The following is a 144,179-nucleotide window of genomic DNA, read 5'->3' on the forward strand; positions in this document are numbered from 1 at the left end:
CGAACGCGCCACCGTTCGCGTGACCGCACACTTAAATGACTAGGCGATGGTGTCATAGCATGGGGCGAACGTATTCGCTCGCTATCGGGTCGCGGTGAGTCGGACTTCCTTGATTTGTCGCGCGCCCGTGTGAATGTTCTATTGGTTGTAATTCGGCTAGTATGTATTAGTGTATGAAAGGTGTAATAAATGCCCTTTTGATTGTTTGCACTACTGTGTTGTCGTTCCTTTGTGCCAAGAGCATGTGTGAGACCCCACAAGGTTGCCTGTGGCAGATAGCACAATTCTAGTTCATGAGCTGGTCTATTCGAAGAGAATGACATTATTTGAAAAAAGAATTGAAAGGCATAATCGACTAATTAACAAAATCACTAATTAAGTTTTTAACTAATTACCTTATGGTCCATATTGCAATTTTCAAACTCTAGCCGTGGAGTTCGCAACGCGGATCCACCTTGGAACGAATTATCAGGATGACACCAGTTTCGAGATAATAATAATTCCCGAACTTTTCGGAGAAATGCATTGGCGTTCCAGTTAGTTTTCGCCTCGTGCACAAAGATTTCAGTGGTCGTTTAAGAAAGGTAGGTACCAATATGATAACACCTCCTAAACACACGTTTCATAAACAATAACCCGCGATTTGTCACTGAGGCATATTTAGTTGTAGCTGGGAAATGTAATGCCCATCGATCATGCTGCCTTCTGCGGTTTTCTCTTAAAAACCAGGGATGTGCTGCATCCAGGGTACTCAAGGCGTCATCCCGTTTAATCGCTGAAAGCGCGAACGAGACACACGAGGAAACGCCGAGACAGGACAAGTGTTTACTGAAACTAGTTCGTTTGGAAAACACGAGATTCATACGCCGCCGATAGGTGACGCAGGCAGAAGGAACACAAAGCAGAAGGCAAAGAAAGGAACAATGAAAGGGGACATATAATATCTCATTAATGAAATACCTTCAAGGAATGACACTTCGCAATAATAATGCCCCGTTATGTCCCTCCTTTTTTGACATAAAGTGTCATGAACCAAATACCATCAAGATATGAAAATCGCAGTGATTCATAAAATGTTATGTCGGCCCCTTGTCATTTGTGTTATGATTCAAATACCGTTAAGACGACAATTCTCAGCGATTTATGCCATATATTATGTCTCCTCTTTTTGTCGTAATGTGTCGAGAATAAAATATTGTCAAGACATGAAAGTTCGCAGTTATTCACGCCACATTATATGTGCCCCTCTGCTTGTTCCTTCGCGCTGTACCCTTTACGACTGCGTCGCCTATCGGGTGTGCATAAATTCAATTTCTTTTTAAAAGATACACAAGTAAGCGCTTGCCTTTACTCGGTGTTTCCTCATGTTTGTGCATTAAACCACGAAAGTATACGAAGCGGGCCAGCTATTAAATTTACGCACAGTTCGCATTCAGTAGCACAAGACGCTGGGCAATCGCTGTGTGAATTCCGCTACAGTTTGCCCGTCCCCAGCTTGCGTTGTAGTGCACGTTAAAGAACCCCAGGTGGTCAAAATTAATCCGGAGCCCTCCACTACGGCGTGCCTAATAATCAGAACTGGTTTTGGCACGTAAAATCCCAGAAAGAAGAAAGAGAACTTTACGGAAGAAAATTACACGCCACCCTTTGGATAAGGAGGCTGCGAGCAAAAAGCCAGCGGTTGATTGTGTTCCTTTTGCGCCTAGTGATTTCTGACGTGTTTGCACCGAGGCCGTCAATTGTTTCGAGAAGCAAACATTGGCAGGCCTTCTGGCCAGAGATAAGGATACCAAGGCGTGCTCACCTGGAAAGGTATCATACATGCGAACCTCGCAGTTTTAGGCGATGCAAGTACTTCGCGCACAGACGCGTACCAAAAACACTGGGAGATATTCAAGGTCTAAAAATTTAATCGGCACACCGCCATTCATTACATTTCGTCCAGCAGCGTGCGATCGCTGGGAATAGATTGACAGGCATGTGAATAGCATTGTTCGATCGGCCCGACTTGTCAGTATTATCGAGGTGATTAGGCTCCAAGGTACTCGCATGTTGTTATTTTCTGGTCGGTCATGTACTTGCCGTTTGTTATCACTCACGCTATATCGCGATCCGTGGGTGGCCGTTATCAATATAACATCCTGTTTACGTTTTCAGTACTCCCCATTGGACTCTGCTGCACCATCATCTCATCAGACTTGCGCGCACACACGCACGTTACGTGTGCCCTATATGTAGATAAATCAATACACCAAACAGATTTCTTTTTTTAATATACGGAATATTTTCAAATTTTCTGTGGCAGATAGCACAGTTCTAATCCTCGAACTGCAATGCGCGAAGTGGCGGACATAACTTGCAGAAAAAAGTCGACATACATTATTTACTAGTTAACAAGAATTTGCTAATTACGTTTCAACCAGTAACTTTGTGGCGCATATTGGAATTTCGGATTTGTAGCTGGTTTGTTTGCAAAGAACCTGGGGTTCTTTAACGTGCACCTAAATCAAAGTACACGGGTGTTTTCTGCATTTCGCCCCCATCGAAATGCGGCCGCCGTGGCCGGGATTCGATCCCGCGCCCTCGTGCTTAGCAGCCCCACATCTTGTCACGTACTTCTGTTCACCCAAACTTGTCACAATTACTACAGTTTTCAAATAAGCCTTTTCCCATCGCACGGGTAGTTGCAGTGGTCTGGCTGTGCAATACATTTTAAGGCCCTATAAGGGTACGGGTTTACCCATGGGTGAAGCCAACACCCGTAAGGGTGAAACAAATTTCGTGTGCAAGGAACACCTCTCCCACTAAGGCTACGCCGCGGGTACAAATTCCGCGTAATGAGCCGAGCGCGCACGATAGAGCTTCACCCAAAACTACGCACAACCCGCGAATGTGATACCGCGAACACGCGCGCGAACGCGGAATGGATTGGATTGAATTAGCTCAGTGACCCTTTAGGGGCTCATTTATTTTGATGAATGGCAGCAGACGTGAGCGCACCTTTTGCTAAAGTCGACCTTCACCTGCCGTTGACGTGAAAGACGTTCATTGGAAAGCGGCACGTACCCAGTGCAAGGATTTACATCTACATTAGTGGCGCAGCCTGCATTTGCACCTGCATTTCCTGTCCTTGAGAAACCCTTGTGACGTGGGTTCGATTCCGCTCAGCATCGCAGAAATTTAAAGGATATCTTTTTTTTTATTTAGAGCGGCGCACGCACCTACTGGCACATATATACCCAGTGCTCTAAGTCGGCGGTTCATCTCAAATAGTTTAATTGAAGTGCGGTGCATACCCAGTCCCGAATCTACAGTGACCAATGTCGACGGGAAAGGGATTCGCTGAAGAGCGACACACTCGGGGACTCAAGTCGGTCCGGCGGTTGGTTTGGAACCTTGTTTCCTCAACACACCAGCCCGGCGCTCTAACCATTCGACCGTGGACTACAGTCACCCAGGTTGGAGGCAAAACGGATTCTAACGTATACAATGATGGATATATGCCCCCAGAAAGTCCAACAATCTTAATGCGAACGCATTAAGATTGTTGCTAGATGTATGGCCAAGTCCAGAGTGCTCATCTGCCAGATTCCGGATGTAAGAAGTACGTCTGCTTCTACGGTTCGTACAGGTCGCGGCGTAGGTGAGGATGACGGTAATCGGCACCAATCCTTGACGAGTATCCTAAAGGTGGATACACACGCGAGGGCAAAATCCCGCCTGCTCCGCGGGCCAAACAGTCACGCAGCCGGAGCGCCGTTTGCGGAATCCGCGTGCATACTCTCGGCTCCAACGCTTATTAGCAGCTGCGCGTTTGCATACTCGGCGTGCTCTATATTCCATAGCGCTGTGAATCCCTCGGCAAGAGCCGAAAAAGTAACGGTTGCCTCGCCACTTAGCGTTTTCTTGTGCACCTCACTCATGTTGAGGTCACGCAGGCTGCGCGGTCTGAGTAAATATAGAAATGCGCGCGCAACCATGACTCGCCTTTCTCGCTGCACCACAGCAAAAGCACGTGCGGTCACTGCTGCCCAACAACACACGTGGCTTCAAGCCGACAACACGCCATCGTAGCCACGCCAATCTGTCCAATGTGGACAGATTTGACGCATGACTACGCTAAATTGACGTCAGACGACCGCCAGACGGACGGATGGAAATATCGGCGAGCATTTTCAATCCGGACAGCGAGCGGAGGAGGCCGGACTAGGCGAGGGCGGTACATTTTGATGACGCGCGCGTCACGTGATACGCCATATCCGCTGCGAAAATTCTTCCTCCGTCCGGTCGTGTGAATTCACCTTTAAGATGCTTTACCAACCAGCCCACCAAGCCATCCTTGTGAACTTGACGAGTGGTCCCGCGAAGCACCATGCGGCGCAAAATTTACCGTCCGGCGTTATGGCACCAAAATTCAAGCGCATGCGCTGCGCCAGTATTTCTTCATCGATAAAAAAACGGAGCTCGATTATCTCTGATCGCGTTGAACGGACACCCTTCTAAATAATCAGTGTGACTACAAAAGTGTTTGCGTGCGGTTTTCACGGCGGGTGGCGGAGAAAATCATCCCCAAGGGCCCCAACCACCCCGAACGCGTAGGCCCTCCACGTGGTGGAAGGTTTTCGTGAACAAAAATTGAATTTGTCACAGTGAAATCCGTCAAAAATGTGGTAAAGTACGATTTTACCATTCGGCGTCGGATTAACCGTCGGCTTGTTTACCAATCGGCGTCGGATTTTATTTTGAATGTACGAGAAAACATAATTCTGCTACCAGGCAACTCAAACACAAACCCCTTTTCCAGCATTTCTACCAGCCCTACAGCCGCGCGTTCGGGTACTTGCGAAAATGATATCCAGATGGCGCTCGCATCCTAGACAGGTCAAATTGGGACTTCGCCTGCTAATTCGTTTTGATCGGGCCCTATGTCGCAGAAAATACGGTGTCCGTGTCGGCGTCAACGGCGTCCAATAATGCTATCGCGTTCCACTCTTAAGGGCGAAGCTTAAGCGTACTCCATGTTTTTTTTTTTTTTTTTTTTTTTTTTTTCCGGGCAATGTACACTTGTCTTCTGACGTTTTGAGAAGTATAAGTATGCCTGCGAGAACTGAAAATAAATCTGTTGTTGAAAGTTAGCGCTGTGCGTTTGTCTAATTTGCATTTCCCTGTCCCTCTGATTCTGCCTGCATTGCAAGAAAGTAGAAGGAACCATATATACAAGCCCATGTAGCTACCCTCGTCAATTAAAGTGTTTAAAAAATCATTTAGTGTACCTGCGTATGTGTCTTAATGGTCTTTATATAATACAAAGACTTGTCACGGCCGTTCTAACGTGCCATTAACCGGGCAGAACCAGCGGCGATGTCTAGTTGACCGAAAAACAGAACAAGAGAAAGACAATAGGAAGTAACAGCGCATTCGATTGAGAATGTCAAAGTAATTTACCGAATGCCTCGTGAGCGCGCAGGCTGTCGCCTTTATCCTCTTGAGCGTATGCTGACATGTGTCCCAAAAGTGAAAGCTCCAAAAGCTTTTCAGAACCGTAAGGGTGTAATCCGCCTTCACTTTAGGGAGATCCACAAGAATCCCCACGAAGCCTGCGTGACTTATGGATTTACCCGCGAAGAAGCGACGCTTTTATACCGCATCAGGACCGACTCCGCGTACACCACAGCTTGGTTATTCAAGACTGGGCTTCGCGCTTCCCCATTCTGTGCTTTCTGTGGTGACATTGGTGACATCGAACATTACATTTGGATATGCCCGCAGTTTGACAAAGAAAGAAAAGCGATGATCGACAGCCTACAAAAGAGCGGTCTTACGCACAGGACCTTTGAAGACGTCGTTTTAAGTGACTGTCAACTTTTTCGCTCGTTCCAAGGCACCGTTACTGAGGGCTAAAATTGTTGGAAATTGGCCTGTGTTGCAGATGGCTAGAAGACCAGCAGTATTCCAATTCACATTCCACCACTGACATCAGAGGTGTCGGTGGTGGAATGCGAATTGGAATTGCACACATTCTGTATCATGTCCCCTGCGCCACTATTTGTCACGACAGCTGTTCTTCAACAACTATTATAAAGGACATGAAGGAGTGAGGGCAGCTATCATGCTGGAATTAGGGGTCATTGTGATTTCCCCTAGTCAGGTACGTTTCGGGTTAGGGCGAGTAAACCGAAATCGCAGCGGCGTGGATGGGCTTCGCACAAGCTCCCGCGACGACTTGCATAAGCTTACATTCCAGGATTACACGCTCAAGTGCTCACCAATCATCCGATCGCACAGCACATCGCATAGCCGGCCCTTAACGGGAGTCGAAACTGTAAAGGCCAACTTGGATCACAGATACCCATCGGCGGCGAAACGATTCGAGAACCCACCGCCTCTCAAGTGCTGCAATCGAACTCGCATTGCTCGGTCACGGCATGGTAACTTCAGTTAGCGTTAAAGTTGCCGATATTGTTGCATCAGCATTCTCTCACGGACTTTGCAGAGGCTATCTATTTATCTATACATCTATGTACCCTTTCCCACCTACCTGGGTCACTGGGTAGTCAGTGGTCGAATGGGTCGGGCTGCTGTGGCGAGCTAACCGTTCCAAACCAACCATCGGACCAACTTGGGTCGCTGAGTATGCGGCAAGGCGTACATACGGGTCGCTCTTTAACGAACCTTTTTCACGCCGACGTGGGTCACTGTAGACGCGGGACTGGGTAGGTACCGTTGTTCGAGGAAACTCTTTGCCGCCGATTCGGAATATACTGGGTACGTGCCACTCGCTCGGTGCATATGTCTTCAGAAGAAGTAAACTTTATTTAAAGAGCCGGCACTTTGCTTTTAGTGGCCTCAGGTGTCGGCTCGAATTCCTTGGACTCGGGTGGCATCTTCGGCTTGCCGGACGGCCCAGAGCTGGTCTTCCAGCTCCGAACTCTTAAGGACCGCCTCCCATCGGCGGCGACGCCGACGGAGAAGGTCCCCAGCGGCCCCAGCAGCCGGGGCAACGGCGGGAATGAGCGAGCTCGAGGCTTCCTTTAATCTAGTAACGCCTGCTGTTTTGGGCGCGTCGCGAACGGCGGCGGTTTCGGTACCATTGTTGCCGGCACATTCCCGGAGCATGTGTCGCAGCGTTGCTCTGTGTCCGCACGCTTTACACGCATCAGTCGGGTATAAGCTCGGGTAACAGTGGCGTAAGACTGCCGGACTAGGGTAACTGTGTGTTTGCAGTAAGCGTAAGTTTACGGCCTCTTTCCTGTTTAATTTAACGTGCGGTGGCGGGAATTTGCGTCTTTCGAGTCTGTAGTGTCGTGTGAGGTCTCTGAACGTGGTCAGGCGATCGCCCCACAGCCATTGTGATTGTTGTTGTTGCAGCGTGTCTGTCGTAGTGTCTCAATCCGGCAGATCCGACGCCCCGCACTCGGGGGCGGAGGCGGCGGCCACGTATTCTGCCACGGCTCGGCGAGTGAGACCTCGAGCCGCGGCGTGGGGCCGCCTCGTTGCCCGCGAGCGGGACGTCGGTGTGTGCCGGGGTCGAGAGGAGGAAAACCGTAGAATTTGTGACGTCGAGTCCCCGTCCTCACAAATTTGGAGTATGCGGGCCGCTTCCCGCGAGACGCGGCCGCGCGCGAAGCTTCGGACTGCCGCCTGCGAGTCGCTGATCACGATCGCAGCGTTCGGCACCGTGGCGAGTGCTAAGGCTATCGCGGCTTCTTCTGCCGCCTCCGTATGTCCCGTGGTCACTGTGGCACTGGCGAGGCATTTGCCCGTGCTGTCTACAACCGCTGATCGCGTGTACGCTTCTTCCTTCGCCATATCGCGCGGCGTCTACGTACACCGCCTCGTTACTCTTACCAAAATTCTTTTGAAGGTCGTTAGCTCACTTGCATGTCTTCAACTAAAATCTTTGATGCCAACTTTGGTCACTGCAGGTATTGTTACACTGGACGCCCAGTATACCGTGGAGGTAGCGTAGGCCTAGCAGTCGAGCTGACCAGTATATACGGAGGGGCCCAGGCAGACACGCGAGTTGATCGACGTAACGAGTAACAAAGACGTTTCAAATTACATCACTACGGAGCGGTCAGCTCCACAAGCTTCCTGAGAGCGGCACACACTATATAGCTACTCTACTCAGCACTCTAGATAGTGTTGAAGGCTGAAATCCGTTGACGGGGGCGTCTTTTTAGAGTCCTTGGAACGCCCTCGCTCAGGAGATGGAGAGAGCGAACGCTCTCCACGCTTGCGGGCGCCGCTCGTTACATGGAAGCCAGTTCAACCGATTTCCTAACCGCCACTGGCCCAGCAGAAAAGGAGAATTCGTTTTTCTTGGCAACCACTGGCACGGAATTTGACGAGGTCTCTGGCATTTAAAATAAATACTTAAAATCTAGTGACTGTTGGCTTCTAATTTTCCATTTAGGTCGTCAATGTTTTATTAAAAATTGGCAAAAATTGCTAACTTTCGGAAAACGAAACTATATAGTTTACAACTCTGTAACTCGACAATGAAATATGATATCACAATTATGTGAATTGCATCTAATATTACACCTAAAGCGAATAAAATTGTAATGTTACATATGAATCTCAAAATATTTAGTAATAAGGAAATACAGCTTTTGCAGAACCCTTGTACACAACGTAACGAATTCACGTAAGATATATATTTGACATATCGAATTTGTCCGCTGCGTCTCACTTCAACGCAAGCTAAGCGTCGAAAGCACAGCGCATACGAAGCTACCAGCACTCGGCGCACTTTGTCCACATCGCAGATCGCTTTCAAGATACGGGCGCCCACGTGGCCTCCATATCTGCATACAACTACATGCACTGCCTCCTGCGATGCGGATATTTTTTTTTCCCCAAGTGTTCCGCATGCCTTCTTGCCCACAAGAGTGACGTATGTCGTCCCAGGTTGTCAAGGTCCTCAAGTATCCTAGCTCCCGATTGTCCAGTCGTCCCCGTCGCCCATGACTGCCCCTCGAAATTGGTCGAGTGATCCGAGCTGTCCTACTAGGTGTTCTGCCAAGGGCAATTAGATTGCCACTTCGTGTCTGCTTGTTGACCGTTGTGAAATAGTAAAGGATTAAACGAATAAAAATAGACATAGAAAAAAAAACTAAACACTGCAATGAGAATCAAACATTACCGCTGCTGTTAGAAAGATCCAAGACGATTGCAAACCTTGGGCGTAATGATGACGACTCCGAACGGTGCTATGGAAAGCGGCCACTGCAGCCGGTCCTCCGAAGCATTTCGAGGCATGCTGCTAAGAGCCGCATGGCGCTAATGCCAAAACAGTTCATTAGTACAGTGGCCTGAGAGCAGGTTTTAAAAATTTGCAGTTTCGCCTGAAGGCTGAAGCATAATGACAGTGATCGATATCAAAGTTTAGCGTTACGCTAGAACTTCTGATGAATATATGTCAGGTCCATAAAACCGGGTCAGAGCAATTTTGGCATTTCCATAATAGATAGCATTTACCTAGCATACCGAAGCACCGATACGGACCGTCACGCCGTCGCCAAGGGTAAAATTTACCTGAAAGGTTCATATAATTTCTATCAAAAAGATTGGCCACATATCTGCTTGCATCGGTGCAAATGACGTCGAAAGACGATAGTATTCTACCGCCCCTGATACGTAACACCCTCTCTTCTGCCCCCTCCCACCCCACACGCTCTTGCCCTCCCCTCTCGCTCCTCCCATGACGGATGCAATGGAGGTTTCGCCGAATTCAATTCAAATTTCCCGCGTTCGCCCTGCTCTGGCGCCACCTGTTGGGACCTTTTATTACTGTTGGCTTAAAGAAGGCTACAGAGCCGCGGCTTCAGTCGGCTTGTTTTTAACGCGTAGCGTCTCTTCGTGAATCGACACCATTTCCAACGCGTTGATTTTTCATTTGCTAACGTAAAAACCAGTCCAATGTGTATTCTTAATTAAATGAACGCTGCGGATCACAGTTATGTACATATATTTTGCCTCAAATAGGCCTGAGGTTTTCTTTGCGCTGTATAATGTTGACGTGCATGACCCCGTGCCACCGGCGGTTGAATCGGTTTTGGCCGGGCGGTTGAATCGAGTGACAAAGTTTTTCATGTTTAGGTAGCCCAAGAAAGACTATTGTCTTTAATAAAAAAAATCACACTTTCAAGTTGACCCCACAATCCTTCAGATTGGCTCTGCCAAACGAATCTGTTGCATGAATGTCGTAATATTTTCACTAGAGCTGAAACGCATGTGTAACTAGTATATATTATCTTTTGTACAATGCCTCTTTCAGGCGCTGTCATGAGATAGTGATGTCTACGGTGTTGCCTTTGTTATGCTTGCAATGTGCCATGAATACACTATATATATATATATATATATATATATATATATATATATATATATATATATATATATATATATATATATATATATATATATATATATGATTTCTAATACAGGCAAACCTCATCAAAGTGAGGTTCCTTCTGACAAGAGGATGCGCAAGTTATGTTCCATATTTATTGTAAGCTTATATTCGTTACATGTCGTCGACAAGAAACATTTTAGATTTGATTCGTTATATGAGACGATTCTTTATATCCATGCTCGTTATATAGCGGTACTGCTGTATGATTAATGCTTTCTTTATGCAAGTGAAGTGCAAATGTTGATATTATATACAACCTTTGCACAAGTAATTATCTTGAGGGCTCGCATAAAATACTGATATGCATGATGTTGCCTCTGTTATTAAGCTCGCAAGGTTTGATGGACTTGCTTTTCGCAAACTTGTGCATCGTTACTTGGTCGACTGTTACCCATTAAAGCTATAAAAACGAGACATATGCGTCATACGTAAACAACGCATCTGCCAAGTATTACATCGATGTAGCCCCCGAGTTCTTTCCAGAGGAGCAGCCCTGCCAACAAGCGAGGTCACATGCATGGCACCTAGCCGTAGCACACAAATGGCCCGCAGCTGCATCACCGAACTCGAAGATGCACTTGGAACGCAGATCCTGTAAAACCACCTCTAGAAATACCCCCTGCATAGTGAAAAGGAGGTGGGGGCCGCAGCCAGTGGCATGATTTTTTTTGCCGGGGAAGGGCAGGCGGGTGTTTCTTGCACGTTTTTTCATGCCAGGTAACCTGGCACGTATAGAGCTGTTGCATGAATACTCGTTATGACATTTATGCTAAAGCTTATACAGTTAAACATGGATATAACGAAATTGACCGATTCCCGAAAAACTTCGTTATAAAGAGGATTTCGTTATATGCAGGTTCGGCACGAAAATTCGAAAAAGAAGCGCTTACCGTATTTACTCGATTGTAACTCGCACCCGTTTTCCGTTTTCGTCGAGGCACTCATCCTTGGAATGTCACATCAGGTACTGGATACGTGGACGCGTGTCGTTTCGCACAAGCGCGAGGCATCGGAAACGAAGAGCGAGCGTCACGATGGCGTCGTAGCGTCGTATAGTGTTACAGTAGAACCCCGCTGTTACGTTCCCGGGTGCTGCGTTTTCCCGGCTGTTACGTCGTTTTCGGCCGGTCCTGGCACAGCTCCCATAGAACCCAATGCATTGGTAACCCCGCTGTTGCGTCGCAACCGTGGGGCCGTTCCCGCATCGTACGTTGCGAACTGCCACCCCGCGCCGGCCCGAGCGGCCATTTTGATTTTTCATGTCGCTTGGCTTGGTGGCTTGACGATGGCATTGGCCGCCCAAAGTGCCGGGGGCGACAACTATGACGGTTTCCGCCAGCAAAAGTATGGCCATTGAGATCAGTATTTGCTATCTAAAGATGGTGTCTATGACGCGTTGTGGCCCTAAAATTGGTTTTGGCTCATAGATGTTTCGTATAAAGTCCAAGGGCGATAACGCAGTTGCCGCGCGCCGTATGCTGTATGTGCGAGTGAAAACGTGCGAGGGGAGCCGACGACGGCGTTTAAATCTCGCGCGCGCAAGAAAGAAAAGCAGGGAGGCAGCGCGCCTTCTTCCGTTGCGCTCGAGGCACCGGCGAGGGAGCGAGGGGGGGAGGGATAGCGGGTGGCGTTGTACTGTACTCTGGCATCAACTGCGTACGCGCGGCGGCGCGCAGTGGCGCGGGCCATATCTTGAAAGCGATCTGCGTTGGGGCAGAGTCAAGGCAGTGTAGGTGCGCCGGCGGCTCTTAGCTTTGTGCGTGCTGTGTGTTCTCGGCGCTCAGTTTGCGTTGAAGCGAGACAACAGCACGAAGGTCACTTCGCTCGCTTCTGCAGCGGCGCTTCCACACGCCGCCAGCGTTTGGCAGCGCGTGTCCGCGCTCATCGAATGTGGTGTGACACAGCGTCTGCCAGCGCGTCGGCAACATCAACTCGAAAAGGAGAGTGCCGGCTTGGCGGGCTACGCCAGCTGCAGCAAGCGGCAGGATCAGGTTTGAATGAAGGGAGGGGGAAAGGTCACGCCCGCGGCGGCAAGATCGCCAGGTCGAGGCCCGAGGGATGCAGGCCCGCCTCGCGCACGCTCGCAGTCGCCGTGAATTCGAGCGCGCCAAGCGCGACGCCGCCACTTCGCATTCCGTCGCGGCGGAGAAGGTGCTTCCAGTTGCTGCTCGCGCAAAAATGACAAAATTTGGGGCGAAATCTCTAGGTTGTCAGCAGGGAAAATTCGTTATTTCGAGGGGGTCTCCCGCTGCCACTTCGTTACCTAGAGGTCTCAATACATGTGCTTCTATGGAGCAACGGCGGGGAATAGAAAAACTTCGTTATATCCAGGAATTCGTTATATGGAGGTTCTTTATAAGCAGGTTTAACCGTATACGTAAACAAGTTATCCTGCCAAAACCAAACCATAGTGGAATGCAAGGAATTCTAAATGCAATGTTCAGCCCATTCAACCCGCAGAACGTTACAAGCAGAGCGCTCCAACAGCTAACGTGGCATGCGCCTGCATATTTGTTAATCGGGACTGTACCGTACACTCGATTGTTAGGCTTCTCACCACTGCCTACAAGTAACCTCATCACCTGTCCTGGGGAATCTCACCCGTAATGGCTTGCCTGTGTTGATCATTTCAATGTCACCTGTCCAGCTCCTTCTGTCGAGATGCGTTTTCGATTGGCTTTTCAACAGCAATGCGATATCTACTTGGATCCTTCAGAGTTTCTGCTTGGTACATGTCCTGGTCTGCCCGTGGCGATCGCTTCAAAATGACTCAGAATCTGGCTGGGCTGTCGTTTATAGCCGATTTGGGTAATTTTGTTGCTTGCAACCACAACTTCGCTTGCTGTTGTGCACGGCTGGTTGGGGGTAGGCCTAATGTCCAGGCATCTGGAGCGGATCGATATGGAAGGAAATTACGGCAAGGCACTAAGGGCAGGAAAAAGTTTTCAGTCTTTCAGCTAGGGTACTCGCCAATATCTGCATGGTTTACTTAATTACAGAAGGTGTTCACCTTCATTACAACTTTTGGTCTGCCTGTAGAAATCCTTAAAAAAAACTTGTCTGCAGAGTTTCATGCTTTTTTATTGCAAATTTGGCGATTTCGACAGAAAATGCCAAAAAGCAGAATGAAATAGCAGACCTTAGTTCCATGTAAAATGTCACATTTCTCAACTTTAGGTTCTCTGTCACGCAGAGTTTACAGAACTGCGACATTTTGTTAGTGCTGCAGAGATAGAGTGGTAAGCTTGGCCTTGCATTAAAATAGTTAATGTCGCACAATTAGCAGAGCTGAAATCTGGGATTCGACAGAACCTCGTCTGGTCGGGAAGAGGCATGATGAAAAAGGAGAACACCGAGCAAGAAATAAACATTTAGTCAGAAATTAAGATTTTTTGCTTTTAAGATCTCGCTGGCAAGATCTAGATTATGAACAAGGCTCCTGTGCGGAGCCGAAACATCTTAATTTTTCAGTAAAATTTCTCTAGCTCTTGGTCGACATTCTCCTGTCTCATCAGTTAGCAAAGTGTACTTTAGTGCTGCCTTTCCTATCTGCCTCTTGAAAGCTATTATACCCAGGGTCCATCTTGAATTTGTTGGTTGAGGTGTTCTTTGGTGTTTGTACCTTTAGCAATATTTCGTAAAGTAACAGCATGGGAAGGACAATGTAATTATGCCCCTTCCCAAGCCACTGACTCCTCCCCAGCAAACAACAGCTTAAAAGAAAGAACTTGCACAGCAGCATTTCAAATAATTTGACACATTTATTGTTGCAATATTAAAGTATAACAATTCAAGATACAAAAATAACTTGACAGCCAAAACCTGAAGCATTCCTCACAACTGCTCTCAAGGTAGGCGTTCCCCCTTTCAAGAAAAAAAAAATCGTTAAAAAAGCCCTAAGGTTCTTGTTCAAAGGCGTCCACATCGGAAGTGCAGCATTGCTAGAGCGCATGAGCCACGTTAATTCGTTCCATTCTATACGACAAGAGACCGCAGTTTTTTTTTTGTTTGTTTTTTTGTACAAGAACGAACATTGTCACACAGTCGCGTAACATCTTTCTTTTTCCCCCCACTGGCGACGATTCCCCACACTCGGGGGCGATGTTGTCACCGCACGAAAAAGGGGCGATTGCAGCAACGCAAACGGGGGGGGGGGGGGGGGGGGATGCAGTCGCACGTCTCCTGCACTTCCCCCTTCTGCGGACAGAGCACCAAAAGAACAAAACGGGACTTCACCGTTTCCTTCAAAGAAGGACCTTGCAGGAACATGTCTCGCCCAAAGAAACATGCACCATCCTCTCTGAACACACGTACACAATCTTGCACGCACACACAATCACACACTGGTATTCGCCTTTCTTTTTTTCTCGACACCACCTCTCCGAGAGGTGAGGAATAAAGGCTTCTTTGCAAGAAACCCTTCTTTCTCGCTGTGCTGTCGTGAAGTACATAAACGCGCATGTCACAGGCCCCCAAATGCATCGAACGATGCAACAAATGGTTCAACAAAGAGGAAAAAAAAAAGATTGTGGCAGAGTTACTATTACACGCACACACATACACACACACAAAAAAAATCGAGATAACACCGTTAAGAGGTCACTTCACACCTCCTCGTATGACTGTGTCGGCGTGTTAAACCAAGTGGACCATGGCAAAACCGACTGGCACAACCACAAACAAGATGCAGCAACGGAGAAGGATTGCGTCATTTCACTGGTGCCCCCTTCATAATAATAATAATGTAAGCACGCCAAGATGAGGCAGGACAACAGATAATGTCCATGTTCAAGTCTAGATGGTGACGCTAAATATTAGAGCTATTAAAAAAAAATACAGAAAAAGACACCGCAGTTTCATACATTAGCATGAGAGAAAACAGAGCACGTCACGAGTGGCCAGACAGACAATGAAGCGTGGCAGAGGGCAGCCCAGTGCTGCTGCGCTGCGATTGTCTAATTCACAGCAGGCCAGATTTGGCGGGGAATGTTTCTCCTGTGTGTATCCCAGGCCCCAGAGACAATTTCACTGGCACCGTGCTAGAAATAAAAGAGAGACCCCAAAGAAATTGCGAGGCCACGACAGTGCGACAATGCTGGCAAGATCTACCTATGAAGCATCCGTCAAAAAGAAAGCCATTAAAAAAAAAAAAAGGGCACGATTTCATCCATTGCCTTGGGCATTGTGCATAGTGTGAAGAAGAATCGTGGGGTCACGGAGGGCGAAAGCGCGCTGGGCCATGTGGTGTTTCTTCGGAAACATGGTTTGGCAAGGGGCGACTGCACGGCTAATGAGCGGACTGCTGCGACCGCTTTTGTCCACACTAAGGCTGTCCGTCTTCCGTCAACGATTCCTCGGGCAGGGAAATCGGGCTGTCGTCGCCGGCGGCGCCTGGCACAGATCCCCGCTTGAACATTCGGCTCGTTGATCCACCGGTCGCAGCACCAGTCCGCCTGCGCAAAGTTCAAAGTCGTTCCACTTCAGAAAATAAGGAACAAAGGTGTTTTCCTGAAATGAGACACGTACTGCGAACATCACAATTTGTGCATCGAGCATTTGTGATTTGGTTTTATTGTAGCCCCTTGCCTTTTACGGCCCAAGCACTTCGCAAGTCTAATGGCGTCTTCGAGTGGTCGTTTCGGAGCGCTCTGGCCGTGCTACAAAAGTAGTGAAAAACGACTTTAAAGCTGTATTACGACAATAACCGGGAATGGAAGTGATGATCCTGCTTCGTTATCATCAGAAGGACCCGTTGCTGCAAATGGCAACGCTTAGTAACCGTTTTACATGACCTTTGTAGCGCTAGCAGAGCGCTCTAACACGACCAGTCGAAGATGCCATAAGAACGTAAAGATATCTTTTGTTAGCAAGTCAGAACCATGTACATCTTCGACGTACTGCAAAAATTAATGTCGCAGTTTCACCCGAAAGGCGAACCATCGATTGCGATAGCAAATTAGTAGACAGCTATACGAAGTAAGGATAGTAGTTTTATCTACCATATAATCTCGTAAACATTCGCTTACTAACTAAATTAACAAGCATGGTGTCACACGTGCACAAACAAACGAACACATCTCACTCGATGAGCGCGGAAACTCACTGACAAAACCCTAGAGTGAGGAAGCACGGCAGCAGCAGAAGGCAAATAGACTTCGTGCTGCCTTTCGCTTCAACGTGAACTAAGCGTCGAGAACACGGTGCACATAAAGCTTTGAGCCCTCCGCGCACCTTCACTCTGGACTCATTGCAGTTCGCATTCAAGGTAGGGCCACCGCAGCTGCGCCATATGCAGGCAGCCGCTGCCGGAGTAGAACTTTATACGGAACAGCATGAGCGTCATACGGAAGTTCCTAAGCTTCATAGGGAAGCTCATGAGCATTATACGGAAGTTCCTATGGGGCATACGGAAGGCCATAAGAATTACACGGATGTTCATGAACCTAATATGTATGTTCATGAACCTCATACGGAAGCCAGTGATCCCCATACGGAAGCTTATGAAACCTATACTGAAGTTTATGAACCTTATACAGAAGTTCATTAACCTTATATGGTGGTGGTGAATTGTAGCACACACTGAAGTTAATCTATGACGAGGCCTGGCGACCCATCCTAACATTACCAGTGTAGGGAGCTTTTATACATTCTGATTTTAGTAACAATTACGCTGGGAGTGTGACCATTGCGAGTTGACGTGAATGACACAGTGACAGACGCGAGCCATACAAGCAAATCACCTCAGCTTGCTGCGCGCGGCATTCAGGTCACTCTGGAGCTTCTCGTTGGCCTCCAGCACTTCTTCCAGCTCACGCTGGAGCTTGCGTCTCTGCGCCTTCTCCCGCGAGCATTCCTCCTCGACTTCGTCGAGCTGCCGCTTCAGGTTCTTCATCCTGTTATTCGTCTTCTCTCCCTGAGAAAAATGTAGAGAGAAAGTGAGTTAAATTGCGCTGCTCAGACTTCCTTGCCCACCCTACAATCAAGTTTGCACTGACTGACTGACCGACAGATGAACAATGACCAACACTCTGCCATCAAACTGGCATAATGACTGCTCTATACCGACCGACCGACACACACTGGCATTTACTTTTGACTACCTGGCATTCCTTAGGTGAAGGTAAAAGCATGGTATATGAGCACTTTTGAACTCTGCCACCATTAATGTGCCATTGACACGGCAGGGGAGCGAACCCACAACCTCAGACCTCGTGTTTAGCAGCAGCACACACGTAGCCACCAAAGTTGAAAACAACAATACACCCGTTTCAATGGCCGTATCTACGACTGTACATGCTAATAATGTTAGTGCAGAGAGTCTGAAACGAGATACTCGAAGCGCGTGGCAGCCGGCACGCCCCTGCTGAGCACTGGAGACGCAAAGCAGAATAAATGTGGTATACAATGAATGCGAGAGCCTTCGCAACACATTCTGACCGCATTTGGTGCCCCAGCAATCGCTCAACACACTCCAGTGGAGCGAAAAGCGCCAGCAGCCATGTGGATCGAGTATAGCGTTTCAATCCCTGAGCACTGTACCTTGGAATTGCAAACGCTAATGAAAACAAAAACTATGTTGCTTGCATCTTGAGCGGAATCTCAGAATAATCCCTTCCAAACACTTATGGTAAGCAAAAGTGCTCTACCTGGGGCAACTTCCGAACCAATTTGAGTGACATGTGTCGAATTCAAGCTAGGGAACTAAATTATACTGTCTCCCGGGAGCAGACTTGGTTTGTCAGCAGTGGTGACGAATGATGATGAAATGAGCGATAAAAGTGTGGTCTGCGCACCTGTTCCTTGAACTGGTCGGCGTGCCTCCGTTCGTCTTCAACCTGCATCATGGACTCCTTGAGGCGCTTCTCCAACTTCCGGATCGTCCGCATGGCCGCCTGCTTTTCTCTGAAAACGGTAGCAACGTTACTGCACAGTTTGAACAGTTCCACTAAAAGAGAAGTGTGGTGGTTAATCCGTCTGGACTGGTATGTTCCCGTTCAGGAAAACTATTGACACTTCTTTCAACGAAAATGAAATTAAGTGAACGAGAGAAAAAGTATAGTCATTACTGGAGAAAACAAAGGTTAAGCTTCACTTTCCGAATTTCATGCTTATACTGTGGTAATGATGATGTCAGTTTGGCTACACGGTATTTTTTCCTTACCCTGAAATCAAACAAAATTTGTCATTTCATCGCTTTTTTTAAAATCAAATGTCAATATGAGATGACAGTAGATATTAAAAGCAGATGCTTTCAATATATGTTGTCACTTTGAAGCTGCTGTGTAAATTTTGTGGTGGCATGGCTATGTTGGACTAGTTCGTTAGTAAGCTAGTTAGGGCAGGAGGTAATTTAAAGCTACAGTTTAAAAATAATAGACTTCTAGAAGCAAGTCATTGTCATCACCATCACTTGGCGACTTTCACTAAAGATGCAGTAGTTTTGGGCCCCGGCCTGGAGACTGTCTAAAACAAAAGGTTACTAAGACTGCCTCAAGTGCTCCATGACAGAATGCAAGCCACCAAGGCTTGGCACTCCCAGGCACAATTCTTTTCAAGTTACCGAACCTAAGGCTGCCTTAATTTTTTTTTTCCCAGGGCGCAGTGCAAGAAATTGCACACACTTCGCAGTAACGAGACAGCTGGCACATTCAATTCAATTCAGCTGTATTCAGCATCTGTCAGATGTTTGGAGCATGGACAAAAAGACTGAAAAGGCTTGACTGGGTCCGTGCACCAGAGCATGGCACACAGTGGCATATCAATTCCATACATGTACACACCACCACCAACGTTTACGGACCAAGGGATGTGAGAAAAAGCTGAATATCTCCGCAACCTCAAAACGCAGCCTGGTATTCCCATTTCTAAGCCTCTACTGGTATACGTGAACAACATTGTGTTTAACGGCTGCGCGGACGTTCAGTGTTTTCCCGAGATCCCGTCGTCCGTAAGCGTTGGCGGTTGACTGTACAGGAGAAAACCAATCGAGTGACGTGACAAAGCCCAACTCACTGCTCGGCCAGGTCGAGCTGCTCCTCGACCTGGGAGAGGCGGCCCTCCAGCTGGCTGGTGGCCGTGCGCAGCTTGGACTTGCAGGCCGTCTCCACTTCCTGCAGCTTGGCACGCAGCTCCTTGGTCTGTCCTCTCCTGCACCAGCGCATTGTTTTCCAGCCGCTGCGAGGTGGCACGCTCTGCCGCCAGGTCGGCCGCCAGCTGGTCCACCTGTCAACGAAATAAATGGGGGGGTCATTGCGTGCGGTGCCTGAACCCAGTTCACCACTAAAACGAGAGTTCTACGAAGCGCCAGTTGTTTTACACTGACCATGGTGAACAGCGAAGATGGTGACAAAGCACATCAGCCCTGTTTATGCGTATATCTTGTCCTAGCATCTGTGCTGTTCCCGCCATCTAGGGCGCAGTGCAAGAAATTGCACACACTTCGCAGTACTTCTTTCTGGGGTTTTACGTGCCAAAACCAGTTCTGATTATGAGGCACGTCGTAGTGGAAGGCTCCGGATTAATTTTGACCACCTGGGGTTCTTTAATGTGCACTACAATGCACACACTTTCGCAGTAGAAAAGGTTTTGCAATTCAATTGCAACTGCAGTTGAAATTTGTGGTTCCGTTAATTTTTCTGCATTTAAGCCTAACAACTTCCATTAGAAGAGAGGCAAAAGAACAAAAAGTAATCTTTTGGAGATGTGCGGTGTATACCAGAACAAGAATTAAAACTTATCTCCAAGACTAGCACGCTTATGATGATACCTATGTTGCGTTTATTAGCTTGTGGCCTTCTAGCGTTCCAACAAAAGCACTGCATCATCTCCAACCCAAGAGAATGTTGGAGCTCCGGCAAAAAAAAAAATGTAATTAAAGGTAGGGAGGGGCCTTTGGATTGCTGCAATTTTAAATCTCTGAACACGCTGCGATAGCAAAGTTTTATTCAAACTCATCATGCAGTTAGAACAGCAGTGAACGTCATCCAAGGTTGCACAAACAGAGACGTAAAATGCTGAAGTACAATTAGCACAAAGCTGTAGCCAGTCAGAGTGACAATTCGGGCGAGCTGGGTTTTTGTGCCGACAGACACGGACATAGAAAGGGAGCACAGGTCCTGTACCTCCTCTTCTATGTCCATGTCTGTCAGCGCAAAATCCATTTCGCTGCGGCTAAACCCACTCAGGTGCTCGTGTTGCAGACTTGTAAGTGATGACTCACCTGCGCCTGGGCCTTGCGAATCTTGTCGCTGAGGATTTCGCCATTGCTCTGTTCTTCCTCGAGTTCTTCCTCCATGGCGTGCATCTTAGCCTCCAGTTTCCTCTTGTCCTCCAGAAGCAGCGACCTGCATTGACGCACTACGATCAGCTGATCACACAAACAGCGAATCGAACGTGCGAGACTCGGGAACAATGCAGCATGTTTCTTACTGCTTCGTGTGAGAATGCAAGTCCTCTTAAAATAAAAGACAGTACAAGCTCCTGTGCCTTGTTATGGCCACTCATTTAGCACTTTCTTGGCAAAAGTTGTAGGGGTCCTTTAAAAACTATCACAGGAGATCCTTTCTATACGCATAAGAATGAACAGATTGCTGTGCTTGGCATTCAGTGAACCAACAGGTTTGTCGATCGCACACAAGTTGCCAAAAGGGCCAGCGTCGAGCGTTCCCGTGGGAACCACATCAACGTTTGGTTCCCAAGGTGTCACCCGTTGCTTGATGTGTGGGGGCGATCGCGCAACATTGGAGGCGGAGCCCGGTGGAACGGGGGCACATCATGGGCGGGATATGGCGAACTGGTCGAAGATGGTCATTGGCTAAGAAGAACTAAAGTGTATTCCCTCGTCGAGTGAAAGAGGGAAACCAAAGGGATAAAAAGCGGGACTTGAGTGTTGTGGAGACGCTCGGAGATGTAAATGCTAGAACATGCAAAGATGTTAGCATGTAGACGGCTCCAATATCATGGAGCCCTTCTTGTAAAATACCCCATGTAAATTTGTATATAAAACAGTTTTCTGATCTCACTAGACCTCTCCTTCGCCTGGCACGTCACCATTGATGCAACTTTAGTGGCCGCTCGGACCCTCGGACTTCGCATCACCACCCACCCTTTGGCAGCCGCACTGGCGATCTCGTCCTGCAGCTCGTCCCGCTCGCCCTCGGCGGCACGCCGCGACCGCTCTGCTGCGGCCAGGTCCTCCTGGAGCTGAGCCAGCTCGGCCTCCAAAAGCTTGGCCCGCTTCTCGGCCTCCTTGGCCTGCGCCTGCAGCTCCTCGCGCGAACCTCGGGCCTCCTCGGCCTCCCGCTGCCAGTCCTTGGCTTGTCCCTGCAATGTCGCAAAGCGCCAGTTGTGGGTGTCACCACTGACAGGGCTATGCAATGCCGCGTACAGCGCACAACTGTGACGAGGCCCCGTTCTTCACCGGCCTATTTTCCCAGGTTTATATCACTAAACCCTTTGACTGCCGATGACGAGATAACTCGACATCACAACGAGCGTCATCTGGTGCCGATGACGATTTAACTCATCGTGAATTTCCAGCAATATTTGCAAACAGCCATGAAATTTGCAAGAAATTTTAGGAAAAAAAATGCGCAAACTATGCCAGGTCCTGAAAAAATTACGCACTTCTAAAAATGTTTCCGTAATCTGTCACGGCAATTAAGAGGTTAAAGGGACACAAAAGAGAAACAAAATAAACTTAGACTTACATAAAGTATTATTCCAAAACTATTAGGTAATTTCACAGTATAGGTTGATTATTAGAATAAAATTAAGGCCAAAGTTCCATTTTTTTAAATTTTCAGTTTCATTTTCTGATCTTTCTGCAGGCCAACGAAATGTGCAAAGTAAGTTTGACAAAAGCTCCTGGCTACCAATGTAACCACTACAGTCTGCTGTAGCAATGCACAAAGACATTGATCAGTTGCAGTCTGACTTGGGGACCCTCGTCTGTATATTATCAGTAGCCCATTCACTGTATGTAAAGAATGATAAACTGCAACTGAAACAGCATGTTACAATATCTGACAGCTATACAAAACAATTGGTTTGAAAGAGCATGCACCAGAAGGACTGGCCCATACAAAAGCAAACACACCTACACATCACTATGCAAAGCATTGGTCAATCATTTGACTGATGGCATTTTAATGGAACACTCAAAAGCAACAGTACATCAGTCTATGCTGATAAAATATTATTTCCAGACTATTATGATGTCTCCGTTGGCACGACTTTTATTCGGCCCGAGTACTCGGCAGCGAACCAGCAAAAGCACACACACTATGATGATGATCACACAGAACTGAAGACTGAGGATCGAGCAACGTAGGATGATGATGATAACATACAGATGAAGAAGGCGTGCGTAATAAACGCCCACACTAATTTTCCCTGCACCGTGGAAGCGGTCAAGGTGACGAACGCCGCGTGAAGGGTTTCATGCGAGAGACATGAACGGAGACATTTCTATTCATTTGACAGTGAATGGTCAATTCTGAAAGGAAAAATAAAGGCCATGCCTTCCTTTCTTGAATTACCGAGCCAAAACGTCAGCACTGGCGCACATCAGTGTGACATTGAAAGTATTTTCGCATTTTTGAGTCATTCTAGCACGGAAAAAAAGATCTCCAAGCTTGCTAGGATTAGTCTCATTCCTGTAGAATGCAATTTAGCACTACTTGACAGATAAACAATTAACCAGGCCAGAGTAGATGATATGGCATCACTGCAGGCAGGTGCAGACAAACTGTGGCAGTGATTTTTTTTTTTTTTTGCCTTTTCTGGAATACCAAGCCCCCTCTCACAGAGAGAGTGGCTCCTTTTTCTCTTGTGCAAGTGAAATCCACTGGTACAGCTGAACTTAATATTTCTTTTCATTGTCCTCTTCATGTCCGAAAGCAACACCCGTGCTATAAGAAATGTTGTAGTGAGGGGCTTCCGACACATTTCTGCCACCACTTTTTTTCATTCTACCTCAATCCTAACACAACTGCTGCGTCCGGAAATTGAATCTGTCACCTTGTACAAATCGGAGGCGGTATTCTCAATTGTTCACTTTCGAGAATACTACAACCGCTTTCGTCAGATTTCAAGTGACCTACGCTGTGCACATCTACAGCATCAACAGGCGACAGCATTCCTTGGCACACTGCCAGGAACGCTTGCGGCCTGGTGTCTACGTTGATGTCAACATAGACACGTCTATAGGCATCGATGTATGTTGCACATAGACATCAACGTATCCCAATGCTTGTCACGCGAGATCTCATGAAAGTGGTTTTTATGACTGAAAGTGAACAACTGAGAATACCAGTAGTGGTGGCAGCAGTAGTAGTAGCAGTAGTAGTTTATTGTATTTAGAAGGATAAAAACAGGAAGGAAGAGCCATCGGCATCTAACTGTCCTGCTTTCCAGTGGACACCAGAACTGGCCCACGGCCGTGGGAAAGATACAGGGTAAGAGAACAGATAGGGGAGAGTAAATGGCCACAGCAGCAGGCATCCTGCAGAGCATGCCTCAGTGAGTGATTTCTCACCTGTAGCCTCTTCAGCTGACGCACAGCCTCTTCCTTGGCCTTGTTCACTGTGTCCAACTGCCGGTCTGCCTCCTGGAGGTCTGCTTCGAGCTTCTTGCGAAGTGTCAGGGCCGCCGACCGTTGCTTCCTCTCCTCGTCCAGCTCGGCCTCCAAGTCTCGGACCTTCGAAGCAAGGGAACAGGTTCCTCCAGCAACCGCCAACCACATATTGACTCTCAGTCGCCAACACTAAGCCCAATTTTCTCATCTTTCCTTCCAACCTTTTTTGCCTGGAAATAGAAGTCTTTTGCGAACGCAATGCTAACTATCATTATGCCACATTCGTAACAGCAGCAAGTACCACAAAGTTATGAAATGTTAAGTGCCACTGTACAGGGGCACATGGTTTAAATTGACCACCTTTTGACCTGGACAAACGAGACAGAGGTTCACGGGAAGATCGAGGCTTGAATTTTCAACAGTGGTCAAACAGGAGATGTCAGAAGGCACAGACAAGTTGCTGCACTGAATGGTTGGCTTCCAGAGACATCTCGTGTCAAACCGCTGTTGATCACTTGACCTACACAAGAACTTCAGTACAAAGCTTACAGAGTTGAAGACCTGCAACAACCTGTTTGCCTCCAAATGTTTAGCCTCCAAAGGTTAAGGTGCTTAATCAAGCCCTCTCCCAACACCTCTCGCAATAGTCAACCACATACTACTCAACTATACTTATAGCATAGTTGAATAGTACGAGTACTCAACTAATAGTACTAGTGCTAGTACATTAGTATTATTACTACGAGTACTAATAGTATTCAGCAGGCTAAGCACATGTAACCTGATCAAACTCTTCAATTCATCTAGCCATCCCAAGAAAAAGAAAATCATGGCCAGAAATGGGATGATCAGCTTTGTGGTCCTCAATCAACAGCCACAGCAACACCGTGTAGCAATCGAGGCACTGCCGACACTGCAGCTAATCTAGTGATCGCAGAGCAAGGACACACCTGTTTGGCCAGGGCGCGCCGCTTCTCTTCGGCCTGCTCGTCCCGGGCCTGGAGGTCCCTCTCGTGCTGGGCCTTGAGCGCCTGCAAGGTCACATCCAGCCGCAGCTTGGCGTCCTCGGCCAGCTGCAGCTCGTCCTCCAGCTCCTCCAGCCGAGTCTTCTGTGCCGCTAGCTGGTTCTCCAGGGAACGCTTGGCCTTCTCCAGGTCGTGAACCTGCACACGAGAGTTACGCCGAGACGTGCTGGGTCATTGAAATGCGTGATAGGTGCCACAGGCGATTAAATATTACTCGCTGAAAGTAATCAAGCAGGAGCGGTTGAATAGTAATACTTTCAGCACAAATATTAACGAAAAATGACCTTCAAATATCTGCAGACTGTCATATGCTAGCGATAACGGCAACGAGCCTACAGCCCCAGGAAACTTTTTGTTACATGCCATACCAGTCCACTACGCCAGAACAAAAAAAGTGTTTTCAAGTTGTTTTGACGTACGCAGCCTCTTTTTACGTTTTCAAATAAAAGAAAGGTGCATAATGCCTCAAGACTAATACTAAGAAGTTTTTTAAACACAGCTTGCGGCAAATTTGACTGGTAAAATTGCAATTATGCACAGGAAAAAAACTTCGAAAATCTGCCGGCTTCTGCTTCAATGCACTCTTGCTACATGTCTTGTCTTTTTTGCCCGCCACATTTAGCGGGACATGTCAGCGGGCAAATCCATGAGCCGCCCAGGGCAGATGTCTTTAAACTACAAGAGGGCGCACATATCTACACTATCTGAAAACGGGCTCTCTTACATGGTCCAAAATTTCTTTGTGGCTGGTGTTTAATTAAACTGCAAGTCACAGCCAGTGGCGACACAGAGATTCGGCAAGAGACCACGAAGGAGAAGGAGGAGTGAAAAGTCTGGCAAGCTCACGTTTCTGTCGGCCGTGCCCTGCGAGTTGACGAGGTCGTCCAGCTCCAGCTGGAGCTGCTTGCGCGACCGCTCCAGTTCCTCCAGGTTGTCATTGCGCTCCTCCAGCTCCCGCGTCAGGGCCAGGATGCGCGTCTCCTTCTCGCGCCACTCGCGCTCGGCCGTGTCCCGCTCGGCCGCCAGCCGCTCGGACACCGCCTTCTCCTCGGCCAGCAGCTGGTCGAACTTGCGCTGCTTCTTCTCCAGCTTCGGACACCTGCGGTCAAGAAAGAGCAAGGGCGATTTGAAAACTTTGTGGCACCAACAGCATCAAAATTTTCAATTTGTGAACGGTTTCTCGGACGCGGTACGATCTTAAAAAAACAAGCGTCTGGCTGGGCTGTACACTGTAGAGTTTCCCACTAAAATTACTAGGGGGAGCTCTGGCACTGTAACTGTTCAGCTACCGTGGGAATGATGCTTAGCACGTGCTTTAAATTGATCATAGTGCTTGCAGCTTCAGATGTTCTTGCGGCTTTACAGTAGAACCTCGTTCATACAGTATGTAATAAATGGGAGGAAAAACTTGCTAACTGGGAAAACATACGACACAATGTCACTAAAAAATTTGGTAGACTCAACTGTAGTCGACATCTACATAATGCGAAGTGTTGCGCGGGTCATTGCAGCACGAGACGCCGATGCATGCCTAACTGGTTGGGCCAGAGCTGCCCCAAATGCGCGTTGTTTCTAAAGACTTCTGCAAGCTTACGTTTGCACTCCTCGAATTTGGCCTGGGTCAGCCACTCTTCAGAATGGACGGTTTTGGCGAGAGTTTTGACGTGCCACCACTCGGCGAGAATAGTTGCGGCAAGAGATGCCGACGTGCACCGAGCTGCCCAAGACGCGCTTCGTCGTTTTCCCATTGCGTAATGTTCTAAGATGGCGACAGGAAACCGAAACAAAATTGAGCTAGTGGGCGAGGCCGAAATAAGATCCCGCCAGAGAGCAACATTATGCTCACTTCGCACTGCCTGCAGCAGGGTACGGTGGCGCATTTGGGTTATCGCCTATTAAAAGCAATTAGCAAAATGCTAATTGCAATGTAGTTGGCGGTGATAGCTGTGAATGCAACGTGCAATGACCCACGAGAACATTTCCTGGTACCGAAAGAGGAAACTGAGTACGTGCCGGCATTTTCAAGCGACAAAAGCGGGCGAGTACTGTGGGTAAGTTGCCGTGGCGGGTGCCTAACTACTCTCGATCCCACATGCCTCGCCCCTTGTTCACATGGCATCTAGTGGCCAGGAAACTCATTATACGATTGGAGTTTGGCTATGTATTCAATGTTTAGGCCGAAATATTGCGTTTTCTGGGAACGTATTAACCGGTAAGAGGCGTAACTGTATCGACTCTTCTTTCTTGTGTACTCGATCACGAACGTTGACGCCGGGACCACATATGAAATGGCTTCTTTTCAACGAGGTTCTACTGTACATACATGCTTTGTTATATCCACGTTACACTGAGTTTCGTATGCCAGAGTATGTTGCCCATCGTCACGGGGGAGAGAGGGCATCGCAAGGATAAAACCCGATGCACGGCCCACCGACCTTGGCCCTCTGGTTCTCCAGCTCGACGGTGACGTCCTCGACCTCGGCCTGGAGCTTGCGCTTGGACTTGTCCAGCTTGTCGTTGAGTGCCTGCAGCTCCTGGATCTGGCGCTGCTGGGCCTCCAGGTCCTTCTGGAGCCGCTTGCGCGCGTCCTCGGCCTGGGCCGCCACCTTCACCCTCCTCGTCGGCCTTCTTCTTGAGGTCGGCCACCTGCTGGGTGAGCGTGCCGATCTGCTTCTCCAGGTTGCGCTTGGACTCCTCTTCCTCGTCCAGCTGCTCCTGCAGCGTCGTGCGATCGCTCTCTAGCTGACGCAGCCGAGAGCTCAGTGCCAACTTCTGCTTCGTCTCTTCCTGGAGCAGCTCCTGCGTGTCAGAAAAAAAGACAACGGGCGGGTTGGTGCATTGATAAGTTTTGACCGCCAAATACAGATTGATTGATCGAATTATTGAATGAATGGGTTAAAAATTCCAAAGAAATACAGTCAAACTTGGCTACAAGAAAGTGCCTTTGATTCCCTGTCAAGATCACCGACTCCAGCATATCAAAATTCCCTCCACAATTAATTTTTGAACACTCTTCCAGCTCCACGAAATCTTGCTGCTGGGGTACAAGCCACTTGATCTACCAGATAAGAAAGCAAGGAAACTACTTCTTAGCAATAGTGGTTAGGGAAACGAAATCATTTCCTGGTTCCTGACAGTCTCAAATGGCCATAAAAGTACCAATATCATATAAAACTTGCCAAAGTGTAGCAAAACTATTATAGATTATGCTTGGCTACTGGCTTGACAAGCAATCTTTTATGCAGTGTTTGTGTTCACTGTAATGCTGCTGCATTGCTGCTTCATTATTCCCGTCTGATCTGCTTTTATAACATTTTCTTGTCTCTGCAGTGAGTGATAAAGGCCGCACCACCAAGTAAGAAGAGAAAAATTGATTTCATCAGAGCAGAAGGCTCGAATAAATGCCAAGGCAGCAATTGGATGAAAAAAAAAAAAATGGAGCCCGGCTGAGGAATCCTGTATCTCGACAAGTTCGCTGTTGACAAAACTGAAATCTGAAGCCAACATCTCAAAGGCACTAACATTGGCTACATATGCGCAGCGAAAAAAACCCACCTAGCCGACGTGCAAGGACCTTGACAAGGCAGTTTGCATCTGGTTTTTTGAAAAAGGACGCAGATCCGGATCAAAGGAAGCATGATCTAACAGAAGGCACTCAACTAAACCTGCAGGTTGGGCTCGATGATGACTGCAAAGGCAAGTTCCAAGTGGCTGAACTAGTTCGAGGAGCACCATCAGATCATCCTCTAAGTACTGTGCGGTGGGCCGAAACGGAAATTTTTAACGGCAAGAGCATTCAAATTTTAATTATTTTGTTGCAACACGAACGCTGGCACCATCTGTCACAGCTATGGCGGAAACACGATGTTCACCATAGCCGTAACAGATGGAGCTACCGTTCTGTCACAGTGAAAACAACATGTTTTCACTGGCAGCGCAGCAGACTTTGGATTTATTGAGGACAAAATTGGTTTAAGTAATGCCCACGAACGTGGCATTGGACTAAACTCGCTGCTATACGCTACCTCTGTGCAAAATTTGAGCATAAACGATCCGATGGTTCAGGAGAAAGAATCGTGTAGAGCTGGTGCTTTTACTTATGCAACATTCAGTACAGGGCATGCCAGTATGAAATCAACGACCCAATCAGTACGGAAGCAACAATAACTGCCCATGTGCCGCCATAGAACCTCAGTACTTGACAAACAGCTCTCCTGTTGAAGAACCCAACCCCTTTGCTCTTTCTTCATTTTTGTGCAAAAACAAGACAACTGATGGTTTTGATTAGGCAGATCAGGCGTTAAAAATTTTCGTTTAGGCCCACACGGAGCAACGCACCTGTATTTCGGCGTTCTGCGTCTCAAAGGCCTGAGCACTCTTGACCGCCTGCGAGGCACGTGACTCGAGTTCCTCGAGCGCCCCGTTCGCCTGGTCAAGGTCAGACTGCAGGCGCTGGCAGCGCTCCATGGCGTCGCTGCGCGCCCGCTCCAGGTCGGCAAGCTTCACCGACAGCTCCTGCAGCTGGAACTCCAGGCCCTTGCGACGCCGGTCCGAGTCCTGGCGGGCCGCGCTGATGGCCTTGATCTCGTTGGCCATGTCCACGTTCTCGGCCTCCAGGTTGGCCTTCTGCTTCTCGAGCGTCGCCTTGGCCTGCGCGTTTTGGAGATGGCAAGGTTAGCCAGAGTGGTCACGTGTGCGAATCGGCAAAGGACCAATCTTACCGCAAGTTTTACTACAGACAACTGCTGCAAAGGATGCCGGAAATTGTAGTCCTTAGCAAATAGAGGGCAACTATGGCACGATGCACCTAGTTTTCTTTTTTTCCCCACAGCAAACTGACGCCCTCGCCCTCTAGGTGAGGAGACAGGGATGTAAGGATTTCAAAAATTCTACGATAGAAGCAGGGCTGAGGAGACACTCGCACCCTTTAATATCTCCCTATGCTAATTAGACTTGCGATGTCATTATGTTAATTAGGTTAGGCTACATAAGCTAGCATTCTTATCACGAAGCCATTAAGTGTAATTAGATGCCCTGACGTGTTAGGACATCATTACATTAATTAGGTCAATTTCAAATGCACTGGATAAATCTAAGACTGCTCGAAACATCAGCAATGACGACTGCAGTCTTTACCGCAGTACCGATGCCAGTACAATGAAGTGAGACGACGCAGAGAAGTGGTGGAAATAGCTCACCTTCAACACATACGGACAGAAGTAAAGACAAGGACGAGCGCTGTCGAAGTTACGACGCGCAGGAGAGCCCACTGTACTAGAAATTAACTGTAGCAAGGACAGAGAGTTGGACGAGTTGGTTCAGATCTGCGTGTGTTGAAGTAGATGCTTTTTGCACCACGAATCTGAACAACATCGTCACACAGAGAGCCTCCTTGCTAGCAAGCTCACCTTCTTGAGGTTGTCCAGGTTGTCGTTGAGCTCCTCGAGCGCCTGGGCGTGCTTCTGCCTGATCTCGCCCACCTGCAGCTCGTGGCTCTGGGCCTCCTCCTCGAGCGACCGCTTGAGGCCCACCACTTCCTGCTCGCGCTGCTTCTGCAGCTCCCGCTGGGCCGCCGTCGTGTCCAGCGAGTCCAGCAGCTCATTCTTCAGTGCCTCCAGTTCCTGGACAACAAGACTTTCCTTAATCGAAGCAACTAATAAGCAAAACAAAGCTTTCACGTGCACTGCTACTGCCACAACTGAACTGACAAATGGCACCGCAGTACGCCGGTGCGAGCAGCAGACCCGACTATGCACTGAACACTAAAGCCACACAAGAGAGCAAGGAGAAGGGAAAGGGAGGGCTTTGTTAATCACGACCAGTGGCGTAGACAGGGGGTGACACCAGGCACGCTGGCCAAGAAGATGAAGCACAGTGTCGAGTGTACAGTGCTCAGCAATTAAAACGTGATACTTGAACTGCATGCTGGCCAGCTCTTTATGCACCACCGGTAAACACTGGGTGAACATTGAGGAGGGCTGAATGCAGTCACAGTCCATCACAAAGGCGCTCGGTTTCATTTGACACAAAAATGCATCAGATCGGTGTCTCTAGCACGCTCCCGTTGCGCGAAAGTTCCTGCAGCCACGCCCTCAGAGTGTCTGCGTTTCAATCACTGAGCACTGTATGTTGCACTGTGTAGACTACAATACCCAGCAAGTGTTACCTTAACAACTTCAAACTTCACTACAAGCTTTGCAAACTGACAAAAGAGCTGAAAACTTGTCAAGCTCATCAAGAAAAAATAAAGCACAGCATTTGACGTACCTTGTCCAGGTCCTGCAAGCAGTAATGACTAGGGGTGTGCAAATATTTGAAACTTTCTAATAACGAACCAAATAGTGTCTTATTCGATTCAGCAATTGAATCGAATAGTCACTATTCATAAATGCGAATATTTTTCAGACACTCCTTCCAATATTTAGAAACTCCAACTGTGCCCAAATAAACATAAAATTGGAGTAAAAGACTGTACATTTTCAACCCAGCGGGCATAGTAAAGACATAAAACATGAGAACTTGCACAGGGGAGCAGGCTACATCACATAGGTAGCAATACCTTACAGACCTCTCTGAAGAGTTCTGTGCATGCAAAAAAACTACTTGTTTGCTCTTAATGCTTTATTTGTGCTTTTAATAAACAACACTTCTTAACGTACTATGAAATGACAGAAACTTGTTAACTTTAATAATGCTGGGATGTGAACATCGGTTCATATTAATTGTGATAACAGCTGTTCATTATTCGAAAACTATTCTAAAAGTACTCGATGTTTGATTAGATTCGCTTATGGCACTATTCGATTCGTATTCGATTTGGTCTCAACAATCTCTATTCGCACACCCCTAGTAACGACTGATTACAATATCCCGCAAGTGTGTTGCTTCCCTGACTAACAAGCTTCGCAAGCTGGCTAAGAGGAAGACGACGAAGCCCAGTGCAAACAACGTACCTCGTTCAGGTCCCGCTTGAGCTTCTCGGACTTGGCGCGGGCCACCTTTTCAGAGTCGAGGTCCTCCTGCAACTCGGCGAGCTGCGCCTCGAGCTCGCGGAAGGCCTTCTGGGCCTGGCCCTTGGCGGCCGACTCCTCGTCGCAACGCAGCAGGGCCTGCGCCAGCTCCTCGTCCCGCTTGAGCAGCTGCTGCTGCAGCTCCTCCACCTGAGCCTTCTTCTCACCCAGCTGCTCGCGTGTGTCATTCAGCTCCGTCTCCAGCCGACGCTTGGCCCGCTCCAGCTCCTGACGCATCTGCGAGTGTTGTTTGCCAAAGAAGAAAGAACGCAACGGCGAGCAGTGAGAAACCTACTTTCTCTCCGCCCCAAAGTTCTTTTCTTTTTCCTATTGAGAACCACTGAACTGATGACTACAGGTCACAGAGGATCGAAAATAGCAGTTGTACTCGCATGATGAAATGCAACTTCAAAGCAGAATACCCCTTACGAATAATTACCGAGAGTGCTATTTTGCACCCCTATGCACCTGGTCGCTAAAGGTGGTATGGACCCCGGTAGAAGCACCAGAGAAAAATTACGCCGATCTCACACAAAATGAAGATGAAAACAACAGTGTGCGTATCAACCTTAAATTGACACAGTTCATTCCGTAAGCATAGTACGAGAACCCATACTTTCAAGATTCATGCACAGGTCCTGCCAAAGAATTTTGTTTCATTGGTTTGCTACCCTGGGGTAAAGAGGAACTGACTAATTTGGCATTAAGCACTTGAATAGCATGTTATGAGACTGTTACATGGTCCTGCAAACAGTTTAAAACTAATTTGGCATTAAGCACTTGAATAGCATGTTACGAGACTGTTACGTGGTCCTGCAAACAGTTTAAGTCTACTGTCGCCAGGTAGTGTTATTGATTTTCCATGTCACTGAGCTTCTGTGACACTCGAGAAAACGCCAATGTGAATAGCACCTACCCACTAGAGATTCTATAGAATTCAAGGCCTACACGCATTGGCTGAAGCTGTAACTACTGCTAACCAACACTACTGCTAGCAAAGTCAAGCAGATCTTAACAGCCATGGCATACATGATATCTTGTAGGGGGCCACACGCTGCAAAGCACCAAACGTGGTCATAACTTAAGTGTTCAAGAAAGTCCTTTTGCGCTAAGAATCTAGCGAAAAGATCAGTATAAAATTGAGATCAAGTACTTGACTCTAGCCCTGAAAGCAGTCTTCTAGGCTTGAGACGGCAGCCCAACGATGAGCCTAGAATCGTGTCTGTTCTCTGCTACTGCTCACTCTAGCAGTCCTATCAAGCTAGGTCTACACAGGCTAGAATTTCTACATGCACTGCCAGTCCCCAACCAGGAACACAGGTCACAACATTGCAGCTGCTCTAGGAACCATAAACTGACACCAAACAAGCATTAACTCTGATTAGCTGCCTAGCGTGCTATTGTAAACACCAAACACACACTGACTGTCCCTGCTGTTAACCAATAAGCACAACCATGCAATTGTGACACGAAAGCCAACAGTACAGAGCAGACTACTACTTAGTGTCGTGTCCTTAGTGTCTATTGGGGTTTTCACAGCTACTACTACTGCCAGAGACGGTGGTGGTGAGAAGGAAAGGGGGGGGGGGGGTGCAGATTAACAAACTAGTGTGCCAGACATTGCAGTAGAATTATGCAGCCTTCACCTAAAGTATTCAGGCCTGAGTATGTGCCCAACCAGAAGCTTGCTCCAAGCATTTCAGCATGGCCATTGTTCCGTTCACAGTTTTGCAATGCTTTTGGAGGTTAACAACACTTGTTGTGTGTAGAGAGTTGGAACACATCTACAAAGTAACCTCTATCTACAGCCAAATGCCATGCATACAGAAGTGGATGCATCTTCGTACAACCTTTTCGTCAATCATCCCCTTGGAATGCCACCCAAGGCAAGACATTTTTTTCCTCCATCAGCAACAGCATGCACATGCTTTTTTATGCACGAGGTTTATATGCCTAAGTGGCCTCAAAGCAAAACCCAGAATGTGAAAGTTATTTTCTTTGGTCTATTATGTCTGACAAGTACCCTATGTCAGTGCATGTGCCCCTTTCGAATCCCCATCTTTGCATTATTAAGTACACCGCTTTTAACAATACATCCATGCAATAAACATTGTGTAATCTGCAATTAGGATGACTGAGTGCGATGATCCATTCAAGGGCCACTCCCATAATAGACTTTTTTTTTTTTCATTTTTTTTTCATGCATACGGCAAGAGAGAACGACAAGTTTTCTTGAAAACCAGTGAGATCCTCCATGCATGCAAAACCTTGTGGTTACCGGCAGTCTAAAAAGAATTAGCACCTTTCGGAATTTATCTTGTTCCCAAACAATAACTGTCATCTATCTTGCCACATTTCCTTTTTCTAATTCTGCACGCCCAGTACTTCCAGGTCACGAACGGCATGTGCATTATCAGCATGACAGCGCATTCTTGACAGGAAAGTAGCGAGCGCAGAGTTTTCAAGAAAGGAAATGCAAGCAAGGCAGACGATTATTGTTTCGGGACAATGAACACCCCAAAGGGTGTAAACATTTCCAAGTGTTCCATAAAGGAGCAGCGAATGCTCAAGATCAAACTAGCAGCTTCAAGTATGTACACTTCTTTTACTCCCCTTTGATTCTTTCATCCCCAAGACTGTCACATAGATGCGTAAAACTTTTTTTTTTAGGACTGAACTCCCTTTCATATGCACAAACCTATTTTATTCCCCCTAGATTCCCCCGTCACTATGCTCCCGTGACATAAAAATGATGGAAGCATTTCTAACACTGAACTCCCTTTTAAGTGCACAATGCCTATTTTACTTCCCTTTGAATCCCACGTGGCCACCACCAATGCTCTCTCCGGGTAAGCTCACCTGCTGCTCGCGCCGCAGCCTCTCCTCGAGGTCGGCGATGGCGGCCTCCTGCTTGGACTTGAGCTTGCCCAGGTGTTTGGCCTTCTCCTCTTCCTCGGCCAGGGCCTGTGCCAGCTCGGCCTGGCGCTCCTCCAGCGCCTTCTTCTCCTTGGCCGCCTTGCTGCTGCCGTCCTCCATGACTGCGTACGCCTCCTCCAGCTTCTTCAGCCGGCCCTCCAGCGTGTACTTCTCAATCTGAAGCTTCTGCCGCGCACCTCCTCCTCTTCCAGCCTGGGATGAAGCGGGGGAACCTCGCGTGTCAGATTGGCACTTTGTGCCACAGCTCATGTCACAGTCCTCCGAAATGCTCCTCTGCCATTTTTTTAAATGCCCATGACATCCTGCGTAGCCTTCGTAAGCTCTGAACTTTCACATTTTATGCCATTTATTTATTTATTTCATTTATTTATTGTCAACACTCTGGAGGCCCATCGGCCATAACAGAGAGGAGTGGGATGACAAAGTTGGTGCTGTCGGTGATAGCAGCAAAGGAGGCAGGGAGGTGGTTCCACTCTGTACAAGTGCACAGATTGAAGGAGGTGACGTAAGCACTTGAGCGGCAAATCGGCACTCCAACCTCACGCTGATGGTCAACACGCAACGAAATATAAGGCAGACAAAGTACAAGCTGCTCCGGAGTGTCGTCAACCACACATCAACATCAGCTAAGCTTGTTGCAACTAGTAACAGTTCTTTGCTTGTTTGGGACACTAAAGGCTGTGCCTCTAATTTTTCAGTCCACTGCTGACTGCGCCAGTCCTTAGCTTCCCAAACTTTCTGCGTTACCATCAAAATTTCAGCCCCAGGAGTTAGTGCTGGTGTGAACATATTTATGCTATGTACATTTGTGTTTAGTGACACCGGCAAGTTGCTGTTTATGACTTGAGGCCTCCGTCCTCCATTGAACACAAAATAGCCTAGGCTGCAGCTGATGGCGATTGCTCACACAGCGGCTCTGCTAAGACGACTGCTTTGGACCTTTTGCCCCGACATGCCTACGCGATTAATTTCCTCCTCACCCAACTGAACCTAACCTAAATGAAACCAAGCCTGGCCAAGTTAGGGTCAACAGCAGTGCACTCAACTGTTCCTTGCCTAACAAAGCCTAACTTCACCTAACCCCAACAGCATCGGAAGCAGGGCCAACGGCCGTGCACACTCAACTGTTCCTCCAAGTCCTGGATGGTGACCTGGAGCTTCTTCTTGTCCTGGAGAAGCTGCTGGCAGCGCTCTTCCTCTTCTTCCACGCGCCCTTCCAAGTCGTGCAGGACCTCCTCCAGCTCCTGCTTGCGGGTTGCCAGGCGCATCCGCATCTCTTCCGCCTCCGCGCACAGCTCCGTCTCCGCCTGGAGCTGCTCCTGGAGCGTCACCTTCTCATCTGTCGCCTGCATGGCAAGGGTCCCAGAGACAGTGAGGTCGAGACAAAGGCACCAGCTGTCAATCTTGTCTTATTCACCAGGTTTCTGGTTGGCCACCTGGGCTAAAACCTGCATCCAAACAGCTTGACAAGAGGGGCCCAGGTAGCCTATACAAGGCCCAAATGCAGTACACACACAAAAGAAATATTAAATAACATAATAATAAAGGGAGAACATTTCAAATAGCTAAAAGAAATCTAAAAAATTTCAGGTAATGTTTTGCAGGTCTGCTGCTTTTGCGTACAAGACTGCCTACTGGAGCCAGTCTCGATATTTGCCTTGCACCATCCTGAAGTCCATGTTAAGTTCCAAATGAACAGTTCACGGTGTTCTAATGCTTCAAAACTTCCTGCATGTGCCTTTCAGGCGCTGTGTGCACGTTTGTGCATGCCAAGGTAGTGAATCAAAAGGAAAAACACTGATGAAAATAATAATATTTAAAACGTGTCGGAGGCATCTTCAAACACTTCTGATTGGACCAGCGTTGCAAGTTTGAATAACGTGCGCAAAGTGTTTTAGTAAAACGAGCTAGGAAGAAAATGGCTGGGTGCTTGCTCTTGGAATCGGTGTGTCATCATGTATCGGGTTCGCTTCTTTCATTGTTTTGCACTATGTTTTACACAAAGTATATACTTTGAGGAGTTGGGTGGGTGCTTGCCAAGTATGCTAGACGAGAAATGGTCGATGTTCTTATATCTGATGTTTCTGTAAGGTCCACATATTGTAAGCTTGCCAGAATTCACTGAAGAGTTGAAAATTCTTAATCCCTTCTGCAGCTGCACACACTTTACAATTCTGAGGATGCAAAAATAAGTGGAGTAAAACTAAATTTTCACTAACATAATTGGTGCCTCAAGTGAGAAACTTGGGTCACCCGCAAAAACTTGGTCACCCGCAAAAACTTGGCCGCAAAAACTTGGTCACCCGCAAAACTTTTCTGCACAAATAAGAAACACGGCAGTGTTGTGATGAGTGGCGCGTGCCTACCTGCTGCAAGCAGCGCTCAGCCTCCTTGAGCTCACACTGCATCTTGTCCATGCGGTCACGCATGGCCTTCAGCTCATCCTCCTTGGCATTCAGCTTCTCCTCCTGCTTCGTCACCTGCAGCAGGGGCTTCACCTGCGGGCACACACAGAGCAGGAAGACATTGTGAACGCTAGCCATCATCATTATCCTAATTTATTAACGCTTAAAGACCCCATGTGAGGTATCACATACCGCAAAGACGTCAGTTAAACACAATTCTCATCATTAGGTATATAAACAAAAAGAACATAGGCAAACATGAAGTTAAATAGAAGACAATGATCAGAGTCAAATAGGTATGCATGTTTCAAATAAGCGAAAAAAAAATTAATTGAACTGTTGGGTTTTGGATGCACCGAGAAAATGAATTCACGCAAGCTTGTTTAGGAAAGACTAGACTCCCGAGACTACCCTGCAGTTCAGCCATTTTTGTGCCAATTTCCACTGTCTCCTTATCTCAGTTTAGCAGACTCATTTTTTGCCAACGCACTAAAAAAACAAATAGATGCATGCACAAGCAGAGAAAGACAAAAAAAAAAGGAAAAAAACATCTCAGCTTGCCTTGGTGTAGAGTCGCCACCAAGCCCAGTTGCGAAGCTTGAGGTAAGAGGCACAATTCCTCTGGATGATGCGGATGGCGTTGAGCTGCTGCATCCTCTTCTGGTAGTTGCTGCGCGGGAGAACAGGACGATTAGAACCGTGCCGAACACACCACCCTGAAAGTTGTGCATGTCTAACATTTTAAACACCCGTGTCCACCACACACGGTTGGCATCATCCCATGTCATGCTGAATTTCTGTTACTGGTGGAAATGCCGCTGTGGAAAACGCCGCCGCTCTTGTTTATTCAAACCGTGCAAAATGCTGCACATTAGCATTAGATTATGAGCCAACGCAACAAACTCAGAAAGTCAAATTAACCAACTGCCATCCACTAAAAAGAAGCCCAAAGCAAAGCTGGTGTTTATGTGATCTTACATGCGCTGGTTGTTACATACCCGTGGTGCCAATAGGCTGAGAAATCACTCCAACATGCCATCATTGAAAAAGAAATCTCAACATACAGCAAGACGCAAGCCAAGAACCTGCGACGTTGCAAGTTGAGATCGGTGTGGACCTTCTCCACACTGCGATATCGCAGGTATAGGTGCCTACCATTGCCTACCAACACCTGCTGTTGTATCTTGACCAAACACCCTGCATTTTCCCAGTCTGAGTCATCTCTCAACGTTCTTATCACAGTGAGAAAGCTTCCCAAGTCGCTGATCACTGCAACCGCCTGCCAAAATGACTTCAGTATGAATATCTTGACTGCATAGGTCACACCGCTCAGGTGACACACAATCGAGACAATCAAATCAAGTCTCTACAAGTCTATATAATCAAAACATGTCATACCAACTAAACCCCATCAAAAGACAGCATTTTTCTGCCTGCGCACTGGCATGCTAGCATAGTCAACGGCACCCTTGATTACTAACGCAAAAGATGCCTTACAAACAGACCTAAACCACAAGTACCGTTACGAGGGCGCACTGGGAACTGTGATGTGAAACGGACTTGGGGGGTTGATGACAAGGAGAGCGAGCGGGGAGATAACAGTCGGCGGGATGTGAGCAATGTCGTGCATATTACTGCTGTGTGCGTAGTTAGCTGTACAGGAGCGCTAATTGTTGAACAGCACAACCTGCGATGGCTGGACTTGGCAACTAATTTTCCTCCACCATGGTGCGACAAATGACGACTCGAGGCAAGTGAACCTAACGCCGTAGCTACACTAGCTGGGCAAGGCAGGTAAATAAAAAAGCCAAGCTCACCGGCGCGCCAGGTTCCCTCGGCAGTAAGCCTGGAACTGAATGATGAGGTCGGAGATCTTCATGTCCCTCTCCTCTTCCAGCTGAGCCAACACCCCAGCCCGGAAGAATATCTTGCTCTGCCCAACTCGGTACAGGTTCGGGTCCAAGTCTAGTGCTATGATCTGCAATGCAACAAATGCATCGAGAGCACTTGTCACTTGACTGGCCACAAAGAGCTCAGCTATGCTTGCAGCTTTTCGCATCATAGCAGCGAGTTCCTCCAAAAAATGTCAGGCTTTCTCAAAGAGTCGCACTACAGTACACTGCCTACGAGAGCACTGCATTCACCTTGTCATTCTCAGCAAGCTTATTATAACCGTGCCACATGGACGAGGTTATCGTCATTAAGAGTCTAGGATCTCAAGTCTGTTAATGCTATTCATATCTAACGTTGCAACTACAAGAGCCTTTAATGACATCACAAGGTCAGGACGACAATAGCTGCAGTGAATAATGAAAGTTTACGAGCCAATTGTAATACGATTCATAAAAGACAAAAAAGTAAGGACGAAAGTTTGAGAGGTGTGACTAAGCAAACGTCAATATTATTATTTCATGCAGAATTATTTCAGATTGCTTCAGAAATCTGTTAAATCATCTGCAGTTGTAGCTGCCAACATTGGGAGTGAGAGTACACATTCGACGACTGAAAGCGTAGAGAGAATGCACTTTAAATTTTAATGTTATTAAGTGTGTTGTACGGCAACATGTCACTGACACTATAATTAAGCCATCAAGCAGTTGCTGTAAATTTTCGGCGCCTGTGCAGCTAAGGTATTAAATGCACCAATTCTGTGATCGCAAAAAAATGGAATGCCCAATTAGAAAAAAAAAGTTCCAATTTAAACAATGTGGTACAGCAGAGGCCATGTCTTCCAAGTTTGTTAGGCACAAGCCAAACAAAGGCCATTTTGAAGCTGACTACGTTAACCGTACCAAGTTACTTAAAATAACAAAACACGGCACTAAAGACAAGAAACAGAACGTCCTAATCTTTGTGCAGTTTGCAATTCTCCTACGATCAAGTCATTGACAGAGAAGCAAAGTCAACATGCCCAAATGATCTTCGACCGAATGAGAATAGGTCAGAGCAAGCAGATGAAAGCAATATTAAGGTCACGGTCTTCACCTTCTGATGTCTTCCAATGTCTCCCTCCCACACAGCGTACCACAACTGACAATTTTCAAGTGCCTTGCAAAAAAAATTTGGTTATACTGCACTTCCCAGTGTAGAAAGCCACCAACAGAAATTTAATGATGCATAAAAGTTACAATAGGAATAGTTTTATTCTTGCAAATCACACTTTGACAACCGACGCTGCAATACAGTGGAATGGCTCACCATCTTTTCGCATGCCAGCTTGCCATCCATGAAGCCCTTTGGAATAGTGTTTGGCGTAAGCAGCTCGTACCTGCAACCAAACAACAGCCACTTGGAAGTTAAGCATGCCACCAATGAGCGTGTAGCTGCCACAAAAATCGCAAATTGTAGTTACATAAGCTTGCACAGCCCGAGCGCTGCATACCATGACACTAAGAGGTCTTGCAATCTCGTCCACCCAATCAACGCATCTTCTTGCACAGCAAATAGAAGCAAGTGTAACGCTGATGTCAAGCATGCAGCCTCCAATGGGCGAAGGCATTCTGCTGACTCGCAAGACTTGCAAGACTCACGGCGTCCTATGCAAGTGCAAAGCGACAACTGCAGTTAATCCCCGAGTGTCGATGCAGCAGCAGTGGGTTTAAATTCACGCAATTCAGCTGACTTAAGTGCAGGAGACAACGAAATAACCACAGCAGTGTATCCAACACACTGAGGTTTTTTCAAATTTATTATTTAGAATTTAGAATTTATAGTATTTCTAATTTATATATTATTTTTTATATCAAATAATAAAAATTTTTTTTAGAAATGTGTCCTCCAATAGTCAGAAACGTGAAGTTGTTTTAATTTTCCGAGGTGTGAAATGGAGTTTGAGATTTGTGGGGTTAAATAAAAACAACCACTGAAAAAAAAAAGTATACAGGATACATCACATCAATACAGTACAGTACATGCACAAACACACGCCACCAGTACACAGCATGATTGAACACATGGTTTGGAAAGCTCAAAGCATAAATGGTAGAAACAGCAGTGGCATCACCTTTGCCGGAACTCTTGGAAAGGGATTCGATTCGGGAAGCCTTGTCGACAGATTCGTATGCCCTCAAGGACACCGTTGCACCGAAGTTGGTCGAGAACAAGAGGGGCGTCGATCTTGCCAGCCTGAGGAATGGGCGGCGCACAAGTCAGTGCCATCGGCAAGCGCCAATTACACTCCTTTTGCAATGCTGAAACATGTATGAACATTCTACCCATAATGAGCACAACTTCGAACCCATACCACATGAAACTGGTTGCAACAGGTGAGATCGATACCATTTTTCAGTGACAACTTTCAAGAGCAATGATAATTATGCTGCACTGAAGGGCACCCTTAATAGAACTACAAATGCAGACGTTTCAACGGTGGCACATGGTGTATTACAACCACAATGGTGCAAGTACGTTTAAATGCAGTACTTATATGTACAGCCTCCCGCATTTTTAGCTATATTGCGCGAGAACACTATAATATGGTCGTACGTCGTCCAAAAAGGAACAACGTATTAGACGACTCTTGCACAGAAAAGTGCGTAGTGCACTTGAAAGTAATTCTGCCGGTCTCACTGATTATCGCCACTTAAAGGCGCTAAAATGACGCGTGATGGGCGCTCGCGCGATATAGCTAAAAATGCGGAAGGCTGTACATATCTGCTTCTTGTCGGCATTTCTAACATTAAAAACATGTCAGCTTCTGCAGCTGTTGTTATTTGGTGCAGCATGCCCTTAGCTAAATTTCAGTTATCAGTACTTGCACAAGCTAGGCCATACACACATACTGTTGCAGTCTGGTGTCTGCTAGGCTTAATGTTAGCCCATTCTTTAGCAAAAAATTATGACTGTGTTAATTACCCCCAACCATGAACTTTTCCAATCTCCCCTTCAGTTCTTCAATTTTCAATGCCAGATCTTATCTCTCTCAGCCTGCTTACGAGAAAGATTTAATTTGTGTACTCTGGGTGTTGCACTTCAGTGTGACATATATATTATTCGTTTGCTCAAACTGTTTTCTGGGTCATTACTGGTTTGTGCAGCGAGAAGCAACAAGTGCTAGCGACAACAAAAAATTCCGGCAGAACCTATCTCGTGATGACTGTGGACGTAAATGCAATGAGCATTCAAGCAATGCAGCAATACATATTGCTGAAGACACCTTTACTTACAATCTATAGTGGGGCAAGTACGTTACCAATGCTAATCACATCGTACACCTGTGCCTTACAGGGCCACCACAGACGGCAGTGTCTACCTCTTTGGGCATCGTAAAGAAAGCTTCACTAAACATGGTCAGTTTTGTCCCGCTGGCACTTCAGGATTGGGGTTCAGCATTATCATCATCATCAGCCTATACAGTGAAACCTCAATATAACGAACACGGATACAACGAATTATCGGATATAACGAAGTAAACATAACAATTTCTCGCCAACATTAGTGTGCAACGAATACATGCTTATAACGAATATCAGATATAACGAATGTATCTTCGTGTCAGATACGACTTAGTTGTAACGAGGTCCAACTGTATTTATGTCCACTGCAGGACGAAGGCCTCTCCCTGCGATCTCCAGTCAACCCTGTCTTGCGCTAGCGATTACAATTTGCGCCTGCAAATTTCATAACTTTATCACCCCACCTAGCTTTCTGTCGTCCGCGACTGCGCTTCCCTTCTCTTGGTATCCATTCTGCAACTCCAATGGTCCACCGGTTATCCATCGTACGCATAGCATAGCTGATCTCAAATTAACTATGGCGCAACTGCATAGATGTCTATTTCAAGCGTAAACTTCGACTTTCTTTGTCAGCTAGAAGAGCACACGTTCTCACTTTTATCAGTCGGACATACACCAGCGGAGTGCGCTCGCGGCAAGTCAATGAAAGTTAGAACGATAGATAGTGACACCAAAGTGGGGACAGTTGTCCAAGAATGATCACATTAAAAGAAAAAGCAATCGCAAGAGAGAGCTGCCCGAATGTACCGCTCGCTCACCTTCTTCTCGTGGTTGGGGATAATGCAGCGAACGAAGTTGGGGTTGGTGTTGCGCAGGGTCACCATGAGCCGTGCCAGCTGGTCCTTGTAGAGCTGGCTGACGGTGCGGAACATGCCCTTGCGGGTGCGGGCGCCGAACTGGGTGTCGCCCATGGTGGCCGTGCCCATGCCTACGATTTCCGCTGCTCTCACCGACCGACACGCACAACAACGACAGGGACACACCAAGGCATGCGTGCATGGCGAAGGTGTTGGTGGTGGTGGCGACGAAGGTATTGGCATGCCAGGCAGCAAACACGGGGAGGGCAAAAAGAAGTACAGTTAGAGACTGTACTTTATACGGGTGTCGAACGGCGCATTTTCGATCCCGATCGGGCTCGATGGCGATCGAATTTCTCGGTTGTCATTGGCTCTTTTGCACAAGCTACAGGAGGGAGCCAATCACGGCCGAAAATTTTGATCCGGATCGGGCTCAATCGCGATCGAAAGTGGCCATGCGACACCAGAATTAGTCATGAATATAAGAAGCGAGACAACACGCTGCGGCAGTTGTTAGGCCCAGTGAGAGATGCTATCTAACTTTTTTTCCCATGATGCATCACGTGTGGTTTTGTGCAAGAAACTGGGTGCATATGTTGAAAAACTGTGGGTGCAGAATCCTTTGTTAGACACAAAAAGCATCTTTTGCTTGTTTTTTTTTCTTGTGCATACATGCAAGAAAGAAATAAAGGTATGGCTAGTACTCGGACTACATAGGTAAGATGCACCGTGGGTGAATGCAAAACATTCACCCCTTAACCGCCATGAAAAATTTCGTAAAATTGATGGAAAATTAGTATTTTTCTAGATTTTCAATTTTTCTGCCATTTATTTCTAAAGAAAAGTTGATTTAAGAAATGCCTATAGCACTTTAACAGCTCTTGTGAAAAAAAAAATATCAAAAGGCATCGTGTATTATTTACTGTGTCAAAATTACAAGACTGTGCAACCTTTACTGCACATATACAGGGAAAAGAAAAAAGAAAAGAAAGAAAGAAGGAAAGAAAGGAAAGAAACCAGGAGTTGCAGAAAGACATCTTGGCCATACAGCATACAGGCAATCCAGTGAATGCAAACCTTAGAGGTGCAGGCGAGATTGTCTGAGTGAAGACGAACCCAGTTCAGGGTGCTGGCCACATGGCCTGACTTGTCATCTGTGCTACTATTGCTGGTTTCTTTACGACCAAAATCATCGTTTCGGTCATCTAACAACTAATCATAGTCACTGCTAAAAAAGAAAAAAAAAAAAACGACAGCTTGTTTCACGGCAGCATATGCAGCCTGTGACATTGGTGTCCTTTTTAAACCCAGCTTTCACGTTTACAACTTCAGATAGGCAGCTGTTGGCCACGTAGCAAAAAAAAATCCAACAAAAATGCTTTAAAAAAGACCCTTCCGAGCATATTTTTGCAGTGCCAAAGTGTTTTAGTGACATTGAACAGTTTAAATAATTGCAGATAGCCTGCTACAATTTAACTCGTCATCAGCACTAGAGGACGCACACTGTCATGATGAGTCGACCTATCATCGGCAGTTAAGAGCAAGTTGACAAAAACAAAATGTCGAAACATAAAAAACTGGGAACTATGAAACATAAAAAACACTAGTTTGTGTGTGTGTGTGTGTGTGTGTGTGTGCGCTAAGTGGCCTCGTACCTTCATTACCCCTCCCCCCCCCCCCCCCAGCACAGCATTCAAAACTTCAATGCGACGACCCATTAATACTGTAGGTGTGTCACTCTGCCATTGAATAGAGGTCTGCTGAAGCCCTGTTGGGCATTGGCAAGTTAAAATGGTTCAGTGGTTCTTCAGCAAGTACAATCTTGTGGCAGCCCACAGAAAATTAATAGGGAGGGGGGATTTCGCAAGGAAAGGTTGCGTGTTTAACTCCAATAAAGCTGAATTGCCAGAGTCCTTTGTGAAACCAGTCCAGAGCCAAAGTTCCTGCAAAGTTTGTTCTCATGAGGCTGTTCTGTGCAGACGGCACTAATCGACTCGCTTGCACGAAGGAGCTCACCCAACCCGCCTACACTGAATATCAGGACAAAGTTGTGAGGCCTAAGCTCCAGCTGGCGCAAATGATATGATGTTGCTCTTCAATAGATAAGCTTCAGCGAACACTACCCCCTAAGCACAAACCAACACTGGCTGGAAGTACAAAAGCCTCTATGAATACTGTTGTAAATGAAGTCACTGCCATGATATGACACTGGCCAACTTTACAAATTCCACTGAACACCAGCACTAACTTAATACTAGCTATTTTGTACTAAAGTAACTTGAAGGATTCAGTGGTAAATGGCCATTCTGCGTGTCTCACTCGTGTGTGTGTTTTCTCTGTCTAATCTTCCAAGCAAAACGACCACTAAACCAATTTTGAGTCAAGCAATGTGACAACAACACCCGGCAAGACATACAATTTGCATGCTTCTCAGGAAGACTAGCACGAGCTTCCATTACAAACACACCAATGCCATTCTGTCCAGGACCTCTTCGCGTCAGCCGACAGAAATTGCTGCTCGAGGAACACCGGCACAGGACATGGTCAAGAGAAGTCTAATGCAATGCATACACTACTCCTGCCCTTGCCTTCCAGGTGCACGATCCTAGACGCAGCCGTTTCTATCGGCCAGATGCGACACCGCAGCGCAATCTAGACAAATGGTACTCGTAAAGAGTTGCCTACCGTCCTTCCAGATCTGTACAATAAAAGGATCCTGCGCGCTCTGCAGCAGAGAGACAACATTCTCGTTGAGTGGATCCATGTTCTTCATCAGCCACTGGTTTGCCAGGTAGTCCACCTGCAATGGCAATGCGCCATCTCAATACCTGTCACAGTTCATGGACGACCGAGCCATTTCCCTTCAAATTAGGATATCAACAAGAAGCTATATAACTGCAAGTTTGGGACATGTCCCATAGTAGGGGACAGAAGCAGGCATCCAGTGCCGTTCTCCTTTCATGTAAACATAGAAAAAGAATTACACGTAGTTCCTAAGGTTGTGAAAAAAGTAGTATGCGAATCCTCGCATTCTGAAGGGTTGCGCCACAGACATGTCAGGCTATGGTCCAAAATAGTATACAAAATAGGAGATTGAAAAGAGTTGTGAAAGTGGCGGTGACTCAAAGTTTACAAATCCATGAGGTCACGGCGAGCTGGCTCGGGAACTTCAAGGTGGTCGTGACAACCTGTCTTGTTTTTATGTTTATTCTAGCTACTGAGCCTCCTCTCTGCGTAAGAGGCTTTCTTTAGCACTGCAGAAGGTTATTTGACTCGTACAGCTCAACTTACTTTTCTCTTTGCATAGCTTTAATGCATAAGCACTCCCAAAAGATCACAAGGAGAGCAATTCCTCTCTTCCTAGGGCGGTATTCTCGAGTGATCATTTTCAGGAGAAATGATCACTTTTGAGAAATTTTGCCTGACTTGGCACTGGTCAAGTCAAAGTATGCGACTGACAGCGTTTCTGGCCCTGTAAAAAGATAGGAAACTTGGCACAGTGTCGGGTACGCTGTGGGCCATATAAACCAAAGCATCCAGTGTCAAGTCCCGAAGGTGAATTGGCATTGCATGTGTCCCTAAATGTGATCTTAACCCCGAAAGTGATCTTAACCCCGAAAAAAATGATCTTAACCCCGAAAAAAAAATGATCTTAACCCCGAAAGTGATCTTAACCCCGAAAGTGATCTTAACCCCGAAAGTGATCTTAACCCCGAAAGTGATCTTAACCCCGAAAGTGATCTTAACCCCGAAAGTGATCTTATCCCCGAAAGTGATCTTATCCCCGAAAGTGATCTTATCCCCGAAAGTGATCTTATCCCCGAAAGTGACTGCTCGAGAACACCGCCCCTGGTGCACAAAGCAAGCCACCCACCTTGCCCGCGTAGTGGAGGATGCTGAAGTCGGCCGTGCCGCGGAAGTCCGACTTGATGAACTTGGGGTGCTGGTTGTGCGAGGTGACCAGCTTCTCGGTGAATGTTTTGTCCGTCGCCTTGGGGAACATGCACTCCTCGTCGAGCAGGGCCAGGATGCCCATGGGCTTCTCGATCAGGTCAATGGTGGGCTGCAGGTCGAGCCCAAAGTCGATGAACTTCCACTCGATGCCCTCGCGCCGGTACTCCTCCTGCTCCAGCACGAACATGGTGTGGTTGAACAACTGCTGCAGCTTCTCGTTGGTGTAGTTGATGCAGAGTTGCTCGAACGAGTTGAGCTCGAAGATCTCGAAGCCGGCAATGTCGAGGATGCCGATGAAAGAAGCCCCCTGGCGCTTGGTGCGGTCCAGCGACCGGTTGATGCGGTTGACCAGCCAGCGGAACATGCGCTCGTAACATGCCTTGGCAATCGCCTCGACGGCAAACTCCACCTGCGGGAAAGGAAATGGATGTGGATTAAACCAAAGGCTAAATGGAAGAATAGCCACAGTGCGTGTACAAACCGATTAGTTCACTGCTGAGTAGACTGCATGAGCAGGCAGCTGTGGTGTTCGTGAACGACACTCACTGCTTTCGAAATCATGCAGGCTAGGCAACTGTCATCACCCCCATTTCAAAGGGATGCCATTAGAAATCATCATTGGGAGCCCAGGTGCAAAAGCACGCTCACTTAAATAGGTAACACTGTGCACACTGCTTTTCGATGGTAGCAATGCTCAATCAGGGCACCTGTTTTGCCATAGGAAGCTACTAGTAAGCTGCACAAACTGAAGAATAGCCTACAGCCCCCCACAGGAAAGCTCTCACAATTTCAACACACAAGTTTTTCTTTAGCATTGCTCCTGCAAGAAGCTCGACTTTCTCATTTTCTGGCTTGCATTTCACTTATTAATTTAGAGATAAGGGTAGAATTTTGGCGCCGAACTGTACTCGCCGTACCTGCTAACGTTAGAATTAATAAAAAAGCCACAGTCATAACAGAGGGGAGGGGGAATAGCACGCATTTTCCTTCAAGTTTGCCCTGAGCACACCTTTTACGAGATACATATGCACCTTATTTAGGGAGAAGCTAGAAACAGCCGAGAATGAAAAGCAATGCATTGTATTTAGATAACTGGCTTTTTCGGCGATACTGCTGCTGCCAATTTTGCCCCTTTCAGGAATATTGGAAGAAACTTGCTCGAAGTATAAGGGCTCAATCTCAAAGGTCATGAGAGCAGCACAGGTATTATGCGCCACTCCATTATACGACACCTTTCCAACTTTTTTTTTGCAACCACAATCTATTTTTTTGTAACACTTCACGAAGCATTCGTAATATCTTAGAACAGGCCATAATTCGTACACTTTACGAAAAATTCAGGAGAGAGTTGTCAAGTGACTCGGGCGATGAGACTCTGCATTGAAAGGCTCCAGATAATTCACAACAGCAGCAGGTTATTAACCCTCTAGCCGCCAACCCCGAGCTGTACTCGTCACACGAGTTTGTACCAATATCGCCAATGACGAGTCACACTCGTCCGGCCTGATTTTCCGCTCCTTCCACCGCCAAAGACGTATCACGGTCGTCAATTGCTTTGCTTGCAATTTTCAACCCTAAATGGCGGTAGTTGTCTATGAAAAACCGCATTTTGTGCCTTTCGTGCATGTTTTAAGCCGGGCAACAGTCATTTCATAATGGAACTTCGCAAAAAGAATGCCGGTGGCGGCGATGCTCCAAGAAAAAGAGGTGCTTCTTGGAGCAGTACAGAAAGCAGCGTTAGTGAAAACATGGAATTTCTGTCTGACAGCGACTTGGACGTTGGTCTTTACCCTAGATATTGCTTCAGATACCGACAAGAACGACGGCGATGACGACGACGACGTGGTGACGCACTGAGCAGTGCACATGTGATCATGAAATCATGAAAGCTTTTGTTACGACGAAGCAACGTCTGTGCAATTTCCAATGTGTTACCATGTATTGCATCAAATAAATACTTAGACTTCCAGTACATTTTGACCCATTACCACGGCATGCATTGTGAGAAAGCCGCCCGCAACAGCAGTTTTTTTCTTTTTTAATTTCTGTGCTAATTCTAAACAGAAATCGATGATGTAACATATTTTCAGAATCAGAATTGCACGGAAAAAATTATGACTACTTAAAAAAAATTGGCGATTTTGGTACGTTTTTCGGCAGATAAATTGGCGGTTAAAGGGTTAATCTTTGCTACACAGTCACCATTTTCACCCCAATAGTATGTGGCAGCTGCGGTCATGGCTCGCACCCATAAAACCTTGCGCTCGACAGCGCAAGATCGTAGCACTACGCCACAGTGATTGCTTACAAGATTCACCAACAGCATTTGTATCAGCATGGCTGTTTTTTTTTTTTTTTTTTTCTGACAGTGATACAAAGGTGGTAGTTCATGAACTGCAACCTGCCATAGTCACCCAATGGCTACGGTGTTCTGCAGCTGGGTACGAGGAAGTTGTCGATAGCAGTCGCATTCCGACAAAATCCGACTTCGGGTGTATTTTAATGAACCTCAACGTAGCAAAATTAATCCCGAGCCTTCCAAGTTGAGTCCACATGGTGCTCTAAGATGCTAACCTTCACCAATCAATCTGAACCGCTCCAGGTGCAACTGCGCACACGACACACTCACCTGCTCCTTGGTCTGTGCCTTGGTGACGTGGTCGCGGCCCACCTTGAGCCTCGGCCTCAGGAAGGCCTTGGTCATCTCCGTCACGTTGAGGCCCAGCAAGTGGCTCACTTTCTGCGCCACTGTGTTGTCCGGCAATGTCGCCTGGTCCGAATTGCGCTCCTGCCGAAACTCCATGTTGCCGAAGAGAAGCACCGCCGACACCACCCGGAATATGCCTGCCGCAACAAAACAACACTCGGCAGTTCAGTTAACAGCCAAACAAAACACGTCAGCTTTCGATTGCAGGTGTCTGCGGGAACTGGCAGAAAGAATGAACGAACAGTCATCACAACGCTCATCTTGTTCTTATTGCGTGCTTGTCACCAGTGTTCACGCAGCATGGTTTTGTCATCAGCTGCCCAGTCATCAAATTAGAAGCCCAGCACAAGATGCATCCACAGCTGGTGACTGGAGATTAAGTACGCTTGCTATAAGCAGGTGCGCAAAAGTAACAGAATCTGGTCTATGGGAGAGCCCTCAATAAAGCCAAGAATTTGCAAACTCTTGGCCAAAGAAGACCCTGCAACAATGGTAACACTCACAGTTGAGGTCCTCCTGGTTGAGCCCCATGATTGTCATGGCTTTGACTGTATTGCGGAATTCTTGAGCGTCGTCCACTCCAGGAACAGGCACGTGACCATGGGTCAAGAACGTGTAGCTCTTGGCATCCTCCAGCAGGTACTCCTCTGCACGCAAGCGCCAGACAAGTATGACAACAAAGTATGACGACAAAGTACGAAGACAAAGTACGACAGCAAGTACGACAGCAAAGTATGACAACAAAGTATGACACCAAAGAAGCCTCCCTCGCATTGGTGCTTACGTACTTCTCTTACTCTCTTCAAGTTTGCACGTATTAAAGCTTTCAACACTAAGCCCAACCCCAGCTACATTTTAAGATTTCCAATGCTTAGTCAACACATTCACAGTAATGACAACTGGAACCAGAGCAGCTTTCCGAGAACCTGCGATCACACAACGCCCATTAAGTTTATATGCAAGGGAATGCTGGAATTCACTTGAAACTCATTAGCAGCAGGACTCACTAGTGCCCTAAGTCGATAGAAGCTTCTTCAAGCAGCTAAGGCTGTAACACACAGCTGTTGATGCACGGTCGGAGTCAAAAGTAAATGGGGCGTGCAATCTCTGAAAAACCTGAATATTACTGCAGCCTGGAATTTATAGATATGCAACGTGAGCTAGCATGTGCAACTAACACAGTGCTGTACTATTTCACTGGTCGCAGGTTAGGACTAAGCAGAAATACAGCTTTTTTTTTTTGCCGAACACCACAACCCATAAACTTTTTTAGCACCGACTACAACTACTGCACAGCTTTGCAGGTATTGTTCAGCAGACTGTACACAGGAGAAAGGTGCAGAAGATGTGAAACTCACTCTTTTGCTCGGGCGTGGCTCCGTGCAGGAGCTGATAGAACACGTGGAAACACCGTTCGTCTCTTGCTTGCCGGATGGCGCGCGACTTTTCCAGCAGGTCTGAGGGTTGCGAGGGTCAAGAAAGAAATCTTGTGCCAAGCAAGCTAGCAGCCCATAGCTACAACAATTCAAAGCGAGGAACCACGAGCAATATATTCACAAGGATGACCAGAAATAGGCATGACATATCTTGAACACAAAGATTTCAAATGAACTTCAGCATGACGAGCACTCGGCAATAATTCCAGGCAGGCCTATATTCAAGTTTGTTCAGGCTGCAGGATGCTTCTGATGATTTCATGATTAACGTTTGACAATCTTCGGATCAGAACATGAAATAGAATCTTGTTACAGTAAAATATGTCTACTATGAGCATCCATATTACAAATGGCTTGGGCACCTATCCTAGAGAGAGACAGCCCCAAACAAAATCTGTTCACAGCCTAGAAATTGAGTGTAGCTCGCATTAAAATGAAAAAACAAAGACACATCAATGCGTCAGCTTTCTATAGTTCAAAAAAAGGATACAGGTCTCAATGTTGGCACCAGCAATGAATCCAGATGCATCAAAGTTTATCCTGATAAACTTGCCCTACAAAAGTAAAAGATGCCAGTGTTATAAAATCACATTAGCTGGCATACTAACAAAGGATTTCAGTTACAATGAGAAAAACAAACTCATGAAAAAGCCCTCATAATGCAGAACTAGAAAAGAACACGAAGCAGAAGTGTGCATGGCCTTGTACCAGCACATCAACAAATAGCCTTGTCTTCATCAGTGAAGAATAAATTAAAACAAATTGTGGGAAGAAAAGTGGCATGTGAAGGCAAGCTCACTAAGGGTGACTCTTCACTTTTTTGTTCACACCCCTGTAGCTTTTACATATTTCAACAGTCAAAAGTCAACAGTCAGAACATTCACCTTGGTGTACAACCTGGCAATGAAACAAAGTGCACTACATAAGCGACAGTGGCTACAGCCCAAGAAGCACTTATGGCATATTCAACTAATCATTTTTGAGTGTTCTGGCAAACTTCAAAGGTGGCATAAGAGCAGCAGCTAAGCTTTACTACCGGCACAGGCGGGCTCAAATGGTTATAACAAAGTACGATTAATGCTAACGACCCCCTCACCCTCAAGAATCAGCTTTAAAGCCGTCTTGCATGACCTCGGTAGCATCACCACCAGAGCACCCTGAAACAACTGGTAGAATACGTCCCTAACACAAACATTTCACAACTTTCTCACTTCCAGGCACTTTCATCACCTGTCATCTAGGCATGTGATGCAAATTCTGGGCAAGTTTCTACTATCCTGAAAAAGAAGTGTATGTTTATTTAATCATCATTATCAGACTAATAACGCGTACTGCAGGACAAAGGCCTCTACCAGTGATCTCCAATTACACCTATCTTGCGCTAGCCAATTCCAATTTATGCCTAAAATTTCCTATTTTCATCACACCACCTAATTCTCTGCCATCCTCGGCTACGCTTCCCTTCACTTGGCACTCATTCTGTAACTTTAACAGACCACCGGTTACCTGCCCTACGCATAACATGGCCTGCTCAACTCAATTTTATTCCTCTACTTATCAACTGGAATATCGGCTAGCCCCATTTGCTCTTGCAATTTAGTGAATAGTACTATGCAATGGTACAATGGTTTGGAAGAGCATTGCACAAGATATAAACATAGGAGGTTATATAGTGCTCTAAAGAAGCACTATGTTGAAACTATTGATGTACTTATTGCCCACCAGTCAGACATATGTCTCAATTTTTTTTTTCTCTTTTCTAGGTATCCCCATTTATTGAGCAACTGAACATTAGGTACTGTTTAATTATGCTCCATTGGTGAGGCAATGAATTGCTTTGCCAAAAAATTCAGTTTAAAAATGTTTTTTTTTTTCCTAGGAGCAAGTTCATACTGCCAAGAGTTTGCATCGTCACCCTTCATAGGCAACAGCTTCTTACCAGAACTACATATTGAACCATACTTCAGTCACTTCAGTCCCCCTGCCAAAATCTGCTTTCAAATACGGCCTGTGGCTATTTTGCAGCTTCCTAAATGGCCCCGCAATACTTAGCCACAAGCCCACAGATCACCAGAGTGCTAGATTTCTGCACTCACATTATCTATAAATATGAAGGACAACAGCAACAAATCACTACTTGTTGCTGGGTTCATGCTTTTATCTAAGTTTAGGATGCAAACTATAAAGGAGAAAAAAATTGACAGTCGATTTCTGTCAATTTTCCCCCCTTTATAGTAGTTCACATCCTGAACGTCCACAAAAACAACAACAAAAAATGAGAGAATAGAAAAGCACTCACGAATCTGGAAGAGTTGTCGTTCTTGACTGTCTTGGCGTTTCCGAAGGCCTCGAGGATTGGGTTTGCTTGAAGCAGTTGCTGCTCGAGCTCGCCCTGTGAGATTGAGACCACGCAATAACGTCACCTAATGACAGTAGCAATAACGCGCCTCCCGAACGACAAGCAGCGTAACGAGACACATTTCACAAGCTGGGACAGCGCAAGAGACCCGACAATCATCAGCACCCACTCATTTCCCAAGCGCACCAGCTACCACAGGCAGCAGGACAGGTAACACTTCACAAACACACTGAACACCAAAGATGAAAAAACAAACACAACAAACAGACACTAAGATCCAAAGATTAAATTCGTAGGCCCAAGAAGGGACTGCAGTTACAAAAAATATTAGCACCAGTCAGCAATACAGCATAAAAAAAAAGCATGCCGAACATTGGACAGACTTGCAGAAGGAACAATAATCTTGTGTGTGGTATTCTACTGAGCGATCTATATCAGTGCCTGAACTTGACAAAGCCTACATGTATCACCTTCACACATGTACTCTATAAAAATACAAGAATACGCAGTATAACATGTGAAATAGCCCAAGAGATCAACACACACTGACTTTGCCGAAATAAATAAATAAATAAATAAATTAATAATGTAACATAAGGAAAGATGCAGATAAAAGCTACACAAGCTTGCCAAATGAGAAAACGGCCTACGGGCAGAAAAAAACACCGAGTTTACGCAAGCAAGAAATGTGATAAGCAGAAAGTATAACGGAACTGGTAAGTGACTACGTCAAAGCACCAATCATGTAAACGTCCTGGTCACATTCCCTCAACATCTTGTCAACAAGACTGCAGCGCACCTAAGCCTGTCTGCTTGTCTTTGCTTTGCCTAAGCCTTTGCTTAGAACGGAAGCACTTCCGCTGCAGCAGCGCACTCCCTATAAACCGTTTATACTGCCACACAAACTGTTTACAAGGAGCAGGCGGCAGGCAACGGATGTGCTCTTAGGGAGACGTCAAGTGATACGCCACTTACTGCTTTATACAACCGCACATACCAGCGTAACGGAACGGCAAAACCGGATGTGCGCTTATGTTAACAGTAGCCCAGTAGCAAACGAGTACGGAGGCACTGCATAGAAAGTGGCTGCCTGTTACGTCTGGAGCAGCTTGCAATATATTATGTCAGGTCACGTGGACTCTAAAAGCCAAGCCACTCGTTTCTGTCAATGCCAATTTAAGCCATCAAAAGCCCAAGGTGCTTAAGAACCTCAAACAAAGAAGAAGGTGCTAGTGTTTTATGGCAACTCTGTTGCATAATTCATGCATTTTCCTTATTCTTGCAAGACATTACTGAACTTCTAGTGCAAAATAAAGGCCGGGGAAAAAAAAAAAATGTGGACACAGAAGGGCAAGATAAACATTCACTTTCAGCAGATATTTATTATAGAACACATTCTACTATCATCAATGACCCATTTTATGTCCACTGCAGGACGTCTCCCGGAAATCTCCAAGTACCCCTCCTTTGTGTCAGCTGACTATCCTATGCCTGGAAATTTCATCACAACCCCTAATTCTCCGCTGTCCTCAACTGCGCTTCCCTTCTTTTGGCACCCATTCTACGACTCTAACAGGCTAGCGGTTATCTGTTCTACGCATTACATGGCCTGCACAGGTCCATTTTTTCCTCATAGCCCTAACTAGAATATCGGCTACCACCGCCCATTTGCTCTCTAATCCACACCGTGATCTTCGTCTCTTAACATTACAATGTCATAACTATCAGATACAGTATCATTTTTGTGCACTTTTGACATGGTTGTCATCTTCTGTTTGTTTTGCCTATTGGGTTCTTTCTTTTATGTCATATTTATGAATAAACAGCATGTACTGTGCAGTCAACTGTTAAAGAGAACACCTAGCTGGTATAAAGCCAAGATACATGAAACACTCCTAGAGAAAAAACAACAATGGCAGATAGCATGCATTTAAACAACGGACTGATATCTCTGAATTAGTGTGTAGTCTGCATGCCACCATGCAATAATTCAGCTGTTATTGGTAGCCAAATACTATACGAGTGTTATGGTGGACCATACCATATTTTGTAATACTACTTTGAAGTTACATTTTCTGTGTCCATGTTTTTTGTCGCGTGCTGAAAGTTCATTAGTATAACAGAACACCAACCAGTTCTATATTGCACCTTGTCAAGCTTGCAAAGCAGTTCTACCTTTGCCAAGAATGTGTTAGACATAAAGTTTTCAAACTGGTTTCCAAAAGTGCTAGTCTTGGTTTATGCTCACGCAGTCCGCAAGCAAAAAAATGCACACCCGTTGGCTGAGAACGATGTACAGGCTACAGGAGCTCATTCATATCCACCCACTTCACAGCAGTCGTACGCTACTGCCACACAGACAATTTTTTTTTTCAAATACTTGGACATACAAGCACAGCACAGTGACAACAGACAACCATGCCAACTATATGACAGGCACCACACACACACACCCACGCACACCCACACACACGCACACAAGAAAGTATCCAAGGACGAAAAAACGAACGTCGCACACCATGCCAGCCTTTTTTGTTTCTTCAAAAGGCCTTCAGACAGTGGAGCTTGAAACACAGACAGCAAGCTGTACGTATGTATACCCACCGCCAGACAGTCCTCGTGTTTGCAAGGCGACAAAGAGAAAAACAGCGACAATAAAAGCCTCCAAAATGGAAGCAACGCACAAAGCCAAGGCAGCTGAAAAAAACGCGAAGGCGCTGCAATGGCCGGCGCAAAACACCTTGCTCTAGTTCCCCTGTTCAGTCTTCTTTCTTTACAACGCAGCTGTATCGGGGGAGTTCTACAACGAGGTTTTCACGCAGCAGCGTGGTCGCTACTGAGGAGGCACAGATATATTTGTACAGGGCAGAGCTGGCATAGCATCATACAGGAACAGGTGTCGGATATATCGGAGGGTATAGCAGTACTATATACTTGATTCCATACTTGGCAGGCAACGCTGTGCAAGCAGTTCGGTTCGCGTTTCTCTGCGCAGCTATGTTTGACTGCGACACTTCCTACTGAATAAATATTTCATATATTACAACTGCAAATTGCGCGTATCAGATTATGTCAAATCGCGCCTTAGTTGTTCTCATCTGCTCACATTTGGGCAACGTACTGTGTTTGGGTTGCGAGCCCCGGAAGCGGTGCGTTGTGGCCACTGGTCGCCGAAACGTGTCGCACACTGCTCGTTCGACGGTAAATGGGTTCAGATCTACCATATGCCTTCCTTGTAATAAACTCCCTGTCATATTTTGCGACATAATGAGAATATTACATCGAATTACGATACGCACAATTTTTTTTTTTTTTCTGGTCGTGAATGCAAATCGTGAGAGAAGTCTCTCCGGCCTTCGTAGCACTGACTGTTACGCATGAAACAGAGGTCAAGGTCAAACATAGTTTATAAAAGCACGGGTGCAACAAAGGGGTTGCGTTGCATATAGTGAAGCGTTTACGCAGTCCAGTGTAGATTACAGGCGGTGATAAACGAGACCTCTAGGATCTCCTAAGGCTGTGAGAACTCCCGCATACAGCTTCGCTGCCTTTATGCACGAGTTGCTCGGACTTCGCATACTGTCTGCGAAGGCGTTTTTTTTTTCTTAGCTTTTTTCCAGCATTAAACACTTTCTATCAAGAAATTGTATGACAGTGGGTAGCTTTTCTATAAACTCTTGGCAAGAAGCCAAACCTTCTGCTGCTTCACTTGCTCCTCTTGAACAGGGTCTCGAGGCAACACTTCTGCCTCATGATGGCGATTTCCAACATTCAATAAGGAATGTTAAGAAGGCAACGCATTCAAGAGAATGGGCACAAACAGCTGTAACAAGTGGGAATTAAATCTTAAGCTAGCGAAGCGATGTTTGCAAGTAGCAGTTCACCTCTCGCTCTGTCGCTTAAAGTTGCCACCAGTCACTTCCTTGTGCAAGTAAACTCACTGCATCGGCTAATTATAACTGCTTCAGCCAATTATGCAAAGTAACAATAAGCTGAATGATAACGTTACACACTTCCACGGAGGGTTTAACACTTCTCAATCATAGCTATGGTGAACGTGACGATGTAATCAAATGAAAAAAAAAAAAAAAGTCCGTTACATTACTAGACATTCTGGTGGCACCACGATCTGAAGGCACGAGCAGAAGACGTGTGTGCAAAAAATACAAAATGCGCCGTCAACCGCGCAACTTACCATGTTGAACACTGGTGGTTGGTAGTTCTGCGGAAGAGACGAGCAAGAGAGACTTGGTTAGCAAGGACAGAGGAGATGATTATGACAGGGGTGGTTTGGGCTGAGGGCATGCCATGTCAAGAAAGGTTAGATTCCCCAAACAGCACACCAATGCACATAAGCACCCATACCGAAAAAAGTAACTTTACCAATGCAAGGCACAAGCTTCTTTTCTCTACAACAACAATGAGCGCAGGCAATTGTTTTTGTTTTTTTATATACACAAGACAATAACAAGAACAGCGTGCGAACTTTCCAGCAACTGCCACGTCTACACTTTTCTACTCATCGCAAGATTGAATTCTAAATCTTGGCTCTCCAGCCACACATGGCGTCCAATCTGTTACAGATGATGGATTACGGATATATTACAAACAGCAACAATTACATCAATTTCATTTAATGCTCCCTAGACTCCCGAAGCAACAAGCTGCTGATTCTGCGGCTTCTGTTACGCTAAACTTGACTTTAACATTCAACAACTTTGTCAAGTGTAAACAATGTCACTAGCTTATGCAAGTATTTAAACATGACAAGGACGAAACTCAACTGCAGCTGCTTTGTCTACAGTTGCCACTTCTGCCAAGAAAAAAAGTGGCATGCTTACATGAAACAAGAACCAATGTGGCGGTAGAGCATTATTAACAAGTGCTTGTTTGCCACATTCAAGTCCAGTCAGTGTACTTTCACTAAAACTGTATTTACTTCTTGCAGAATAGCTGTACGCATTTTCCATTTGTCAGAGTCCCTTTGAATACAGTGAGCAGTGACAAAGGAATATGAAATCTAGTAATGCAATTGTCCTACGAGTAGTTCTCTTCCAGTGCTATAAGTTGCTTCTCTTGTGAATTGTGTGCCATAACTTTGGCATCATTGCGAAATTTAAGCTACTTGGCTCTCAGTACCAGGGACATTCGTAAGGTTTCCAGCAAGCAAGACATACAATGCCACAGCCTTACATAGACACCGAGTCATGCTGAAACAACCCAGAAAATGCTGGACAGCGACCAGTGCAAACAAGTGTGCCATCACAAGTGACATGCATATTGAAACTACCTGTAGCGCACGCATACAGAGCCACTGGGTTATCTGAGGGAAGCCCGTGTTCTCAATGCGATTTTCTTCATTGTGAGATACACCGATGAAAAATTTTACCGTTTTGGTATGTTCATGTGTTCTCTTTTTTTTTCTTTCTTTCCTCCTAACCACAAATGTTATGATTCCTGAACTTCAGAGCTGCTTTATCTCTAGTGACTGACACCACTGTTAACTTTACTATTAGGAACAAATTGTTGTAGAATTGAACAGAACGAACATTTCTGCAATTATTACTTAAAAAATACGATTTAAAATTTATCATTTTTCATGTGTAAGAGAAATATTACTCCCAAAATGGTGTTGCAATATATTGTTGTAGAATTAAACAGAACGAAGATTTCTGCAATTATTACTAAAAAAAAATACGATTTAAAATGTATCATTTTTCATGTGTAAGAGAAATATTACTCCCGAAATGGTGTTGCAATACACCTTCAGTCAAACTGGGCCTAAACCTTTCATTTTTGCATTATTGCATGCTCAAAAATGTGTCGTTTATTCTAGTATACCAATCATTTTGCACGCTGCATGCATTTCTGCCAGCCAAGTTGCCTCCAAACTATGAACATAAAGTAATCTTCAATGCCTCAAGTATCCCAGGATGTGCAAGTAAGTACATATTTAAATTCAGCCCTCCAAAACACAATAAGCAGAGTAGTCTCATCAGAACAGTGAAAAATCAAGAAAAAAAGAAAAAGCCTCAAGGACAGGCCTCCCCATTAGGCACACTGGTTTCGAAAGAATTGGTGTGCAAGGGTCCCCTGCATCTTGCCTAAATAACTGGGGAGACAAGGAAAAGCTATGTTCATCTGAGAACGAAATAAATTTTGGTTTAATCAACACTATGCATCTTAAGTACCAAACATACAAATACCATTAACTGTATGAATGAACCATGACCAAATGCATTCAGTAGAATAGTGTAAAAGTTTCTCTCAAGTATATTTAGGCACTTTCTCAATGTTACACAAACTGATGTCAGTATGCACCACTGGTTCACAACGCACAATTGTTTGCCTAAAGCTGCAAATAATAAGTACGAGGTTACCAATATCTACAGTTCTTGCAGTGACTTTTCTATGTTCGACTGAGTAAGTATCAAGAGTGGAAGTATAGCATGAGCTAGTTTATATGTAGAGGTTGTTCTCGAACCTCATAGTTGCAAGTTCAATGCCTGTGACCTCGTCTATGCCTCACGTGCCGTCACTTAATAGGGAACTAAAGGCAAGACAAAGTCAGTTAGGCTAATTAAGTGTTCTTTTAAAACTAGTGTCATTAACTTTGTGGTATGAGGGTGGTTACTACAAGAAAGAAAGAAGGCCCAACTGCCAGCCTTTATTTTTTTTTTTTTTTCTGCACCGAAATGATACATCAGTGCGATGTCATTGATTTCAAAAGTACTTTCTCGTACTTGGGTCGTTGTGGCACTTTAAATGTTCTGAAAACCCAATAAATTTAGTCTTCGGCTGCTTTAGAAAACAACTTAGTCCACCTTTGCCAATAAAAAAAAAACGGTAATTAGTCCAGCAGACAGCATCAAAACCCATGACGTTGCAACTAGCTAGCGCAGGAACTTGAAGGAGGCGCCACTACCAATATTTCGTTTGAGTTTTTTTTTTTTTTTTCTATCTATTATTTTGGCATTTCAAGCATCCTCTTGGGGCAAGTGTGGGTTTTTTGGTTTTGTACAAGCGCAATGTACTAACGCAGCTCAACATTACTTTATCTTTAGTGTCCCTTTAACGCTGTTTATTATTTTTGCCCAAAACGCCATAATGCCATTGGACTAACTTTCGCAGATTTCCATGCCATTTAAGGGCAAACACATTGCTCGGTGCCTCCTCTCTACTCTGCAGACAAGGTTTTTTTTTTCTCCTTCCTTGCGTGCAAAAAAAAAAAAACGAAAGAAAACACAAGTTCACTTAATGAATGTTGCCACTGTGGGGGCAAACGCCACACACTGCTGGAGTGGCAGTTATCAGCTACTTGAGGCAGGTCGCTGAACGACAGTAGAGGTTGGTTACGGTTTTATGTCAGGTACGCAAGAGGTGTGCTCTGGGCATGCTCAGTTCCTTGTTCTTGAGAGCCGAGACGCTATTGCACGTCTGAGTGGCAAGATAACCTTTCCTTGCAAGAAACTTGCGCATAGATACAGGTTTTGGCTCGTGGCTGCCTTGAAGCAAACTTTTCCAACAAAAAAAAGTGACCCGGCAATTGGTGCTCCCACACCCTGATCCTACGTCAGCCTACTAAAACTTGGAAGCGGGCACTCGGGCTCCTCAGTTGTAGGAAGCAAAGAATGATTGAAGGTTGATTTCAATCAGCCAATTGGTGATGAGATTTCGGCTTAGAATAAGCAGCAGTTCCCCATCTCCTCTTAATAATGAGCACAACCAAAGTTGAGAGAGAATTAATTCTGCAAAAGTTCTGTTGCACAAGTTGGTCACATGTGCGTAATCAAGTGTGGTAAAAGAAAGTTGAGCGTGAACAGTACTATTGCTTTTGTTTCTCTACCAATATCACATTTCTTGGATACCTTTATCTCGGTGATGCCTCCCGAGGCAAATTTTGAATTAGATTTTGCTACCCAAACAATGGCATATGCTGCAAGTTTGTTCGTTCGTGTTCTGGATAAGCGCAATGCAAGATCACATTATCATACCACGGAACGTTAAAATTCTAATCTCAAGCAAATCCAAGCTTCCTACAACCATGACACATAATGTAGGATGGATTGAACCGCAATAATTTTTTTAGAGGGATGCATAATTAACAATTCATTGCACACTCAAGGGTTTGCGGCCTCGCACAATGTTTTAAGGAGTTGGAAGCTATCTCGTAAACAAAACAGGAAACTCTCACATCATCCTACTAAACCCGGGTGCCTTTAGTGCGATGGCAGTATTATGATTGCTCCACCCACACCTTTGAATACAATGCCTCTGGAATCGGCCCTCTTTATTTCGCATCGACGCCAAGAATGAAGGCCACTGAATGTCCTGCATAATGCTATCGCATTTTTAAAAAATAACGGGGGATGGGGGACGTCAGTGCTCCGAGGCACTGAATGACGACGTTTTTCATTTCGTTGTCAAACCAAGTGTACCAGAGTGAACAGGAACCCATAAAATGGGCAGGCATGCTACCCAAGCCATGAACCGTAGGGAGAGGGAACTAGTGAAGTTTTGCAAAACTCCGGGATGCACTCCACCATGCACCAGGCACCAGCACAGTCGTGCACAGCAGCACACCATTCACCCGAGAGAGCCAGACAACAACCACCACACCACCAGCCGCCACCAGCCAAGTCACGAGACTTACGTGAGGCGCGGTGCCGGACTCCTTGAGAGCGTGTGAACACACATGGTCAACACTGTAGTCGAGGCACTCGCAACGCTACGATCTTGCGCACAAGTAAGACAAACACCCCCTACTACTTTCCACCAGCATTTACACTAGCATGGTACCAGCATTTGCAGTATGGTACCAGCACCAACAATTGTAACATGGTACCAGAAGCACATTTAGACAGTATCAATACCAACCAAATCTGCTCGGCAGAAAAGGGGAACCATGTGCTTCATACAACATGACACCTAAACTTGAGAACACGGTAAACAATGCTTCCCGATTAATAGCATATGGGGTTTTCTATGCATTTTTTTGCATTTTTTGCATTTTTTACATTTTTCTTTCTGGAGTCTAGTGAGAAAGACTACAGCACTAAGGATGAACAAAATGAAAAAGGGGCATTTCGAATGCATAAAGGCTGAACAGCAGCTATTGCAAAATTAAAAGTGTGAATCGACTATTTGACTACTAAACCTCCATAGAGCACAGTATTTGAAATATTCACATCCTAACCTTCTCGTTCAGCTAGGTTTCACATGTCTGTTACAGTACACATTGATCTGGCACCAGTCCCAATACCTGTCACAAGTGTCAAATCACAAATCACTGTCAAATTAAAGTGAGTGCAGGAAACGGAGAATATTACCAGCAGAAGTTATTCACAGGTACTCGCGCAGTGCCTGTTGAAGATTTGCACAAACTCCGTGCAATTAAGGTACCGCACTTGGTGCCACACACTTCCTTCAAGACAGCAACTTATAGTAGTAACTTCTACGCATTTTCAGCCAGACTTGCTGAAAATATGTAGGAAGGACTTTCAAAAATCTTGTCTCTCTTCAGCACTAGAGCTATCTAGTGTTAACAGAGTTGCATAACAGACTCACCGAGTGGATGGCGGATGACGTCGATGACCGCGGCTTGGAAGACGCAACGTATGCCAGGTACTGGATGACTTTCTTCGTGTTCTCAGTCTTGCCAGCTCCGGACTCGCCCCTGAAGACGGAAAGAGGCACAGGTCAGCTCCTCGGACTACTGAGCGCTATTATTACGTCCGTCCGTCCGACCCCCCCCCCCCCCCCTTCCCGCCAATGGCAAGTAAACATGCAGCAAACCAAATAACTCTACCAACAGGGTCAGGAAAGTACTAAAAGGACAAAAAAGCCCAGTAACCTAGTAAACGTGACTTGTGCTGAGTGAATGCATCTTTTGTAGCAAAAGGCAAAGGGAGCATTAGGAACCAATAAGCAATTTGTTCACAAATTTTTGAAAAGTTAAGAAAGGTAGCCTTGTTGTTCGATATCATTCATGATCAAATCAGAAAATGTGTGCTGTCTGCAGCGATGGCAGAGCGAAAAAAGGCACCTTTTCTCTAGTTCAAATGGTCTCGGTAGATGATGCCACTACTGTATCAAGTATTCATGGTGGTGTTTTGCGCCACGAATCACCCTTAGGAGGTCCTGCCCCCCACACAACGCATTGCAGCTTTGCACAACAGGTCTGGTAGATGCTGACTACCCTAACTACTTGCTTTATGCGGAAGTCGAAAAGTTGCTAAAGGTCGACAAATGAGGGGACAAGCCTGAAAAGCTTGATAGCTCTGTAAAGAGCCGGGTAGTCATTCTACCCTACGTACATAACATTTCGCACACGCTCAACAATACTAGTCAGTGCCGCCACTGTGCGAGTTTTTTTTAGGCACCTGAGGAGCTGCAAGAACTGTGCAAGCAAGTTAACGCACCTTGCACTAATATTTCATCTTGCTCCATCCAGCACAGGTCATGTTTCGTCCACTGTGCAGTGGGAGTCAACTTGACCCCACTGACATGTGAGAAAAGATTTGTTGGGCAGACCAGCAGACGTCTCAATGATAGGCTGCAAGAGCACTGAAATAATGTGCATAATCCTGTGCAGGGCCGTCTCGGCAGCCGCGATTGTGCCTTTCTTGATGAGTGCGTTGTACTGGCAAGGCACAGGTCCCAGTTAACACGTGAAATATTAGAAGCAATATGTAAGCTCGGTGACTGTTGGGTAAACACCCCTTTTATCGCACTATCATGGCTTGAGCGCGATTACCTGCTCAGATTGCGAGGCCATTGTGGGCACGTGCTATAAGCAGTTTCACTCTTCTCCGTTATAACTGAGTTCGTTTTATTAGACACTTGTGTATATATCCTGCTCTTCTCAAAAATTAAAAATCAGTTGGAAGTCAGTGCACTTTCTCCTCTGTACTTTTTCCTAAAGCCATTCATGCGCTGTGCAAAACACCACCGTGAACTATTGCCAACTCGTCCAAGTTTCCACGCTTGTACCAAGTATGCTGCCGAGAATTCTATTCATATTGGATTCAATGAGAGGACACAGGTATTGCACCTAAGTATAGTACCAAACAATACCCACTACCAAATGGCATGTCTAAACAACACTTTATTGCGAGTGATTGTGTTTAGCAAGAAAAGTATGACTTTATGAGCGATGCTCAGAAAGCTCAACATGCTCTAGTTCATTATGGTCCCTGTGTATGGTATGAAAGTTATCACGTTCCTGCTTCAATTTCACTTTTTATCATGCACAGTAGATGACATGAAATATTCGAAAACTATTAGAAAGTACGAATGGTGGCTATTCGATTCGAGGACCAAATCGAATAGCACAATATTCAATTCATAATTCGAATGCTTCAAATATTTGCACACCCCCTCATCTTTTTTTGAACAGCTTGCTTTAAAATTTTGCAAGGTTCACGTAATCAACGTATAAAAAAATATCTTTAAAAAAGCTGTCTTGCTGTCAATGATGAGTATAACTTTCACACCTTCCATGTACGACAAGAGTGGAGCCTTAAACATACAAGACCTTTTACAAAAGGTCATCACAAGCTAATCTTATAAACAAGCCGTAAGTTATGTCAAAAAAAAAGAAAACAAACATGCGCACACACCATAGATCGGGCAATTTAATAAGAACTCATTCAGACTCGCGCACAAAATTTATTTTTTACTTTAGTCTTACTCGGATTCAGACGAGCCAAAATTCCACTTAGCTGTACTCACTCGGATTCAGACTCGCTAAAATTCTACTTAGGTGTACTCACTTAAATTCAGACTCACCAAAATTCTACTTAGCAGTACCTACTCGGATTCACACTCATCAAAAGTCTAAGCCGGACTCACTCATGACTCACGGGTCAGTCTGAGCGAGTTGACTCATGAGTGAGTTTGCCAACCTATGAAACACACGTGCACACACGCACACGTGCACACACACGTGCACGCACCTTGCCCACACAAACACCCACGCACAGCAGTGTTAAGAAAAATGCATTCAGACTCACGTGCATAGAATTGACTGGTCCTCTCGATCTGCACAGAAAGAAATGTAAATTGTCATTATTGGAGCTTTGCTGACACATCACAACACATTTCCAATTATGACCAGAACAATTAAATCATCTTCCATGTTTCGTTTTTTTAATAATCTATGTGGAGCAAACATACAATGAAATCCAATGGCAATCAATCAACCATGGCAATTCATGGATTTTAAACAGAAGTTCTTTTGCCCAATGCATTGGCTCACCGCCCATGGCATCCTGCAGTTGAGGACACGGTCACAGCTATCCTTGATGGCTGCATTCCAGTGAAGGCAGAATGCAAAAATGCTCGTCTATCAAGCTTCGGGTGCACATTAAAGAACAGTATGTGGTCAAAATTCTCCCACAGCCCCTCCACTACGACGTCCACAACAGCCCTTGTGCAATTCGGATTACTGAATCCCATTAATTAGAAGTTCTGCTCACTGCAGTTGTTGCAACTTACTCATAAGTTCTGCTTGAGAAAGTTAATCTTATTTGAGTCTACCTACTGCGTTTCGTAAAAATGAATTGTGCATTATTATTCTTCCCAGCCCTAAACGACACGTGTATTGTAAGAGATTGTTAAGGCAGTTTCGCAATCATAACGGCAACATTCTATTTATGAGGTATCATGAATAAAGCATCTAGGTAGTATCAGCAGATAAGTTGAACTTAAATTCTAGGGCTTTACGTGCCAAAATCACGATCTGCTTATGAGGCACGCCGCAGTGGCAGACTCCACATTAATTTTTACCACCTGGGATTCTTTAACGTGCACTTGAATCTAAGTACACGGGTGTTCTTGCAGAATAATGTATGCCTATCTTAAACAACACACGGAATTCTACACTTAGGGGCCATGCTTTTTCGACAAAGGCTTCACTCTGCATAAAGAAATCAGAACTAAAAAAAACTAACACTTTTAAAGCTGCACAACCTCATTCGTATGAAATGCGTGTCACATAGTTGAATGCAGTTAGGTTCAACAGCTAAAAGAAACTCACACTCCGTTGCAGGTAAAGTTTGTAATTTTAAGAATGCAGATTCTTCACTGTAATGTACGATGGGAGGGTGAATGCAAACCAGTGTATTAATGGGCGGGAAAAGCAATGAGAATTTCAGTGCACCTACTGCTCAAAATTTTAACTAGACGACAGTGAGCAACATCAAGCTAGTTTAGTGGGGTGATGTATTGATTTTGAGACAAATTACCCATATTTAGTGGAAAAGAGTTGGACAAAATTAGGGACAATGTTTCCCTTTTTGAGCTTTACGTTCAAATGGAAGCAACAATATTTTAGCCTGGCTTCACAGATTTCGAAGCATTTCTGCACATTTTTGTCATGTTCGTTTAGAAAAAGTGCTCAAAACTCATTAGTTCAAGTACTTTTTTTTTGCTGTAGATAGCAATGGAATTCTTATTTATCGATAAACTATAGACTTCTTACTAAGCAGACACTGTCGATTTCTCATGATGTCACGGGGTGCTAGTGTGGAAACTTCAAACCCATCTTTTGTTCTTGCTTTTTTTTTTATGACTTACCCGGACTCCACTCATGCTAGGCCTGGTACTTTCGGTTCTCAAAAAGTGACGGTTCAACAATGGCCGCGGCGGCCGCATTTCGATGGAGGCGAAATGCAAAAACGCCCGTGTACTTGCGTTGTAGTGCATATTAAAGAACCCCAGGTGGTCAAAATTATTCCAAAGCCCTCCCACTACGGCGTGCTTCATAATCATAACTGGTAAAAAAACGACGTACAGCGCGAGAGGACAAGGACTGACAGAGACAACAAACACCGCGCTGTTCTTTTTTGTTTGTTTTTTTAAACCATGAATTACCAACTAACCCAAGCAACCACCCTCGTTCAAATCATAACTGGTTTTGGCACGTAAACCCCGAGGAAGAAGAAGAAAAAAAATCCAGATTAACATCTCTATTTTATCATCATCATCATCATCATCATCATCAGCCTATTTTATATTCACTGCAGGACTGAGGACTCAGTGATCTCCAATTACCCCACTAGCCTCAACTGACCTCATCTGACACTCAAAAAACGTTTACGCCCTTTGAGGTGTACCTTGTCCCCAAATAATAATTGTCATCTGTCTAGCTTGCATTTCATTTCCTGAAAAAAAAAAAAAAAAAAAAAATACTGCGCTTGCCAATTCACTGTCACAAATGCCATGTCAGGCTGATAACTCGCATACTGTTTGTGACCTGGAAGTACTAGGTGCACTGCATTCAAGAAAAGAAAGGCAAACAAGATAGATGACAATTACTGTTTGGGAACAAGATAAGCCGCATAGGGTGTGGACTTTTCTTGGAGTGTACACCTGCAAGTTTCCCAATCTCATCACATCTTCCAATCCTCTGCAATCTTCGACTGAATTTGCCTTCCCTTGTCACCCTGTCTGATAAGCCACTGGTTTAGCTGCTCTGTAACATTACACAACCTGGCAGGATCCATTCCGTCGTCTTAAACTAAACTAGAATATCGGACACACTTGTTTGTTCTCTAATCCATGCCACCATCTTCCTGTCTTTTAATGTTAGACCTGTGATACTTCATGCCATCGCTTGTTGCAGTTTGTTTAGTGCCACTTGGGGAAGCTTGCACACAAACGCGAAAGCTAATTAGAGCCAGAAGAACATCGTAATGCTGTTTTACAGTTAACTGCAGCAGTGCACACGTAAAGGGGCGCTGAAGCAAGAGAAACAGTGGTGAAGACAATGAATGCTTGACACACAATAGCGAGGTTGCTCCGATGGTACACATTCCACAAACCACCGAAGCGTGCACTGCGCATGGCCTATTGGCATGACTGCTCAAGCAAAGCGGCAAATCCTCCAAACGAGTGCACAAAGCTAGCACGGGCACAAACGACGTGCAATAGAACATTGCTAACACACCTTACAAAAAAGAACGACAAGGTGGACGCGCAACATTGCCAGAGCCTTCCCTCAATGAAACGAGTGTGGTCTTGGGCAGTGGACTGTGTGACAAATGACGTGCTGAAGTGTAGGTGTGAAGCAGTCTTATTTATAGATCTGGAACTGCGATGTGGCTACAATAAGCCACGATTCCATTGGTCAGGATTTGGTCATTTGCTCAGTGCATAGCTCCACACGAATGCAGTAAGTAGGCAATGGCCTCTTTGGGTCCCTGTACATGAAAGAAGCCAAAGCTTAAATCTCAAGGAAAGATGTTTCTGCCTCTCAGACCTTTCACACCGCTAAGGACAGTCCATGAATGAACCATAGCAGTTTTTAGTAGGCGTAACTTAATAGCTATGATAATTGTCTGCTGAGTACTTCCAAAATTACACATCGGAAGTTTGCATAAAAAGAGAAAAAGGAAGACAGGCTTACACTTGTGGCACTTTTTAAGTGAGCGTGACAGTATGACAGTGGCTAAAACATATACCATACAAGACAACTAAAGCTGAGCACATTTAAAGATGCGAGCAAAAAAATTTCCTCTCATGAGGTGTGCTGAATGTTTGCAAAAGCAGGACGTCTGCAAGACACACTCATAAGGTACAATGACATACCTGCAAACCTATCAACATTAATATTCGTAAATATCACGCAGACACAAAAAACATGGTAAAGAGGGGGGAAGGGAGGAAAATACTAGCCATGTTTTTTTGCCCTGATTGCACACTGTTTGTGGGATATATGCGCACTTTACTAACGATTATTTACCTCTTGACTGAGGACACAAGCAGTAGTCAACTCTGGAACAGGTTAGACTCGCAAGCAACACAATGTCTTTAGATCACAGCGACTTATTCAAGGACTGCACTGTAGTCAATCTGCCAATCTGCCTGTTTCAGAAACTTGCAACAATACACTTGCCCAAAAACAAGTAACCCGCTGTACCTCACGCTGCCGCAAGAGGGCGGCACAGGTGCCATCCCAATTTCTTTCTTGAGTGCATTTTTTTGCCATCTTGCACGGCCTCGTCTTTCCTTTCAATCCCCTTACAACTTCCTTGCGAACAGCATTCGTTTTACGTAAAACTTCACTCAACATTCACAGTATCGTAGAATGAGGTAAAATTAAGAAACTTCACTAAAAATTCAGAAGAGCTGGCAGACATGCAATGACAAACACCTGCTTTTTCCGTATGAACTTCGTACACACTTCATATGCACCCAATGACAGCATTTTTTTTTTCTATTTTGTATTTGCTGTACTTGCAGGAAAATGTATCTGCTCCGCACACACTGGGCACAACGTGTCCACCCCACTTGCTCCTTGCCTTACTACGCGATCACAGTCACATCCTCCCCCGGTGAGCGACAAGAGGACTGCGCCCTTTCTAACTTCCTTCCACCGCTGCTCGCACCTCAACGCAAGCCCGGTTTGCCGATTACATGTGGCTGCAACAGAACGTTAATCAAGATGCCTCCCCAGCAGGAACAACAAAAAGAAAAAAAAGCACATCCGGGAAGTCGACTTCCTTCCTGCAGTTCACACAGACCTCCTGAACGGAAGGTCGTATAAGGAAGGCTTTCCTGCGGGCCTCCTGCTGTAGGCACACCCCATCATTGCCAACAAGCCTCAGCTCCTTATATGCCAACTGACGGAGGTTGGTCTTGATGCTGCTCCAATTACCTCTGTTAATTAGCCCCTGCAACTGCGCACGTTGGCGTTCACTATACTAGTAAGAATGCTACACGGGAAACCATGCTTCGTTTTTGCCGCCTTCCGCGGGTACATAAACGCATCCTAGTCAGATGAATACTCGAATTTTGTACAGCTTAGGAGTTGTAGGTCAGGCTGCATTGTGATGCAACTCTCGAAAAAAAAAAATGTCACCAAGTCCAAATCAATAGGACTTACCTATACAGGTTGCCCTACTAAGAGTCAAAATTTTCCCACATCGCTATATTTCAATGGCAGCAGTTTTAATAAAGTGCATGAAGATTAAAATGTATAGGCTGTGATTCCTCGCAGATGCATGTGCCCCCTTAAAGCACAGCAGGTTACTTCAATGCAATCACAACTTGCCATAACTTCACCAGTGACGTGCTTCGGAGAAGGCTTAAGCAGGAGCCGCACTCCCCAGCATTCCATACTCAATTATTAGACAAAAATCTGGCACCAGTATCTATAGCCATTGCCGCCATTGCTGGCACAGCCCTTTCACACACTTTCAGACAACATGGGGGTGACAGGTAACCCATATGGATTTGTCTAGATTTCACCCCTTTCGGCTTCAAACAACGCTATGGTTACTTATTTTAAATACTGTCACCTCAAATGGGTGATGCCTAAAACATGATGGCTGTGACTTGTCTCTGGCTCTAAATCTTCTGGCACATACAGCCCTCAAAAGCGCAGCCTTGGAGATCTGCATTCGTTACTCTTAGGAAGCGGTCCCTTGGCAGTGGATTTGGAACACCATCTATTTTCGTTGTGGCAGTGACTGGCCTCTTTTACCCTCTAATTATTACCACTGTACTGTTAGGTATTGTTTTTCGAACATTACAAATAAAGATATCTAAAGTAACTCATCCATTGCTTGTGTCAGTGTACAAAACACATCCATAAGTGGTGAGATGCATACTCATAAAAGTCGAAACTTATTAATGCAGTCGAAAGTACGTAACAGAATCAAGTTGTTGTAAGCATAAAACAGTCCACTACACTAAAATATATATATATTGTTCGAGACAATAAAGCCAAATTGCAAAGCACTACACAAGAATGTAATTCATGAAGAAAACAAATCCATGCCAAATCGTAAAAAAGATACATGAGCAGTTGAACCTCCCTATGACAGTCTCATCCAACACAAAAAGTACCTTCGTTACATCCAGTGTTTGGTATAAGAGCATATTCATCACATGATGCTTTCGGCAATAAGCATTTTGTACTTGCTTCTTTATATCCGATAATTCGCTATATCCGCGATTGTTATATCGACGCCTGACTACTATGACTTTCAAGGTGGCTCAACAACTGCCTCTTTACTTACAGCGCGAACGAACCAACACGGACAAACAAGAAAGAGGTAACAGCGCTCGTGTTACGTCTTTCTTCTTTGTCCCTGTTGGTTCGTTCGCACTGTAAGTGAAGAGGCAGTTGTATCAACTCGCCCAGCTAACTACCGTACCTCTGAACAACTGCTAGAAGCAGATGCCCCTGCAACAATAACATGAAACTGTGCGTGGTCAACAAGGTTTGAACATCTAAATACCAACTAACGCAAGACGTTCTATGGAGAGATGTTACACTCACCTTGCAACATGCTACGGTAGGAACCATCGGTAACGGCGAAAATGTGGGGAGGCACTTCATGGCGTTTCTTGCCCTTAAATAACTCTATTACTTTGTCGGTGTAGATAGGCAGCTTCTTGTATGGGTTGACGACCACGCAGAACAGGCCAGAGTACGTCTGAAATAAAAAAAAAAGGTAATTATGTTAGGTTTAAAAATAGCTAGCCAACTTAAACAACAGAATAAAAATTTAAAACAGGGTGTGTATGATGCTTGTAGGACCAGGCGTCCCCAGCAAGTGCAACTCACTTTGCTGAATGATTAAAGGGGCAGTAAAGAGCTGGTGTTCTTAAAAAAAAAACTTCATTACATGGCCAGAGACAGGTTGATTCTTATTTAACAAACACACAAGCTTCTCATTTTCGACTTTCATGGCGAAGCGTAAGCGCTAGTAGATCAGTGTGACGTTGCAAGCTTCAAAGTATCTGCTCGAATGCAGGTCGCTTTGGCACAAGGAAGGTTGTCGAAACTTGCTCGTTTGAGTCTGGTTTCTTATGGTGCAATGTAGCCCCTACTTCACAGATCATAAACAACTTACTGGACTGAAGCAGGCGCTGTCAAAACCCATGCAATGGTGAGTTGGTGTGAGCACTTGACAGTGGCATTGCTACCTGTCTCCTGTCGTGGTGAGAGAGGGTTTTGCCAAAGCAGAAGCGCAATCTACTAATGCAATTAAAGTGCCTTGTTAGTGCTCCTTTAACTGATACAATATGCCAAATGATGCCGTACGAAATATTTTACTGGTCAGTTTAGAGTGCTCCAGTGGTCATCAAAGGTCGTTCAAGGAGAGTTGCGCAAAGCAGAAATATGTATACAGAATGTCTTGGTCAACCAGAGTAGCAGAAGATTTCACCACCAGCGCTCTTGGATAAATCTCCCAATATTGACATACATACGCCTCAGTGCGGATCCACTCTGCTAAAATAATCTCGCCATTAATGCACCACAGAGGCGTTTGAGCATTGAGATACTTTGAGATGTTATTGTGGGTACGATCTTTCTGAGGACACGTTCGTCCTGATGAGATTTAGCATTGCCTGTGGTGGTCTACTGTTGCCCAGATGGCGATGGCGCTGCGGCTATTTCAGCTTCCTACAAGACCTGCTGACGCCAGCCACTCGGGCTAAGACAGAAACGACACGCTATTCTCAACAGCAAAAGACGCAAGCCTGTCTCACGGCTCTCTCGTGCACCTGATAAGTGAAGCACTGCCCGATCCATGGCAGCTTTCGAACGCATATGGCTTGCACAGTTCTACCAGTATTCTTTTAATGTTTTGGTTGCGCTATGTGTATGCAAAACATGGAAATGCTTGCCTCGAGATGAACCCTAGCTAGAGGGCACCGCGAACAGGGAACGTTTCCCACCACCAGATATCCCTCCACTCGCAAGGCCATGCGCTATCAGTGTGGAAAGCTCGAGCGTTCAGTGCCTACAGGCAGCCCGTGCAGGTACAGGTTAGGAAAACCGCGGGATGCATGTACGGGTCAATTTATGCACTACAAACAAACACGTCGTTGGCCGGCCGCCCTTCATTCTTCACCCCCATGGCAATAAAGACAGCCGAGCCGTCGCAAAGAAGAAGAAAGGGTCCCCGACGCGAACCTCCCAACGCGCGCGCGCGCGGCCCGAGCCAGCGAACACAACAAAGGGGTCACACACGGGAGGCAATAAAAACAGGCCACATAGGCCTCTGGAAAGGAGGGGGTCTCCCCCCCTCTCAGTCAGTCAAAGGCATTGGCAGGTTAGACAGCGCGTGCCACGAACCGTTTTTTCTTCTTCCTCCTCTACGCACGTGTCCACCCTCTCTCTTCCCCCCCCCCCCTTTAATGTACGACACCAATGACGTCACAAAGCGGAGCGTTATTTCTCCCCGAGCTAAGAGGTGCAAAGGCACGACGACGCAATGTACGAACAGGCGATGAAGAGGGAGAGAGAGAGAGAAAGAGAAAGCAAAACGCATCGCTCAAAACCCCCAATCGTACTGTTGCTCTTTTTTTTTTTTTTTGACGGTAGCGTTGATGGGGGGGGGGAGGGGGGGGAGCCCTTTCTACCTTGCAAGTCGCGTCAACGCACCGACAGTCAGTCTCACCCTCCCTTCGCTCGCGTTTCCCTTTCCTCCAAACTCCTCCTCTCCCCTGGAGCACCGCTTTTCGGCTCTTCTCCGGCCCTCAAGCGACGCGGGTGGCGAAGGTCCAAGGAGCGGTGAACGCCCACGATAAAGACGCGCGTGGTCAAAGACGCGCAGAAACAGCGCCGGGTAGGTAAGCAGTCGGAGAATTACTGCTGGCTGCTCATTGCCGAAGGCCGCGCATATAAATACGGCTGCCACTGGAAGAGGGGGGATCATTCCACTAGGCGGCGGTACCTTCAGACCTGTCAGGAGAAGTTCCTACATTCGCGATTCCGCTTAAAGATGGGTGCAGTCTATTTTCGCCAATTTCGCGGCAAGATGCTGATTGACCCGAAGAGAAAATGAAGGTCATTTTTAACAGCGAAAGCTGTACATGGCTAGGCGAAACGAAAAACCGTTTGTCCTATGTTTCGCTAAACGTCTCCAGTGGCTGCGCCGTCAGTTGCGTCGTATCTTACTCCGTGGTCGTTCTCCACGTCGCACCCAAGCGGGCGCGCGCCATTGGCAGCGCCGTTCATGACGTCGTTAGCGAACGCGTTCCCGCAATCCGCCTTTTTCATGCTCCTGTGCTGCCCTCTGCCGCGCGCCGCTGGAAACGTTTTGGTAGGGTGCTGGGGCTTTCGTCGGTTGATTTGTGAACCTGCGCCCGTGTTAAGTGCGCATCGGTTGTGCGTTTCGTGGATCGCGAATAATTATTAATGGCTTCTGGGGGGCAGCATGTCGTTCCTGGAAGCCATGTAGCACTCACCAACTATATACATGTAGGGTGAGCAGGCCTGAGTGTGCTGTTTTGTTTACAGTGCGGCCGATAAAGGCACGCTGATCGAGTTCCTTATGCCGTAGCGGCTGCTTTGGAGTTTGTTGGCGCTAACTCCTGCACTTGCACCTCGCTTTTCTTTTTTGTAATTCTTTTTACACATTCTTTAGACATTTCGCATAAATAAGATGTTTCCGAGTGCGCAGCCTTCCACGTCGGATTTAGCAAAGCGATGCACTTGTTTACATCGGCATCTACAGCCACAGATCGTTGTTAGCGTCAAAAAATGGGGGAAAGGTGCATATATGAAAAGGCGCTGATATGAAAGAATGTCAAAACGTAGAATAAAACACATATCTGCTCATATGAGCCGCGTTGTTCCATCGTGAGACGAGTCAGTATGAGCGGCTGAGCCATTTAACCACGGCGACTGTGATCCAGTTACAAATATTGGGCTGTTAATTTATTACTGATTCTCGCTTTTCTTTAACTTCGCGATAGTTAGTTTGCGCGTGTCATAAAGCATTATTAGAGCAAACTGTGCTCGCATAAGCGCTCATTTAAAGGTCGTGTTGTGCTCCTGCAAAAACGCGGATGCCATCGCTGACACCGTTGGTATATAACTGAGCGAAGCGGCTGTTTATGCTGCTGTACCGAATGTACCGTCTCTTGTTTCGCGTTTGACGCAGAGATAAAGAGTACATCTCAGGAATTAAGAAATGTGTCAGCATGCCAACACGTACAAACCGACCCATCTACGTTGCGAATACAAGCGGCAGCCTAGAACGGTGACGTACAGATGTTGGCACAGGCGTTAGGCACAGTGCTGTGCCCCGCTTGCAACTTATTGTGTACGTGGCGATCGAAGCGAAGAGTCGTTTATTTCAAATCGCTAAGACTAGAATTGGACTATAAAAGCAGTTTCCTTCATTATAACTTGCTTACTTTTCAGTACCGGTTCGCCGGTAGCGGGTGTGCGAACTCGACGGCGCCAGGCCTAATTAACCTTCGCTGAACAGGATCAACATTGGCTCAAACTTATGTGCACGGATTGAGAGGGTAGAATCTTGTGCATTTCAACTTCGTAGGCATGTCTTGAGCTCACTTTGAGCGCGATTATTTACATATACTAACGAAGCCGTTGCGGCTATCGTGTTATCGGTTCGAAGGCCGATCGCGCGGGGTTCGGTCGAATGATGGTCGGCACGCTGATTTTATCGGTGCCGTCGACAAGAAAGCCCGTCGCAGTACAACTCGCGCTCGTCGGTTACGTCTTGTAGGCCTGGTATGATAAAATGGTCTCAGCGACACAGGGCTGAATGGTCGGCCAATCGTAGGCGTGCGCGTCTTGTCGGTCTCGTATCGACCCAGTGTTACCGCGCCTTGAACGAGTACGTGAAGTCGGGCACACGCTGCCACTACCAGCAAGCGAGGACCGACGCTGCAAGAAGTCTTCGTCAGCAGCGTGTTTTTAAGTGTCGTCCAAGTCTAACGCAGGGGTTTATCGATAAATTTGCTATTGCAGCCATCAATGCAAGGCGGCAACTACGTGGTTCCCTGTGCAGTCTGGACGAAGCCCTCACCGCTTTCTGTTAAATGTGGAGTTGCAGTTTTACGCTACGCACGCTTGCGGTACCGCAGCGACGTCGAGCTGCCAGTGAAGTTTAAACGAGGTACACAGCACGAGTTTGCACTTGCAGTAGCGCGCGTGCGAGCGCATTCTTTTTTTTTTTTTTCGGGGGACGTTTCCTCGAGACGGGGCCGCACGGCCGCGCGCGCGACCCTTCCAAAACGTTTCGCGACTAATCCGCCAGGGCAGGGCGCATGCGCCGTAGCGCCGTGAAAAAGGCGGATTGCTACGTTGACGCTGCTCTGCCCGCAACGCCGCCTCCTCGACTCGCCGTTGTCGCATGCGTTCGACATCAGCGTTACTAGAGTAATCTAGTAACGTTGTTCGATATCTCGAGTTAGCTCGGCGTCGTGGTTAGCAGCGTCCGCCAGCCATTGGCGCTTGCGTTCCACTAGAAACACAAACATGTAACCAATAATTGAGAAACGCTTCAATACAGCGTCGTGATTAACCCACCGCTAAACACCGGGGCCGCACGTTTCAGCTTCGCTGGTTAACCATCTGTACGGAGTGCTTGGGCGGTGTTTATTATTATTATTATTATTATTATTATTATTATTATTATTATTATTATTATTTAATTGCGCGCCGCAACGCCGGCACTGGTACGTCTGCGTGATGTGACTGATCACAAAGTAATTTTTCGCATTTGGCCCGCGTTGTGGTTCGGTGAAAGTTCAGCCTCTGCCTCCTTTAGAATACTGTGTAGTACATCGTTACCGATAAGAAGAATTCACTACGCCTTAGCGGACGGCGTCCAATCCCGTGACGTCACGGCGGGTTGGCGCGGGAACTTGAAGGCGTCGTCGCCAACCATCCCGTTTGTTACGTGTTTTCTGGCCCATTCACACCTCCTCTCCCGGCAAGTAATTTACCAATACAGCTCGATTTGTTTTTCTCCAAAGTAAGGGACACTAAAGAGAAAAAAAAAACGTATTTGAGATCTACAGTCGCCTCATTAGTTCGACATCGGTTAATCCGACTTTTTACTTAATTCGATCGAACTGGAAAGTCCCGGCAAGAAAAGAGCATGCATTGCTATGGAAGCTCGTTTAGTTGGAACGCGAAAGCAGGCCGTTTCCGTTGATTCGACCCCTGCAAATAAACGAACAAAAACGTTAAATGGTCGCCTGAGTATCCGTTTAAATGCTATCGCAGTAAAAATCACGCTCGAAAAAAAAAATTGCGTGGCGACCGCATCTGTACTATTTCGAAATCATTTTTGCCCTAAATTGGATGCGAATTAAATGCCGTAAACGTACTGGTGTCGTTACAACCGCATTTACGAGCTCTAAAAAATCGGGCATTTTACAATAAAATCGTGAAAGTTGGCAAATATGTAATCCAAACGAGCGCCTCCTCCGCTTAATCGTACAGAACAAGAACACGGTTCATGGCGTGATCGAATGCGGCGCGAAGCCCGAAAGTGTGCAAAGATAGGTCTGTGGTTATAGAGGAAAGAGGTACAGTACATTATCCCGCTAGCTATACTTAAGCTATAGATGTGTTAGGTTAGGTTACAGGTGTGTGACAGATACGTGGCCCGCCCACATATCTTCCCGCACTTCAGCGCTTCGCGTTGCATTCGCGTCAAGAACTTCAACCACCTCGCCCAAATCGCTACCCCATATATATATATGGTGTCCCTGCTAACGTTAGCCAAACTGTTCAACGAAAAGATATGTATACTTGAGAAACATGATGCAAAATACGATCGTAAGATCGACCTACACGGTGTTTGGTCTTCAGAGGTATGACGATCGAACACCGTAGGTCTTAAGATCCAATGTTGCACCCGGTTGTTTTCTTAATTATTTTGTTGTTTTTCGCTGAACTAACTTGAACTAACGTTGGCTAACGTTAGGTGGGACACACGGTATAACGCAGCGGCGGTCCTGGAGAACGCAGACGGTAGCGTCATCGCTACTTCCGGAACTTCCGGCCGTGCACAGCGGAAGTCGGCGTTAACACCCGCTCCGAGCCAAAGCTTGCCCCCCCTCCCCTCTCTCTTCTCTCTCCCTCTCGGAAGCGCAACAATAATAAACCGCGCCAGCCAGCAGAGAGAGCCGGCCCAAACGGCATCGCAGAAAAAGTTTCCCGAGGCCGGCCAGTCAGTCGACCGAGAGTGAGGCACGCGCGCACAGCCCCCGAAGAGGAGCTGCGCAAAGAAAGAACGAACGAATCGTCGAAGTGGGTCAAGACGCAGCGGCGATGCCGAGGCCGAAACGGACTCGAGAAAGGGACGCCCCGGCCGGCCGGCGCACGCATACGATGATGACCACAGGCGAGAGCATTAGCGGCGGGAGAAAGCGGCGCAGGCAGCCCGCCGTATATTTGCCGGCGTTAAAGAAGAAGAAAACGCGGAATCGAGAAAGACGAGAGAGGAGAGAACAAAACGAAATTTGAAAATGGGGAATGGAGAGGCCAAAAGATTTAAAGAAAAAAGAAAGCCGCAAGCAAGTGTCGACGCTATAGAGAAGACGAGGCCGACATGCAACGGTAGTTCAAATGATTCGATGGTTAAATGCTGGCTATTTATCTCTCTATTCTGTCTTTTTTTTTCATGTTCATTATTTCGTATCTTATTCCTATCGTATTTCACGCGCAATTGCGTCGACCTTGTCTTCTTTAGCGTCGACACTTCGTCGAACCTGTTTTTTTTTTTTTTCTTCCTTTTTTCCTGAAGTGGTTACAAGATAGCCAAATCCCAGATACGCCAAACTCGTGTGAAGTCAGCAAAGAAGGACTGGTATTCGAAAAGAAAAAGAAAACTTCGCAGATGCATGCCAACCATAGCAACTAGTACGTCAAAGGCATCGAATCTGTATAAGTGAGTTCCCGTACACTTCTGAAGTCCTATAGAGGTATTTGCAAACGCTTCGCGAAGGCTTCGCAAACGGTTTCGCTATTTATACGGCGTGGTTCCTTCGCCATACCCGAGCTTTGCGCAGAAACCTGCATTTTTTTCCAAGTCTATCTCGGCGAAACGCGCAGAAGGCCAGGCGCGATACCCACAAAATGTTTGTCGTCCTGAGCCGCTTATATCCGCAACTATAGGTCCGACGCGGAGCCGGTGGAACGCCGACGTGCGAAACAAAAACCTATAGGATTACTGGCTAAGATAAACCGCGCTAAGAAGTTGTCTGTTCTATCAATGTCTGTAACTAAATAGTTTCAAAGTAATTTCGGGACTCCGACACACGCTGTGTTGCAGGCTGTTCCTTTCGATAACGACATTACGCCGCTGCCACATCAAAGTCGTTGCGCAACTCCCATTAACAGCTTCGCAGTAAAAAAAAATTGAATGCAGTTCGCCGTCACGATGACGCATAAAGGGCAAGTAAAGCGAATAGCTTGCGGACAAAAGAATACCGAGAGCAACACTTAAGCTTATAGTCTCGTAAAAGCTATGCTAGAGAAGGCTTGCGTGCATTTATTTGGCGAAGAAAGGGTACAAAGCATACTGCCCCGTTTTTCTTAAATTTTTCGCACCCTATTCGCAGTGGATACGTTTCACTCCGACGTCAGGAACTTCAAAGATTCTTCGCATGTTACGGAGTGTCCCCCCCCCCCTCTCTCTTTTTTCTTTCTTTCTTTATTTTCTTTTTCACCAGATAGGGTTTTGCAAAACTCGCCAGCTTGATCAAACCCCAGTTACACGTGGCACTTTCGGTCGCGATCAAAAATGCCAAGTCGTGTGTAACTCGGGCACTAGGCCGATGAACATTATGATTATTAATTAATGAACGGTCGCGGCCACTGGGAATGAAAAGAACACACGCCCCTTGCCACTACGCCGGGGAGCGGGGGGAGAGAGAGAGAGACGAGGAGGGTACAAAACGCGCCTGCAACCACCTGCAACAGCCTCCGTCACATTCCTTTCCCCACTGCAGACCGCATCATCCGCTACCGTTGTACAGGGAGGGAGGAAAGGCGCAGCCTTGATCTCAAACGCTCGCGCTTTCATCCGCCTCAATTGCCGGCTCCGCGACGGCGTCCGCCGCGTACACACCACAGTGTCGCCGCCGAGAGGAAGGGGAGGGGGAGTCCGCCACGCGGGCCATGCAATGCGCGTGACTGCACGCAGTACGCGCGCGCGAAGGATATGAAACCGCGTGTCGAAAGGGCGCGCGCGCCCCGCAAGGCGCCTCTCGGGGAGGCTCTTTTTATTATTATTATAGTTATTCACTTATGGGCGCGCGCTAGCTCTCGCACACACATCGTCACTTCACGCCTGTGCCGGCGGGCGGCATAACGGCAATCTTTTTTTTTTTTTTTTTTTTTGTGCGAAACGTCTCTTTCGCACACGCCCTCCCCCTCGCATCACCCTTCTTACGTCGCGCACCGCACACAGAAAAGGAAAAGAGAGAGAGAGAGAGGGTGGACGCATTAAACAAAAGGAAGAGAGAACAGAGAAAACAAAGGAAGCGGAGAACAATGCACAGGTCGTGGTTCGGCAACACCGGAGAAACCACCAGGGCGGGGCCGCCGCTGTGCCTATACCAGCCCATACCGCGCGTATGACGTCGACGGGACAGTATCTATACATGCTTACGTGACGACGCGGGCGCCATTCAAATCGTTCGCGACACGCGCACACTTCTTACGCTGCATATGTATACATAATACAGACGCGGCCTTGTTACGATTTCTCGATGTTACGATTCCTTCATGTTACGATTCCTCCATGTTACGATTTCTCGTTTTTACGAACTGCTCGAATGTGGCCACGCAGCACTATACGGTTCCCGTATAGTTACAGGCACTGCAATCCCAATTTGACTGTAGATTAAAGGGACACTGAAGAGAAAAATAATTTCTTCTGTATATAAGTAAATTAGCCGTCTACAATACCATAAACATCACTCTTACCACAATATGATGCATGACAAGCCAGAAAAAGCGCAGAACAATAGACGGGTGGCTACGCCTCCTCGAAGTTCCCGCGCCAGCTCGCTATGACGTCATGGATTTTGACAGCGTCTCCTAAGGCCTTAGTTAATTCTTTAGTGCTAAAGATAGACTACGTTGTGTTCTGAAGGAGCCAATGATTGAACATGGCGAGTTTTGGGAACTTTTGCTGAGCCAACGCGGCCTAGATACGAAAAAAAAAAAAAGACTTGAATCTGTGACGTCACAGTGACTTAACGGCGTTGGGGATTTCGCGAGAAATTAAAACAAAAACTAACTTTGACCTCACTTTCTCTTCTAATAATAATCCGCCTATTATTTCGAAATTAACGACAACAGAGTTCTTGCAAAGTACGCTTCATCCGTCTAAACTGATTTAGTGTCCCTTTTAAGCGGTGGCCAAGGCACGCGTCCATCGATAAGCATTGCGTACGGCATTTACACTGTCATCTCAAACAGAATAGGCGTAGTACTGATGCTCGCAATGAAATGGAAGCAACCCTTTGTGTAGGGCACTGCCGGTTCCATTTCAGCGCATAATTAAGCGCAGAAACACACAGATGAAAGAACACAAAAGCCCTCAATCAACACCTGCGTGGCAGACACGGAGGAGACCGCGATAAGCGCAATCGCAGGTGCCGCATGGCGAAGCGAGCGCAGAGCCAGGTTAACCCCGTGACATTTACGCCGGCCGACGTGGCAACGAAAGATTACGCGACCGCCTGCACGGCTCCGATAAGCGGCTCGCGCGGGCCTTAGATCCGCGCATTCTCCCGCGCGCGGGTTTGCGGAACGTTTGAAGGCCCGACCGTCAAGTTTCCGACGGATTTACGGCGCCGGCTTTCGTGCCTCGCTATTTGCCACTTCGGGAGTCAGTGCCGTGATCTGGCATGGGCAGACTTGGCGTCGAGCGAGGTGTCACCCAAGCGCGGCGTTGTCCTCGACGACCGACGCCGAAAATCCGTCGGACACGTGTTCCTCGTGGTTCGGGCTTTACAGCCAGATGGCGTTGCTTTAGCGCGCCCGCTATAATCTCGCCACCGCGCGATCCGCACATTAATGTGATCATATATAGTTCGTTTCGGGCGGACATCGCTGCGAAACCAAGGAACGTACGCTTTCCTCCTATTTCCTACATACTGACTGGCAACAACCCGCACGGCAAATTAAAGCCAAATCGCTGTTTAGTAACTTTCATGCTATAGGACCGCGAATTTTGTACCTTTGGTTTGAGACATAAGTTCATTCTGTATGTGAGCTATATAGCTGCCGAAATGCAGGAAAACTGGGATGAAAACTCGAATATCCGTTGTGCCCACCGTGAAAGAAAATATAAATCCATCCACCTATCTATCTATATCTATCGATCTGCCTATCTATCTAGACACCAGACACATCTAGACGCATCTAACCAAAGATTGGCGAGCGCCCCAACTTGCAGGAGGGATACCACATGGATTTATGGACGGATGCTATACGAGCCTCCCCTTTGAAACGGGTTGGTGGGTTGCGCCACCAAGCTCTTATTATTTTGCCCAATGTCCTACCCACATTTCTGAGAGAACACACCGACCACAAACGATTCCCAGCACCAAACTTTTTGAACTCACACCGTCGTTCAGCGCCAACGCCCAGCGACCCGTGCAACCCGCACAGGCGGCGGGTTTCGTGTCCCCCGACGGATCGGTAACAAAGTGTCGCGCGCAAATGAACACGAGAACAGTTTCTCGGACGCGATCTGCTGGCTTCCCATTTCAACTCCACGCGTATAACGGCTGTACGCGCGTACGCTGTGCGGTATCCACTTCGCCATTGTTCAGGGGACGACCAGGTCGTGTACGGTCGCAGCAACATCCGGGTATCCGCGCAAACACAGCGGGATCACTGCGCATCGTCGTCTCGACCTAGAGCTTGAAGATATTTTTTTTTTCTGAAGTATTCAAGCGCGAAACACCATACGCGTGAAAACCATCGAACCAATCGTACGACTATCGCACACCTGTATACCTGTGAGCTTGAAATTCGTAATATTCACGCGCACACAACGGGAAATAAAAAGAGCTGGGAAAGGGGGGAAGAAGCCTACCTTTTGTGGGATACATCCTCCACTTTATTAACAACGATTGTCTTCGAACGCAGCTTTACACACGCACAACCTGGAAAAAGACTTTTTTGTGGGCGTGTTAAGATCGCAGTGACTTTTTTCAACGACTTCGCAGTTGGCAGTACCAACAACCGCCATTCAACAAACTTCCCAACACACGCAAAAAAAAAAAATGTATTTGGAAGGGTGGGCACACGTACTATAGCGCTCAACATCAGTTTCAACACGGGCATACACCCGTCAGTTCTTTCAATGATAAAAACGGCAAGTGCCATTTTTCTTGTAAACAGGGTGCTGCAAGTAATCGAAATGGCGGTCAGCATTTTTTTTTTTTCGTTGTATAGGTGCTGCCATACGGCGACTGTGTAGCAGCATGGCAGCGCCCCCCCCCCCCCCCCCCCCCCACACACACACAAAGCGAATTCTCATGTTGCAACTCATGTTGAGCGCGACATAGCATGTAGAAAGTCTGCGACTCATCGTGCGTGTATAGTACCAGCAGCGTCTCCGACCAACTTCCAATAGGTTCAGGTATGTTGAAAACTATAGCCGGAATACGTTGGAAACCGGAATACGTTGGAAACCCAACGGGTTTCCAACGTTGGGTTTCCAACGTTGGGTTTCCCTAAACAAAACAGTTCCCGAGAAGGGTATGCATCAGTAGTCTGAAATGTGCGTTGATGCAACTCCGCAAAATGACACGAATTCCTCGTGTCAAGGCTGCGTGTGTCAAGGCTGCGTATACCAAGGGCGCCACAGAGAAGAGACCTGCCAATTCCAAAATCCGTCGACTACACGGCTGCGAATTTCACAAAAATGTCGCAATTTTTTTTCTCTCTCTCTCTCTTTTCTATTCTTACCGCTAGAAAGTCGACGTATACCGAGGTCAGTTGACGCCGATACCCAAGGCCGTAGATACCTCAGCGCACCGTGGTCTACGACACACAGCACGCCCACGCAAAATTACCCCGCGTATTAGCGGGGCGAAAAAAAAAAAAAAAATGTCGGAACAGGAAAGTAGACGTAGCTCCAAGCTGCGGACGCCTCTCTCCTCTTCCTCTCTCGCACGCACGCGCAAGCACGGACTCGGAAAACGATCGCGCATAAAGCCGAGCAAAAGAGAAACAGCGACCGCATTTCATTACGTACGTACATTGCGAAGAGCGTAGTAGATTCCACGCGTGTGAGCTATACACGCAGATATAAATACGTGTATACTATATCCGGCCTAGCAAGTAACAAAAAGAAAGAAAAGGGAAAAAAAAAAACCGGATCGAAAGAACAGACGCCGTTTCTAAATGGAGAAGGCGGAGGGTGCTTCTCACCGACTTCCGGCATGCGGACACGTACTCGCACATTTGCAATCGACACGCCAAGAGCACAAGCGAATACTTATAGTTTAAATACTTGACACACACACACAAATACACGTGCAAACACAAACACACATACAAACACAACGCAAAGCGCGCGATCCTGAAATCGAAAGAACCCGAAAGTATGCGAAGAGCGTGCCCGAGCATCATTTGTGACAGGGCGGGCGCTACACAAGATCCGGTAGAAGAGCAGAAGGGCTCGGCATTTAAACGAGTAACAACCATACAGCTTGTAGCAGACGGGCGTAAAAGCACACATGGTATATATGTAGCGAAAGACAAAGAACGTTGTCGGATGACCTGCCGCGTATAGCACATTGCTCCAAACTGACATACGACGCAGTTTTAGGTTGACGTGCGTAAGCATGACGGTTACCGCGCGAATTCACACAGCGTGACAGCCTGCAGTGCCATATACCGTAGTCGTACACAACTACACAACCGCGTCCGACAAGTTTCCATCACGTCTACAACAAGCATGCTCCGAAGCAGCTGTCCATTTACGACCGCGTCATCCCGCGGATATCCCACCGTTTTGACGCACATGTGTTTACCACTTTATTAAAAAAAAAAGTGGCGCACATACTTGCGTCAGAACTGTCCAGTCCGTCGGACGACACGTCGGACGTACGCGGATGCTTCGAAGCAGGCTGTTGCAAGTTCGAAGCCTGAAGGGAATCTAAAGTATAGGATGGAAAGTTTTTGAAGACCAGGTCTTCTTTGCTGACTTCACACGAATTTGGACGTATCTGAGATCTGCATATCTTGTAACCACTTCCAGAAAAAAAGAAAAAAGAAGAAAGCGTCAACCAAGTATCGGCGCTAAAGAAGACAATTGGGCGTGAAATTCGATACGAATAAGATACGAAATGAGTGAATAATGACCATGAAAAAGAGAGAATACAGATGTATTTTAATACTTCATTATCGAGTCGTTTGAACCAGTTTGTACGTTGACCTCGTCTTCTCTAACGTCGGCAATTCGTTGACCCTTTCTTTTTCTTCTTTCTTATTATACTGCGATGAAGACTTGCCTTTAAAGTATAATGCTTGGCGTGCACGTCTGCTGCAAAATCTGTTTTGTACGTATTCAAGCAATATTTTATACTATCCGTTATGTACCCAGCCATCATAGCTGGCCATTACGCTTTATCAGAGGCCAGCTATAGCAGCAGGGCATGTACGGGGCGCGTACCGCTTGCAAGCCTGGACAAGTCCATATTAATTAAGTGGTCGGGACTTCTGTCACTGGAAGGGGACACGTTTCGCCCAGTGTAAAGCGCGATCAGTCTTATAAGTAGAGGTAACAGCCGCTGTAAGTGTCAGTCCGGCCCACAGCCTCCTATGCACAACCTCTTCCACTTTAGTAATGGTGATGTTTACCGTCGCTCGGGGCAAGCCAAGAATATTTTTGTTTTGCCTAATTACATAATTCGTCATTAGTTAATGAACTTCTCGGATATCTTCAGAGCGAAAGTGTCAATGAGAAAATTGTAGACCACCCTGAAAACGAAATTCGATCCAGCTTTTTTTTTTTTACTCAATACGTGTTACATAAAAGTTTTTACCAAGCTGAATCGCGAATCTTTTCAGGTTTACAATTTTCTCATTGACACACACACCACGTAATGATATGACGGCAACCTTAAGCGAACGCGGCCGAGCGAGGCGTATACGTATTCTCCCCTATTACACGCTTTACTCACTATTACAGGGCAAGCCTATCTGTATTATTACCACAGATGTATATATCGCTCATTGGAAACGGAGTGCGCACGCAGCACAGCCGCACATACCAGCTGGTGCAACACGACCGCAGTTATGATAACTACGCGCATTCCAGTTCACGTGTCCGTTCAGCATTCCGCGGCTTTTTTTTTTCCCCATCCTGACTCGATTTAGATCGTTCACGGCAGAACTCCCTCGCGGTTTGCTTCACAAAATGTCCTCTCTTTGTTTGTGTGTGTGTGCGTGTGCGTGTGTGTTTGAGAGAGAGGGATAGGGAGAGAGTTTGTAAGAGAGGTAGGAATGGGGAGTTAGCGTATGAGAGAGATACGATGTGTGAGAGACAGTGTGCGCGTGTGTGTGTGAGATGGTGCGTGCGCGCGTGTGTGTGTGTTAGAGAGAGATAGGAAGAGAGTGTGTGAGAGAGAGAGAGATAGGAAGAGAGTGTGTGTGAGAGAGAGAAAGGGTGCGCGTGTCTTTTTAGTTCGTGACAGTGTACTATATGTATACCTGACGCTTCCTCGTCGCTCGTAGCGCACGTTGTTACACACGAGACGACAGGAGGGTGCAAATGCGTACAAAAAAAAAAAAGAAAAAAAAAGCGCTCGCCACGTTGCGCACAGCACGCGATACATCGTTCGCCCGTGCGGCGCCCCTGCGCGCCTGTCAACTCACGCGCGAAGTGCGTTCCTGCTCGCCGAACCCGAACACGCTACAGATGATGCGTAGCACTATAGCAGAACCGTATCGCAAAAAAAAAGAAAAAGAAGAAAAAAAAACGGCAACTCCGATTTCAAATAATCTTATATAAGCGTATGGGTAAACATATAACAACTTGTATGTTCCCATATATGATATGGGGCTTGCTAAGCCCCGTGTCCAAACCAATAATCTCGCATGAACCATGCGGGCGTCGATATACCATGTGTCCAACGTAACTTGGTTCCATAATTTAAATATGCGAGTGCAACATAGCTGGACAGAACCAAAGGTAATGTTTGCCGTCGCTGGGAGCAAGTCAGACCATTTCTTGTATTTAGTCTAATTACATAATTATTTCCCTTATTAAATAATGTATGCTGAACAAAAGCGTCAATGAGAAAATTGTAGACCATCCGGAAAAAATGTTCGATACAGCTTTCGGTTCCTCAATACGCCGCTATACATTAAAAAAAAAATACCACACCTACAACTGCCCGATCTGCGTCGTGCCAGACACTCTGGCTCACTTACTACTCGAGTGCCCGTGGCGCCCCGAAGACCCCGTGTTACCAAGCCTACAACGACCGAAGACGTGAACCTCCTCGCCGAGACGTGGGAGGCCAAGATCTCAACCCCGGCCCTAGACGACCAACGACGTCTTGTCGCCAGGGACCGGGATGCTATCGCGGCCAGAGGATTCCTGGAATGAGGGACCCTCCCACCTATAGAGTGATCCACAGCTCAAACGCTCGGGAACACTGTCTCGAAAATTAAAGTTTATTTCATCATCATCATCATCAAGCCTGAAAAACTTTTAAAACGAAAAAAAAAGAAAAAGCTCGCGAAAGGTTGTGTTTTGCGGGGATTTCTTTGATGTCAAAATTCATGACGTCAGGGCTACAGCTGGTTCGGTTACCTGAAGTTGCCGTGTCGCCACGCGAGTCCTTTCTGCGCCTTACCAAGCCTCTTCTCGGGCTAAGTGTGGTATTGCAGATTACTTCTTTTGTCTCTCGCGTACCTTAACAGGACCACGGTGATCTTCCGGGCGTACGTTGATGATGAAACGTTGGATGAGGCCATTACCCACGTACAGTCATTATCAATATTAAAGGAAACTGCAATTTATATATAGCACCGAGGTCGTTCATGTGTCCCGCATGAAACCCTTCACGCGGCGTTCTTCATCGGGGAAATTAGTGTGGACGTTTATTACGCACGTCTTCATCTGTATATTATCATCATCATCCTACGTTGCGCGATCCTCATCTTCAGTTATGTGTGATCATCATCATCATCATCGGGTGTGTGCTTTTGCTGGTTCGCTCCCAAGTACTCGGGCCGAATAAACGTCGTGCCAACAGAGACGTCATAAGATATATATATATATATATATATATATATAACGACGATAACTCGTGATGCATGGGCTCAACTCCGGGAACTCGACGTAAACAATGTTTTCCAGCTGAACTTCTAGTATCATTGAACGCTTATGGAGGGCATGTGTGTTTATTAGCCCCTACGAGCGTTTGAAAAAGAAACATAATTGGTGTTTCCTTTCGTTTTGACGACGACTGCACAGTAAAATTTACCCGATCACGACCTTATTCCAACTGACCCAGTCCTGTATTCTTTACACATTACACCATAAACACCATCTTTCTCTCTCCTATCAGTCTCCCAGAGCCAATGCGCTCGCGCGTGCCAACTACACACAGAGCGCACACATCCTGGAAACGGCGACCGACGCCACGGTCTGGCGCCAGCCAGCGTGAAGCCAGAGAGAGACTCGCACACGGCGACCGACTGACTCACCGCTGCGGAGCTCCGCAAGGCATCGAGCGAGTCCAACGGCGCCGGAGCGTCGGCTGCCCCCGGTGTATTCGTACACCAGCAGCAGCGACGCCAGACGCACGTGCACGCGTACGCGGGAGGTGGGTTCGTGCGTACACCACTCACCCCCCGCTGCGGTACGAGGAGGCGAGTTCCGCATATATGCACACGCAATGAGCCCCCGTACGCACGACCCACCGCGTGCAGCGCCGATGAAGACCGGCGCCGCATGAGAGTAGCTGCTCCCCCTCCCCCACCTTTTTTTTTTTTTTTTTTTTTTTTGCGGAATGTCGTGCCTTTCTTTTCTGAGACCCTTTCAAGAGACACTAAAGGGAAAAAAATTAACTTGAACTTCATGCATTTCGGCGGCGTCTGATCGGACCAATAGGCTAATTGTTTATTGGTGAATGTGGACCACATTGTATCCTAAGAGTCCGAGAGATAAAGCAGCGAGCTTCGAAAACGTTTTATAACGTCGCCCTACGGCTCAAATACGGGTACTTCGAAGTCAGTGACGTCACACTGACGTTAACAGGCAGCAGTTTCGGCGCGAAATTCAGAGGCGGAACACATCTTTCTATCGTTTTTTTTTTTTTTTTTTTCTAACTCGAAACTCTTTTCCCGAGCTCTGTGGTGGGCGGAGCTTCGTATGAGAGAAGGCGAAGTCGGGTGCTCGCAATATATGATGATTGGGAACGAGTTGGAGTGTATACGGCGGCCGTGGTGACGTCATGCAATACCAGGAAATATAAAAGCAATTAAAGGTGGCTCCGGCATCGTGCCTACACGTACGAAAGAAATCTAATCAGGCCTCTGCGGCTGAATGGAAAAAAAAAAAAAAGGGGGGGGGGGGAAGGGGTACGGAGTCGTGTGTAATTACACGTCGCATAGTAAGGCAGTAGCAAAGCGCGCGCTGCGAAATGAAACGGGCAGAAGCGCTAACGCAGCGCAACCTCGGTATAGCGAAGCCATCCGTTATGACGAATTGCAGCGCAGTTCGGCTTGGAACCAGCGTATACCGGACGGCGGCGAACTTCAACACGGGTATCGGTAAAACAAGAACCATTACTGACTGGAAAAAGCATCACACTTTCATCTCGAACGCTATTCCACGTTACCACTTAAATCCTGTTAGACGATAGCTGTACGACGACAACTGCGAGACGAAAAACAAAACCACTATTCAATCAAACGCCACCAACCAAATACAAAGGGACACGCGGATTGAGACGTCGGCAATCATGCAGCCGTTCCATCAAACCAGCTTCGACACATCAATGCCAAGGAAGAACGCAAAGATAAAAAAAAAAAAAAAAAAAAAACGCAAGGCGATTCCAACCGTCGTCTGCCGCAGCCGCGCGTATCATTCAACCCTCCCGGAAGACAGCGTATAAAATACGAAAAGGATGATGCAGTTCGACAAGCATTTGCAGCGCGCGCACACGCACACACAGACAGGGTTATTGGTGATAGCTGGGAAAGACCTTAGACCTGCAGTGGACATAAATTCGCTCTTTCCTTTCGCCTACCTTTTCCGTGGTGTGTTGCGTCTTTTCGTTGTATGAAGCATGTACCAACTACACCTACAAAAAGTTTTATTAAAATAACTCCAACAACAAGTTTTATTAAAATAATTCGGATGGCATTCACAAACGGAGACAGAGTAGAACAGACGGACAGAGACATACGACAGAACAGAATAGAGACGCGACAGAACAAAAAGACGGACAGAGACAGAACAGAACAGACAGACAGATTGTAATTTTAACTGGGATAACAGCGCTTAAACGACACAAGGACGAAGAAGAACACAGGACGATCGCTGACCTATGACCTACCAGCACGCCCAAACTTCTTCCCTGATAAAGTGCAGACAGACAGAGACAAGACAAAACAGAGGCAACGTCGCAGAGAAGAGCTCGACAACAGCAGGAACACCACGACAGGCGGATTCGAACGGGCCAGGCGCAATATGCTATTATACGCACATAGAATAAGAACGGCATCGGTAAGGGGGAGAGAGAGAGAGAGAGAGAGATGTCTGAGGAGGAGGAGGAAGAGGGAAAGAGCGAAGAGACCAAGGCAGGAACGAGCGAAAGTCCTTCCAGCTGGTGCAATCCGTCATCTAGCTGCATGCCCACGTTTTTACACGTGCAGCTCCTTTTCTCGGCGCTCCGAAAACAACAACCACGCAAGCAAGGCCCACGACTGAGCAAGGCGAGGCACGAGAAAAAAAAAATAAGTACTGAAAATATTCGCAACACTAATCAATAATGAAGAGAGAAAAGAAGAATCAAACGAAGAGAAAACGCAGGAGCGCCGCCGCTTCCGGGAATAGCTCTCTCTCTCTCTTTCACGCTACCCTCGCCCAGTGTGTGAGTGAGGACGTTCGCGTGGCGTGGTTATACCCCCTTCGAAGACTGGGAGGGGATCCACATGTGGCCCTGTCGACTCTCTCGGTCCCGCAACCCCCTCTCTCCTTTCCTATAGCCTCTTTAAAAAATGAGACTCCCGTCATCGCCGCCGCCGCCTTGAAAGAGAGCCGTCCAAAAAATGCCTGAGAGAATGACTGCCGTAAACAATGAGAAAGGCTGACTGAACGCGCGAATCGCGAACCACAGGCAACGTGGCGCGCTGCGTCAGATGTTCGGCTGCGGAGAAAGTAGGAGTGTATCAGTTTAATAGTAGGAGAAGACGACGCGGTGTTGTGGTAGTAGTAGTAGTAGTAGTAGTAGTAGTAGTAGTAGTAGTAGTAGTAGTAGTAGTAGTAGTAGTACAAAGATGAAGATGTGTGTTAGTAGTTGTAGCCCGATGAGTTGCCAGTAGGAGGTGGGGAAGACGAAGTAGTAGCAGCAGTAGTAGCGGCAGAAGTAGCAGTAGTTTTCTGACCCTAGAATACGCTCCGCACGATGTTTGCCGCTGCGACGCTGATATTGCTCGTGATCGCGACTAGAGCATGGACATTACACGTGATTCGCCACTCATGTCGCTGGACACGCCATTATACGCCACTTCCTTTGAATTGAGACGATCACGTTTGTGACAACGGTTGGTGCTGTTCAGTTGCCCTCTATTTCCTTTCTAAATTTTAGTCCTGATCCCTAATTTATACCAAATTTGTTGAAATTCGCTTTACTCGCACTCTGCGTTCATCTGCGGTTAGGTATCGACAAATCTTTCAATCAACTAGCCAGGCAACGGCTCATTAGGTCAATTAACCAGCCAGTCAGTCAGTCACCCGGTGAATCGACCAGTCATTCAGTCAGTCAACCAGTTGGTCGATCAGACACCAGTCAGTCAACCAGTCGATCGGTCGATCAGTCAGTCAACCATCCCAGTCTTTCTATACTTTCAGTACGCCGGTCTATCAAAGTCGAATACGCGCGTCAGGTATATGCCAATGCCGGCACAAGTCCACACGCCACAATCGAGGAAAGCGGCTATAAACACGGCCTTCTGGACGGCGACGCACAACACGTCCAACAGATGCGAGTCAACCGAGACTCCTCCAAGGCAAAAGACAAAGCAAAACGGGGGCGTCGAGTTCGGGGGGGGGGGGGGGGAGAGGGGAGGGGGGAAATCACGACGATGGACTTTGAAAACGCGTCATCCCAGCAACTACGCGCAGCTGGGCGCCGCTTTGACAGCAGCTGCTCGCGATGTTCTGTCAAACAAGTCGCTCGCAGCGACCCACATACAAGACCGCGCTCGAAGCTATACGTACAAAGACAGCCGCTTCGCACAGATCTACACACTGGCTGCGACGGTGTGTGTGTGTTTTGCGGATGGAGCGTGTAGTATAAGGGCGGGGAGGGAAAAACCCTTGGGAAAAAAAAAGTGCCGCGCGAAACGCGCTGACAGCATCTGCGCTGAGTCACCCGAAACGACGAAGACGCCGACCATGTGAGGCGCGTCGAGTCGTGTACATACATATACACAACGAACCCGCGACCGCGTGTGCATCGCTCATTCATCGACCCGCAGAGGGGGGCGGTCGATTCGAGGTCCCCTAAGTGGGACAACGAAGCTTTTCCCCGGCGCGGCCATCGAATCGGGAACGACGCGCAATGTCGGTTGCACCGCGGTTACCATTGTCCAAGGAAAGCGCCGTAGAGTTTCTCACAAAAAGAAACTACAGTCGAACCCGGATATGAGAGAACCCGCATATAACGAATTATCGTGTATAGCGAACAGCTGCAAAACTCCCTTGAAAATTTTTGTACACAATCTTTATCGAATTACCTATATACCGAACTTTTTTGTGATCCCCTTCAGATTCGATGTATCCGGGTTTGACTGTACCAGAGGCTTCAAAGGTAGCAATCGTTCAGCGATCGAGGAATTATCGATGTACACATGGACTTGTCTAATCTTAGCGCTTGTTGGTTCAAAAACATGCTCGTAAAGTTACAGTATAGATTAGAAGACGGGCGAGTTGAAATTGACGCATTCTCGCGTGCATCGACGCACGGTATGCATCGACTCAACCTGGAGCTCCAGGTCACTGGTTCGACTCGACCCCGGCCGCATGTCGATGGAAGACAAAACCAAAAGGAAGAAAAAAATGCGCTCAGTGTATACTTCGATTTATAGGTGCACATTAAAAAATCCCAGGTGCATGGTCAAAATTAACCCGGATGTCCCCCACTTACGACATGTCTCATAACCATCATCCTGGTTGTCGCACGTAAAACCTGAGAATTTAATTTTAACTATATCTTTCCATGTTCCAAGAGGGTTTGCTGCTGTATTAGCTGGTACAGTCGTCATCAATATGAAAGGAAACACGTTCTTATCTTTATTTTGTTTAAGGCCCGTAGATAATAACACATCAGACCTCCATAAATGTGTTCAATGATATAACACATGTTCAACAGGAAAACTTACTGTAGTTATGAAGTTCCCAGATTTGAACCCATGCCGCACGAGTTATTGTCCGTTTAAAAAAAAAAAAAAGAAATCGCTGTCCCCCTTCATACTGATGACGACTGAACACGGTATTTAGAACGGAAACCTCGCTTTCTTTTCCCGTTATGTGCGCTGCTTTCCGTGCTGGAAACTCAACACTCGGCGCCGTCGGATCCGTATCATAAAAATTAAATTCTGGGGATTTACGTGCCGTGGGGGATTACGTGCGATATGATTATACGAGGCACGTTGTATAGTGGGGGGAGGACTCCGGGTTAATTTTGACCACCTGCGGGTTCTCTTTAACGTGCACCCAATGCACGGTACACGGGTGCTCTTGTATTTGGGGTTGCGGCGCAACCCCAAAGCCGCTACGCCGCCGCCACGGTGGGTCGGGCGTATCTCACAGAGGAAGGGAAAAACCCATGTGGTTGGAGCACCCGGTTCTGCACTGCGCGTAAAGCGTTGAATGTGACACAGGCACCACGAGAGGTAGGAAAGAGAACCAGGGCGGCTGACTGGCTCTCTCGAGTGACGAGGAAACATTATCGAACGATTTATGAGGCAATGACTAACACACCACGACGGCGTCCCAGTTCAGCTCACCGCGACGCGGTTGCGAAGAGTCCATTCCGTAAGAAAGCTGTAACTACGCGAAACCAAGGTTATGCTTACTAGCGGTTTGTAGTTTACGGCCACCTCTATGACCTCACGCGAGATGAGCAGCGTTACAGTGAGCGAGTCGTTTATGTATTCACTGAATACCGGATAGCTCTGCCGGCAAAAGTGAACGGAACGATTGTTTAACCCTGTAATGTCAAACTTACATGTTATACGCTAGGTTTATACCTTGATATCCTGATTTAAGAGACAGGAAACCTGGGGTATTGCCTCTAGCAGCGTTTTTTGATAGGCTGGAGAGAGTGTTCAATTGTGGATAGTTTAGAAAACCAGTTGTCAATATACTGATAAGGTTGTAGATCATTTAACACATGCGTTTCTAGTTGTACAAATGCACTTACCATGGCCATAAATAAAGCTTGACAAGTTGCAATAATTATTGTTCTTGACGCGGAACTGTGCTTCAGCGCATTACAGCTAGGGTTTAAAAAAAAAAAAGGAAAAATTAAGCTGCAAGTCATCTTAAAAATAAAATGATAGCGTTTTCTAAGTACCCAAGTGCTTGGGTTCCTGGGTGCCTAAGTACCCAAGCAAGGACTTTCAATGCAGTCTTGTCTCTCCCTCTCTCCCCTATATCGAAATGCGAGCACCGCGGCCGGGATTGAAACCCCCGACTCCGTGGCTCAGCGGGACAACGTCATCGGCCACTGAGCCACCGGCCGGGCATCTTATCGCAGCTGCCAATCAATGGCAGGTAAGATCCTATCTTCACCATAGCCTCCAAGATCGGGCTGCTTCCCATCTCGGAAGCCATGCTTAAGCGCAGTTAATACTTTCAGAGGCCGGTGAGGCGTCCACGCGTCTTAAAACGAAAACAAGGAAATTCCTCCCTTCCGTCGCCAGGTGAGTACACAAAAAAAAAAAAAAAGGGGGGGGGGGCGAGTGTGACATGCTGATTAGTGGGCGCGGCCGTGAGCACAGCGTTTCCCACTATACTTGCGATTCGTTGCATTCGTATAACGCCAACATAACGTCGAACACGATCAACTTACAAAGGAACAAAAAACTGTCCGAGAGCCAGAAGGACGATTAGGCAAATCAATGTACCGTGTACACCGATCATTTCCAGGCCTGGCTAGACCGCCAAGCTCGCAGAAAGTGCCAGAGTTGCCTCTAGTAATCACTGTGGGAAACTCTACAAGCGAATCGCCCCTCAGCCGCGCCTGCATCGCGTATAGAGAAGGGTCCAACGGCGTTCAAAATCAGAAGGCCAGCTATAAAGAGGGGAGCCCCGTTATTTTGTCGGTGAAGGTCTCATCGCGCAACCACCACAGCACGGCCGGCCACAAGCAGCAGCTCCGAAATCCGCAGCCTTGACCCGTCAAGAAGGAGCGCGCATATAATACGATACAGCGCGCGCGCGCGTGCGCTTCAAGCGAGCTTGTTTTGCTAGCTCGCTTATTATATACCCGCTCGCGAATGGTAGCAGCGTATCGCTTGATGCGAGGGGACGGCGCGTCGCGCTGCGTTGCGTCAAAAAAAAAGAAATGAAGAGCGCTCGCGTCTCGATCAAGCGGGAAACGAGGCGGCACGCGCGACGTGCCAGACGCGACGGCGGCGACGGGTGCGGCAACGCGCATATGTGTACACAAAACGCACGCGCTCGAAAGCACACAAAAGAAGAGCTCCGAGACCGCAGCTCCCGTTTACACGAGCAGACGTCAACTTGTGCGCCTGCGTACAAACGTGCGTGCGTGCTCGCCAATAGAAAAGTGGTGAACAGACGCTGTACAGTTGCGCGCAGTACAGACAGGCGTGCCCTCTGAGATCGGAAGACGATGGTTACATCTTGGAGGTTACATGAAAGATGTAGCGCAGTAGAGAGAGAGAGAGAGAGGCGTGGCCTCGGAGATCGGGCTACGCGCGCGCGGCGACAATAGAGTTTCTCACTACTAATACACCTAGAGGGCAATCTGGCGCAACCGGAGTTTCTTAAAGGGCGCTGTGCCGTCATGGGAATGACGGGATATGTGTCTGCGAGGCTTGTGGTGGTTGGTGTCGTACGAGGCTTCGTTTAAAACGTGGATATGGCTACACAAATAATGCGTTCTCAAAATAAAACCTACATTAACGGCTTTCATTCACCCATATTACATCTCTTAATAAAGTTTGCTCACCTACAATGCAGAATCAAGAGAAGAAAGGCAAGAACAGACGACAAGTTGTTCCAAAGCGAGCGAGAATCTCGTCTGTCCTCCAACCTTAGCGGCCAGCTGATACTTTTTCCGTTTCATATAATTGCACATCCAATAGTCCTCAAAATTGAACAAAACATTTGTGTAATAATAAAGCTACAACACCTTTTTACGTGCTGTTTCAGCAGTAAATTAATCATTGTGACAGACGGAACGGTGTTAATTAGCCAGGCGCGTCTTCAAGGCGTTCTGGCTCTCCGAGAACGATGCCAATCCGAAGTCACAATATACAGGCATTCCCAAGCATGCCACAGCGCAGCAGCGCCAGATTTCCCTCTAGGTAATATAGTGAGAAACTATGGCGGCGACAACCCGCGCGCACAGCCCCGATCTCGGAGGTTACATGTACGAGCCATAGAGTTTCCTACAAGAGTTCCCTTGTACAAGATTGCCTACGAGAGTTCGCTTTTCGGGCATGCAGCGCCCTTCCGGACGGGGGCTTTCGACCTTCTGGCTTCAAACAGCTTTGTGACTTGACTCGCTAATTGATAAGTTTCACCGAAACGTTTCGTTATAAATGCAACAATTCGGAAGATTAATGTGTGTGCACAGATACTAAATGAATTCGTGGGATCACATAAACAAGATTTATCGAAATTCGTGGGTTCGCAGAAACAAGATTTCTCGGAAATTTAGGCCAACAATGATCATATAAAGCCTAACAAAGGCACAAAAATACAAATACAAATCCACGTACCGCCACTCATTCCCGTATAGAACAGCTGGACGATCGCAGCGCCAGTGTTCCCTCTAGCGAGTTTAAGTAGTAAACTCAAATGTACACTGCGGCACAGCCTCTTACATACAGCCAAACATCGATATAGATAACCTCGATTTAACGAAATTCGCGATGTAACGAACTGTTTTTATTTCCCGATCTTAGTTGCAATGAATTAACGAAACCTCGAATTAACGAAATTCGCGATGTAACGAAGTATTTCGCTGCAAGTACAACTTCGTTACATCGAGGTTCGACCGCACTACTATATATGTATACTCCATATAGGCTATGACTTCGACTGCGCAACATACACCAAGAGTTCCAGCAGGGAAAACACGTGTCGTCTGTTCGCTACTATATTAGCGAGAAGACGATCACGTGCGTCAGCGTCTCGCGTTGCACCGTCGCAGTACGAGATTCGTAACCACCTACCACGGCAACAGTTTTGCTGCGCGAGCACTGTCATTTCCATCTCATTCCGCGAGCAGCCGCAGGGGCAGGTGCAGTTAAGACAAGACGAATAACATGCGAGCGCCTCGCGGTGGGGTTTATTTTAGCGTACACATCCCCCCTTCTGCAACGCCACTCGGTCATCAAAATCGCCGCGCGCGTAGGCGTCGGGCGGGACAGTGACACATTGCCCCCCAGGCGCGCATGCTCCAGAATGTGCGGCCCGCACCACGAATGCACACAGCGCGATGCGCTGATAACAGTTGCGTGCACTCCGGCTGCATGCAACTCGCGAATGGATCACACGCGCTCTCTTTGTCAAAGAATGCGCGAACTTGCAGCTTGTCCGGGGCTTTTCAGGGACTTCTTTAATGCGTTAGCATCAGGAGAAAAGTGTCAAAGTGGGAAAAAGTGTGTATGTGACGTTTGGAAAGCCAGTCACGTGGTAGAGGCGCACACACACACACACACACACACACACACACACACACACACACACACACACACACACACACAGCACGACTGACGGCGGTCTGTTCCGGATCACCGTGAGTTGCACTTTGCTGGTCGTCGAAGAGGCAGGACGTGTGTCGATCGAGCTCCTGAACATCACTTCGCGATTGTGGTGAACGCGCTTTAAATCATGCGTCCGGGACCTTCAAAAGGTGCGACCGCAAATGCTCACGCATTTGTCTCCCATTTACCGCTACAGAACGCCACTGGTTTTCTTTCTTTCTTTTTTTTTTTTTTTTTTTTGTACAGCGAAGATTTCTAATAGGGAATTTCACAACCGCTTTCTAGCGGCGGCGGCGGCGTGCTCGTGTATCAATCAAACGACAGACAGCAACGCAACCTGCGTCGGAGTAATTAAATCGATGGTTATAAAATAAAAGTTACCTCGCACATGCCTCACTCGAATAGGCAATAACTTCATGGCGCGGTTCATTTTAGCCCGCAAATCCGTAATTTTTGTTTCTCGGGTCGGCCGTTTCCCCGGCTCCACGTTGGAGTTCAGCCAGACGTTTATGCGGCCCAGCTACGCAGCTTGCCTGGGCGACAAGAAGCGTCCGTATGCGTGAAGGGCATCGGTGACGAATGATCGCAAAGAGAACAGCTTGCAAATCGAACCCTACAGTACTTCCGGCGAGGTGTATTAGAATTCGCTTATACACAGCTTCGCTGTCTTATACGTATCGGTTGGTCAGATTTGCATACATATGCGAAGATTAAATTTTTTTTCTATTAATATTTGCCGGGTTGCCACGAGGCATAATGTGGGAATGAAATTACGTGCGGACACGGAGGCCAGTTTCGATGCAGATACTGTAAATAGTATATTTGTACATGTGTAATCAGGATGTAACATTACGAGAAAGAAATGGAGCTGCTAGGCAGGCCATGTAATGCGTAGGATGGATAACCGGTGGACCATTAGAGTTACAGAGTGGATACCAAGAGAAGGGAAGCGCAGGCGAGGACGGCAGAAAACTAGGTGGAGTGATGAAGTTAGGAAATCGGCTAGCGCAAGACAGGGGTAATTGGAGATCGCAGGGAGAGGATTTCTTCCTGCAGTGGACTTAAAATATAGGGGCTGATGATGATGATGATGAATCATGATGCACGTGCTTGTCGTTTCTCTCTCTCTCTCTCTCTCTCTCTCATTCTCTTTTTCTTACTGCTCTGTTTGAGACTTCTCATGATGTAATCATCGTTTGCTACCCAATCTGCAACGACTCCCACTGGAGTCAGCAGTATTGTAAAATAAAAATAAAACAACAGCGACACAAGATCTCCACGAGCCATCGGTCATATATGGTCTTCAGGTTGGTCACTACTGAACTTCACACCCCATAGTATACACTTTCGCGAACTGTCTTTGTCCCAGGGCACGTCGAAAGTATCGGTGGCGGGCATTCGCTGCAGACGCACGAGCGGAGCACTTCGAATACAGGACATTGTGTTCGTATGATTGACCCTGTATACGTAGGTACACGTGATAGCTGGTGTAAGCGCCGCCTTATTTGCGGATTTATTCACCGATTTATTCGCGGATGTATACACCCGATTTATACACGGATGTATACAACGATTTATTCACGGATGTATACACCGATTTATTCACGGATGTATACACCGATTTATTCACGGATGTATACACCAATTTATTCACGGATGTATACACGGATTTATACACGGGCTATAATGGATAGATTCGTATAGCATTCCTACACAGTCTCTGTATACATGTAAACTAGTGGGCGACTGAGTAATAAACACATTCCTATATGGCATAGCCCAACACCGACCCCTCATATTGGCCGGAAAGAGTAATGTGTGTGTGTGTGTGTGTGTGTGTGGGGGGGGGGGGGGGGGGGGAGGCGTATGGAATACCACATCAGCGCATCAACATTTCGATGCTTCCAGATCGTACCGGACCATGCTGACCTTCTTCCGGTTGTTTGTTTTGTTGCTGGTTTCCGTTTGTGTTAATTTTTCGAGCTACCGAAGAACAACCCGATGCATCCGGTCATGGAATTCCCTCGGGCCCATACGGTGGAAATAAATGAAAATTCTCCAGACACACAGAACGCGTTAATTCATTTTACAGATTTTTTTTTTTTTTTACTAGCACCGCAACCCCATTCGGAGCTATTGCAAGAGCAGGATCCAAGTGCAAAAAAAAAAAAAAACACGCAAAAAAAGAAAAACAAAATTTAAGCGTGAGCCTGTAGATCACAGTGAGGTACACAAAATCCCCGAAGTGGTCTCTAGAAAAAAAAAAAAAAAAAAAGAACTCACACCGGCAAAGAGATTCGTTGTTTGCTGGCAAGGGTGTTATACATCGAGTAGTCTGCCCGGTTAACAGCCGGTTTCGTGGTAGACTAATGTGTGACGCAGACGCATAGAATCACTCTAGCATCCTGAATGCGAAAGCAGATGCGCTCTCTTCCGTACAAGGTACGGCGCGCGCCGTGCACATCCTATATACTGCAGTGCATCACGGATGTAACATCCTGCACCGTTATTTCTCTATCGCGCGAATTCTCGACCGACGACATTTATTTCCTCCTCTCACACACACATACGACCGACCGACACCGCACGGTATTTACGAAACTCCGTGCGATGGCTCGATCGGCTTCGTATATATGATAGTAATAGACGGATACGTTCAGACCACTTCCTCTGACTATATAGATCGATTCGTCACGGTGCCGCAAACCTCAAAACCGACACGGAATGCACGGTGACGTCACGTCCGGTGTGTTTTACCCCCGACTTCGTCTACGCATACCAGCCACATGAGTCACGCGCACTTGAAGAGGACACCGTCTCAGGACCGCATATCTACCTATCCGACTGTGGACAGAGTGACCGATTGACGGCGTGTTGCAATTCTGGCCAGCCCTTAAAAGGCGGTCTATACTTCGACTGCTAAGAAGACAGCTTCGAGCCCAAACCAATGGAACGCATTCGGAAGCCGATGGACGGATGTATGTTACGAGCGTCCCCTTTTGAAACGGGGTGGTGGGTGGCACCACCAAGCGCTACCTAATGCCCTACCTATATTTTTGAGAAAAACACACAAAGAATTCCCTGCGTCAAACTTTTTGAACCATTACTGGAAACTCCGTTCTTGTACGGCTCCGTTGTTTGCGGTCTCCCTTCTGCGACCTGCCGCCGCCTGGCGTCGACAAGAAAAAGCTAAAAACGAAGAAGCACGTATCATCGCTGCATTTGAGCACATTGCGCGAGCAAACCTACGAAGAACACAAAACACAAACGTATTCACGCATAAATAAGCATGAATGCGTTTTTTTTTTTTTTTTCACAAGCGACATTACCCGTCGAGCTTCCGCTCGCTTTACTTATAGCCGTCACCTCGTTTAGATTTAAAAGTAATCTCCATTGTTTTTTTCAACTTCGGTGTTGTCTTCGCGAAGCTGTCTCCTTTACCGGCTTCGTCAGAATCGTAACGAAACGTAAGGTGGCCGCTGTCCGCCTAGCTGCCTACGAAAAGTATTGGAACACAGCTTTAAAAAAAGAGCTTCGCAGGACCTCTTCTTCGGCAGTGCAGTCAAACCTCGATATAAGGAACCTCGATTAAACGAAATTCGCGATGTAACGAATTATCTTCATTTCCCGAACTCAGTCCCACTGTATTAACGAAGCCTCTAATTAACGAAATTCGCGATATAACGAAGCTTTTTCGCTGGAAGCACACAACTTCGTTGAATCGAGGTTCGACTGTATCCAGTCGTACGAGAGGGCCGGCGGGGTCAAGGAGTGTCGGAAAGGGGATGCAATCGAGTATCATACGGGTCGATGAACAAACACCTCGAAGTTCCTCGTATTACGCACACTTAAGCGAAGACCGCAGGCCCCGCATTTAGCGACCGCGAGTATAGATAACGGAGCGCGCAGGCCTTATCACTGACACATCCAGACAGAGACCCTCCGGCACTCTTGGCTAGGAGCCGAGTCGTACAGGTTGAAGAAGTGATCGCTCTGCCTCCCTTCGCCTCGTTGAAAGACGCCGACGGCTTCTCAAAAACTAATCAGCGCGTTCTGACGCATCGGCTGATAGAGGAAGAGGGGGGATGTTCAGACCGCACGTAGTCACCGGACCCACCCACTGCAATACAGTGAAAAGTGCACCAATTAGTCACGTGGGGAGACCCAGATCGTGAGACGGAAATTTCCGGAACAAACATGGATTGGAGAGGATATGCGGCAGACGCTCCCAGGTCACGATCGCCAGCTATACAGCGTCCTGCTTTATAAAGAGTGTACGATCATCACATTCTATAACGGTGCCGCCAACCTCAGGGAAAGAAACTTGGGAGTTTAACGAGGAAGTTCGAGAAGACATGTGGACCGCGCAAAGAGCGACGGTGTGGATCAGAGAGCGAACGGAGGTGTCACAGTAAAATAATTTACACCCTTAACATGCGATAAAGGGCGTAAATAGAATTATTAACTCCCAGCGTTACACCCTTTCTGATGTAAGGGTGTGAATTACACATATTTCCACTCTTCTTTCGCATTAAAGGGGGTAAATGTAAGCCGACGCTCTAGTTGAGATCAGGAAGAAGAAACAGGGTCGCGCAGGTCACGTATTGCTTGGAGGACAACTCGCAGTCTATTAAGAGTGACGGATTGGTTGCCAAGGGGAAAGAAGCCAAGTGGGGGACGGCAGGTGGGGTGACGAAATTGGGAAATTCGCAGCCGCACGGTGAGGTCAGATAGCTCAAGACGGAGGGCAATTGGAGACTGCTGGAGAATTGCGGCTGTTCGGGCTTGTTGGTTTCGACGTACTGACGAACTGTAGCGCAGGAAAAAAAAAAAAAAAAACAGATCGAAGAAACGAGACGACAGTTGGTTGGTATTTAGCACTCGCCTGTTATCTCGTTTCTTACTGTCTCTGTTCGCTACAATGTATCAGTGCGGAGATCGCTGAGAGAGGATTTCGTCCTGTGGTGGACGTGAAATTAGGCTGATGTGTTCATTCACCAGGCAGAGACAACATGGCGTCGCCCAAAAAAAAAAGCGCAAAAACATTGCCTGTCTTACCGGGAATCGCGTATCGCGCTCTGTGTCACAACCATTTACAATTGCTCTCATTATACTGTGCACATATTTTCGTGTCGCACCTCGACTATCTGTGTCCTTCACACCGTGCCCCCTGAGCCTCTGATGGGCAGATTTTCACGCGACATCTTCTCCGTTAGTCTATAAGCCACGACGATGCGGCCAGCCGAACTTTTCTTTCCCACTTCATCGACAACAAAACTATGATGGACGCCCTGATACCCCTTCTCTACACGTAACACCCTTTCAATACCGTTTCACAAACTATTTCGTGATCTATCTATCTATCTATCTATCTATCTATCTATCTATCTATCTATCTATCTATCTACCGATTGATCGCGGTCTTAAAGATGAGACGTCGTAGTTATAACGCATCACCGCCCACCTGCCCCATCGAAATGTAGCCGGCGGGGGCAGGGGTTCGAACGCGCGACCTCGTACTGCGCAGCCTAACGGCATAGCTCGTTAGCCACCACTGTGACAGGCATTTTTTTCCCCCCATAGTATACGCAAACAACGACAGGCGTCGATAACGGGAAAGACAAAGACTTTGCCTTGGTTTGACTCCAAAGATCTAGCGGCTTTTTGACGCCCGAGAAGCCACTGCGGGGAAGTGGGCGTGTCTCTATAGGGACCAACTGTGACCACCAGCGGCTTCCGAGATCCGTGGCCCGATCTCGGAAGCCACGGACCACCACACTTGCGGTTTCCTTACAACATACACTTAAAGCACCGAGCATACGATCGTTTCTCTCTCTCTCTCTCTCTCCCTCTCTCGCTCTTCTTCGGCGCCCGCCATCGAAATATCACCACCGTCGGCGATGGGGAATCGAACCAGCGACCTCGGGCTCAGCATCAGAACGCTACAGTACAGCCCACCGAGCCATCGCCGCAATTCCACCGCCCTAACCGAGTTACTACCTCACCAAGAAAAAAAAAAGAAAAAGAAAGAAAGAACGCGCATTATCTTCAACGTAAAATTCAGTGCACGTGCCTTTTTCCTTCACCCTTTTCCAGCCAAAGCGTTTCCCGCAATACGTCCCGGTTACGTATTCATTGTTCGAGCGCCGTCGCGCACTTGCACGCAAAGACAAAAAAAAAAAAAAAAAAAAAGGGAAAGCGCAAGGCCATGGTCACGATAAGATATATAGGAGGGTTAAACGCGGATGCCCCTTTCTTTCCCCTATATATGTGCGTACATACTTGACATTGTCTCTCTTTCTAGCCTCCACGTATAGGATATGGTAAACGGGGGCAGTCGAGCGTCAATACACGGAGAGATACGGCCAGTTAGGAAGGCATTTTATCGGTGAAACACGCACGCTTGACACTGCACGACGGGGCACAAGAAGAACAATGGAACGAAAGTGTCCCTTTCGCAGTCGCCTTTCGGGCTTTTTTTTTTTTTTTTCTCCCCGCAATTGTGGAGTTTAACGTTTCCGAATCTACACAATAGGTTATCAGGAACCCAGTAACGGCGAAGGAGTAACGGCGAATCCGGATTTAATTGCATAACCAGCTGAAAAAGAAATATGAGGTTCTCATATCGTGCCAAAACCGCGATCTGATTATAAGACACGTACGTACTGGGTGCGAATTTTGACGAACTAGGGGTGGTCCTCTAAACTGCACCTAAACCTAAGTACACGAGAGATCTTGCAAGTGGCATATCAAAGCGTCTTTTGTGATATGCTTGAAGCGCTGGTCAGCGACTAAACTGAAAACGTCTGTGGCCAGCGGAACAGGGCACCAGAACACGCAGCGCGCTCTGGACACACGACAAACACGGAGAATTACAACGCAAGACGCAAGACGTGGTATCCGAAAGCAAAATGCTGCAGTTCATCGTGAAAAAAAAAAAAAAAAAAAAAAAGAGGGGGGGGGGGGGGGGGCTGACAAGTCATTATGTGTGCCTCGATAAGGTAACAGCAATAACTAACAAACTATAACGCTGTACACGCACGTGTATAACACTGATGGCTAGCTGACGACACCCAGGAACGATCCACACCGAGAACGCTACACACACAGATCGTGGCAACACAGAGATCGTGGAAACGATGGTGACTCCGCTGGATTTGGCGGGGAATCTTGTTCTGAAGCATTCTTCCACCGTGTCTGAAGCATTCCGTACATACTGTTCTACGAACACGCACACTCGCGTTTAAATATATATCGAGCGGGGCAGGCCAGCCGGCAGCGCCAAGTTGCCTCCACGTAGCTAGGGAGCGCGCTGCGTAGCAGCACATTACAGTCAAACCTTACCGGGTCACCACAAACCTGCTGCGCCACCAAAAAACCACCAACTAACCAACCAGCATTCCGTATCGTACGGCCGCCCTCAGAATATTTCGGAGCACGGAAAAATGAGAATAAAGTTCAATTTTCTCGCCACTTTGGCCACCACAGAGTGTGAAATGAATGTGACGTACGGACAAGTATCAACTCTATACAATTCGGTCGAAGGAGGACCTGCGCCTATATAGGCTGCGATGAAATTTAGATTTTACTCGGACCCCGCGTTCCGAAGAACTTTTGAAGGAGGCGTTATCGTATACGTCTGCGACAAAGAAATCGCCGAGTGAGGCGAACAAATCAGAACGCGGCTAGCCCCCCCTTGCGTCGGTAGCCAAGTCAAAACGAGTCGGCTATTCCTATAGCCGCCCACAAGGAAGTACCCGTGCCAACCACGCTCGAAGAGCGGTTGCGACGTTTATATCTTTTTTTTTTTTCTTAACGGCGCATTTCAATCCCGCAACGCTCGCCGCAGACTATTAACGGCGCGTGGGTGGAGGACTGTCTCGAACGGAAAAAAAAAAAGAAAAGAAACAAAGCGGCTTTCGAAATCAAAAAGCTGGGGGCGTGTACAAAGTGTGCGATAGACTACCGAGGTACATAACTCAGCATCTCAATGCACAGCGCCGCCTATAGTGTTGTGTGAGTTTTTTCGTTTTTTTTTTTTTTTTTTCAGTCGGACCATCGCCACGGACGCCGAATCATGACGCAATAAACCCAAGATGCCAAACAAAAGAAAAAAAGAAAGAAATCAGACAGGAACACCACTCGGATGACTGCAAACGTTAATGCGATTAGCATCAAGGCAAATGTAGCGGCACGCCCCATTGCCAAATTATGTGCATAGCCGAATACTTTGCTACCGACATCTTCACTTCTGCAGTCGAAGCCGGACATATCGAATCCGAAGGGGATCAGAAAAAAAATCGATATATAGGTGATTCGATATTTAAAATAAAAATTTCACACAAACATCTTCAAGGGTATTTTACGGCTGTTCGTTATACCCGATAATTCGTTATATGCGGGTTCGACTGTACGTGGCTCAACCCTTCTCGCTCAATGCACGCTGTGCTTCCATTCTTTCTCCGCACTCGGCTAGCTTTTGACGCCGACTTGCTCACTTCTCTGTAGATGACAGTTACTTGTCTATTTGGGCTGCCGGTGGATTCTGGTGGACTTGCCGAGAATGTCCATGTATACCGAGTGGCACTTGGCCTGGATATTTGTAAATGACCCAGGATATTTGGGCACTCTTAGCGGCACATAACCATGTCGCCCTAGATGGCGTGAAAGAGGTTAGATACCTACGGACATACCGAAAAGTGGGTGAAGTCACCAAAAAATGATAATCGCATCAAAAAAAAAAAAAAAATTGGCGATGCATCCATCTTTTGGAGGTGATTGGACACTTTAATGCGACTAGCAATCTATGTTATGACGGGTGTCTGTAATTGGCGATTGATATATGTTTTGCAATTATTATGAAAAGCGACACATGGACTACCTAGTTATGAAGTTGGCGTGAGAGGTAACACACACACACACCGCAAACCCACGACCTGCTGGCTACCTGCGATCAGCTAACTGAAGTATACGACAATGTATTCCCGCGACTACCTCGTCTCGTTTCACGGGCGATTTTAATTAAAGCCCAGCTTATACACGCATGCCACCTTCCACGCGGCTGCTAATGCCTCATACACGACCGTAATCACGGTGGTCGGCCGTAACACTCAATGCCCGGCCGCCGTACGAAGGCTCCCACAACACACGAGGGCGTTAATTAGCGACACCAGGCAGCTATGAGAGAAAGACCACCACAGCGAATTTCGAGGACGGAAATCTATCTCCATGAAATGTGAACCGTCTTTCTCCTAGGACCTCCCCGGTTTTGCTTTCGGTTGGTGTTTTCCTCTTATTTTTTTTTTTTTTAAGCAACGACATCCATCCCAATTGAGCAACATGCGCTGTAGCCTGTACAGAAACGTAAACAACAAAAGTTCTCGTTCCAGTGCCAGCTGGAACAAAGTCGTTTCCTGCACGCTGGGTTCGTGTACCTACATGGAATCTGAATCTGAAGTATTTATATATATATATATATATTTTTTTTTCATCCTTATCTGAAAATCAAGCGGACGAATCGTTCACCGTTAAGGACACGAACGCATCTGACGCACGTACGTCACTGCATTCCACAATTACAAACCGCCATTATTATCTCCCCGTCTGTCAATCAAAGCCAAACGCTAGCTAGCAGACGACGACCGTGCCGTTGTCTGCAACTGTACCAACGTCGGTCGCCATTTTTCTTTCGCACAGAGAGAGGAGATATCCCATTCGGGTACATCAAAAACAGTAATAAAAACTATATTTAAAATGCTTCACATACATGTTTAAAAACTTCTAATTGGTCTCGTGCTGAAATTTTGAATAGTACTTAAGTGTATAAGGTGTTTCAGTAAAACAAGTTGGAATGTATACACGTCTAGGTGTTTGCTCTCGGATCAGTATGTCACGATGTAGCTGGTTCACTTGTTTCATTCCTTTTCACAATGTTTTGCATCGAGAATATATTTCGAGTGGCTAGGTGGGTGCTTTCCAAGTATGCTAGACATGCAACAGTCGACGTTCTCATATCTGGCGCAGAGAGTTCTCGCGTGGAGTCCACATTGCGCAATCTTCCCAAAACATACTGATAGATTGAACATGTTCAATCCGTTCTGCAGCAGTACGCTGTTCCAAGATTCTGAAAACGTAACAAAAAAAATGTACTAAAATTAAATTTCCAATGACACAAGTGATTGGCACTTGAAGTGGATAAACCGTTGTAAGTCCCAGACCTTGACTAAACGTACAGTCCGTAACCAGCACTACGGAGGAGAACTGTATACAGGAAGAAAATACTTGAGCTACGCCCAAGACACGCGGTAGAGAAAAATCGTTAAACACATGTCGAAAAAATAAAATACAGAAGCATATATCGGAACGACAAAACGAAATGACCTAAACGGCACGCGACGAAACGATAAAAAAAAAAAGCGAAAACAAAATCTGCCTTCTAGGCAGCCTGGATGGAATTTGGCGAATGCGCGCTATCGCAATCCACTTCGCGCTGTAAGCAGAGGCGGGCGACCGTCGCGTGTTGCTCCAATTTATTCAACGCTGGCCCCCCGAGGCAACAAGCTCTCCACCTCCTCCCGATAACTTTCATAATCCTTCGTATCTCCTATCGCTCTTTCGTGTCTACTAATTTAGAGATCAAACTATATCGAGTAAAACGACAACGCCGCGTTCACCCATATCGACAGCGCCGGGAGAACCACGCCCACTACGACCACAAAAGAAGAAGAAAAAAGAAACACTGCCCAGTTGTTTTTCGACAGCGAGAAACGAAATCTGGCGACGTTCACACACAGACACAATCGCACCGAGCCTGAAAAGTTGATCGACTCGAACCGTTTCGCTTTTATGTCGCATTTTTCTTTCTTTTCTCCGGTCACAAAGCCATCACACGCCGCTTGTAAAAGCACATGTGGGAGACATCAGACTATGGAGAGATCCGTCCACTTTCCGTGCCAGCAGAGAGTGAGTCATCGCCTGCGAGTTATAAACTCTATCCAGCTCTTTTTTTTTTTTTTTCTTCTTTTCGAAACGCAATACTCTTCAACGAACATCAGCGAGCGATGCAATAAAAAACGCACGAATCAATGCCCCGTTCCCCCGCCGTCGAATAACACAATTACCGCAATTAACCTCAAATAACACCACGCATTCATTTTTTTCTTTTCTTTTCCACGAGACAAGCCCGCTTCGCCTAGTCGCAACGAAAGGCGAACGATAGATCTGCTGTCAAAAAAAAAAAAAAAAAAAAAATACGTTTGAAGTTGGTCTAGTAGTCGCTGAATCACGAACTTGGGAAAAAACTGTGCAAAGGAAAAACAGCAAGATTTAGCAGGCGTGTACTCTTTTCGTAGGAAGACGGGTTTCTCGTTGTTTCAATGGGGGCGATTCTAAAATATCAAGTTTACAGAGAACGCGGCTGTAGAGATGATCGACATATATATCCACGGAGTACGAAGCGAGGTAAGCTCGATCGTTATTGGCAAAATAGCATGCGAACATTACTACTACCAAGCGGCCGATAGCAAAGAAAAAGAAAGCATGATCTAGCGATATCAAGTGGTGGTGTGTCCGTCCGATAACAGTGTTTCCCAGACGCACGCGCTTGAAGCTCGGCCGTGAGCTCGGCCCACGAGAGACGACTCGAGAAAGGAAGTTTATGAAACGCAGAACCGCGACCACAATAAATGCTTTCGAAGGCAGCAGAGGGGCAGAGACGAAAAAAAAAAAGAAACGCAGAACCACACTAGGCTTTTTTCGAACGCGAATCACGGCGCGATGTCGACCGAGCATGAAAAAAAAAAAAAAAAGCGGTTCGCCGCTCCAAAAGAATGCGTGCAAGGAAGAGGCGAGGGAGGCAGGAACGTCGAGGAAAAAAACAAGAAAAAAGTTACGAAAAATAAAGATTATCGCAGTGCGAGCATATGCGGCTGGCTGGCGGATGTCATGCAACTAGTGGCACCTCCGGTCCAGAAGAGAGAGAGAGAGAAAAAAAAGAAAAAAAAAAGCGAGAGCGCCGACTAGCAAAACGCCGGTACAACGAACGACACGCGCGACCAAGCCGCTTTCATCGATGAAAAAACACCGCCGGTATCATCGTGTCAAGCAGCTAGCACTGATCGGCGATCACCGAAGTGCCCAAGCAGCCCAATGCTAAGGCAAAACGTGAGCAAGGTGTCCTACTAGGCAGCGTAAAAACTTTTTTTTTTTTTTTTCCTTTTTTTCACCGATCTTTTAGCAGACGCCTTCGTCACCACGAACGACTAGGCCTAACAACGGCGGGAGCGCAGCTACGGTTTTGCAGCGGTGCTTGTGGGGAAGGGCTCGGCGGCGAATAGGTGTGGCGGTTCGCCCCCAACAAAAGGGGCGCTCGCTTTTTGTTTTTCTCTTTGTTTTTAACGCTTGATTTTTTTCTTTTTTCGGTTTTGTTTCGTTTCGTTCTGTCGTAGTAGCAGGCTCGCACCTTTGCCGTGCACGACAGCTCTCGCGTGGACGGATGAGGTGGATTTTAGGAGTGACGGCAGAGAGAGAAACTCACGTAAATGAGGCCCGAATAGTAGCGGTCCTTGATGTTGTGCAGCACTGACGCCTCGTTGAGGCACGTCAGCTCGGCCATGTCCTCCACCTTGTTGAATTTCGGCGGGTTCATCTTTTGCACGTCGTCCTTGCTCACGAGAAAGCGCTTGCCCGTCTCGAGCACTTCGACTTCGAGCTCGTCGCCGCGCTCGCCCTTGACGCTGGCGGCGACGAAACCCTGAGACTCGTGCGGCACCCAGATCAGCTTCTTGGCCGTCCATTCCGCCTGCTTGGTCGGGTCGTACACGTCGCTCTTGTCCACCACCAGGTACTTCAACTCCGGACTGTTGAACGCATCCAGTTCGGCGGGGTCCGCCATGTTGGCTGCCGCTGGCCCTGGCAGGAGACCGGCTACAAGAGCGGACGCTGTCTTTCCCGCAAGGCGGTGTTTGTTGGGGGGGTGGCGGCGAGGCGTGCGATTCACTGCCGGACCGGCGACATGTAAATCCAGCCGGGTGGGACGCGTCACCGGACCAAACGCGCACACTTAACTGCTGTCTCGGTCGCGGGAGGGGTTCAAAACCAACGTGACATGCCCGGCACCGCTAAAGTAGCACGGCTGTCACACGGGCGGCGCGCACACACACTCACACACGCACAGCGAGTCAACCGCCGCCGCCGCTCACTCGCCGAGAGTTCCTCGGGCAGCGCACAAACGCACGCACGCACGCCACAAGCAGACGAACGAACCACCTCTCAAAAAGTCACGTGACGCGACCCCCCACGTGATACATCCACGTGGTGCGCTATCGGCCAATCGAGAGACGCCGTTGGCGCTGACAGCGCCCCGCGCGGTGGCGCCGGCCCCGGGGGAAAAAACGCGGCTGCGAGACTGCGGTTGCGCTGGTTGTGCGCTGTGACTCACTGAAAGGTATCCAAACCGAGGCGCAACGCACACTGCCGGTCCGCCGTACGTCGTGCGAAAGAGAGAAGCATCTAACGCGTCCAACACTTTTGAATACGTCAAGGAGAAGCTAACAAGCTTCCTCTTTGTTCCACCTCGACTCTCGACAACACGCGCGAAGAACGCTCGTATGTCCCTCGGGGGCCAGACGGCGGCGATGAAAGCTAGGAGCTCTCGCTTGTGTAATAACCCGTTCTTCGAGGGCGTGTACCTCTAACCGTTGTTTTCGTTTGACAGCAAGGGCCCATCTCCGCGCGACACCAGTGACAAATCACCGAAGGAAATCACCGACGGCTACCACTCAGCCGCTTCTTTTCGTCTGCCTCGAGGCGTTCGTGTCTTCTGCTGCTAAAGCGGCTGTTTTTGTCGTCTGCTCTTTAAACGGCTAGCAGACGTTCGTCTCTACACGCGCATCATTGTATACGCGTGTCGCGCATAATTACGCGCGTTTTCTTCTGCTTTTGTCGTCTTCCCTCGCCCCACCTGGTCTTAATCGCGCGATTATAAATCCTCCCCGTGAGTCGCCTCCCACCCCCTCCCAAATTCTTCGAAGGAGAACGAACGGCGCTGGTGTTTCGGGCGATAAAAAAACCGGAACGGCGCGGCGGCAATGCGGCTGGGCCGAGACCGCCGCGGTGACGTCATGGGGGGGGGGGGGGATGACGCGGGAGGTTTGCTACGTTGTGTGGCTCTTGTCTGTGCGTTCTTTCTCGCTTCTTCTTCCTCTGCTGCTTCTTCTGTGCCTTCCTGTTTCGACAAATACAAACAAAGAGGAGAAAGAGATAGGGCGCTACAGGTGTCACGTGGCGCGTAGGAATGCTTCGACTGTCCCGTCGTCGACAGCACAGACCTCTCAGTTTCCGCTGTAACCGACCCGCGGTGTACAGGTCGCAGCGAAATCGCGCATTCCAACTCGGCTTGTATATCCGCGACTGAGCGCGCGAGACCCGAGACTCGTTCGGCGGAGTGGCCTCCGCTGACCGCACCGGCTGGGAAAAGTAACAGAAAAAAAAAAAAGTCGTAAAAAGAAGACGAAAAAGAAAGAACGCGTTCCTCTTTTACTATTCCATCCACGCGCTCATGCAAATGCGGAAAGAAAATACACTCACCGATGACTTTCGCACGCGCTTTCTCAGATGCCTGAGGAATTCGTCTGCTACGGAGAAACGCTCTATGCCATCCCTATGCCGTCTGCAACAGTTGCAGACGTCACCACTGGTGACGACAGCTGTGGTGAACAAGCATGCAAGAAGGTTTGGTGCCGACCGAGGAGGCACCCAGTTGACGAACAGGGACGCTTCTGCCACCATTTCGCTGTCAGAGAACTTGATCCATCAGGTGCAGATGACTTGAGAAGAAGAACTTGATGCACCTGTACTTGATGCATCAATATCAAACCTTGTTACCAAGGCTTCGTGCAGAATAAATTTTTCTCGGTTATGCCAAGTGAAGATAGCGACCATCACAAATTCCTTCCTGTCAAGTCAACCCCCACTACTTCCGCACCAAAAAAAAAAAAAAATTAATCAACACGTTTTTGAACTGGGACCGAGTGTTCGGTAAATGTACGGCCAGCGTCAAAAAATTTACGGATCACGGGATCTGATAAAACGCTTAATATTTAAGCACGACACGAATGTAGCCTAGCAGTCGGATTTCCGACCAGTAATACAGTATATGCGAACGACGTGCTGAATTGTTTTTATTGGCTAAAATCACAAACTGACCGGAAAATCAACGTTTTTGGCTCAGATGCCGTGGTCCGCAAGACATTTGGCGCCGACTACGTGTTTTCTCTCTTTTACATCTCCTATATAAACTAATGGTAGACTTTTGTTCATAAAACTATTCATACACTTATACATACCCGCTGACTCAAGGTAAGCAGTAAGGAACTCCCAACTAACAATGGCAGGTTTTCATTTGTATAACACTGCACTTACTATAATTAACCGCATGAAGAAAGCCGACAGTGAAGTCAGAGAGAAAGCATGGGGAAAATGGGAGTCACATCCGTGTCTTCTGCGCCATGCAGTCCAACCTCCAGAGTCCATTTCCTTGAGTAAGGAATCTCGGCAAACAGAATCTCAAGGGTCCAGCGAAATATGTTCCGGTTAAAAGGGGTTTTGTTTATGGAGAAAGTTGTGCAGCAGTATATACGGGATGGATTTTTCTTTTCTATCCCCCCCCCCCCTTTTTTTTTTTGACATTACAGAATTTTTAAAAAACCGCCTGTGGCAGATTGCGTAATTGCAGTCCTTGAGCTAAATTGCTCGAAGCGGTGGACATTACCTGCACACGAACAATCGAAATGCAAAATCAAATAATTACCAGAAGTTCGATCACTACTTAACTTTTTTTAATTATTTACCTTGTGCCGCATATCGCAAGTTACGAATTGTAGCCGACGAGTTTGCAATGCGTATCCACTTGGAACGACTTCTAAGGATTGCACTGGTTTCGAGATATGAGCCGCGAAATTCGCGGTAAAAATGCTCTATTGTTTCACTTAACTTCTTAACGAACCGCCATTTTATGCAATGAAGCACAAAAATATGTGGGATGTCCATGTATTTGGTCAACCGCTTCGGGAATAAATATCTAGAAACTGGCGTAAACCTGAAAATTCGTTCCAAGTGGATACTCCCCGCGAATTTACCGGATTCAATTCGGAAATTGAAATATGTGCCGTAATGTAATTAATTAAAAAGTAGTTAATGAGTGAATGTTTGTTAATTAGTTGATTATGCATTTCGATTTTGTAATTGAAAAGCGAACACTTGTTAGATGGATGATGTCTCGCATCATCAATCTAAAAAAAAAAAAAAATTGAAGCTAGATTGTTCTGTCGGGCAGTTCAAGCGTGCGTTTGTTGAACCGGCACTTAAAAAAAGAAAGAAGAAAAAAAAACAGCTTTTCAGGCGTACAGTATCGCGCAATTAGTTAGCAACTTGGGTCGGATTAAAAGAATTCTATGGTGATGATAAACAGCGCGAAGAAGGTCGTGGACTTAAAAAAAAAAATTATGGCCTTACAAGCACCGTCTTCAAAGTTCGCGTTTATTTCAGAAATATGTTGTTAGAATGGCTTTAGGCGCAAAAATAAGACGCGAACAGGCGTACAATGCGCTTGTACGTGTCTTATTTTTGCACCTAGAACTATTTCAGCAGTGTACCAACTAGAGCAGACGTTACTAATACATGTCGTATTTTCCGAACGATATATTTCGACCTCAATATGAAAAGTTGTTCTGCAGATAGTTCTGCAGCTTACAATGGTGGGTGTCTATGACACAACAGCATGCTGCGTCATGGACCTCCGCGTACCGATTCGATGACTGTGACTCTGAACGAAGAAAAAAAAAAAAAAAAAAGAACATTCCCGTTTCGTAATTTATAAGCCCCGCAAAGTTCAGTGTCCCTTGATTAGTTTGTTGAGTAAGCTAAAGGGAAAAATTGTCATCCACAGCTGAAATTATTATGCGTTTTACAGCTACGACTGTCTTTCGTTATAATTTTTTCAAATACAAAAAAGGCGGGGTTTAGAGACGAAATTATCATTTCTTTGGCTAGGCAACCTTCACAGCAGGCAGTGGCAGGCATTAGAGATTGTTCCATATAGTCACTAAATCGGTTGAATTTAACTATGTTAACGTTTAAGGTGTTATTATTACTTTTTTAAGGATGGCGGGGGGGGGGGGGGGATGTTTTAATTGCAGAATTCCGAACAGCTAGAACACAAATCACAACCTTCTTTGACTGGGTCCTTGGTGCCTTACAATCACTGTTGACAGCTGCGCAGGAACTCAAAATGTGCTGTTCCACTTAGTTCTTTCCGGTAGTTCCTTTTTTCCACGGTCCTGAAACATAATAACTGGGTTAGCAATGCACTTCGCTGTAGATTTGGAATACTGATGTTTTTTTTTACACTATTGCGAAGGGCAATATAGCTTCTGGCTAATTGGTTACGCTTTGAATGCTTGGTTCACTTAATTATATTCCACTATTACAACATTCCACACAGTTATTGATATTTATAACGTTAATTAGCAAACATTTGTTCATGAAGAAACCTATGTGCAACTATACGTATAACGCAAATTATAACGCGCGCGCACACACACGATATTCTTGTTTAAAAAAAATTAAATTTAAAAAATTTAAAGTTTTGAGAATTACCTGTGACAGATAGCACAATTCTAGTCATCGAGCAGGATTACTCAAAGAGGCGGACATTACTTGCACGAAAAAATCGAAATGAGTAAATAATATAGCAAAAAAAATAAATCTGAGGTTTTACGTGGCAAAATTAACCATGATATGATTATGAGGCACGCCATAGTAGGGGACTCCGGAAAAAAAATCATGAAGATTTAAACTAATTATCTTACGGCACTTATTGCAATTTAGGAATTGTAGCGGGTGAGTTCGCAATGCGTATCCACTTGAATATAACTCTGCGGGTGACACCATTTTCGGGATATGCGCCATCAAACTTGTGGTAAAAACGCACTGTCATTCCACGTACTTCTTTAGCAAACCGCCATTTTATGCACTGAAGCGCAAAAGTTACTGGACCGCCACTGTATTTCTTCGCAATGTTCGGGGAATAATTATCTCGAAACCGGTATCATTCTGAGGATTCGTTCCAAGTGTATCCGCCTTTCGAACTGCCCGACTACACTTTGTTGCGCCGTAAGGTAATTGGTTACAAACCTAATTGGTGAATTTTAGTTAATTACTTCGCCATGCATTTCGGTTTTTCGTGCAAGTATTACCCACCTCTTCGAGTGGACCAGCTCAAGGACTAGAATTGGGCTATCTGCCACAGGAAATCTTTAAAAAAGTTGTTTAATATCTTCGCTGAATTGAACACTCGGTATATTAAGATATATTAAGCAATTTTTAGAAATCGCCTGTGGCAGATAACACAATTATAGTCCATGAGCTGGTCTACTCGAGGTGGTGGGCAGCACGAGAAATCAAAATACGTGATAAATTAAAAAAATGCACTAAGTAAGTTTTTAACTAATTATCTTAGGGCACATATTGCAATATATATATATATATATATATATATATTAAGCAACCAACATTTATTTCTGAGACGATATATTTCGCAACGAAGCTTCTTTCGGTTTTTTCTGGAATCTGTTCGCACTTTTCGTTCACTGTCCTGTCTGAATGCACGCTCAGGTCCCATTCTGGTCACTTAACTTCTTTCTCCACACTCGGCGACTATCCATTCCAGCTTCTTCATTTCTTTATTCCTCGTGCCAACAGAATCCTAAAATATCGACCAAGCATAATCCGGCGATAGTCGAGTGGGAGGCGACCCTGTCCAGCTCGCGGACCCAGAACAGCGACAGGCCCTGGTCAACCGAGCCCGGACGGCGGCAAAAGCCAACGGTCTTCCGGACTAGGAGGTCCGACCACAAAACTACTATTAATTTTCACTAATAAATGTTTTTTACATTCTCTCTCTTATTCGGCTTGTCTTACTCGTGCACCTACCCATACGTGGCATCCATTCCAGTTCCGGAGCATTGGCCAATAATGTCCACAGTCGCACATACTACCCACTGCCACGTGCCCAGTGAGTGAGTGAGTGAGTGAGTGAGTGAGTGAGTGAGTGAGTGAGTGAGTGAGTGAGTGAGTGAGTGAGTGAGTGAAATAACTTTTATTACAGGTCCGGCGAGGACGCGAACTCGTCGCGCACCCGGCTAGTCCCACGTCGGGACCGGCAGGTCTAGCCCAGTGACCCAAGCTGCTGCTGTTTTTGGCAAGCTGCTGTTGTTGTTGTTGGCAAGTTGTTGTTGTTGTTGTTGGCAAGCTGTTGTTGTTGTTGGCAAGCTGCAGGTGTTGCTGTTGGCAAGACAGCGGCAGCTAGCACCCGCAAGGAAAAAAGAAAAATAAAGAAATAAAAAGAAAGAAAGAATACGGGGGAGTATGCAGGAAGGGGAATGAAGGGGAGGGCAAAGAAAGCTTCACTTTAAAAACCCTAGAAGGACGAGAACTCGCATATCTCATCTGAGGCACGCGACAGCTTCTGGTCACCCGATCTGCGGCGAATCACTTTGCCGGTCGGGGGAGCGTAGAATTAGGAGCCGCATTGGGCATAAGCGAACAGCCTTGATGCAAAGGAGGCTTACGCCGACCGAAAGCGACACTCGATCGGTGCTATAGAGGGGTGGGGAGATTGCCCCGAAGATGCTCCCGTTCGTCTAGCTGCCCGGCTCTTAGTGGTTCACGTATAAGACTATGGATCGAGTCATTCGTATAAACCGAGAACCCGCGTCAAATATATTGCGCTTTTTCTTGCTTTATACCTGTGGGTTTTTTTCTTCTTTTTTTTTATCGTTGTGCATTTGAACTCCCCTGCAACATATATCTCGTCCAAACTTTTGTTAGATCTTCGAACAATCGCCGCGACATGAATGTTGACTCTCCACGTAGGCCAGCTCTGTCTTCTTGTAGTTATTAGGTTTATTTTACTTTTATTTAAAAACACCTTACCTATTATAGACATTGGGTAAGGGGGGGGGGGGGGGTACAATCAAAGATAAGATACAATAATTGGAATACACATGTAAATACATATACAAAAAATGTAGAGTAATAAATGTGCTATTATACAGTAATATAGTGTTACAATATGTACAAGGAACAAATAACCGAACGCTTTTGAACGTGACAGCTCATTCACCAACAAAAGTTCACACAGATATAATCAATAGAATTACAGAGCGAGCAAGACAATTAGGCTATAACAAAACAGTGTTTAACGCGTAGTTGCACATTAATAACGGGAATGGCAATGACAAAAAATAATACGTCAAGTTATGTAGATTTGTTTAAATGCGTTGTTAGAAGAAGCCGGAAATTTTTTTTCCAGCTTTCATAAACTATGGTGTTAGGAAAGCCGTTTCAAAGACGAATGGCTCTTGGAAGAGCGGAGTAGTTAAATGAATTATAGTCTTTACATAGATGCGCCTGGAAACTGAACCGATTGTACAACCGTTGTGACCTGTAATGAGGAGTTTCAAGAGGCAATACTGATGGCGCTGTGTTATGGACGTATTTATGAATCAAGAATAGCAGGGCTCTATCACGACGATCATGCAAGGGCTGTTGTGAGAGGTCGACTTTAATTTGTGTTATGCTTACCACGCTGCCCTAGCTATTCTGAATGGATTCGAGTTTTTCGATAAAATATTTCTGATGGGGAGACAAGACGGATGCAGCGTATTCAAGCTGAGGTCAAACAAATGTTAGGTAAGCTAGTTTACGAATATCTTCAGTATAATTATGTAACTTGCGGCGTATGTACCCTAATGACGTATGCAATTTGCGTTGACCACGAAAGAGTCGAAGCTAGGTTAACACCAATATATTTATATTGAGTATCATGCAAAATAGTGAAGCTATGTGATAAAAAAGGTAGAGTTAGTATGCTTGCAGCTAAAAGAACTAATTTTACATTTAGAAACGTTAAGCTTCATTAGCCAAGTGTTACACCAACGAGAAATAAGTTCAAGCTTTTTGGAGGGTTGCAGGATCGTCGTCACTCTTAATAGAACGATAAAGAATGCAGTCGTCCGCAAAAATGCGTACGTGTGAGGAAATGTTATTCGGCATAAGCCATTAATGTATATTAGAAATAGTATAACGGACCAAGAACGCTGCCTTTTGGTACACCTGAAGTAACGTGTGAAAGAGGAGAGGAAAAATTATTAACTGCCGTGACTTGCTGACGATTAGAAAGGAAACTGCGAATACATGTTACTGTAAGAGAATCTAATTCAAGAGCAGACAATTTCAAAATCAAACAGCAATGTGCTACAAGGTCAAATGCTTTCGAAAAGTCTAGAAGAGCACAATCAGTTTGTAGATCCTCTTCCGTGTTAGTATGCAAATCAGTTGTTAATTCGAATAATTGCGTCTCACACGAGAAATTCCTCCGAAATCCGTGCTGATTAGTAAAGAAAGTTTTGTTGGCTTCCAGGTGGCTGTAGACATTTGAAGCAATTACATGTTCTAGTATTTTGCAGCACATAGATGTTAATGATACTGGACGGTAGTCTTCGGGCGGGTGTTTATTACCTCACTTAAATATGGGTATAACATTTACTATCTTCCATTCCGAGGGCAGCAGGCCAGTCTTTAATGATTGCCTAATGTTTTTCTCTAATATTTTGTAGAAATAGAGCAGCTGTTTATTAGTATTCGTTATTATTTTTTTTTCACTGCTTTAGAAGGCAATGTGGGCGGTGCGACAGCAAACGCATACCACATATACTTGTACGTACAGTCATCCACAAAAGTTTACGGAACGCGAGATCTGAGAAAGAAACTGAATATATATATATATATATATATATATATATATATATATATATATATATATATATATTATGCGCATGTACATATAAACACAAACTTACACACATGCGAACACAGATAGTTTAAGGAAGAAAGGTGCATTATCCTTTCGTAATATGAAACTCCTTTTAACATGACCTGCATGACCTGTTGGTGCATAAGGCGGGGATTAGTTTCCACGGGCTAACAAGCGCCCCTATAGCAATTAACTAACGCGCGCGCGCGTTTGCGCGTCCTTCTTCCCCTTGTATGCGTCTGTACTTTCGGAAAGTCGACGCGGAGTGAAAGTGAACGTGCTAGCTGTGATCGAGCGCAAATAGCACAACCACCGCTCGAATAACGCGTTCCTGCAAAGCGACAGCGGTCTGCTTTGAGCGCGCCAGCAGTTTTACGAGATGCCCCAGCCAGCTTGGGAGGGCGCCAAGATTTCTTCGGTCAAGCTTGAACTGCTAGTTGCCGCTCGTTATCGGTTTCCGAACGACTTGCAAGCAGAAAGCGGTCCCCTGCCTTGAGCTAAACCATATGATCAGCTAGAAAACAGGAAGTCACCTTTTGTTTTTAACATTTATCGTTATTGTCTTTTTTTTTCTTTTTTTTTTCTAGGTGGGGGATGCGAATATGCGTCACCACTCCGATATTGCATATTTAGTTTCCGTCGTTTAAGATTCTGCAAGATACCAGAGTTATCTACAAGAGTACGTAAAGGTCTGCGTAGTATGTCCATGCAATGGTTGGACAGCGCAAGTGTGACATCCATAACTGTTCGCTAACTTTAATCAGGCGAGTGAGTTGAAAAAAAAATGTGCGGTTGAACGTCCGGAAACTGCGAACAGTGGATTATACGAAAGATACCATTAGTGGAAGGCACCGGATTATTTATGACCACCTTGGGTTCTTTAACGCATGCACCTTAATCTAAGCACACCATCACTTTTTTTTTTTTTAATGCGGCCGGGAATCGAGCAACTTGACCTTGTGTTCAGGAATAGCACGCCAAAACACGCCAATGCCACCGAACCACGTGACGGGCAAGACCATTTCGAACGTTGTCACCAGTAGCGTCGACGTTGACGTTATGATGCTGCCGATGCTTTCAGCACACTCAAAGCACCACTGTCTTGGGAACTAAGGTCACGGGTAGTAATTGGTCTTATCTAGTTTAATGAAACAACGCAGGGATTTACTATCATTCCTTAAAAGAAAGTGACAGAATGGTAAAGTAATATTGCTGAGTCTTGCTTCAAAACACACACTATACAGAAACGGGATGGGCAGTGCGTGACCTCACTATCACTGTTTTATATGTTACTATAATGCACACTTCGGAAATCTTATCAACTGGACAAATGTGTCGTCTGCTACCGGAAGAAGCAGACGACTCCTCCATTTGCCGAGTAAACAGGCCGCGCCACCCATCGAGAAAAGTGAAAACTATTTCGTAACAAAAACATATCCAATTTTTAATATGCAAGCCATATTATTACCACGAATTGCAAGCGTCACAGCCAAATGGTATACAAATATTCACAAAACTTATGACGGTGTTTTTAGGTGCCTTGTCCTGGCCTTTGAGAGCGCGCCTACGCTTGGCACGACGTTTGAAATCTCGGAAGCTACAACGAGCTTTTTTTTATTGCCGCGACGCGGCAGCACTATATACAAGAAAATGGAACCAAAACCAAATCACTCGAGTAAGACACGCAGCTGTTGTAAACTTTGTTTGTTTGGTTTGCTTATGTATATTTTCATCAGTGGTAACATTCCACAAATTTCAGGTAAATTTATTTTCCAATAGCGCTTCTCAATACCGTGAACTTCAGTATATGAGAGTGAATCAATCGTTACATATTTTGAACTAAGCTAAGCATAGGCGGGGCAGGTGATCTAATGCGTTGGAACGATAACCAGATTATACGTCCAGATAAAAAAAAAAAAAAAAAAAAAAATGTCGGTGTGGCAACGGATTATGTAGAGTGAGTGAATGAATTGAGAGTGCGCGCGTGTTTGTGCGTTCGTTCGTACGTGAGTATTCGTGTGTGTAAAGTAGAAAAAAAAAAAAAGAAAGAAAAAAGAGCCATCTTTCACAGACACTCATGAAAACTCGTAAATGCATTTGCATCTACACAGCGTAGATACCTCTATCATTTTGCATTATTAAGCACATTTTAAACATTGTTGTTTAAAAAGCTGAGGAGGATATAGGCGAGCAGACGACGAACTTAAGCAACGGCCTGCGTCGTCTGCTACTCCCGCAGCATGGCATGTTGGAGCTGCTTCGGCATCTATGTGGGACGCTTGTGCGCCTTTACCTGCGTTATCACAAACAAACAATTACTAACGAGAACTCAATAGTGCGGCAACACACGAAAACGGCACGAGACATCGGTCACTTAGTGTAACAGTTTGTGTCTGCTTTCTCGCAACCACCGCAGCCCGTCTCGCCGCTCGTGGTTTCCTGTAGCTGTCACAAACGTTGGCGCCCATCCAAACCAGTCGCGTACGGGCGCCAGGCAATTAACCTTGCTCTGACGTAGCACACGTCACCACGTGCACGGGCGTCTCCTTATAAGGATTCCGGCGGAACGACCTAGCGAGTCCCTCTGCAAACAATCCGTCGATGAGGCGTCGATGCGGCTCACTCAGCGGCCAACGTAGAGTTTGCGGTACGGGAGAGGTCTGCGCTGTGTAATGTATTGCTTGAGCCTGAAAGCTCTCCACATCCGGATGCAACCTTCTAACAAAGAACGATTGCCTTTTTTTTTTTTTTTTTTTTTTTTTTTTTTTTTTTTGCTCGCGCTACCGGGGCGTGGTATGAAAAGCGGTGACAATGCGTACTGCAATACACCATGTCACACGAGTGCGTTTGCGTCATCGGTGTTTCGTAAGGATTTAAAGGCACTTCGACACCACGCTTATGGTTGATCAACTTGGTATGCACCATGAGGTCATATAAAGAAGAGAGAGAGAAATAAGAAAAGAGAGAAAGAGAATATACTGGATGTAAAAAACGGTACCATACTGTATCTTCTCCGAGATTTGGAGAAGTTGGCGCTGAGCCGTGCTCCCTAGTTCAAGGGCTGCAGAAGATAGCGCCAACCTTTCCTTTCTCAAACAGAACCGCTTTTCCGAGATTTGGAGAAGATATGAACGCGATAGATACGTAGCTGCGTTAATATTTTTATAATATCGAAGTAGGCTACCGTGGAAATTGATTTTCTGTCCCCTTTACTTCGGCACTAATTAATTAACAACATTTATAACAAGTAGCGTAGTCCAAAGAAATAGTTGCTATAGCTTGCATCTGTCCATGCGCGTCCGCTAAAGAATGGGGCCGTGTGTGTAGGTGTGCGTCAGTGTGTGTGGTGGAGGGTAGGGGGGGGGGTAGGGGATAAGCCCACCCCCTAAATTTGTCCTTCTCGTGCGTCAACACCTTTCACTTGCTAATTAATGCTAGCTTCGTACTAACTATAGCAACAAAACAGCCAAGCGTATCAATTGGAGTGTGACATCTGCGGTATCTTAAGTAATATTTTCTCAGAAATGAAGATACAGGAAGTTTCCCTTGCTGGTGCGCGCCCTTAACTATATATAAGGCACATGGCGCTGTTGCAAATTACTTTTGCTTCATGGTTATCTACGGGTTCTACAGGAGAGCAGACGCCATGAGGCAAATCTGGAGCGTTGGGACGAAGCGGTTGGGAGAGGGGAGGAAATGAATTGCACGTTTTTTTTTTCTTCCTTTTTTTTTCTTTTTGCGGCTAAGGCTTTTATCTCCCAAGTGCTGAAAGTACAATATGCGGTTGATCATCCGCTGCTCCACGGCAGAGGACGCAAAGTCACAGAAGCCGCCACCGCGGCTATAAGTTGAGGCTTAGGGAGTCTCCGTGTACCACGTTACACAGTGGAGCCTCCGCGTGGTACATGGAGGCTCCCTATAGGGAGGCGTCCAGGAAGGCCTCCCTGGTGGCCGTGCCACGGTCTCCTCTGGACCGCCTGGAGCTGCAGCGCCAGGACGCCGTCTGGATGATTGTCGACCAGCCGAGGAGCTCCCAGATGGCTACCACTCTTGCCGAGGCCACGGCCTGGCCAGCTGTCCCTGTTACTGATACAGTGTGGTCTGATACAGTGTGTATACAGTATGGCCTAGCGTCGACAGGCTACACCGCGCCCAAGGTGGCGTTGCTCTGTTCCCAAGGTAGCGGAGCCGACCGCAATCGCGCATTGGCAGCTTGTGCCAGTTGTACGCGAGGAGGTTGTCGGCTGTCCTCCCGCGCTGGCCATCCCGATGACGCTCACAGGGCAAATGCGGACAAAGGGCGGAAAGAAGCGACGGAGACAAGGGTTGACTTCCAGCTGAACTTTATTATCGTAAACACACACACAAATATAACCCTAGCACACACATCGTATCATCATGAAGTTACCAAATAGCCCGGCCTCACACATTCTTCCGTATCCTACCGGCCCTTGGAGGAGTCCACCGTTGCTGGAGTGCGTTTCGCAAAGGTGGTCCCTGTACCAGGCGTCGAGAGCCCTGCTGCAGGATCAGCTGGACAGACACATCCACGTCTACATGGACGGCTCCGTTCATCCGGACCCTGGCTCGGCTACAGCAATAGTGTGCTTACTTAATCGGGCTGGTTTTCGGCACATGTGCTACATCCTCATGCGTGATTCCGGCCGTTCGGCGCGTGGACTTGCGGGGCCGTGGACCTCCCGGATTCCCTGGTAATGATCCTTTGCGACTAGATGCCCGCATTACTGGCTCTTCAAAGACCGGAAACCGCCGGCCTAGGCGATCGCTCCGCTGGCGGAAAAGTTATCGTGCCTTCGCCTCGACTGTTTTGGAGCTGTCGCTGCGGTGGCTTCCCTCTCGCGTCGGCGTCCAGGGCAAAAAGGAGGCTGATGCCCTGGATAAGGCAGAGCACCACTCCACTCCAACCGTCGGCGATATCCTAACCGCCTTGGACTATGCGAGGCGCACACGTTGCAGCGGCACCTCGCAGCAATCTAACCGGGGAAAACGATACGCTGGTCCGGCTATAGATTACCGCTGGTCTGGGTAGATTAAACAGAACGTCGCTCGTCCCCCTTGTCCCCTTCCGGATCGTGGCCTCCAAAGGCCGTAGCAGTCTCTCCTGGTGCTCCTCCGGATCAACTACATTCCTGGACGGTATCCAGGAGCTATAGCTAGGGCCTGGATCCTTCGCCGTCCCGTTCAGTGTGGCACGAACAATTGATCACCTGCTCTCCTTCTGTTCCGTCTACACCAAGGGTCGGACTTCTCTCTCCACGTCGTTTATATGCCCGGAAGTTCCTGCGGTTCTCGGCGTCGCAATTTCTGTTACCAGGCCGGCACCATAGCTCCGCCTTCAAGAGCCTATAAGGTTCTTGGAGGACACGTGACTGGTGTCTAAGCTGTAAATGCGCCGCCCGCCCGCAGCTGTCAGCTGTGTGTCCTGCGATAGCGACAGACTTCTCCCTTTTCCTTCCTCATCACCATACCCTTCCCCCAAAGCGCTGAGACAGCGCTCCCTAATGGGCTGCAGAAGAAAGATGCCTCATCTTCCTCCCCACAATCGCTCTCGCCTGTGCAAATGATTGGCACAAAGAATAATTGCAACGAACGTGCAACACACGAGTAACTAAAATTCACTAGATGAAGCTTTCTCTGTAATTGGTGTTCGGGCTGCAAACTCCGCACCCAATTCTTTTCGTGAGATACTCAGAACACAGCTTGAGTTCCCGGATGGTATCACCACGTACATATATAACGTCATGCTGATTTTATTTTTGTTATTTTCGAACGGCACTTTCTCTTGTACGATGCCTGATTATGTATGCGAGCAATGTGCGTGTTCAATAAGCTGATATTTTGTGCATTAATCCGTACTGTACTTTTTTAGTAACATTTTTATCCCTATTTTGCAACCGTGTTTTGTTTTTACACGCTTTTATCGGATTCCGTGCTCGGCGTACTCCCGTACTTAGATTATAATTTGCACTGCCTATTTGCATTTCAGTATTCCTACTTTATTTGATGCCGCCCTCCCCCCCCCCCCCTTACTCAATGCTCCGCATGGTAGCCTGCAAGGTACCTTCAAATCAATAAATAAATAAATAAATAAATAAATAAATAAATAAATAAATAAGTAAATAAATAAATAAATAAATAAATAAATAAATAAATAAATAAATAAATAAATAAATAAATAAATAAATAAATAAAACAGGGCTTTCCCATTGTTACCACGAAGTAAGACCGCTAGATTGGTGCTTCTATGGGTGCTCTCGTACCCATAAGAGTAAGACGTGTTTATCGTGTCCGCCTTTTCTTTCCGTTGTATCCTCCTAGATGTGCACTTCTGTAAACTAAGGCGCGCGCGTCAGCAAACCACGCATATCACCCAGTTCCGCGGTATCAGCATCGTTAAAAGAGATAACGAATCGTACATGCTTACCTGAACGCGAGCAGCAGTGGAAAAATCTCGTGACGCTGTCTTTAACCGAGGTCCGCATAACTTCGGAATTGCAAGGGCCGATTGCATACCACTTACCTTCCGGCATAGGTCGGCATACATCTCACCGACGAGTACACACGGACTCGTACATGCTCGACACTCATTTCACAAAGCGAGTTACAGATCATTCGTGAGTGATGAAGGGGGTGCGAGTATAGACGTGTGATACGAATGAGTGCGAGTGCCAGTGAGTTTGAGCTGCATCAGATATGGGCAGGGTCAAAGGAGTGCCGGCTGACATTAACACGAACGAAATTAGGTCAGTGGCAGTGATTTTGAGTAGACGTTAGTATGTACGTGAGTGCAAAGAGTCAATCAATTACGGGGAAGCAGGCGTGCGAAATGCATACACCCCGCCGTTGTCCAGAGTCGCACCCTCACTCTATATACGAATCGAGAAGAACGAACGCTACTTTGGTCATACAGCGTTTGTCCCAGCTAACGTTAGCCAAGACGTTCAACGAAAAAAAAAAAAAACATATTGAAAGAACACCGTGCAAGATACGACTATAAGATCTACGGTGTTCGGTTGTCAGAATGCTGCTGACGACCGAACACCGTAGGTCTTAAAATCGTATCTTGCACCCTGTTTTTCAAACCATTCTTTTTCGTTGAACAGCTTGGCTAACGTTGTATGGAGCACCCTATATATTGCACTGGTTGCGCGTCTCCACAGATGCAGGCAATTTTCTTGTTCGGGATAAACATTCACCCCGCTCTTGAATTGGCTATATACGCTTCCTTCCAGGTGGCCACAAGCGCTCGGGCCCGTATATATACCAGGGCCTCATCTCGCACCCGTTTTTTTCCTGCCGTATAATGAGACAGGCGTATTTACGACTTTGACTCCGCACGTTCTCCAGTCGTGGCACGACATTTGTGGGACACGTCCGGAACACGGACGCGCGCGCGGCATCTCGCAGAGCGCCTGGAGCAGAGCGCCTCGAGGTCGCGGTTTCCAGAGGAACGGACTCCAATACGAGCGGAAACAAAATGGAGGCACTCATATAACAACACCCCCCCCCCCCCCTTCCCCAACGTTGAGCGCCGAATACGACGTGATCGTATAACATTGCGCAATGCAAGCGACAGCCTTCCCACTCACTTGTCGTGTGCGGTGTCGTCTGTTCCAGGGGGATGCAGACGACACAGGCTTTGTCTTTCTCGTGAATTCGTATCACGGAGGAAGGAAAACGTTAGGAGTGAGCATCGCGAAACGCGATTGAAGCCAAGCGTGTCGGCCCAACACGTGATAGTCACGTCTGAACGCGAGATAAATTTTAGGGCTTCGAGATAATTTTAGCCGCCGCAGACAGACCTCCCAGACGACGCGCGCTACTCTGGCGCCATCTCATAGCCATCTTCGCCAGCGCTACGATTTTCTTCTCACACTGTCGCCATACCCTTCTCCTCCGTTTTCCGCCTCACGGTTCCGCTGCACTCTCCTCCTCCGCTTTCCCCCTCGTGTCTTTCATCCCCCGTTGCGGTTTGCGTTCCCTATTTTATCCTTCGCTGTGCTCGTTCGCTCGGTTACACCGACGCCGACGCTCACCGCAGGAACTGGCGCCTTAGAGCTGTGCTCTACAAATAGGAACTCCTGTGTGCATGCCCTCTTGCTTCCGCACATACACCTATATAGACGATTGAGTACCTACAAGCAAGGGTCCGCCATTCTGCAAAATGCAACTTCTATAGATTCTTGCCATAGTGCAAGCAATGCATGGTTACCCATTAACCTCTCGAAACAATCGTCTGTCCGCCACTTTTTTGACCACAACCGCTAGCTATAGTATTTCTTCAAACGAATTTCATGTAGCAACGCTGAACAAATATTTATGTCGTCTTTTTTCTTCGAAACAAACATCTATATCACTGCTATCCTTGACACTGCATAACTACATGCTCACCGTCATGGTCGCATCGAACATTTGGATGGTTTCTTCGCTAAATTTGGCAGGCGCTGCATTAAATTTGCTTCTTACGCCCATGGTTTGCGGCCACCGGCCAGATCTTCGAGAAGTTGCCGATTCTCGGGAACGATTCAGAAACCTTGTCAGGATTATACGTCAAGACGATTATGTTGCGGAGCTTCGAGAAAACTCACTTGAACCACGGTACATGCCAATATCTTAGCACCGCCAATGCCGAGGCGTATGCGTCCATCTTGCCTACACACAGCGCTGCTCACGATTTGACGGCAAAGCCAGCTCAGCGGATTTAGTTGACAGCGGCAGCAATTCAGACTCGAAACGACCGTCTAATCCAAACCACACGATGCAGCCAGACGTCGGTTGCATCTGTACGGCTCTTTCTTCGGCTCATCCAACGCCCGCTTTTTACGTTAGATGCAGCGGTATAGACGCTGCGACGTCCTCGACCCAATTTTCGTCGTGAGACTGTCCACGCTAAGAGATGACTCCGACGTCCGTGTAACGGAAAGTCGGCGAATGGCGTCACACGTTCTCCAGCGCGCGACTTGGCGGTCGCGAAATGCAGGAGTGACAAAAGATACGCGACTCTTGATCTATACGATCACGAAAAGGTGCGTTGCGATGTCACGCCCCGTCACCGAGGGACTATATACACACATAAAAGAAAATTGGAGGGAGAAAGAACGACAAGGCAAAAAAGCAGTTCCCCCTTTCCAACATATGAGAGAAGGGACGTTGCATTCGGAGTTGATATTCAAAGGCGAGTCTGACGGGAAAGGGTTCTCAAGCGAAGAAGGTGGGCGAAAGGGCAGGTGGGACAGGCCTGCTGTGTAGGATGTCGCGAAGAGTTACGAGCGACGTCTGCGGCAAGCTGGCAGGTCGTACACTCCGACGCGCCTCTAAAACGCTGCAACGTTGTTGAGGCTACAGAGCCGGAGTCGGAGAATCAAGAGAGCCTGTTCGCGCCGCAAAAATGCACTGTATCCTTCCGCCATGCACACATCTGAGCCTGCGCGTCGTCGTCTGCTCTCGACTACAGTGAGCAGCAGACGACGGTGCAAAACGACCGCCATCTCGTCAACGACGAGACTGATTTCATCGTTGAAGCTTGGGAATAAAGTTCGCAAACGGGTAGTGTACTATATCTAAAGATACCCGCGTTAGGCACTATTTCCTGCGTTGCTTTTGTCGCTGCTTTCGCTGCCCGCGTAGTCGCACGCCACCACCGTTAGTGCACGGTTTTAGTGAAGGCTCGCGGCATCACTCGGTTTTCGCGGTCGGCGTGCTGGAGGTCCCGAACAAAGATGACGCCATCCAAAGAATGTTCTCCAGGGGAGCCAGATGATAGTTCCAGTTCATAACGCTCCGAAACCTCCTCTCCTTTCGAGGCTTCCCTCGGCGACGGGCCTACGCCCGCTGCCATAAAAGAGTTTTCATGGAAATAAGAGCGGCGCGGTTACTTTGAAACGGCCGTGCGCGGCTCGGTGCCGCAGTGGAGTTGAAACTTCTCCGGTGGAAAGACGGCGACGTATCTCTTCGTGGCGACGGGAGCGCTCTTCTTTCATTTTAAACGTAGAGCGGAGTGCGAGGGGGTGAAAGGGGGGGCGAGTGGAGCCGCGTGCCTCCGCTTTTTTCCTTGCGGTTCGAGCTGCCGGAGAAGACGCCGCCGCCTTCGCGCTAAGCCTAAACTGGAGGGAGGCCTCCGCAGGCTCCCAGCTGGGCGGCAACGCTTGGACGCCCGTAGGACTGGTTGATTGACAGGACGAAGGACCGCTCGATCACATCTGCAGAGTTTGGAGTGCTTCGCTTGAAACAGCTTCTGGTGAGATCATTGTCCGCGTCATCCCTGTATACCTGAAAGCGCAAGAGAAGTGTGTGAATCGAAACTAGAGCTCTAGGCCACACGTTGAGGATGTGCATCGTCAGTTACTCGGTAGGATTCTGAGCACTATGCTGCCCCTGTAATGAAGCGCGGTTTTGCGTTTCCGTGGGTATCGTTCGGACAACAACGGGTCGAACGCTGGATTTATGTACTTGGCTTGAGCGACCTTATTCGCAATTTCAATTATTTTACCGTTGGGTACAAATCGGCAATTGGGGGAGGGGGGGGGGGGCAGGGAAGGGAGGCGACGTTTAGCTGCGGCACCAAGTGCCTATTTATATCAGAGGCTCCGGCAACAGTCACCAACGCCGCACGCATTTTGAGCGAACGCGGGCAAAACGCCGGCGGCGTCGACAACAGTTCTGCGTGTTGCCGGTGCTGCTGCATGTCCAAGTTTATACAGCTGATAAAGCTGCTATCATTACTCCGTATAGCTCTCTTCAAATTTGCTATCGCAATTGATGCTTCGCCTTTCAGGTGAAACTGCGACAACTTTTTTTACCGTTGGGTACAAAGCGGCAACAAGCAGTTCACTGACTAGATGCCATATCATCACCTACAGCAACCAAATCAGGAACCACGGATAGCTGTTTTCACATTTTATTGCGATAGCAATTATATGGACACTCAAAAGCAGATTTCTGCCGTCGGCGTCGCCGTCGCCGTCGCCGTGAGGTTCCGTATGACGTCAATGGAGATGAAATCGTCGCCGATGATGATAAGTGGTTCTTGAGGGAAAGGGAAAGGTTGGCGCTATCTTCTGCTGCCCTTGAGGGAGCACGGCTCAGCGCCAAAATCGAACGCTGTATGTGCGAGTGAAAGGGCGCGAGGGACGCGCGCTTTCACGGGGAGTGAACGCACGGCGGAGAACAAACGCGCGTTCTGCTCTGTGCTCCCTTAAGGGCTGCAGAAGTAGGCGTCTCTCAAACGTGCCTTCTTCCGACGCACGAAACGCCGTGCGGGGGAGGGGGAGGGAAGGGAGGCGACGTTTAGCTGCGGCACCAAGTGCCTATGCAAAACGCCGACGGCGTCGACAACAGTTCTGTGTGTTGCCGGTGCTGCTGCATGTCCAAGTTTATACAGCTGATAAAGCTGCTATCATTACTCCGTATAGCTGTCTTCAAATTTGCTATCGCAATTGATGCTTCACCTTTCAGGTGAAACTGCGACAACTTTTGTTACTCGTGTACTGTTGTTCCCTCTGCTGCTGTCATAAAACGGGTTTTAGGACCTTTTTTAGGAGCTTTATTTTCTCAAGACTTGTCCACATTCAAATGTATGTTGTTTATGCGAAGTGAAGCACTTACTTACTTTTATTTACACTAATTTGTCATGCTTTTGCCAGGTCAGGCAGCCTTCTTGAGCTGACTCGCGACACCAAGCTTTCAATAGGAATATTGGGCTTGTATAGAGTTCGTGGCTACATGGGTTGTCTGTCAGGTCAACGTACGGCTCGGTCCTCAGCAATCACGTGGCCGTTAAACGGCGGTCTCTTATTCCGTGTACCCAACCACGGAGGACATCAACCGGCCGCCTTACGCAATTTCAGTTTACCTGGTCCGCCTGCCCAATCGAGCGATGATTCCTTGAAGAGTTCATACTTGGAAATGTTCAACATTTGTAGTAGTTTCGATGGTCCAATGGGCTGCCACGCTGGAAAAAAAATCACAGGGTCTCTTATGTTATCCCTAAGACGACTTGAAGGCGAAATCCCAAGTGCCGATGGATTAAGGAATGACCCCCTTAATACGCTTAGTCATCCCCCTTAATTCGCTTAGTCATCCCCCTTAATTAGCTGAGTCATCCTCTTAATTCGCTTAGTAATCCTCTTAATTCGTTCAGTAATCCTCTTAATTCGCTTGGTCATCAATCTTAATTCTATTGCCTTTAACTCGCCTGAGTCATCCACTTAGTTCGCTTAGTCACCCACTGAATTCGCTTTATCATCCATCTTAATTCCATTGCCTTTAATTCGCCTGAGGGGGTCACGTAAACGTTTTTGCACCTTCCGTGTCGTCGACACGTTTTCGCTCAAGGACTTTGAAAGGTCGACTGTACGACGAGACAGGCTTTCGCCTTAACAAGAGAAACCGCTCACACACAGTCCTGCTGCTCTCTTTCGTCGAATATGGCCTGTTGAGAATAAGCATGTATGAAGTGAATATGGCAAATCAGTTCAGCGGAATTCCGTAAGATGGAGGGAGGTTCATGAAAGAAAAAAAAAATCACATCAACCCGTATGTATCACGAGGCTATATACAAAGGAAACCCACACGGGTACGTTTCTCGGAAACAAAGTTTCGCAGTTGTAGAAAAATTCCTCCCGGTCCGGGATTGTTTCCCAGAAACCGTGTGGCTTCGCCTTTGTAGATTCGTGCTACATACGGGTACGATGTCAATTTTCTATTCATATGCAGTGAAACGCGGCTCGTTGGCTCCATTGCGCAGAAATCCGGCAAAATTACGTCAAGGCGAAACCAAAACTTTCCTGGTCCTAAAGTGCCAGGCTTCTACGAAAGTATAGACTGCGACTGAATTTCGCATCGTGCAGGATAGCGACAAATAAAGAACACCTAATGTGCGCGCGCAGAACGATTATACTGCATAAGTGCGACATGAAGTTTCTTTCGCGGACACTTGTTCCACCTTTTTTATCCTTTCTTGATTTCATCGCGAAGACCAAAGCAAAACTTACCATGCAAGGGCCGGCAGATGTACTTCACATCATTCCGCGTGCCGACTGAAGCGTCACTGCAGCACAAACCCACATAAGACACTAGCGCCGCATTTTCCTCTACAGGGGAGTTTTAGAAAAATATGTGCTCGTCGGTGTTTTGTTGTTGTCCTTATCGCTGCAACTTTAACCTCAATATTTGCTACTTCCTAGCCAGTGTGGACAAAGCTGTCTCGCTAATGCATGGCCGACTCGAGTTACAGTTCACTCTCTTGAACTTTGACCCCAACGTCCGCTAATTTGGCGGGAGTTCGCATGTGTGCGGTCGTCTTGAATATTGTCGATTCTTGTTCATTCCGAGCGTTGGCCTATTTACACACCTTCGTTTCACCTGTACTTCGAAGTTATGAGTGTTTATTCTTCACGGGGAATTCCAACTTGCTTCCACGCAACTTTGGTGATGGTGCACGCCTGTGCCTTTGTGTAACGTACGGATCTATACTGCCTTGACTGTTACATTGTCCCACAGAGAACGTGGAATGTATTTCCACTTATACACTGTTTGAATTACTTTGGATTACTTATAGCTGTTACACTTTCCATGGCTTTCCTCGTAATCAGATATTGAACCAGTTCGTGATGGGAATGAATTGATTTCTCAGTTGTTCACACGAGACAAACCGACCACAGGAAGACTGAGGCTCGGGTTGATCGATAGTTGAGGATACACCGAAAAAAAGAAGGAAAAAGACCCCCCCCTTCAAGATGACGTACCAACAAGTCCAAATCTTCACACTGATCGACTCATCACAGAGCAAACGTTTCGACAAGGGCTCACAAAAAAAAAAAAAAAGAACTGCTCTCGTCGGAAAGTTGGCTTCAGGCAGGTGCTTTTCTTGTTCGCCTACCGTTGGTCACTCCTCGTGGTTAATTAAAATTATTTAAATTCACAAAAATTAGCGGCCAAAACCGCAACCTGGTTATTAAGCACACCGCATATATAGTGGATGTATCCAGATTAATTTTGTCACAGTCAATTTCGACAAATTTGTCATTCGTAGCGAGAAACGTTTTGTCCGCGACAAACTGAAGAAAACTGAAAATCTCGAGTGGTGCTGCAAGATAGTTTGGCCTCCCCAATGAGAAGCCCTGCGCATGGCTCCCGCCTATAACTATATAAATTCTATGACAGAACATCTGTACCGATAACAAAATGCGTTGACTTTTAAGGCCTGAGGACAAAAAAAAAGTGCAGGAGCAAATATTCGCCAAATATTCGCAACAGGGGCAGGCATGCAAGCGCTGCAGAAACAAATCCGAAGTACACTGTAATGTAATGCAAGGTATTGACCCAACCGCAGTAGTAGGGGACGACGTTTCAGAAGCGCCAAGTTTCAAAGCTGATGAGAGCTTTAACCACTTTAACTGGTCAGCGGTAGAGATAAGAGACGTTAATGGCTGTATCAGTGGAAAAAAGATATTGCGCAGATCGCACGCGCTGTGGGAATCAGTGTTGTGGGAATCAAAGCCAGGTACCTGCATTTCGCAGGTCAATTCGCTCGCTGCTGCTGTACCCGCGCTTCCTCACTCCAGCGTTCTGACAGCGAGCTTCCGCGGTCATCGAGTGAGATGTGTTTATGTTTGCCAGTGCGCGCGTGACACCATGCTTGTTCATTTAGTTAGCATGTCTATGTTTACACACGTGTATACGGCCGATAAATCTACTATCCTTACTTCGAATAGCTGTCCGCTAATTTGCTTTCGCAATAGATGCTTCGCATTTTGGGCGAATCTGCGACTTTTTAAAGTAATATGGAAAACCACCAACTCGCCCAATCCGCCGTTCTTCTACTGTGGAAAAATTGGCCGGTCTCGGAGATAATGGACTCTAATGGCTGTTTCACATGCGGCGACTAGATCGATAAAAAATCGGCGCAGTCGCCCGCGTCGCACTGCGATTTAACACGGCGCGCCCCAGAGCGCGAGCTGTCACAAAGAAAGAAGACGACAAATTGGCACAGGGCGCAAGCGCCGAGCGTTTCAATGAGCTGGCTGTCTTTGGAACGGGAGCAGTCCCTACTCTTCTTTTGCGACGCTAACTAATTGGAATCTCTGCAAAAGAAAGCGATAAGATTTATATATAACACATATGACCATTACTTCTCACCTTCATCACATGCCCCTGACTTATGCGCACTTGCACACTTGCATCACAGAGGCGCGTGCGAACGCCTTGTCACCTTGCATAAGATCATAGTACACGCGGTAATCGATTATTGCGGCACTTCGGTTTGATTTGTGAAGTGCCCCCGCCCGTGGAACTCGAAGCACACACCGCATTAACCTTGTTCCATCGATTATGTTGTAGCCTGTGCTACCACTATAGACTTTCCTTTCTAAGGAGGGCTCTCAAGCACTCCACTCCTAATGTTCGCTTGCTGGCGTAAAAATCCAATGTACTACCAATACTTGATTACGCAGTCATTATTTGGGCTCCATTCACGTTGACTAATATAAACAAGATTGAAAACGTACGAAAAAAAGAAAACGCTGCCCATTTTATCTATAACTGTTCCGGTCAAACATCTGTAAGTGCACTGCTATAGTGAGAGCAAATCTTCTGCTCATAAGTGAAAAAATAGAGTTTTTCGTCTCAAATTTTTATATCAATTAATTTACCGACACTACAGTATAGACCTCAATAAATTATTGTCTTTCTCTTCAGGTTATGCCAAAAGGCAACGTCACAATCTCATTATTGCACCCTTTCAATCGCGCAATAATTGTTTTGAACTTTCTTTTTTTTTTCGAGGACTATCAGAGACTGGAAGTCTGACTAATGATGTTGTTCTACAACCATCTCTTGAAATGTTTTGCCACTTGTCTCTAACAGCTCACGGAGCTTCAGGGTCTGTCGTTGTTCACTATGAACATTGACATTGTTCTTAATTTGACGATATCCTACAATAATCTCTTTGAAATATTTGTATTGTATACATAACGAACGATTGAATTATTTTCTGGTTTTCTTGCATTTTATTTTTCACGAGTCAGATATTGTATTGCGTTATATATATATATATATATATATATATATATATATATATATATATAGGGTAACACTTAAACTTGTGCAACTTTGTATTCCTATACTTGTATTTTCGTTTCATATTTGATTATGATTTTGCTAAATATTGTATACCTGCCAAAACTTTTTCATTTGTACTTCTCCCGATTGTATATACCTCCCTGCTAAAATCCCTCTATGGGATTGCAGTATCTCTAAAATAAATAAATAAATAAATAAATAAATCACTATCACCATATAGCAAAGTCACTGGACACCATTCGATGGCAATTTCCCGTACATGAACAATAGTCGAGGAAAAGCTAAGAGACGCCTCCTGTTTTAACGGGCCCCGTGTCGCAGAAAAACCGATGTCTGCGTCGTTGTCCGTCAGAAAAAATCATCCCGAACCACAACCACACAGACCCTCCGCGTGGCGAATGGGCGTTACTGAACTAACTGAATTTCTCAAAGCAAAATGCGCGTCAGAAATTTCGTAAAGTACGACTTACACACAACCTACAGACATGATAGCGTCGGATTATAATTTGAATATACGACAAAACATAATTCTGTTACGCGTAGCTCACACACAAACCCATTTTTGCTTGCGATGAGACACCGCTTGTAGCCTCTGCATGCCTTAATTACGGGGGTATGAGCCATTGCTATGCCCTGCACTGCCGCCGGGATCGGCCCATCACTGTTTTCTGTGGACGTTACACCACGAAGTAATCCCGGGATACTAGCCATAGACCGCTGCGCTGTAAAAAGAAATGGAGCTGGGCAGACCATGTAATGCGTGGGGCAGATAACCGGTGGACCATTACAGTTACAGAACGGATACCAAGGGAAGCACAGTCGAGGACGGCAGAAAGTTAGGTGGAGTCATGACATGAGGTAATGTGCAGGCTCAAGTTGGTATGCAGCCTATAGCGTAACGCTATCACGTTCAACTCCTCCCAAGTTTTTTTTGAATACGGAGTTAGACTCGCTTGCTTTTCGTCTGTGTATATGGAGTAGCAGAAGAACGAACGCAACACCCTTCATAAAGAGCTTCACTATCTTAACGGAAGAAAGCGCGAAAGACGATTCGCCGAAACCATGACGTCACAGAAAAGAGAAACCGACGGTGCGATCGAGGATCCGTTTCACGGCACATCATTCCAATCAAATGCCCTTCAGTGCGTCGTTTTCTTCCTCTGAACGCGCTCGCTGACACACAACAAAAACCGTACGGAGAAACCCTGCGTTTGGGAGATGCGTTCAGTCCCGAACGGCTGGCTCCCGCCATGTTTGTTTCGCAGAACTTCAGACATGACGCTGAAAAGTATAAACACGCCGTCGCAATCCCAACGGGCATGAAGATTGCGTTTTTCTTTTTCTTCTCTTGTTATTTTTCTTTTCGGCGCAAGTCTACGGCGGCTTTTACTTTTTTTTTTAAATCTTCACTGATAAGTGTCCACGTACCGCACGCGTATTGATGATGCAGACGACCAAGGAACGAACGCCGGAGCAGACGACGTAACGGCGGGCCATGCAGAAGACGCTCAAGTTCTCCTTGCTACCGCTGCTGGTAATCGCGGCGCTCGTGCCCGCCAGAGAAGCTAGAATCGAACAAGTGAAAAGGGCATGTGTCGAAGGTAAGTTTTTGCCTGTTTGTTTGTTTGTTTTAGACGCTAAATATGTAACTGCTGTACTCAAGAGTAAAAACAACAAACAGTCGAAGAACCAGTGGTGTAACCGAACAAACTTGATTGTTTCTGCGAAGGGGCCCGCTTATTGGCTCCTGAAAGTGATGACGTCATGCGAGTGCTGAAGGAAGCATCGACCAAAAGGACAGCGCTTCTGCGCAATCCGCTACACAGTGCTGTTAACTATCCAATATGTCCTATTGAAATCACGCGTGTTATTTCAAACCTAAGGTCCGGCATATGCGCCAGGACATATAGTTGATGGCTTGAACACGTGTGTACTGAAAGATGATCTTGTCCTTCGTCCTTTGTTTGTAGGCGATGTATAACATCCGCAATCACGTCAAACCAACTATAGCCTGTCAGCACATCCTACTGAATCACTTGACGGCGTTCTCATTGTTGTCGATAAAATACTTCTTGCGAGCTTGCTAACTTGTATTTGTATTTACTGCAACGACAATCAGTTTGGTTCGTAAACACATCGCTTGATTCTTGGCAACGGTTTACCGAAAAACGCAATCAAGTTGGTTTAATTGTGACTGCATTTGTGTTCGGACGCCGAATACAAATGCAGTCACAATTAAACAAATTGCGTTGTTCGGTAAACCTCGTATAGGGCAATTGAAAGATCACTGAGCTGTTTACGAGAAGGGGCTTCGTAGCATATTGAGACTTTGTCTCAATGTGCACTTTGGAGCCTTATTTGTAAATTATCCAGAAGCATTAGAATATGGTCTAGACAAGAATATGTTTATTTCAGTGGTAGTAAAGCCACATTTCAAAACTCACTCATAAGAAAAGAAAGTGTCATAAACAAATATGTTGCTTGAGAATGACGGCTGCTTTTCGCCACAAGAGTCGGTTGAATGATTTTCCACACTATAGTGTGCGCGAATACAACGAACTGTTACGCATAATCCACATTTCTTTCATCGACAATGTCAACATTCTCTTACACGCACGTTTAAGCTGGATGGCGCAATCACATTCATTGTGTTTTCTAATTTCTGTAACCGCTTATGGAATGCGAAACCTTTGTCGAAACAAACAACGAAGCCACAACAAACATGCATGTTGCTGAGTTAGCGATATAATACAAAGCTATAACAAAGGGCTCGAATAACAACAGAGTTCTGGTACACTCTTTGGGGCACATTCACTCCATCTTTGAGTGAACGCAATTCAACGTATACTCCGCACGGGAGTAGGAGAGTTCTGGGAGTTAAATAGGGCACGCTGGTGACACCCTTTTGGCGGGAGTAAGTGCTTGTCTCGTATTTGACTCAATTTTCTAAAGTTTTCGTGCACCCTTTTGGAGTACATCAATTGTTTGAGTTGAATTACCCTACAAGGGAGTACGAAATCTCTCAGAAATGAAGTTTAATTGAACGTGCTGGTGACTCCCTTTGCGAAAGTTTATAAGTGCTTTCCCCGTACCCGACTCAATTTTTTGGAGTTCTCGCATATTCTTACGGAGTACGCTCACTGTAACTTTGAATTGAATTACTCCGCATGGGAGTGCGAGATCTCTCAGAAACGAAATTAAATAGGGAGTGCTGGCGGCTCCTTTTTACGGGAGTAAGTGTACCGTATTTGACTTCGTTTTCGAGATTTATAGTGCACCCTTACGGAGTACATTCACTCTGTCTTTGAGTGAATGCAATCCAGAAGGGAGTAACAGATCTCTCAGAAATTAAATTAAATAGGCAGTGCTAGCAACTCCCTTTTGAGGAAGTGCTTTTCCCGCATTTGACTCCATTTTAAGGAGTTCTCCTGCACCTTTACGGAAAACCGCTGGCAATATCCGAGTTAGCTTGTTGCGGAAGGCACTATACAAGATCTCAGAAACGGAGTTAACCGCGGGACAAGCACCTACTCTCGCGGAGTCTGCAGCTCTCCCGTTGTTGCTGCGAATTCCTAGAAAACTAAAGAAGCGGTTAGCGCAACTCTTTTTCGATAAGTTGTTATAAAACTCAGGTCACTGTACAGACGAAAGGCAGAATTGGATATAGTTGATATAGGAAGTTTAATAGTTAAGCTATAGTCTACTTAATTCAGTTATACTAGTATATATATATATATATATATATATATATATATATATATATATATATATATATATATATATATATATATATGGCCTGCTGAAGTTTACTCTCGTGTCTGTAAAATAAAGGAGCGTCTTTCCTAGCCCGTCGTTTTTACTAAAGTAAACAAGCTCAGCGCAAAAGGGGACACTTCATAATACCGGAAGAAGTATGTGTATGTATATACTAGGCTCCAGTCTACACCGAAGAGAGTAAAAGGTCGTTATTTTTCTCTGTGTCACTTTTACGTATTTCCTATTTGCAAGCAGAGCTCGCATCTCACTTTCGTACTTATCATAAACTAACACAGCACAATCGGACGACTCTCTCGTTGTTTGAAATATTAGCTTTCAAAATGTCATTTTTTTTCTTTACTCGCGTAATTCCTTTCGTTACGAGCGTTCGTTTCACAAAGCAACACGAGTTTCTCTGCAATAGCTGTTGCACGTCTGTCCGTTCTGTCGCGGCAATAATTTACCTGTAAGAACTCAATCTTTTCCTCACCTTTGATCTTTCTTTTGTGCGAGCGTTCAATTCAACACAGAACAAACCAGCTGTAGACCATAACTTGTTTTGCCTAACCAAGCTCACTATTAGATCGCTCGACGCTTTTGTCGTTCGTAAATTTCGCTGCAAGTTCTCGTTTCTTTTTTCATTTTTATTTATCACATCTTTATTCTTTCTTTCTTTTACGGCTGTTAATTTGAAAACGCTGCCGGCATTTTTTTTTCTTTTTCCCTACAGCATCGTATCCTATAGTAAGACTAGCTGTTGCCCCAAGAACTTTTTTCCACGTTGAAATTACTCTCGCGACCGTTGATGTAAAGATGTCGCAGGAATTCCACTATAGAAGCCCAAGTATATCTACACTAGTACCTCTTCCCCTTGCCCACGCGTTTCCTCGTTCATGTCACCTTCTTTTTTTTTATTCTTTTAGAAGAATTGATAGCTTCGTGCAAATAGCTCCTCACTTGCTCCTACGCTGGGACCACGGTAGTTGGGACTGTCTTAAACACTACCAGCAGTTAAATGAAAGAAAAAAATGGGGGGGGGGGGGGGGTACGTGGCAAAACCACGAACTGTTTATGAGGCACGCCGTAGTGGGGGCGGGATTGCAGATTAATTTCGACCACCTGGGGTTCTTTAACGTGTACGCAATGCTCGCTACACGGGCGTTCTTGCATTTCTCCATCATCGAAATGCGGCCGCTGTGGACGGGACTCGACCCCGCGACCTCGTGCATAGCAGCGCGCGACGTAAAGGCCACTAAGCAACCACGGCGGGTGAGCAACAGCAGTTGATGGATGGCCGGAGTTAATTTTTTAAGCGTTAGCTTTTCCTGACTCGGGTTCCTCATTTTCGCGCCGTCTTCGTCGTCCGCACCGCAGGATCTTGGAAGCGCGCCAATATCCGCTTCCGTTGGTGCAAGCGCACGCGACGATGAGGGCGCTTCAACCAATGAGGAGAGGAGCGTTCAGTCACGTGACGCAAGCCTCGGTTAAGCTGCAACACCGCCAGATGGCGTTGTCCTCCGCGCATCGCGGGCGGCGGAGTTTAGCCGCGGCGCGGTCACATGCCTCTCGCTTTCCTTTACACCTGGAATGTCATAGAGCAAGCAGAACCTTCAGACCCGCGTGTATGCTATTCGGCGAGCTATAGATGGGGAGCGAGAACGCCCATAGCCCGCCAAAGAAGCCCTGCCTTGCGCACTGTGGAGGAAGCAGCAAGGTGACGTAAGCTAGAGGACTCACCGGCTCGAGCCGCACAAGCAGAAGTGAAGCGGCACAGACGCGAGGACCCTACACTTCGGGTCGCAGAAGTATAGAAGCAAAACGACATAGCAAAACTGAACGCGTCTGCGAAATATTCTTTGTTCTCACACCGAAGCTATTACGCTTATACATTCCCGTTACACACTCGTAACCATCTTGTGATTTTCTATAGAAACAAACAAGCAAGTAAACAAAAACAAACAAACGTATTCTTCCTTATATCGATTTTTTTTAGCGAATTCTGCTGGTCGTGTATCCCTGCCGCGGACTATAGTATTGCGTATACGAATCAATGCCGTCGCCTCAACTGTTCCCTGGCGGAACTAACGGCGAAATCGGCATATTGCGCCGGTGCGATTTGCCGATTTAGCCATAGGTTAATCAGAGCGACGTCACTGTTTGTATCGACACGGGATGTTTGAAATTTTGAGCCTTAGATTTGTGGGAGTGAATCTAGTAGTGGAGGTCGTAAACAGTGGCGCCGCATGAGCTGACGGAGCCAGCAAACTGAACAAATTGCTATTGTATAATTCAATCATATATTAACTTCATATGCGTATATGTATGCTCGCATATACCTATACACTCGTAGACTAACGAATGGCCTGCGGAGATACATTGGCGTTTTGCCCTCTGAATTTCTTTCGGGGGGAACGCTTATCTCGCTGAATTTCGTTTCTTTCGATCATGAAGCGCACTTTGTTTAAATATGTCATAAAAGTTTCTAAACCGCGGTCGTCAACAGCTCATTCCTTCTCACGGACGAATGCGAGAGCTCACACAAAAGTGCTGACACGAAATAAAGCCACACCCACATATAGCCTCGAACAAAAGCAAGCTAGCTGTGAAGCAAACTTATAGACAAACACCGCTTCACAACTCTCCGCTCTCTATAGCAATATCTATAGGGCTTCCTTCTTTGTTTTATTCTTTCCATTTCGAGGCGTACACGCTTCTCAAGAAATCCGTAATTTTCGGGGAACGCGGGCGCCCCGCAATAAATCTCGGCTATACGGCATTAATAATCTCGCGCAGGCAGCAAGCTGCGTCGCGTTTCACGCGAAACGCATCATCAGGCGTCATAAAGATGGCTGCGTGCACGCGTGCGTATATAACGCCACTAACGCAACACGGATATTCAACGTCTCGCCGCAGCGGGGGCGCTATCGTATAACGTGTATGTAGGTGGCGTTGCCGTCACGACGTGGCGTCTTGCGACTGCTGTGCCCTTTTGTCACTTTGGGACAGGTGGCGCTCTATTCGCGGAAATTACGGCCGCAGTTCTTCTCGGACGTGTTTTCCAGGAAGATATCGGGACGCATTTAGATCGCTAGCGGCTCTGCGGCCTTTCAATAGTTCGGCTGTGTTGAACATTGACGCAAAGTGTCGAAGAAGAAGTTCTTTTCGCAAGCTGACATATAGAGCGTATGGTCGACAAAGGAAACAACAGAAAGAAGTGTCACGGGACAAACAAAATGAAGCCAGGAAAAGTCAGCCCAATAAGCGATCATGTCACGGTATAGCGCACGCTTTTTCCGAAAATACAACCGGGAGCGACAGCAACTGGCGGCTGCCGAATTCGCATGTTGCAACGAAAGGGATTCATGCGTTGAGATAAACGACGGAAGTTGGGAAAGCATGCATAGCAAGAGAAAATATGCACAGAGCGATTTGGCAAAGCACCCGAACGTAACGAGTTTCATTTAAAAAATGCACATGGTCTCTTATGTTATCCCTAAGACGGTCCAAGTGACAATGCATTAATTAGAGACACATGACAAACTTTTTTAGCTGAGTCATCCCTTTAATTCGCTGAGTCATCCTTCTTACTGCGCTGATCCACCAACTTAATTCGCTTC

The 144,179-nt window shown here is 46.6% G+C and overlaps 2 protein-coding genes across 2 annotated transcripts in view; one reads left to right on the top strand and one right to left on the bottom strand.

The window, feature by feature from the left end:
* Positions 1-14,161: 14,161 nt before the first annotated feature.
* Positions 14,162-112,084, bottom strand: LOC119453060 (myosin heavy chain, non-muscle-like). The gene is given in 37 exon segments (XM_049667495.1): positions 14,162-15,873; positions 17,161-17,333; positions 18,214-18,322; positions 19,433-19,560; positions 19,562-19,642; positions 20,640-20,763; positions 21,525-21,742; positions 23,958-24,119; positions 24,947-25,159; positions 25,868-26,110; positions 26,602-26,610; positions 27,457-27,627; positions 27,629-27,820; positions 29,360-29,671; positions 30,430-30,642; positions 31,975-32,268; positions 34,891-35,144; positions 36,077-36,314; positions 37,335-37,466; positions 37,935-38,043; positions 39,191-39,351; positions 40,572-40,641; positions 41,377-41,498; positions 43,366-43,547; positions 46,090-46,204; positions 47,279-47,767; positions 49,988-50,202; positions 50,569-50,712; positions 51,424-51,522; positions 51,992-52,055; positions 53,801-53,893; positions 58,056-58,082; positions 62,514-62,534; positions 63,428-63,536; positions 65,875-65,902; positions 72,150-72,306; positions 111,367-112,084. Coding segments are annotated over 37 exon segments (5,958 nt in total). The 5' UTR covers positions 111,724-112,084; the 3' UTR covers positions 14,162-15,743.
* A 26,184-nt stretch (positions 112,085-138,268) lies between these two features.
* LOC119453998 (uncharacterized) overlaps positions 138,269-144,179 on the top strand; it is a 14,604-nt gene continuing 8,693 nt past the window's right edge. Inside the window, exon 1 of the mRNA XM_037716017.2 lies at positions 138,269-138,407. Coding sequence (XP_037571945.1) covers positions 138,302-138,407 — 106 coding nt within the window. The 5' untranslated portion in view covers positions 138,269-138,301. The remainder of the gene's footprint in view (positions 138,408-144,179) is intronic.

This window comes from Dermacentor silvarum, chromosome 5, assembly GCF_013339745.2.
Source record: "Dermacentor silvarum isolate Dsil-2018 chromosome 5, BIME_Dsil_1.4, whole genome shotgun sequence".
Lineage (NCBI taxonomy): Eukaryota > Metazoa > Arthropoda > Arachnida > Ixodida > Ixodidae > Dermacentor > Dermacentor silvarum.